Source organism: Glandiceps talaboti, chromosome 9 (assembly GCF_964340395.1).
Source record: "Glandiceps talaboti chromosome 9, keGlaTala1.1, whole genome shotgun sequence".
NCBI lineage: Eukaryota > Metazoa > Hemichordata > Enteropneusta > Spengelidae > Glandiceps > Glandiceps talaboti.
In genome coordinates this window covers 13,144,609-13,288,787 of record NC_135557.1, presented here as the reverse complement: position 1 = coordinate 13,288,787, position 144,179 = coordinate 13,144,609, and the positions used below count along the sequence as shown (strand labels likewise).

The 144,179-nt window shown below is 35.9% G+C and overlaps 6 protein-coding genes and 1 pseudogene across 6 annotated transcripts; 2 read left to right on the top strand and 5 right to left on the bottom strand.

Moving 5' to 3' along the window:
* Positions 1 to 1,068: 1,068 nt before the first annotated feature.
* Positions 1,069 to 1,980, bottom strand: LOC144439827 (uncharacterized). The gene has a single exon (XM_078129060.1). The coding sequence runs from the start codon at positions 1,978 to 1,980 to the stop codon at positions 1,069 to 1,071; it is 912 nt and encodes a 303-aa protein (XP_077985186.1).
* A 15,888-nt stretch (positions 1,981 to 17,868) lies between these two features.
* On the bottom strand, positions 17,869 to 21,722 carry LOC144439826 (carbohydrate sulfotransferase 1-like). The gene is made up of 2 exons (XM_078129059.1): positions 21,620 to 21,722; positions 17,869 to 18,932 (listed from the first exon to the last, which is right to left on the bottom strand). Exons 1-2 carry the CDS (start codon positions 21,720 to 21,722, stop codon positions 17,869 to 17,871), a joined length of 1,167 nt encoding a protein of 388 aa, XP_077985185.1.
* A 3,433-nt stretch (positions 21,723 to 25,155) lies between these two features.
* Positions 25,156 to 34,000, bottom strand: LOC144440162 (omega-amidase NIT2-like). The gene is made up of 9 exons (XM_078129442.1): positions 33,976 to 34,000; positions 32,504 to 32,622; positions 31,848 to 31,968; positions 31,339 to 31,427; positions 30,439 to 30,532; positions 29,375 to 29,449; positions 28,056 to 28,134; positions 26,212 to 26,310; positions 25,156 to 25,427 (listed from the first exon to the last, which is right to left on the bottom strand). The coding sequence occupies exons 1-9, from the start codon at positions 33,983 to 33,985 to the stop codon at positions 25,274 to 25,276; spliced, it is 840 nt and encodes a 279-aa protein (XP_077985568.1). The 5' UTR covers positions 33,986 to 34,000; the 3' UTR covers positions 25,156 to 25,273.
* A 474-nt stretch (positions 34,001 to 34,474) lies between these two features.
* Positions 34,475 to 45,555, top strand: LOC144440310 (serine/threonine-protein kinase Chk1-like). Its single transcript, XM_078129669.1, has 12 exons — positions 34,475 to 34,545; positions 35,858 to 35,957; positions 36,488 to 36,614; positions 38,180 to 38,314; positions 39,976 to 40,164; positions 40,484 to 40,588; positions 42,040 to 42,141; positions 42,721 to 42,826; positions 43,180 to 43,366; positions 43,777 to 43,908; positions 44,840 to 44,941; positions 45,454 to 45,555. Exons 1-12 carry the CDS (start codon positions 34,475 to 34,477, stop codon positions 45,544 to 45,546), a joined length of 1,449 nt encoding a protein of 482 aa, XP_077985795.1. The 3' UTR covers positions 45,547 to 45,555.
* Positions 45,556 to 51,999: 6,444 nt separating this feature from the next.
* LOC144440173 (histone H2A) lies at positions 52,000 to 53,058 on the bottom strand. The gene has a single exon (XM_078129457.1). It carries the CDS (start codon positions 53,009 to 53,011, stop codon positions 52,598 to 52,600), a length of 414 nt encoding a protein of 137 aa, XP_077985583.1. The 5' UTR covers positions 53,012 to 53,058; the 3' UTR covers positions 52,000 to 52,597.
* Positions 53,059 to 53,646: 588 nt separating this feature from the next.
* Positions 53,647 to 55,030, bottom strand: LOC144440349 (glyoxylate/hydroxypyruvate reductase B pseudogene; annotated as a pseudogene).
* Positions 55,031 to 55,376: 346 nt separating this feature from the next.
* On the top strand, positions 55,377 to 69,210 carry LOC144439718 (histone H4 transcription factor-like). Its single transcript, XM_078128952.1, has 10 exons — positions 55,377 to 55,437; positions 56,894 to 57,100; positions 58,701 to 58,924; positions 59,608 to 59,722; positions 61,334 to 61,486; positions 64,222 to 64,299; positions 64,698 to 64,818; positions 65,917 to 66,055; positions 66,236 to 66,360; positions 67,321 to 69,210. The coding sequence occupies exons 2-10, from the start codon at positions 56,935 to 56,937 to the stop codon at positions 68,360 to 68,362; spliced, it is 2,163 nt and encodes a 720-aa protein (XP_077985078.1). The 5' UTR covers positions 55,377 to 55,437; positions 56,894 to 56,934; the 3' UTR covers positions 68,363 to 69,210.
* Positions 69,211 to 144,179: the final 74,969 nt, after the last annotated feature.

Genomic DNA, 144,179 nt, shown 5'->3' with positions numbered 1-144,179 from the left:
TTTTACAGTACCTTATTAAGGAAGGTTTGCCATTTTACAGTACCGTATTAAGGAAGGTTTGTCATTTTACAGTACCTTATTAAGGAAGGTTTGCCATTTTACAGTACCTTATTAAGGAAGGTTTGTCATTTTACAGTACCTTATTAAGGAAGGTTTGAACTTTTACAATACCTTATTAAGGAAGGTTTGCCATTTTACAGTATCTTATTAAGGAAGGTTTACCCTTTTACAGTACCTTATTAAGGAAGGTTTACCCTTTTACAGTACCTTATTAAGGAAGGTTTGCCATTTTACAGTACCGTATTAAGGAAGGTTTGTCATTTTACAGTACCTTATTAAGGAAGGTTTGCCATTTTACAGTACCTTATTAAGGAAGGTTTGCCATTTTACAGTACCTTATTAAGGAAGGTTTGTCATTTTACAGTACCTTATTAAGGAAGGTTTGCCATTTTACAGTACCGTATTAAGGAAGGTTTGTCATTTTACAGTACCTTATTAAGGAAGGTTTGCCATTTTACAGTACCTTATTAAGGAAGGTTTGCCATTTTACAGTACCTTATTAAGGAAGGTTTGTCATTTTACAGTACCGTATTAAGGAAGGTTTGCCATTTTACAGTACCGTATTAAGGAAGGTTTACCCTTTTACAGTACCTTATTAAGGAAGGTTTGCCATTTTACAGTACCGTATTAAGGAAGGTTTGCCATTTTACAGTACCGTATTAAGGAAGGTTTGCCCTTTTACAGTACCTTATTAAGGAAGCTTTCCCATTTTACAGTACCTTATTAAGGGAGGTTTGCCCTTTTACAGTACCTTATTAAGGGAGGTTGCCCTTTTACAGTATCTTATCAAGGAAGGTTTGCTGTTTTTACAGTACCTTAAATGAACTGTAGTGTAAGTACGGAAAGTTGAAAATATCCTAATATACGGCTAGTAAGCAGTCGTTTAGAGCGTAACTGACACAAACTATATGAAGGCGCTATGTTTGGCTGAGCAAAGCTATTCCTAAAAGTATGTGAATGAATACGGATTAATGAAATTTAAATTTCACCAGTACGTATTGAGACCACTTACGGTACTTTTGATGTTGTAGCATTTGAATCAATTAAGGCAGGTGACCCATAATATATATATCGACACATTTCACCAAAGGCATTGTCTAATGTCTTAATGTTTTCCTTGGTAAACGGTGGTGCATTTCGGTTTGCAGACCAATATAGTCTCATGTAAACATGCACAGTAAAATGTTCCTCCCACCAATTATAGTTGCCATTGAATATTTCCTTATATTTTACATAGTTCGGTTTTATCATGCTATCAGGTTCGATATGCAACAGGTGTGTGTATTCCTTTGCCAATTCATTATGCTTGATGACTGAGCTGCAAGCCCAACAGCTACTGTTGTAGTTTTTGTAGCTGTTGTAAAAGATTTTCAGAAACGTCGCATTTTTATTAGCAAGAATTATGCCGTTTGCTAACGTATTATCACTGGATCTGCCTACGACATAGTCGTAATAACGTAGAGGGTCTAAAGATGCTAACACAAACGTGTCTAAGTCAAAATAAACACCTCCCCACTGCATCAAAATTTGCAGTCTCACAACATCAGCAGCATGCTCAGGCCAATTAGTTGAAAGGTTCGTTCCAAACACCTCTGTTGGCATTGTCATGTTATGGATTATTAATGTAGGAATAAGGTCCTTTGCCTCCTGCCACCATTCGCCCTCAGGTTGGCAGTCTGTGTGGAATAAAATTTTATCTGCCTTCATAATCCTGTGTGCACCCAGCATGCTGATTAGATTTTCAAAAACAAATGGATGACATGTAAAGAAGATAGAATGTGCTATGTTGGGTACCACAAAGTGGTCATGAGGTTGTAGGAAACCAAACCCTTTTCCTTGTTTCTTGGAAGATCCGGTAACATTGCGTTGACCAAAAACAGGTTCGTTTGACCTTGAATATTGTAGGTCAGTAACATACATGTACTTATTTGACCTTGAAGTGTTTTTTGAACGTGAAGTGTGTCGGGCAATAACAGACTTATTTGACCGTGAAGTGTGTAGGGCAAAAACAGACTTATTTGACCGTGAAGTGTGTAGGCCAATAACAGACACATTTGACTTTGGAGCGTTTACATAAATATGAAACTCGTTTGACCTTGAATTAGCACTTGCACTTGACTCTAGGTAACTTGACTGTCTCTGAAATAAACAAGAAAAAGAAATGTTCACTAAACACTGAACTGAAGTTTAAAGATCATTTGTGTGAAGGGATTGGTCATCTGGGTCTGACAAAATTAGGCAGATTTTGCTAGGAGCAGCCCTTAAAAAAAGACTTTGTTTTATAAGCTTGTTAGATATTAGAATTTTTAATAGGTCGTTTTTTAAAATAAAAATAAGTAGCTAATGGAAGTGACGATAACGAGCAAAACAAATCGTCCCAAGTTTGATCTTGATCAATCTGTGAGGCTGGTGGCGCTTTCTTAATGTTTATATGTCCAAATTTTATTAAATTTGAAGCATGCAAAATGGGACTCCTAAACACTACATCAAAGCGATTTATAGTACATGTGTGATATGCTGTGTAGCAGCAATATTTGTCAAAAAATGAAAATTCATCAAATATTAAATATGCAAATGAATCATTAAAACCAAAAAGGTACAACAAGCTTTCCAGGACAAATGCTAATAACCAATAATTAATTATGCTAATAACATTTTGAAATCGAAAGCTTCAGCTAAAAGCTTTATATGATATTTGAGTTTTGATGTCATTGGTATATTTACCATATTATGTGGAATTTAAAGCTCGCATTCTTAAGATATATAGTCTAATTGCTGAAAAAGGTTGATTATGCAAATGATACACCAAATAGCCATAAAGTGTTTATCAAAATTTAACCAATTCTTACCAAAACCATACCAAAACCACGGTAGCAAGTTTCGTTAGAAAAGTGCAGTAGTCTTTTACACATCTTTTTTCACAGGCAGACAGACAGACAGACAGACAGACAGACAGACAGACAGACAGACAGACAGATAGACAGACAAACAAACAAACAAAAGAATAACATAACCTTCACTCACATAAGGTACACATGACACCACCTGGTATAGGTATATTGACTTCGCGTATTATGCACATACGTGTAACGTCTCAAAACTGTATGTATATACACATTCTGGCGTAAATTGAATCACTAAAGAATAAGTTCTAATACTGATAATATTAAATCTTTCAATCTGTTTTATTGGTGGTAAAATGCGTAGATTTGTTTCATATTTGAAAGTACTCATGGGAATAGATTTATACAACAATTCAGATAAAAGACACCTATGGGGATGTGGAGGAGGGGTCCTTCAAGCAAATCGAATGTAGCCAGTGTATATACATCAAAAGATTAACTTACAATAAAAGGTGTCAGGCCAAATAGACTGATTGATCTAAAAAACAGCAAGACGTGTACAAATATATAAATTACAGCCAGGAATAATCCGGTGAGAATGACTGTCTTCAAATTTCTCCTCAGGTTGACCATATTTACTTCAACACCTATATGTAGACAAGGCAGGAACCATCAATGCTTAACATGTAATTGATTGATTTACATATAATGACAATTGACTCGATTGTGTAGACTCTGTGCATTTGTTCAGATATGAACCCAAGCTTAACCTCATTAGGGAGTCTCCATATTTTATTTCCAAGGGGGAAAAGGATTTTCGGGGGGGGGGGGCATCAATTTTCCCAGGAAAAATTAGGGGGGGGGGTAAACAAAAAGTTAACATTTTTAGGGGGTGTTGTCATGGAAAAAAACCCACCACTAAAGCACAGTGCTTACCAAAAAAAACATAACTTGTGTGTCCTACTTGTCAATTGTCAAAGTATGAGAAACAAGCGCTCTGTACTGTACTGTACTGTACATCTCAGACCTCATTATAAATTCCGATGGTGTAGCCAAACTTATGGGAAATATAAAAGTAAGTAAAGCAAGTGGCCCAGACAACATATCTAATTTTATACTCAGGAACTCTGCATCCAAACTAGCTCCTTGTATCACAAACATTTTCCAGTTAAGTCTTGATACAGGAACATTACCGACAGCTTGGAGAAATGCCAACATCTCCCCAGTATTCAAAAAAGGAAACAAACATATAGCAAGTAATTACAGGCCAATATCACTAACCAGTGTATGCTGTAAGGTATTAGAGCATATTACATGTAGTCACATTCTCAAGCACCTGGAACAGTATAATATCCTGTCACCCCTCCAGCATGGAAGAAAATTCAAACAGACCTAGTGATCTTAGACTTTAGTAAAGCCTTCGATACAACTTACCTCATCGGAAACTATTACATAAACTACACAACTATGGAATATCTGGGAACATTCACAAATGGATATCAGCTTTTCGCATGCATCGTAAACAACGAGTCGTCATAGAAGGGGAAACATCAACATCCTGCTCAGTGATCTCCGGAGTCCCCCAGGGCACGGTCCTCGACCTAAATGACCTGGCACTAAGGTTAAAATCTCAAGTGAGGCTGTTCGCCAACGACTGTCTCTTATATAGACAAATAGGGAACTCGGATGACCAGGTTCAACTGCAACAGGACTTAACAGCTTTAGAAAAGTGGGCTCAAGATTGGGGCATGTATTTCAATGCAACAAAGTATTACCTTATGTCAATATCTAGACGTAAATCACCATTAGTGTATCAGTATTCATTAAATCACCATATCATTGAAAAAATATCTGAAAACCCATATCTTCGAATAACCATCAGTGACACACTGAAATGGAATACTCACATCTCCAAAGTCTCAAGCTTCCGCCATATTGGGTTTTATCCGTCGAAACCTAAGATATTACCCCGAAAATCGCACAGAAATGGCTTACACTTCACTAGTGAGATCAGTGATGGACTACTCCTCAGTTGTGTGGGACTCAAGAAAGACGGCACCAAGCTCGAAAACATCCAAAGAAGAGCAGCACAGTTTGTAAAAAAATAACTACCATAGGGACATCAATGTGTATACTTCTAAGCTCAAAGATCTGAAATGGAAAAGATCTCAAAGATCTGAAATGGAAACCTCTGTCAGACCGAAGAAGAGACCAGACTTACTTTTCAAGACCATCAACGGCCTGGTAGCTATCCCTGCTGACTAGTGTCATCTTCAATTTAACAACAGACCATCCAGAAATAGACACACTAAAACCCTCATCATACTGAGTTGTAATACCGAAATCTACAAAAATTCATTCATACCAAGGACCATAAAAGATTGGAATGAACGACCAGAGTCTGCTGTAATGTGTAAATCACCAGAACAATGTAAGTCCGCATAGTCATCACTCTGTGATCCGCGTGATTAAAACAAACATAGTGCGCACATCTCTCCCCCCCGGAGGATTTTTGCTCAATTGTGAGACAGTCTCCAGTATTCAAACAGTCTCAGAATCACAACTATCTGTTTCACTCATGCCAATGATATTAGTTTTAATTTCATTTGCAGTCATTTTTCTAGATCTAAATTCTGGTGTTCCTATTATGTGAGTGGATATTATGTCTAATTTTTCTCTTTTTTAATTTTCTCTGTTTTGGTAATTAATACTCATCAAGATAATTATCTAACACTCTCACTTTCATCTTTTTTTCAAGAGTTCCACTCAAGAACAACTTCAACCAGTCATAGTCATTATATTTCTTTTTTTCTGTTGCTCTTCCCAATATTGTGATCTGATATTTTTGCCTAATGAAATCCCCTAATACTGGAAATAGAAGTAAAATTTGTGTACCAGTCAAAGTATAACAACAAGCAGAAATGTTGATAGGTAAACTATTTCAGATTTGGACTATTCCTTCCAACAACATGTTCATATTTGCATTTTTGCATTGTTAACAAGCTGAGCAACACAAACCGGCATTGGAACGATTAGTGTTGCATTCAATACATATCTAAAAATTAGAGCACTTGTGATGTATACCCGATTTGCCCAATGGAAATATATGTTGTTCATGTCACGTGTGATTTTGCATGAAATGGGTACAAATGTATCTTCTTTTTTTCAGTATAAAAAGTTATTGTGAGTATTTTTTTAGCACAACTGAACAAAGGTTCAGAGGTTCAAAGGCTATAGGCATGGTACTGAAGCAATGTGTGTGTGTGTGTGTGTGTGTGTGTGTGTGAGTGAGTGTGTGTGTCGGCTGCTACATCGATAATCTACATGATTTTTAGATAGACTAAAATTTATCAAATAAAAAGAAAAGTACCACAGAGTCTACTCATCGAACCCATGCCTCCCAACGATATATGTAACGTAATGTGTGCATTTACGTTTTGAAAGCACATAATTATTACGATAACTTGATCCATAGACCCTCCATCAATTGGAGGGTCTATGCTTGATCGTAGAGTAGAATTGGGAGGAATACACGAACAGTATGGAGAAAAAAAGTTCGGTAGAACAGGGGTGATATGGGTTCACGCAGGTGAAGATTTGCACGTATTTATGTGACAATGTTTATAAGCTTAATTAAAACTAACATTCAGATTAAACTCACCTTTGACCATAAATAACATCTACTCAAGGCAAAATGTCTTCTTAGTGTCCCTTGGTATGGAGAAGTGTACAATGATCAGTTCTGTCACAGCACACAGACCCACTCTATGTCTGGCCTTATGCTGAATGAGAGAATAATCCACATGACTAATGATGGTCCAGCTGTTGCATACAGGGACTGCGTGTCTTGTGTATAAGTAATTTGTTTCTTTTACTGAATTGATGTGTAGTATGTGTAGTACTGAATAAATAAATTCCTGCATAACTCGACAACTCTAATACACTCTGATTCAACTCAAGTGTCTAACCCCATACAATCACATTCAATATTTCTTGTAAGACAGCGTCCATCGACCTTGACATTAACCTTCAAAGTTAACCTATCAGCAATTTCTTGCTAATTACAGACACTTATTAGTAGCATATATGTATGGTGAATTCCAGAAGGTTAATTACTTTAAATTTATATTTGATTCTTCGAAGAAAGATACAAATATATGTGGGGTAATTCCTCATTGCTCTATATCCTGGACAACACATGCCAATTTTTATTTTGGTTTTTAATTCTCATATATGCTGTACATGTGATAAATTGATAATTACTGGATAAACTGGACATCCCATACTGCAGTTGCGCATATGTTTGTGTATACAATTCCTGAATTAATGCCAGAATATATACAAGCGTTTTTTTTTCGCATATAATGTGTATGGTTTCGTCATGGTCAGTATTTGTATACATGGATTCTATGTCTGTCGTATTACATTACTGTTTTTCGGCACAAATGTACCTTCACCTTTGACCTATTTACTAATCAAACGATCAAAATAATTCAGCTGAACAAGTGGAAAGTAAACTACGAGTATTATAACGTACAAATCATTATATCTTCTATGTTTCCTGGTCACGTTATTTACTTGACTTCGCTCCCAAATGTCACGTGTACTATTGTATTGACAATGAGAACCAGACGAGACAAAATGTAGATATTTGTTGTATATCATGTTATCACTGAATTGTAATATTATTATAGTTGTGCAAACATCGTATATTTCCACAATATGTCACATATGTCACAATAGCTCATCAATAGCCCCATCTACACGTAGGTCGTCCTACCTGAGGCAGTCCCAAGTCCTTGAGGTAGGATAGATTTGTGTCTACACGTAGGAAGGTTACAGCGTGGATGTCGCACCTTCCGTCATGACAGTCATATGACGAAGTCAGGAGGGTTTCAGGAAACCTCTCAAAGGTGTCCTAAGTCAGGACGCTTTCAGGACAGGTTCAGGACGCGTTTGCGTCTACACGGGCTTCAAACTATCCTGAATCCTACCTCAGGTAGGATTTTTAGTGCCATGTAGACGGGGCTAGTGTCTAGTCTTGTAGGTTTTAGAAGGATAGATTGATGTGTGTGTGTGTGTGTGTGTGTGTGTTCCAGATGATGTCTACCAAGTCTTATATACAAGTCCAAAGGAAATATGCTGTGGCTGATACTATCATGAAGCGGAATTCTGTCCCTCTCAACTCGTTGTTGTTACAGACAGTATCTCAATCTTACTATGAATCATGTGATTCAGATTTTGACTTTGATGACATTACTGACAGGGAAGAGAACTATGGTCTATTCACAGGGCACTTAGGCTTAGTTAGTTAGATTTATGAAAACAAAATGGTGGGATAATGGGATAACAATCTCAACAATACATAGAGAGAGAGAGAGAGAGAGAGAGAGAGAGAGAGAGAGAGAGAGAGACAGAGAGAGAGAGAGAGAGACAGAGAGAGAGAGAGAGAGAGACAGACAGAGAGAGAGACAGAGACAGAGAGAGAGAGACAGAGAGAGAGAGACAGAGAGAGACAGAGAGAGAGACAGAGACAGAGACAGAGACAGACAGACAGACAGAGGGGGAGATGGAGAGAGAGTGAGATAGAGAAGTATCCAGGCTATAAAAGCACATTCCATTGTTAACTTGTACGTGATACCATTACAAATATAGCTTCAGCATTGACCTTTTTCTAATCAAACGATCAAAATAATTCAGCTGAACAAGTGGAAAGTAAACTACTAGTATAATATATAACGTACATATTATTATGTCATCTATGGCCACGTAAGTTATTCAACTCACTTCGCTACCAAATTTCAGAGCTATGTCACGTATACTATTGTATTGACAATGAGAACCAGACGAGACAATTTGTAATTTTTTGTTGTATATCATGCTAACACTGAGTTTTAATATTATTATAGTTAGTGCAAACATCGCATATTTGCACAATCTGTCACATTGTATGGATCGCATCGACCCATCGACCCAACACGATCGCCTAAACACCGGATAGCAATCCACACTATCCAATTTTGCCCAAATAAACGTTACTTTAGATGAAAGCAACTCCACGATCAAACTTTTAATCTAAATTTCTAATTCTAGCCACGTATACGATGTCTCTTCACCAGGCGCACCTTAGTACCTTAGTGCGAGAATAACAACAGGTCGAGATGCATCACAACTTTTGGGTGAATCAAAACAACTGATACAAGGCAGTCTCAAGCGTGAACGAATAAAGAAAATAGTGATGCATCGGTAATGTACTTGTTACAATTTCAGCTCAACTTACCTAATATCTAAACTTCAAAGTCACAGAATGTTCATTTGTTAAATTCTATTTGAAAAATTCAATCACACGTAATAAAAGTATTGGGGGGGGGGAGATTCTGCGAGACTTTGCTACGTCATTTCCTAGTTGAATAATCAAAAGGCATAAATGTGTTTGGGATTTGAACAGTTCATGCGTAGTTTCAAAACATATATGTGAACAGCGTTGTTGAAAACTGCGAAGTGAAGCTGTTTCACATTGATACATGCACAATTCCTGAGATTTCTAGCTAAATGCAGTCTATCATTTTTGAAGGATATTTTGAACTGCGGTCTCGTGTAGCACACAGCTGTATCCTCCTTCGTATCACACAACTTTTTTTCATTGGACCAACCAATGTCCCTTTACATCGGATTTGCCGACAATTAGGAGGATGGCATTTCATATATACTAGAATACCTCTAATTTTCCCAGTTGAAAAGAGACAACATTTGCTTTCCAAACACGGCAAAATATGAGCTTGGCCTTGAATCCTCCCAAAAAGACAGTGCCACTGTATTGAAGGCTATCTTCTTTCCGCTGAGCTAATTTTGCAAAGCCCAACTGCGTTCATTTACGTGTGTAATTAACTGTACCTCGGTATGTCTTGTAGTATTTCGGTCACCCACGGTTTATTATTGCACATATTGAATCAATCTCAAGCCATAGTACACACGTTACGCTATAATGTAAGTGGAATGACAGCAATTGCTATGTTTAAATACCGCAAAATGTGGTTAAGCATCATTCCACTTTTTCCATGGAGTAAATGTTGTCGTTCGATGTCAAAACATGGGATTTGCAGTTGTTTCACTTGTATTATAGAGTGGCGGTTGTTATCCTTTTAAAAATAGAGTAGAGGTGTTATTCAATAAACGAAATGTGGCGAGGGGTGCATAAACACATAGGATTTGCTGTAATTCCACTTGTCTTATAGAGTGGCGGCTGTCATTCCATTTTTAATAGCTAGAGGAGAGGGTGTCATTCAACAAGAAATATAATAAAGGATGTCATTCCACTTTTTATTGGCGTAAATGTTGTCAATCGTTTTTCCTCATTTAAGTTGTCGTTCGTGTTAGTGTCTCCCTCGAAATTACAGTCGATAATAGAGTTGTAAGTTTGTCGAATGCACAAAGACCGTAGGTATAATATCAATAGAGACCGTTACTGATATCTAGTTTCGTATCAATTTCCATTACTTATTAATCAAACACTGATAGTCTGTGATTATCCACTACTATGATGAAAATGGATAGCAATGGCAACAAAGGTTGTCACAAAGGTGAGGCTACGTTAGTTGTTTACGGTGTCTGTCGACAGTAATATTATGTCATTGTCTGCTGATATCAATAGGCCGTGATACTAGTATCCTCAAGGACGTAATGAGACTAATGATGTCATGGCTTGAATGATCACTCCAGGATCTGAGTAATGCAAAATCCAATGCATGACCGACATGACTTCTCAACGTCAAATTGTTGCCTTTGCCCTCGTCTGCGCAGCATTGGCTCTGTTCACCTACGGCACGGTGTCCGACTACTGGGTGTGGTCGAACCACTCTGGGTATACAGTGCATGCTGGATTATGGCGAAACTGCACTACTAACAAAACCAAGGATGTAGACTGCGATGCTATCAAAGTGTATGGTAAGAACATAATACATAATTTGTATGCGTATTATATATTCATTTTCATATTTCATATTTCCCAACATGACATGTTAGGTATGCATAGATAGTGTAAATATCTGAGTATGCATAAACCAGGCAACTATAGATCGCCTGTATAGACCAGCTGCCAAATTCACAGCCAGATACACTATTTGTTAATCATCAATAAAGAGATAACCATTCTTTGGTTAGAACCGGTCGACCTTCGTTCCATTGCCATTAGAGATAACGATGGCTTGTACTTCGCTCTGTTTTGACACTAGAATCTAGGACAAATGAAAATACATATGGTACTTGTTCAACTCACAAATACAACCAAGATCACTGTAGTGTCAAAAGTACAGTCTATTTATAAACGAACAAATCATTATTTTTTTATCGTTTCTTGTGCCACTTATTGAAGCGTCATTGAAATTATTTGTCGTAATATTACTTCAGGGATTTAGGTTAGGTACAGACAGAGAGATCCACTGAAACACTCACAGAGAGACAGATAGTTACAATGTAACACTTACAGACAGACAGACATACAGACAGACAGACGGTGACAGACAGCTAGGAAGACTGACAGAGGGTTACTATGCAACACTCACAGAGAGATACACAGTATAACACTCAGAGACAGGGTTACAATATATAACACTCACGAACAGACGATGTAACTCTCACAGACAGACAGATTTAGAATGTAACACTCACAGACGACTGAAATTAACAATGTAACACTCACAGACAGTTACAATATAACACAGACAGTTATTATGTAACACTCACAGACATTGAGTTACCATAACCACTGACAGATATAGAGTTACAATACAAATACAATACAACACTCACAAACAGACAGACAGACAGACAGACAGACAGACAGACAGACAGACAGACAGACAAACAAACAAACAAACAGAGTTATGATGTAACACTCACAGACAAAGATTTACAATACAACACTCATAGATAGACAGAGATGTACAATGTAACATGCACAGACGGACACTTAATGTACACTCACTCACTCACTCACTCACTCACTCACTCACTCACAGCCAGCCAGCCAGCCAGACAGACAGACAGACTGACTGACTGACATATAAAAAGGCATACATACATACATACAGACAGACAGACAGACATACATACATACATACATACATACATACATACATACATACATACATACATACAGACATGGTTTAGTGTATGACGATGTTATTTTGACGCCATAATGTTTCTGATAACGTGCCTTGTAACCTTGATTGATTATCACTTTAAATAGTGAAAAGATAATTGCAGAAAATACATTCGTCGTATGTAATATAGATTTATAATCAGGATATGGTGCCCAGTTCTCACTAAGCGGCAAACAGAAAAATCGATGATTGCACAGATTGTACTTACACAACATAGTAATTTTGGTTATGTAACGAGCTAATGTCATAATTTGCAGTGTATTCGTATGACTGTCTGTATAGATGACATTTATTTGGTGGGTTCATGACAGGCGTCATGTCGTAACACTAAAGACATGCATCACTGTTCCATACCTAGACAAATGAATATATTACCTAGACAAATGAATATATTACCTAGACAAATGAATATATTACCCAAAAATAATCTACATAATAGTATGTCTCATACAATTCATATAAACATATTTTGATTCATATCATGAAATAGAACTAATAAAAAGCAGTAAGAAAATTGTTGTTTGATAATTAGCATAATTAGCAGAAATTGTATATTCAGAAGATACTGCTGTGTGGACAAATGATAATGGATGAGATTAACATGTCGGACTCCATGCATAGTTCTGAGATTGAAAATTTACCATAACGCCTAACAAAACAATTGCGTCGTTCTGATTACGCTCAATTTTAGAATAGGTGTGTGTGTGTGGGGGGGGGGGGTAGATTTTTTTATGTGTGAATGACTAGTTCAGGTATTTATGTTTTCCGTTTTCCATATGGTGTCTGTGCTATTGGTGTCTTCACATCAGATGTACAGCCATTACAGATTGGAAGAATACTTTCATATTTTCTTTTTAAGTTGATGTCAGTTTTCGTATCTATTTCTTGCGAGATTTCACAATTTTTGGAATTTTATTTTTTTCTTGTCGAATACGTATACCTAAAAAATGAGGATGGGCTTGAAAAACTAGGTGGGGTCGGGTAATCGGAACCAAACGCATTGTTTTTTCTTTTAGGCCTAATTGATATTCTCTCGTAGTTTTGTATTTTTAATCTTTGTTGCGACACTGTGTTAACATTTCCTTCTCTTTGTTGTGGTTTCCTGCAACAAGATTGGTTAATATAATTGTTGTTATGAAACAAGATTATATCACATGATGAAATCATACGACTGACATCATACATTTGTTTCATTATTGTTATCAAGTTGAACACATGCTTGGGTAGTTTCAGAGTACTACGCGTGTGATTGACGACGAGGCCGTCAGGCCAAACAACAGTTGCGCAGCATCCGATTAATATTTTCCATAATCACTCTTCGGCCTGTTACGGTCTGACACAGGTAGAGCATACATGTGTATATAACAACTCTATGAGACGTAGAGGTTGGACTATCCAGCCAGCTGTAGAAGCTAGTAAATAAGCGAAGCGGGAGTGCTGAAAATGACTTATTAAAACATACAATTGGATCTCAAATGATATAATCTTGCAATTACGTTTTCTCACCAACCATCATCACTTTGCAAATAGGACGGCATTACATAACAGCCCTGGCCTGAGAGGGCCTTTGGGAATTATTCAGCCTGGGCTGCTAAAAGGTGACTCACGAAGTATATTGCAGATATAGCTACGTGTATCAGACTGTAAGGATGAGGAATGATTATGAAACATCTTACTTCTCAATTGATGTTCCTCCTGGTGGCACCTTTGTCATTCACACGTGTCGTACTCTGAAACTGCAGGAGCACGTGTTCAACTTGATAGAACTAACAAAATAAATGTATTATTTCAAGGAAGTTCAGTGTTTAAATGAAAACCTATCGAAATACCCATAACTATGTTACGAATCTGCAAATATATATTAATAATGGGAATTAATATGCAGGGATTTGGTCCCAAATCAAATTTCTAAGGATGTACATTCTTTTGAAGTACATTCAGAGGTTGTTGAGATTACTAGTACACAGACAGGCAGACAGACAGACATAATGATGCACCTACACACAGACACATTTTGGTAAAAACAAACATTATCTTCCCCTACGGCATCTTAAGCTAATAAATGGTGCTAATATATGGACACATTGACTCTGTCACATGACAAGAGACCATGTTTACACAGAATTCAACAAATCATGGTGGTACATGTAGTTCAAGGCATCTGTGTAAGTGTGTAGCTCGCCAATCAATTCCCAGACAGTTTTGGGTTCAATCATGTCCAATTTGAATTGTAGGATCTCAATGGAGGACGGATATAGACAAAGTCTTTGACATTCTCCCTCTATCACCCCCTCCCCTCCTCTACATGTAACTTGCCCTACCCCCGATATCCCGTGTCACCCTTTCTCATCCCATTTCCATCTCTCTGTAGATTATATCCTCGGCTCTCGAATATTAATGCTATGCAGTTGTAGTCTTCAGATTACGTGGTGTATGACGTGTATTGTATCAAACTGTAATAAACATTGTTCTCTACATGACTCTCGTTGCTCATGTAACATCGGTATCCTTTGTCTTCTAACAAGTAAGTAACTTATCATTTAAAGACACGCCCACACACACACACACACACACACACACACACACACACACACATATATATATATGTTGTTATATACACATAAAACTATTACGCTCTGCCACTGCGGTATAGAGCACTGTCTTAGCAGATTGATACTCACCGAGTTATATATATATATATATATATATATATATATATATATATATATATATATATATACATACATACATACATACATACATACTTACATACGCATGCATGCATACATACATACATACATACATACATACATACATACATAAAATACATACAGACAGACATAGTTTACAGAGACGTTCTTTGCGTACCATCGCTATTTCTATGCTATGTACATCTATTTTTCAAATCACCCGTGAAAAATATATCACTACGTCTTGATCTGGCAAAATAAGCGTGCTGATTATGAACATATTGTTTATGTTTATAATTGATACAAACCAGTAAATAGACATTTAGTTGTCAATGATTATATTCTAGATCTCATTTTTTAACCTAGTTCAAAAGCGAAGGATGAGTATTTCGAATGTTTGTGTTTGTGTTTGTGTTTGTGTTTTTGTTTGTTTGTTTGTTTGTTTGTTTGTTTGTTTGTTTGTTTGTGTGTGTGTTTGTTTGTGTGTTTGTGTTTGTTTGTTTGTTTGTTTGTTTGTGTTTGTTTGTGTGTGTGTGTGTGTGTGTAACTACACAGCACAAAGACAATCCTATTGTAATCCAGTCGTAAATTGAGAAATCTCAAAAAATGATCTTTATTTTTTTTCTGTTTAGGCCTACCGATCATTGCTGCTGTCATATGGTACAATATATCTTCACCCATACAGGGGATTGGACATTCTTTACTATTGGTATATTTTGGAGTTGTACTTGTCATTATTGCTGCTGGTCTTTTTATAAGCTCGTCATGTCAGTCTAAACGAGTGTCACGTGATCGAAAAAGTAGACACATTAACTATCATAGTATATGACATTTATAGAACATAGATAATATCCACTCATCTATATTGGGCTATACTCTTTTCAATGTTTTATAATGTTAACCCTGTCAGAATTACAATTTGAAATACTTGGTGGGGAAAAAAATCTAAAATTCATTATTTAAAGCCAGACATACTCTTTCACACTTTCCGTTCAACGTAGATGGTGAAATTATGCAATTTAGCAATGTGAAGAAAACTTTGAAGAATTTAAAGAGCATAACCAAATATAGTTATGCTGGTGTCAGATATTGTTTCTTTTAGATTTCTATCTTTTTATAGACTAATACATTTACAAAGACCAACTTAACCTCTTTTACTAGTAAAGTTATAGAGTTACGTACATGATATTGTACATCATAACAAATTGTGTTCATACAGACAGTTGTCATTACCTGTACTAAAATATGTGGAACTGAATGTAAAAGCATGAAATCATTATATGGAAAACGAGCACTTGTTAAAGCCACAAAAATTACCAATGACCCTTCCCATGTTTTAGTTCAGTATTTTGAGATGCTTCCCTCGGGTCGCAGGTATCGAATTTTATCCTTGAGAACACGTCGTGCTCGGCTCAGTTACGTACCTTCTGCCATCAGAATACTTAACCAGAGAATGTAAGAAGTAAAGGAATGTGAATGTTTTTATGTAGTCTTTTACACAGTTTTTATTGTCTTCGTACTTTTGTTGTTCTTAGTACTACTTTAATGTGTAAGATTATATGTATGCTTTTCTGTGTTGTTGCAAGACAAATTTCCCCGTGAGGGATAATAAAGTAATTAAATAAAAATAAATAAATAAATATAGCCTCCAGTGATTGGCTTAGATCGTATCACATGTTATGGACTTTGACCCACAGTGACCTCAATTTGCATATAGGGACACTTATGGCGTTCTAATTATTGGAGACCTGGTAGGATAACGGTTGCAATGTGAATGCTTTAATCTTATGCGCTTATAAAAAGCTGCAGTGGATTGTATGTGGGAGTTACAAAGGGCCGTTGTGCTGCCTTAGATCCGTACCAGGGGTAATAATTTGTAAAGCACTGTCAGCACAGGGTGGGAAAGCGCTATATAAAAACCCAAAATTATTATTACATTATTATATATACATGTATTAGTCAGATTAAACCGACAAGCAACTTATAACCTTTGTACATCAATACCAATGATTGATCGATCGATTGATTGATTGATTGAATACTTGGTTGGTTTGTTGGCTGGCTGAATGAAATTATCAATTGATTATTTATTTATTTATTTGGTTTGAAAGAATAACATGATTAATTACAGAAATATATATGAGCAATAACTCAAGAAGTATGAATTGTATATCAATTCAAATTAGTTTTATTTTATTTTAGTGTAAATTTTAATTTTGAAATTGTACAGTGAATAAATATTGTCTTATCTTATACCTGTACAGCGCAGTATATTTCATTGGTCAAATTTTACTTACATTAATGTGTGAACGAAAGTGTGAATTACTAGTATACACACCTGCATATTTGACACATATTTATGATACAACGGTTATCTTTTGACAAAGAGAGATGAAAGTGATAACAATGAAATGGGTGTAGCTGCCATAAGAGGAAGGTATATTTCATCAATTTGGATGAACTGTTATTATCATGATGTGTATTGTTTATTTGCGATAGTAACATTTCGATGCATGTTGAAATATCAAAGATTTGAATGAAAGGGTACGAATGCATTCATAGACATTAGAATTATCAGTTAGCCGTTATTTTATGTAAATGTCTACACTATCTGAAGAAAAATAAAATAATATCAGTTTGCTACTCTTTCAAGAGGACCGCTATTCCAGGAAAGAGACGTGTTCATAGACTATAGATTCTGGAGAGTCATTTCACTTACAATATTACTTGCGATTTCAAAACATCAAGTTTACAATATGCCATAATAAGGTAACTTTGCTATGAGTTATTCCATCATGGGAGTCAGCAGAAATAATGTATTCAAATTATTCACTGAATATTCATGAGTCCTGAGTGCCTATACCCTAACAGTGTAAAACAGCTTTCATGAATATTGTGTGTAACTTGAATACATTATTTCTGTTGACTCCTATGATGCAATAACCCATAGCGAAGATACTCTACAATGGCATAGTGTAAACTTCATGTTCTGAAATCGCAAGTTATTGTAAGTGATGTATTACAGAACTCATGATTTATGACTGACACAGTGACTTTATTTTCTGGGGCGGCATTTCTCTTTAACTTGAAGTAACGGGAAAAGGAACGAGAATGCTACTTAAGGCGAGATTGTACACGACTTAATAAAGTATTTTCTAAATTTCTGAGATGGGAAATATCTGACACATTCTGGTATCCCAACATTTCCATCATATTCCCACATTTCCTTTGGATTGTTAATACCTCATCCATGGATATTGTTGTTCTCCATTGCTCCACTGTTTGTTGGGATTTCTTGGATGTTGAAAACTTAGACTTAGCATTGGAATCAGTGTTATTTGAAATCCAATAAATCACACTTTCATCCTCGTCCAAGTCGAAATATTTATACATTCTTCTCATTTCAGTCAACGGATCCGAAGCAACATCCTCGTACCTAACAATAAGATACTTATCGTTAAACACATCCGGGGAATTCCTTGCTATCATCAAATTTCTTTCGACGTCTTCACAATATTGTAAAATCTCGTCACCGCCTCCTCTCCGTGTGAAATCTTTGTTTACCATTTGTAGTGTGCTTCTGGAGTTGAAAACGGCTCTTGGATCGCGCACAAGATGGAGGACTCTTGCATTCAAACGCTGGTCCACTATGAGTTGACGTAACAAATTAATATCATATATACGAATAATTTTGGCGGCTTTATGTTGATATTTATTACAAATATTAGTTAACCGTGTTTGTATCTGACGTTTCGTCTTCGGAAATTTCTTTGTCGTGCGCAACCCGTTGCAGACGACAGATTTTGATGTCGCTATCCCAAAATTACAGTTTGTATGCAAATTAAGATTCCATTCAGGGGGCGTTGACTTGAAGTCACAAGTTAGTGCTCTATGTAATGTATCAATAGATTTGCTGTCAAATAGATGTTTGGAGAGCTTCTTTTCCAACACGGAATGGGTGTAAATTTCCAACGGTTCAAACAAATAGAAGAAGTTCTTGTTTTGGTTGAATAATTCTCCTACGAAGGAAGATCCAGTTCGTTTGCTGGCGAAGATAATAACTTGTATTGACTTATTGGTAACACTTGCATTGGCGTATGATATGACGTCATTTCCTCGATAAATACCCCTGATGGCTAAAATGGCTCCACTGTCGGCATCTCTTTGCAGCAAAATATCTGTTATAATTGAGAAGAATAAATAATATGATTGCTTTCAAGAGATAAAAATACCAAAAAATCTGTTTGCCAATGTATCCTCTTTAATCTAAGAACTGTCCATTTGCCTACCGAGAGCCTGCAGACAAGTGTGTGTGTGTGTGTGGGGGGGGGGATTTATATAGATAAAATAGTACAAAATAAGAGGGTATAGTAAATACAAACACAACAAACCAGGGGTCAACACGTCATGATCTGTTAAAAGCATAATGTCGTTCCTTATTATTGGTAGTGATTTGAATCATTATATACAATCATTATATATATATATATATATATATAATGTCATAAGCCATACAGTTCTGACCCAAATATTTCGAAGAGAACGAGCTCCTCTTCATTGGTGGGTCTCCAGTTCAGTCAAACAAATCAAGTTCTGTTACACTTTAAATGGTTTATGATATTATTTATATATAGAACCTCAGTGTAAAATTATATATATATATATATATATATATATATATATATATATATATATATAATATATGTATATATAATGATATGTATCATGATATACAATATATCTGTCTCTCTCTCCCTCCCTCTCTCTCTCTCTCTCTCTCTCTCTCTCTCTCTCTCTCTCTCTCTCTCTCTCTCTCTCTCTCTCTCTCTCTCGTACCACCAAAATGGAAAATAATAAAACTAAATAGAGAATACAAAAGTTTGAATTTAACTTTGTGGTTGGTAATTTGTGTAAGATGGAAAGTTATGATATAACACTATTATGTAATAGATTACAACAATTCCTTTCAAACCACGTTAACTACACATTGCATAGAAAGGTGATTTCTTTCACTTTAACATTTGAACTAAAAAGATAAGTATATTCCTCCTTGCTGATGACCTAATTCTTAAAAAAGTATTCTTTAAAGGAATATCTGTCAACTTAAAGAAAATTGATTTAATAACTTACCTCGTAGGCTATATAGAAAGACAGAAAACATGAATGTAAGACAGATATAACGAAGTCGTTTGCGCCCCATCCTGGGTGTCTCTGGCCAATCAAACAGGATAGCACTGCATACGTCATCAAATACGGTAATGTCATGTACCACATGACCAAGTTTATATTGCCACGTACTACGTCATCACAAAGGTAATGTCACATATTATGTCAAGTCTGAAATGTAAGAGAAAATAGTAATGTTGAAAAGTACAAAAGCTGTTTACATATCTTTGCCAACCACACATGTATCAATGCAAAGTGACACAAACTGGGTTCATAAACTTTTTACTCATGACAAGTAAAATTACTTACAATCACCTCGACTACACTAATGTAGTATAATATTAATAATAATAATAATTTTTATTCAAATTGGATAGTTTTATTTATTAATACCGGATAGTTTTTAAATATATAAACACTTGTCTCCCAAGAAGTCCAGTGAGGGCCATTCTCATGGGCTCAGTGTTAAATACATGAGGAAACTGGAGTAACGGGGGAAAAACCTGCGTTGTTCGGTTGAGGCAAACTGAACGACACCCATAGCGTGGTAAATTTTGAATCAGACCCTGCATGGATTCGAACCCAAACCTCAATGGTAAAGGTATGCAAGTGGTTTAATCACTCGGCAACCACCAACCCTCTCTATCGACACATGCCTTCAATAACATTACTACAAGTGTCGTCTGCTATTTTTAGAAATTTATTCGACATGTTATACGTTTAATTGATTATGTCATTGTGTCCTTTATTAAAAGGTTTCGGTTCAGTCATACAAATGATTCATTGAACAGACTACAGCAAGTAACGTTAGACAGGCAGCAAAAATGACGTCCAACCAATGTGTAAACTCAACTTGCGTTCCTTTAACAATGAAACCGTACATAAACAGTGAAATAACAGGCAGAAAATCATGTTTTAACATTGTTTGTAACTCGATAACTCGATATTGAACATGTCAAGTATAATCACTATTATCCATACAGCACACATAACAATTCCCGTGGAAGGGAAAATGTTAAAAAAGGGCATTACGGTAAACTGCAAGTTATTAGTGTCGAGGAGAGCAAACTCAAACACTCCTCACAATCACAGGGGCACGCGTACGTATGATGAATATCGTATGAATCCTGCTGCTACAAATGTATCAATCTCTATACTAGTAGTAGAAAGTGTTTTTCCTTACAGGAAGGAATATATAGTCAAAAGGTTTGTTATATTTAGCCTGTAGACCAGGCAAACAACAATCTAGGAAATATTACATGCCCCTATGCTCATAATGTATGGTTTCGATGTCGTGGAATTATAGTAAAATATCACAAGAAATGACTATATTTTGTACAATGCTGTCGTTGATAAATCGGACTAGACATGCAAGATGAGACATGCACAATGTAGAAAATAGGTGTATATTTTCTCTCTAATTGTCCACACTTCGCACAAAATTACAGCTGCGCCTCTCCATCTATAGGGATACTGTATCTCCTCCAAATCATTTGAATCCAAACCCATGCATCAACGTGTTGATAAATTGCATAGTATGTGTTTCTAATATACATGGGTACTCCCTTCGCTTGAGGGTCTATGGTTACGCCTGGCTATTTCATGTATTTCACTTGCAATCTGTCATATTTTAGCACGGATATAACGACCATAAATACTGTTACAAATCAACGAAGCGTTGTTACTGATTTAAACTTACTGTTCTGCAGTGTTATGAGGTAGAAATCAGCAAAACGGCGATTGGTCACTCGTTGATTGTACAGAATATTCAGAGATGTCCGAACGTGGCGTCCATGACACATCTTTTGATGACATACCCAGGTAAATAACAATGTATGGGACCGGGAACAAAGGACGACGAAGAAAAGAAAGGGAAAGCGTCATCAGTAGATTACGTAACCAATGACGGGCAATTCCATTATTACCAAGGAGTGGAATCACCGTGGCTGTTGATACAGTGATTAGTTGGTTAACATTACAGATGTCTGTGGGATGTGATTTTGCGAAATTAACAGCTATTCTATCTCTGCTGAGAATAAATATTAATAGTAATGGCTAGGCATTATGTGTATCAATCATTTTATTTTTCAGAGTGTCTATAATGACAGGCGTGACCTTTGACACGGCCTTGATTTTGGCATGAATATTTCCACACTGTCTTTATTAATTCTCTCACTATCGGTCGCTCGCTTACAGGCGGCAGGTTCCTCTCATCTACCAGTAGCTTCTTTCATTCGCTCACCTGCAATAATTTTAGTGTTAGTTTTGACATTTGTTTTTTAATTTTTTTCTGCTATCTTTTCATGTGGCTAGCTTCTTGGGGGTGGGGTGGGATGGGGGTGGTGGTGGGGATGGGATGTTGTTTTTGGCCGATGAGAGCACTCCAACACGCGTTGGTATATTTCACAGATCAACCAAAACGGTGAGGGTAAAAATCCATCATCCGACCCAAAGGGGCGACGAGTTTCAAAAATATACGGACGAACCATCCCATATCATCAAATCAAGTGCTCGCTACGCTCTGAAACACCGACTCCTGCCTACAGTTAATTTGATTATCAATTGAACAAATCGAACAACATTCAAACATACTGCAATTAATGTTTTGAGTATCACATTTTTATGAAGTAATTTACATACAAACCGACCACCTGGTAATTGACTATCAAATCAAATAATATTCAAATATACCTCAGGCCACTGAGAACATACACACTATATAATATTTGGAATATCGCATTTTATAAAGTAATTTACATAAAAAACTGACCACCTTGTCATCAACTCACAAACAAATGTCAATAATTGATATATTTTCCATTATGATTTCACACCACCAAGTAACTCCTAATTTGGAAATTGAATTAATAACATGTTTCAAGCGCCTTTTTATTTGCAATGATTTTACATAGTACATATTATGTTACATTATACTTCTGACAATGTGAACAGAAATGTTTACATTTCAGGTTTTAAAAAAGGCTACAGAAAATGCAAAAGTAAAGCCTCTAGTCCACTGACCTTCACCATAACTTCCAAAAATTGCAAAAGTAAAGCCTCTATTCCCCAGACCCTCAGCATTACTTCCAAAAACATTTTTTTTGTTAACAAGTAGTCATTGTGTAGAATTTATCTGCATTCCCAGGTTTTTTCCCCATCAAAATTATGTTACAACCTATGGAAACCCCTAACCCTATAGCTAGTATCACAATATGTTACCTGGGTCACACAACTTTAGTGAAAAACACAGAAAATATATGTAACTGACTCAGTAAATGAAGGGCACTTAGTTTCTATATACACTCAATGGAGTGTATATGATTGTCTTTTGTGATCATACAGGTTCCGAGAGTGAATGGGTTCTTTAAAGACCAATAGCTTAAACTCTGCTGTATTTTGTAATCTCCCTTTTGATCAAATTCTGCCATTCTGGATTGTTTCAAAACAAAACTGACAAGTGTTCAATCAAAGACATAGTCCCCAACTTGTATGTTTTATGGCAAGTTACTGTGCAAAATTTGAATGGTGTCCATGGAGATACAAAACTTCATAATTATTGCTATTTGACCTTGAATATGGAGATCAAAGGCAAAGGCCAAGATATGCAAAAGACTTTCAACTTCAAAGGTCAGGGTCTTAAAAGAAAGCTCATATTTGATAATATGGGTGTACGTGTAGGCACTTGAAAGGAGTCACTACGTATTATACCTCCAAATTCATGATGAATATTGAGAAATTTAACAACAAATATGGCTGCCATTTAGCAACAGTAGATTCAGCCATAAAACAAAATGGCGTGCATTTGTCTCACATTTATATGTTACCTTTATGCAAGGTTTGGTTGAAATTGGTTGGTGCGAGCCAGAGATATGAGGGTGAATGTGGACAGTGCCATTCAGGAATAAAACCTTATTTGTTCACCAAAACACACAGTATTCTTTAGGGCTTCATCAGGTGCTATAGAAATATGATTGATTGATTGGTTGGTTGTTTGTTTGTTTGTTTGATTGATTGGTTGATTGATTGATTCTTGGAAGTCTTCTGTCACAAAGCTCAAAATTATTTTGTAAATATTGGAATTAGTTTATGAACAGCAACAAAATATCAAGCATTTATATAAATTAACACATTATATTTTATGCAGCGCACCACATACTGGTAGGTTATAGACATTTGATATTAGAAAATATTTTTCCTAAAACTACAATTGATTTACGGATGACATTGCTGACAGCAATTTTGCATGTATTGTGACTCACAAGTTTAAATTGGCAGGTATTCAATTTCAGATTCTTATATAGTGCTACCTTTATACTAGTGAAGCTATAAGGATTACTTATATAAGTTATAGGATTTGTCTTCTGTTCTCCACCAACTTTTTTATACCTCTCTCAGATAACTATCTTTTCACCCAAATTTTAATCCTTATCCAAATGAAACCTTCATGATACGAGTGTCTGACAGATAATCTATTCATTTTCTGAAACTATTGGAAAATTAAATGTTACGTATGTATGTATGTATGTATGTATGTATGTATGTATGTATGTATGTGTGTGTGTATGTATGTATGTATGTATGTATGTGTATGTGTGTGTGTGTATGTATGTATGTATGCATGTATGTATGTATGTATGTTTGGAAGCTTTGGAACAATCTCCCATGTCACATCAGACAATGCACAGAAATTGACACTTTCAAACGCAAGTTGAAAACTCACCTTTTCACCCAGATTTACAGTGTGCAATCTAAACTGAATTACTCTTACCAATCATTTATTTAGATTTAGTCGATTTAAATGTACTCTTTAAATCATTTTAAATCATTATAACGTTGCCATTTTTTTTTACAGCCATACTTGTAATTGCAGTAGCTTTTGATTTATTTCAAATGTGAAGCGCCTATGAGCACTGTCGTGGATATATGGCGCTATATAAATGTTTATTATTATTATTATTATATGTATGTATGTATGTATGTATGTATGTATGTATGTATGTATGTATGTATGTATTTGTGTATGTATGTATGTATGTATGTATGTATGTATGTATGTGTGTGTATGTATGTATGTATGTATGTATATGTATGTATGTGTGTGTATGTATGTATATGTATGTATGTATATGTATATGTATGTATGTATGTATGTATGTATGTACCAGTATGTATGTATGTATGCGATGAGTGTGTGTGTGATTTTGACAGCCTAACGGTCCTGTCACCAAGCCCACTACCAAATCTAAGGGTTTGCAAACACTTTTGTATTACATCATATATCATTTTGATCCCAAGTTCCCAACCTATAAAGGCACTGAGATATTCTACGGATATACAATCAATATAATGTTAATTATTTCTGAGAGGATAATTCTTCAATTTTGTACATATCATGTCGTTTCTGATCATGTATAGGAATCTGTTGTCTGACTTCCTCCATGTATTTGACATCAATCTCTGCATACACTATGTTTTCTTCATGTTCTGTTGTAGCTATCACTTCACCCCTGTGTTAGACAAAACACAACGTTTAGTTATTATTCCCCAATATTTTTGCTTCGTTCAGCCAAGTAAAATACGAGTGACCTAAGGGGTCCCTTGTCACTATGAGTCGCTAGATGAGTAGTGACAACCCTTAAGTCACAAATATTTTCTGGCTGAATGAAGAACAATACTGAGGAATAATATTATTATACCATCACCAGTACTATAAAAAAAAAATGGGGAAAGTAATGGCAATTTTGAGCATTTTGACTCATATTTTGAACACAGCAGAACCAATGACATAGACGCACATTGTCATGACATAGAATGACCAGAGTATATATTCCATTTGTTTAGTTGAACTTGGCTAGTGCATGGTATAATGCCAGTTATAGAAATGAATTACAGTGAATATAGATTTAAAAGACAAAATAAAATAATTCAGAAATTGTAAAAAATTGCATTATAGGTATTTATGTTGATGTTTGATTGATGAAACAACTTTACTATGGTTTTCTGTTTATGTGAAATAACATAGACCAAGACTGTGTTTGGTTAATCAACAATTTACAAAAAAACTAAATCTGTACAATGTTTATTGTACCTACAGGAAATGATTTGTAAATAAACCCTTTAAATATAAGTTTATTATCACCACATCACGTCCAGTCTGTACATGCATCTCTCACTTCCTCCTACATGTACATAGAAACATCAATAGTTTCATTACTTGTTTTACTTGTGATTGGCGTGATATCTTTATTTTATTTTGTCCTTTTGGCGACAGAGTGTTATGATCTGACTTACCATGGACTAACTACTGTACTGTGACCCCAGGCAACGTAGGAAGCTGTTTCATCTCTAGCTGGTGATACGGTTCCTACATACATCTGGTTATCTAGTGCTCTGAAATTAAAATGACACATGGTTAGTACATTGCTAGCTGGTGATACAGTTCCTACATACATCTGGTTATCCAGTGCTCTGAAATTAAAAGAATACATTGTTAGTACATTGCTAGCTGGTGATACAGTTCCTACATACATCTGGTTATCCAGTGCTCTGAAATTAAAAGAATACATTGTTAGTACATTGCTAGCTGGTGATATGGTTCCTACATACATCTGGTTATCCAGTGCTCTGAAATTAAAATGACACATTGTTATTACATTGCTAGCTGGTGATATGGTTCCTACATACATCTGGTTATCCAGTGCTCTGAAATTAAAAGAATACATTGTTATTACATTGCTAGCTGGTGATATGGTTCCTACATACATCTGGTTATCCAGTGCTCTGAAATTAAAATGACACATGGTTAGTACATTGCTAGCTGGTGATATGGTTCCTACATACATCTGGTTATCCAGTGCTCTGAAATTAAAATGACACATTGTTATTACATTGGTAGCTGGTGATATGGTTCCTACATACATCTGGTTATCCAGTGCTCTGAAATTAAAAGAATACATTGTTATTACATTGCTAGCTGGTGATATGGTTTCTACATACATCTGGTTATCTAGTGCCCTGAAATTAAAAGAATACATTGTTATTACATTGCTAGCTGGTGATATGGTTTCTACATACATCTGGTTATCCAGTGCTCTGAAATTAAAATGACACATTGTTATTACATTGGTAGCTGGTGATATGGTTCCTACATACATCTGGTTATCTAGTGCTCTGAAATTAAAATGACACATTGTTATTACATTGCTAGCTGGTGATATGGTTTCTACATACATCTGGTTATCCAGTGCTCTGAAATTAAAATGACACATGGTTAGTACATTGCTAGCTGGTGTTATGGTTCCTACATACATCTGGTTATCCAGTGCTCTGAAATTAAAATGACACATTGTTATTACATTGCTAGCTGGTGATATGGTTCCTACATACATCTGGTTATCTAGTGCTCTGAAATTAAAATGACACATTGTTATTACATTGGTAGCTGGTGATATGGTTCCTACATACATCTGGTTATCCAGTGCTCTGAAATTAAAATGACACATTGTTATTACATTGCTAGCTGGTGATATGGTTCCTACATACATCTGGTTATCTAGTGCCCTGAAATTAAAAGAATACATTGTTATTACATTGGTAGCTGGTGATATGGTTTCTACATACATCTGGTTATCCAGTGCTCTGAAATTAAAATGACACATGGTTAGTACATTGCTAGCTGGTGTTATGGTTCCTACATACATCTGGTTATCCAGTGCTCTGAAATTAAAATGACACATTGTTATTACATTGCTAGCTGGTGATATGGTTCCTACATACATCTGGTTATCCAGTGCTCTGAAATTAAAATGACACATGGTTAGTACATTGCTAGCTGGTGATATGGTTCCTACATACATCTGGTTATCTAGTGCTCTGAAATTAAAAGAATACATTGTTATTACATTGCTAGCTGGTGATATGGTTCCTACATACATCTGGTTATCCAGTGCTCTGAAATTAAAATGACATATTATTATTACATCACTAACTGGTGATATGGTTCCTACATACATCTGGTTATCCAGTGCTCTGAAATTAAAATGACACACATTATTATTACATTGGAAGTTTGATGGTATTTCACTCAAGTAAAAAAAGCTTAGAAATTCAGCTTTTGTCACTTTCAATTACATTACCTGGCTCTTTGTAGTAGTTCCCAGTGGGCTGGTCCTGTTGTCATGTTAAATGCACCAGGATAGAGTAAGAGTTGACATCCTGGAGAGAAAAAAAAACAGAGTGAAAATCAGAGTTAGCAGATAGACAACTGTATTACCAACCAAGATCTTTACATTACTAAAGACCAAATAAAAGAAACTGTGTGTTTCTGATAACCCGATCGACCCAAGTTTAAGCTACCCTAGACATTTGTTAACATTCAAAAAATATAAAAGTGATAAGAACTTATATTACTTCCATTTCCATGTTATTTTTGTTGGCAAAGTATCTCATGTCAGTACAGTCTGCATATTGTGTTCGTGTACTTCATATATAATTGTCTCCATTCACTTCTTTTACACCTCATCAAACCACCACAGAAGTATTGTGAACAACAAGTATATTGTCTTAGCGTTGAAGCAATTTGTCAACAACAACAACAACAACAACAACAACAACAACAACAAATCCTGACCTACCTACCATGCATAAAAATTCATAATCCTAAATGTCTCAAAAAAACTTCCTAGGGAACAATTTACTGTACATACAATGGCATGTAACAGTTCAAACTATCAATACTTTGATAGCCAAGAACCTCAAATTTAAGCTGAACTATTTTTGCTTCTTATGGTGAGTTTACCTGTGCATACATATCAACTTTCTGGGTGCCATCAATTTTTGCTTGTTGCATTATCTCCCCAGGGGCATATAACCAACCATCATTCCTTCTACACAATGTGTATTAGTTTTTGGGGAATTTTGTTAACAGAAACCGGGGAAACCTGGTAATGCTTCAATAGCTTCCTAGACAAGGAAATTCTGCCATAAAGTTGTTTGGAAACTTTGGTAAAGTGGATGGGAACTAGGTTAAATTTCTCCCACTTATAGGCCTAAAATAAATTGTTTGGTTCCGCTTACCCGTACCCATCTAGTTTTTCACTGTCAAACCTTAACTTTTTTTTACATATAAAAGAACAAATTTAATAAAATCATGAAAATTGTGAAGTCTGGCGAGAAATAATGGACACGGAAACTGACATCAACTTAAAAAGACAAATATAAAACTGTTCTTCAATCTGTAATGGCTGTCTAGTACATCTGATGGGAAGAAACCAATAACACAGAGACCATATGGAAAACAACGGAAAACAAAACTACCTGAACTAAACACTCACATAAGAAAAAAAAATCCACCTACCACACCTTTTATGAAATTGAGCATAATCGGAACCACATGATGTATTTTAGGCCTCAGCAACAAATATTTATTGTTCAAAACTGTTTGTATTAATCTTACCTCTCTTGTTGTAAATCTGGGCAAGCTCTGCAAATCTTATGTCGTAACAAATGGAAACACCAAATTTACAAAATCCTATGATAATGAAGAAAAGAGACATTTGGTACATGAAGGTGTAAATTTGATTTACTTTTTTGTCTAGGAGAGAAATAGAAATAGAGCTAATATTATGATAATGTGACATATTACAGTAATTGTAACTAATCTATAATAATAATAATAATAATTTTATTTGCCATGTGCCAAAAATAGCTCATAAAAGAAACAAATCGGGAATAAAACTGACAATAAAATAAGAAAGACACAACAGACAATAAAAAAAACACACACAGTACTAAAATAAAATACAATATTAAGACAATCATACAGATAATAAGTAACCACACTTGTCATAAAGCACATATTGTGGTAATTTTTATACCCCTATCTATCACAGCCAATGAGTTACCAGGTGACAAATGCAGAGTGTTTGCTAATTTCATACATAAATTTTAACTATCACTGAAAATGAGATTACAGGTGATAAAATCAGGTTATGCTAATTTCATATCTGTCACAGCCTATTAGTTACCTGGTGATAGGCACATTATGGTAATTTCATACATTTTGCTATCACAGCAAATCAGTTCACAGGTGATAATATCCAGATTATGTGGGTAATTCCTTACTTGTAACTATCACAGCCAATCAGTTACCAGGTGACAAGTGCATTATGGTAATTTCTTACCTATACCTGTCACAGCCAATGAGTTACCAGTGATTCACATTATGGTAATTTCATACCTGTATCTATCACAGCCAATGAGTTACCAGTGATTCACATTATGGTAATTTCATACCTGTATCTATCACAGCCAATGAGTTACCAGTGATTCACATTATGGTAATTTCATACCTATACCTATCACAGCCAATGAGTTACCAGTGATTCACATTATGGTAATTTCATACCTGTATCTATCACAGCCAATGAGTTACCAGTGATTCACATTATGGTAATTTCATACCTGTATCTATCACAGCCAATGAGTTACCAGGTGATAAACATTATGGTAATTTCATACCTGTATCTATCACAGCCAATGAGTTACCAGGTGATAAACATTCGGATTCTTTGAAGGTAATCTTCCCAGGAACGTCAATATCAAATAGATGTATCTAAGTGACACGACAAACGCACACAAAACACACAACAACAACCAGTTGTCAATATATGTTTGTAATCAAGAGTTTAGTAAACATAAATTCCCATTTTAATGAATATGAGCATTTGAAGCATCTTTAACTGTCATATGTAGCATGTTATATGTGGCTTGCATTGAATACCAATGTATCTTTTACACATCAAATATTTTAGCTACAAATGTAAAAGGAAATATTTGCAAGCTTTGGTGCCACTGTATTTATAACTTCCACTTTACGTGCTTCACATGCATTACTATAGGTGTGTGTGAAAATAAGTCGATCTTGTTGTTCTATTTTGACCCTCTAGCATGAGGTAAAATGCTATTACAGGTACTGAGAATAAGTCAACCTTCTTGTTCTATTTTGACCCTCTAGTATGAGGTAAAATGCTATTACAGGTACTGAGAATAAGTCGACCTTCTTGTTCTATTTTGACCCTCTAGCATGAGGTAAAATGCTATTACAGGTACTGAGAATAAGTCAACCTTCTTGTTCTATTTTGACCCTCTAGTATGAGGTAAAATGCTATTACAGGTACTGAGAATAAGTCAACCTTCTTGTTCTATTTTGACCCTCTAGCATGAGGTAAAATGCTATTACAGGTACTGAGAATAAGTCAACCTTCTTGTTCTATTTTGACCCTCTAGCGTGAGGTAAAATGCTATGACAGGTACTGAGAATAAGTCAACCTTCTTGTTCTATTTTGACCCTCTAGCATGAGATAAAATGCTATTACAGGTACTGAGAAATAAGTTATGTACAATCTATTCTATTCTTACCTTTCTAAACTTGGCAACCATGCTTCCCTCTGGGTTGTAAACAGTACATGTGTTAAACAGTTTTCCACTGTCCTCCTCTGGAATTGATCCTGGAATAAGGAAGTGTTGCTGATCATCAGACATGAAAAAGATGGAAATTGAATACTTCATGTGTTTGGTACAGAATAATAGCTCTTTAATAAAAACACAATAAAAAGCTATACAAAGATATCACTTCTGAGTGAAAACCATGATTACATCAACTAGATTTTTGATTGGTTCACACATCCAGAGGTACCCTATCATGAGCTACCTCTCTAAAGTTGATCAAGATTAATAAAGTACATGATTTTGTATTGGTTCATACCTCCATAGGTAGTCATCATAAAATAGCTCTAAAGTTTATTAAGTCTAATTAAGTAACAACATTTTTTATTGGTTCATATCTCCAGAAGTAGCCAATCAATATCTATAACTCTGAGGTTGGCCAAGCCTAATAAACAACTACCTGAATTCTGATTGGTCCTTACCTCCAACAAGGAAAACATTGTTGTCTTTGGCTGCCTTGGACAAGACATCAGTTGACTGCCCTGGGATCTTTTCTGCATACTCTGGGAAGTATTTGGTACCGTAAGGACAGTTAAAACATTCCTGTAGAGGGAAATGATACTTGCAGATAATCAATGGTTATGATGTTGTAAATAACATGGACAATTTATTAACTAATCAAATTGTAACTAAAGTCAGAAATATATTGAAACATCCTCATTTCACAAACTTCAGTGGCTTGAGTGAATTTTTTGCTGCACATCAAATGCATTGTACTTTTCTGTTTACCGAAGCATTATTTATCCAGTCCTTGTTTATGGGTAGAATTCAACTCTACTTTATAAACAATCATGTATACATTATGAAATCTGTGATTCATTAATTGATTTTTGGTATTGATGCAAATTTTTTTTTAATGTTTTTTTTTTATATTTGTTTGTTTGTTTGTTTGTTTGTTTGTGTGTCGAGATCTGTCTGTCTGTCTGTCTGTGTATCTGTATGTATGTATGTATGTATGTATGTATGTATTTGCGTGCGTGCGTGCGTGTGTGTCTGTCTGTCTGTCTGTCTGTGCATCACTGGTATTGCTTACATTGTATGTGTATGTGCTGTGTAGTTCAGTGTACTTGATACTTACTGGCAGAGATACAATCTTAGCTCCTCCTTTAGCTGCCTCTGCTATTAATTTGGATGCTCTGCTCAGATTCTCAGCCTTATTGGCTGACACAGCAAGCTGGATCAGTGCAATTCTGAAAGCTGGAGTAGAGAAAAAATGGCGTTGAACAACAACTGCATACCCAGTCTATTAATTACTACCTCTGCATTAAGACACCGTTGTTTGAAATATGTGAGCCCTATCAACTTTCAGGCCCATCTCCCTGCTACATATAGTGTAAGTTGTGTCCAAAAATGAGAATGTTAGTTATTTGCACATATATTAATGATGGGTTAGATTCAATCTCATTAAAATCTGATGTAGATGTCGGCTAATCGTTCATTGCTATTTTACCTTCGTTATTTTGCCTGATTGACCTTCGTGGTACATGTTTACGTTTTCATCCTGATTGCCTCTGACGTAAACATTAACCATGAAGGTCAATTCAGGCAAAATAACGAAGGTAAAATAGCATTGAACGATTAGCCGATATCTACATCGGATTTTAATCAGATTGGATTAGATTGAACAAATGAGACAATGCCCAACCAAATTTCAGACAAATCTGCCCGGTAAGTTTTTAAGTTTAAGTTCTTGACCAAACTTGACAAACAGGTGCTGACACTGACAACAACAACAACAACAACAACAACAACAACAACAACAAAATACTGTAAACCGTGAAATTGTTGTGCCATGAGGCTCTGGTTATTTGTTGGTGATTTAAAGTGGCCATATCAATGAGAATTAGATTATGGATGTTTAATTGATAAAACAATGTTATAATATTTTCCTACTTGTAAGACAATATGAACAAGTATAGTCAACTCCTTGTTTGTAACTCAATTAATTGCAAAAGATTCTTGAAATATTTACAATGTTTGTTATTGGTCATACAATCAAACTTTTGCAGTGAAATCTTTTCCAGAAATCTGAAAAGTACACTAAAATTTGGATTCCATTTTTTAAAGTACAATATGACATTCTCACTAGCAATTAACTTTAGGACTATGGTCAATAATTATTTAGGAAAGCAGAGTAAAGTTTGTTTTATACATTACACCCCCCCCCATAAAAAAATAAATAAAAAACAAAAAAATAAAAAAATAAAAAAATAAATAAATAAATAAATTAATCAATCAATATAAATTTTAAAAAATGTTATATGTTCTCTTATTCTCTTCGACTCTTCTCTGCGTTTTAATAAGTAGTTAAGTCAGAGAGCAAGGTCTTTTTTAAACCTCCATAAAATTGAAGTTCAACTAAGGGTCAATCGTAACCCGGAAATACGTGCTGAATATTGGTAGATATACCTACTACAAAGTATATATTTGCATATGCACCATCAATGTTGACGATTCAAAAAGTATCAATGGCAGCGTTAGTGTTTTGTGCAACCTGAAGAGCGATTGCGATGCAGATCCAAGAAAAATTGCAGCAGGTTGGAAACTTACCAGACGCCATGACTAGACTATTCAGCTCGATGTAACCTTTGGCATCAGTGATCACGTGTTCAGGGATTCCCTCCAAAATGACGTCACGACCATGTTGCGCGAAGGTTTGAAAAACAGAAATCAGTCTTTCACGTAAAGTGTATAGCTAGCCGTTTGCATTCACATTTCTCAGCATTCAAGTGTGGTAACCGGGTTCTACATCAATCAGAGAATATATCGGCAGTGGAATTTGTACAGAAAGTTGTTTTGGAGGACTGAAAATGACGAGTTGATGAACTTGAATCGAGGAAAACGTGAGAGGTCAACTGCAACAGTGCAAGTCACCGGAAGTTGTAACGTGTCAACAGAACTCCTCGTCGTTTTCATTCATCGAGGGATTTTGTAAACAAATTGTAGCGTCAATGACTTTAGGAAACCACGGCATATAAATTTGGAAACTCACGCCTCGATTACGCAACGTGTGACCCAAATTGTGGTTAGTCTGACGGCGGCTTTGGCGATGAGTGAAGTAACAGCATTTGTTGAAGGCTGGGACTTTGTCCAGACACTTGGAGAAGGTGCATACGGAGAGTAAGTTAGAATAATCCACAGAAATAAGTAATACGATATCTTTTTACATAATGAGGTTAGTGAAAATATGTAGAATAGTATATAGATGTATATTATTTTATAACACATCGGGTTGGGGCATATCATCCATGGGTGCATGACCGTGCATCACCAGTGGGAATTCAGGATGGTGGTGGGAGTGCTAGTGGTGGTACATGGTGGTGGTAGCTGCAATAACTGTAGCTTTGTTTTTGTTTACAGTGCTTTTTATTCATATTTTATGTTGTTGGGACTCACCATTTTTCGTTGTATTTTTTTTCTCGGGGGCGGGGGGGGGGGGGGTGTGTGTGTAGCATAGTGAGAGTGATATAGCGAAGCTGCTACAGTACTGCATCTATGGTGGTGGTAGTGCAGTGATGTCACTGTGTGTGATACTACATGGGGTGGGTCTTATGTTAAATAATAGTGTACATGTATGTGACTATAGTACTGACTTGTCACTCCCATGGGGGGGGGGGGTCTAGTGATAACAGAATCAAGTCAATCAGGAGTGCGGGGACATTTGAGTGTGTGTGTGTGTTGGGGGGGGGGGGGGGGCTACACATTCTACACATTAGGGTTTGACCCCCATTCATATATTTATCCATTTTACATCTAAATGATACCACAATAGTGAATACATCTAACTACTTACCAACATACCATAATCAGATGTAACAATAATTTTGTTTACAAATGATTTGTTATCATTCAAAATACATGTTTTCCCCTGCATTTTAGTCAATGCACATGCATCTCAAATCTAAAGCCATTGGGAAGCTAGTCTGTTTTGTAATTTTACAAATTTTTACTTTGCATACATGTACACATACGTACATGCATCCTATCTAAAGTAACAAATATACATCCAATCAGGCCTAACTAATTATGCTAAATTTTAGAATAGGTGGGGTAGGTATATTTGTTATTTTATTTTTTATTTTTTATTTTTTTAAATATATATTTTTTTCATATGTGAGTGTCTAGTTCAGGTATTTATGTTTTCCATTGTTTTCCATATGGTCTCTCTGTTATTGGTTTCTTCTCATCAGACGTACAGCCATTACAGATTGGAAGAAGAGTTTTATATTGTCTTTTTAAGTTGATGCCAGTTTCCGCATCCACTATTTCCTGCGAGACTTCACAAATTTCTCAATTTTATTATTTTTTTCTTGAAAAAAAAAGTTTAATGTTGGCATGAAAAACTAGGTGGGGTCAGGTAACCGCAACCAAACAATTTTTTTAGACTTTATGTACAGTAACATATTATATATGTTTTTGATTTGATCTTTAGAGTGAAACTAGCAGTTAACCAAACAACTCAAGAAGCAGTGGCAGTCAAGATTGTAGATTTATCTAAAGTAGCTCAAAATTATGACAATATTAGGAAAGAGGTAAGTTTTGAATCACTTATAAAGTCTTTACAGTGCAGCAGTTATCCAGTACAAGTACAGTAGTTTATAGGGTACACCGTGATGGAGCGCCCTCACACATCAGTCAGCTCCTTTCACAACCTCTGTATGACCTTCTAATCACCAGTTCAGTGTGGAACCTATTATCCTGTGAAATTGCTGTCTATAGAGTAATACAATGGGAAAGAGGAGGCCTGTAAAAGGGCAGAGGGACATTACATTATCTTCCAGTGTACCAATTCACATACAATGTAAACACACATTAGGTTCCCATGATGCAATTCACATACATTTGTACGATGTAAACACATCTTGGGGTCCCATGATGCTACAAATATCTAGACAGATATAGAGATGTATACTTTTTTTGTTCCCTTGAGCTATAGTATACAACCTATGTTTGAATATGGGCCATGTACATGTACATAGATCTATACACACTTATTATATTTCCTTGCATGACTCAGTAATAACTTTCTCTTAATTATGTGATTAAAAAAAAAACTTTCTAGGTTTGTATTCATCGTATGCTGACATCAGACAAATCTATTATCCAGTTCTATGGATCAAGGAAGGAAGGAAATAGACAATATATATTCCTGGAATATGCCAGTGGTGGGGAACTCTTTGATAGGATAGGTAAGGAATTATGGTTCTTATTCCTGGAATAATGCCACTGGTAATGAACTGTGTTTTCCCCTAACTGTCAAGGGGTAGACTGGTAGTGGATTGTAACTTTTGATTCTTACAACCCTGAACTCAGTAATGGTACCCCTAAGAATCAATGGATAGTCTGAATCAATTAATATCGGGAAGCCAACATCAAGATCAAAACTATTTCTCTCAAGTTCATGTCATGTCTCTTCTAAGACACTTGACAATATCCCATTGTAGTACACCAGGGGTGAAAAAATCATTTTGTGAACTGGTGGTCCCCGGACCAGTGTCTTAAAAAATAGTGGTCCCAGGTCCTGCTAATGTGAAACATTAAATCTTACCTATGAATCTGTTTATTCAGACGACTTTTTAACATAGTTATTAACAGTAATGTACTGGTCCAGCGGACCAGAAAAGGTAAAATTTGTGTGGTCCGCCCCAAAAAATCGTTAGTCCCAGACCCAGGACCAGTGGATTTGTTCACCCCTGAGTACACACATATAAAAAGTGATAACTTAGCAAGGTTACCATGGAAATGTTAATGTTACATTTGCTTGAAATCATTTATTGTACACCTCTGATGACACTGATGAGACGACATTGATGAAATTTTGGTATTTGCTTCCAAGGAAAATTTTGACTTCGTTGTGACTAAAATTTTCATTGATATTATGGTAACTATACGAACTAAGAGTCCATGAACCTTCATTCTCACAATGTTGAATCACTTCTCAGAAACATGTATCTATGATAAGACCATGGGAAAAATGTACCAGTGATAATTACTTGCCATATTATACTGTAAGATATGTGCAGAGATGCTGTTAGGATAAGCAATCACATTTATTGCATACCTGTATGTAAATGAGTGTATGATCATTCCTATGTATCTGAAATCACATCATTATGTGTTTGCATTTTTCAAATCGCTATTTCTGATAAACATAATTATGTTATACAAGCATACATGTGCACGTAACCCAACGACGCAGGAGTTCTAATGTTGGGACTTGATCACTCTATATATTTACACAATATACCATGCATGACTCAAGTTTAACAAAAAATATGGAATGTATACTCTGGTCGTTCTACATCATGATAACATACATCTATGTCATAACAATTTGTGTCTACATCACTGGTTCTACTCCGTGCTGTGTTTGAAATATGATGTCAAAACTCTCAAAATTGCCATTATTTTCCCCGATTTTTCTCAGATATTACTGACGCTCGTATAATTATGTTATTTTCCAATATTTGTCTTCATATAACTGGAAAAATACTCGTGACCTAAGGGGTCAGTACAAGTTGAAGATGAGTAGTAACAAAGACCCCTTAGGTCACTCATATTTTCCTTGGCTGAATGAAGAAAAATATTGGGGAATAACATCTTAATACATTTGCACTAGGGAGAACAACACAAGTACTAAACACCTCCAGTAAATATGCCACACTGACGTTCACACGTAATGACGAGGTTCTGTCATATTATGGTCAGTCTATTTGAACCTAATGTCTTAAAAAAAATGTGTTTGATATTTCAGAACCAGACGTAGGAATGGCAGAGACGTTGGCTCATAAATTCTTTACTCAACTGATAGATGGTGTGGACTACTTACATTGTAAAGGTGTAACACACAGAGATCTCAAACCAGAAAATCTACTCCTAGATGAGTTAGGTAAGTGTGCAGTTAAATGAGTTAGGTAAGTGTACTGTAGATGAGTTAGGTAAGTGTACTGTTAAATGAGTTAGGTAAGTGTACTGTTAGATGAGTTAGGTAAGTGTACTGTTAGATGAGTTAGGTAAGTGTACAGTTAGATGAGTTAGGAAAGTGTACGGTTAGATGAGTTAGGTAAGTGTAAGGTTAGATGAGTTAGGTAAGTGTACTGTTAGATGAGTTAGGTAAGTGTACTGTTAGATGAGTTAGGTAAGTGTACGGTTAAATGAGTTAGGTAAGTGTACTGTTAGATGAGTTAGGTAAGTGTACTGTTAGATGAGTTAGGTAAGTGTACGGTTAGATGAGTTAGGTAAGTGTACTGTTAGATGAGTTAGGTAAGTGTACTGTTAGATGAGTTAGGTAAGTGTACAGTTAGATGAGTTAGGTAAGTGTACTGTTAGATGAGTTAGAAAAGTGTACTGTTAGATGAGTTAGGTAAGTGTACTGTTAGATTAGTTAGGTAAGTGTACTGTTAGATGAGTTAGGTAAGTGTACTGTTAGATGAGTTAGGTAAGTGTACGGTTAAATGAGTTAGGTAAGTGTACTGTTAGATGAGTTAGGAAAGTGTACTGTTAGATTAGTTAGGTAAGTGTACTCTTAGATGAGTTAGGTAAGTGTACTGTTAGATGAGTTAGGTAAGTGTACTGTTAGATGAATTAGGTAAGTGTACAGTTAGATGAGTTAGGTAAGTGTACTGTAGCTGAGTTAGGTAAGTAAGTTTATTATTAGCTGAGTTATAAGTAAGTTAGCTAACTAAGTTTAGTAATATAAGTCAGGTAAGTTGATGTTGTTAGCTAAATTTAATGAAATTCGGGAAGTATAGTGAGTACTCTTGTATTGATTACTGCTATCAACTTTGATGTGATTTGGGGTGATAAAATAACACCTCAGTAACTTATTCAACTTTGAAATCGTGTTGAAATTCCAGAAATAGCTGAACACATGATGTGAAGTGCAGTAGGACTTCTGTACAAGATTTCAAAATAGGGAACTTGCAAACCCGCCATGTTGAATGTTGCATCATGGGAAATGTGATAATAAATACTAATAAATTGGTATTGTAAACACTCCCGTTACATTGTTTGCAACCACGAATGGTCAATTCATAGTTTACCCTGACTATAGGTTTTTTATCAGTAGCTCCAGATTAGGTATTACGATAACCACAGATAATTTCATAGTCCGTTGCATCTGAGCATGCTCAGTCTAGATTGCAAGTTCCCTATTGAGTAAGGTACCAAGATAATATTTTATCACCCAAAATCATATGTAAGTTGATAGCAGAAATCAATACAAGTGTATACTAAAGGCAGAAATAAGTCTGACTGGACTTTTCCTTTAAGTTGATAGCAGTAATCAATACAAGTGTACTAAAGGTAGAAATAAGTCTGACTGGACTTTTCCTTTAAGTTGATAGCAGTAATCAATACAAGTGTACTAAAGGTAGAAATAAGTCTGACTGGACTTTTCCTTTAAGTTGATAGCAGTAATCAATACAAGGGTACTGAAGGCAGAAAATAAGTCTGACTGGACTTTTAGTTGAAACTTGCTGGTCAACATCCATAACTATAACTTGACCTACAATACCAATTTATCCTATATACATATATTGTACATCGCAGATAATCTGAAGATTACTGACTTTGGTTTAGCCACCGTATTCCGTCACCAAGGAAAAGAGAGATTGTTATCCCGTTGCTGTGGCACACCACCATATGTAGCACCGGAAGTACTGAAGAGGAAAGAATACCATGCAGAGCCATCAGATCTGTGGTCATGTGGTATCATATTGGTGGCTATGTTATCAGGAGGTTTGTAGACATGTAGATTATCGTTGTGTATTGCCATGTATTAACTTATAGCCAATCATCATATCTGTTGTATAGTGCTGCCAAGGTATCAGCTCATAGCCAATCATTACATTTGTTATATTGTGCTGCCAAGGTGTCAGCTCATAGCCAATCATTACATTTGTTATATTGTGCTGCCAAGGTATCAGCTCATAGCCAATCATTACATTTGTTATATTGTGCTGCCAAGGTGTCAGCTCATAGCCAATCATTACATTTGTTATATTGTGCTGCCAAGGTATCAGCTCATAGCCAATCATCACATCTGTTTTGTTGACAGAACTGCCATGGGATCAACCCACCTATGATTGTCAGGAGTACTGTGATTGGCTGGATAAGAAAATCAATCTCACACCCTGGAGTAAAATTGATACATTTCAACTAGGTAATGTATCAAAGTAATCTAGAACTTGCCATGAAAAGTGTATTCGTACAATGACTTGCTGTGTGTCATCAAGACATTAATTCATTTGATAGATTTGGTAAAGTCTGTAACAACAATGTTGGCTGGGCTCAAAATTGACCTTTCCTGTCAGTAGTCTCAATAGTCGATTTTCTGGTTCCAAGATGCATTGCGCGAGAGGGCAGCTTTTATGATGTTACAGTTAGTCTTGTTTTGTCTTTATTACGTTTGAAGTAACGTTTTTATTAGGAAATGATAGAAAGACACGTTGACCTCTTTGATTATGAGTGATTTATATGGTAAAGACTAAACGCCATCAATGATAGAGAGGGATTTTACGGGTGAATCCAGGGTATGGTCAGGTGACAACCATCCCCCTGAGTAGTACATGCAAACCCCTCAGCGCATACTCAATACATGGCGTTGTATGGAGAGATGCGCAATGCATCTTGGAACCAGCAACATGTCTATGGGCTAACTTTCCCAAATTTGTAGCCCAAGGATGATGACAAATAGTCCCATATTTAGTGTTAGAATAAGTGGGCTATCAGCTGCATATTATGGCAGTCCATTAGAAGAGTTTGGATATGGGAATGCCATTAATTTCAAGACCTGGTTGAGGACAAAAAATGAAACCCATTCCTTTTGTACTGCTCTGTTTTTCAAACCTTCAGAGAAAAGTTTTTACTGAGAGAATCATCTTTTTCTCAACCAAGCGAACCAAAACAACTGTCAGTAAACTTTTCTTTTAGCAAATGTGTGTATTTGTATATGCATGTATATACAAAAAGGCTTTCCAAACAAGACAAAATGAGTTGAAATTTGTTAATTAATGTAAACCTGTATTGAGTTTATACTTGTTACTTACATTCTCTTCATTTTATAACACCTGCATTTGCAATTGTTGCGTTGCAATTAGCTCAGAGACTTGTTCTTGCTAGATCAGCTCTTGTTGGTGATCATTTCAAACTCAGAACATATTTCTGTGTTTCCGAGAGTAAAAGCTTTGGCTTGGTGAAGGGAGTTTCTTTAGATAGTAACACCAAGACAAGTCTATAATGTAGAGAGCTTCTTGAGATAGTAATACCAAGACAAGTCTATAGTGTAGAGAGCTTCTTGAGATAGTAACACCAAGACAAGTCTATAGTGTAGAGAGCTTCTTGAGATAGTAACACCAAGACAAGTCTATAGTGTAGAGAGCTTCTTGAGATAGTAATACCAAGACAAGTCTATAGTGTAGAGAGCTTCTTGAGATAGTAATACCAAGACAAGTCTATAGTGTAGAGAGCTTCTTGAGATAGCAACACCAAGACAAGTCTATAGTGTAGAGAGCTTCTTGAGATAGTAACACCAAGACAAGTCTAGAGCTTCTTCAGATAGTAACAAGAAGACACCTTGAAATGCAAATAATTTTTACTGTGTTTCTATTACAGCACTACTACAGAAAATGCTACAAGAGAACCCAGCCAAGAGATATACCATAACACAAATACGCAGAGATAAGTGGTATAACAGAACATTCCATAAAACTAAAAGTAAGTCCACACAGTCCAGCTAAGGAATCACTTACTGGTCCATTTCAAAATACAACCCATAACGTCAAAGGAAAACGTTTTCTGTTTGTACCACAATCATTTATAGCATCCATATCAAGTGTAAAAATTTGCTAATTGACAACATTAGAAAGACCGCGTGCTAGCCTTGTAAATAAACCAGTTGAAATAGTATACTTTTACACTTGATATGAATGCTATAAATGAGTGTAGCACATAGAGAAAGTGCTTTACTTCAGTGTTACTCATTATAGAATGGTCCTTTCTATGGGACTGGGAATTCATGACTATATAGTGCAAGAGGAAGTGTAATGGTCTTGACAATATTTTTTTTGAAAGGAGTAAGTAAGTTAATCAAAACTTGTATTTTTCTGTGTAAAAAGAAATGACCTCCCAGGTAGAAAGAGGATAACCTCTACTAAGTTCTACATAATATGTTTTACCTTTTAGACCAATGCTGTGATATATGTTCAATACTTGTCCCTCAGACTCAAAGTTAGCCAAGTAATTACGACATTTTTCAAAATTAGATGACTTAAAATTTTATCCCACAATTTCCAGGTCTTACTAGAATACCATCTGGTGGGTGCCATGACTCTCCTGATGGAAAACCAGTCAAGAGAATCTGCTCCGGCAATGACCTTTCACCTACATCATCATTTAACAGGTAAGGCTTGATTGGTTGTGGATAAGCTTTCACCAGATCATCATTTGTTAAGAAAGTTTTGATTGGTTGTATAAAAGACATTTGACCTACATCATCATTTAACAGACAAGGTTTGATTGGTTGTTGATAACTTTTCACCTAGTCATCAGTTATTAAGTATGGTTTATACTTTAAGTGGTTACAATAAACAATATGTAAAATTTCTGTAAATATGTAAAAATTCTGATAAATTAACCCAAACATAGTCTGTTAAAACACTCTGTGTCAATATTGAATTTGTTCTGTTTATGGACTCTTAACATGTTTATGAATATGCTTAATTTGCAAAAATCTGTGTTTGGATACTCTTACAGAGAGGATGGACCAATGGGACGTATTTCTAGTTCTCAGCCAACATACAGTACAACTGGTAATCAGTTGTCAGGAGAAAGTACGTCATCCATTGATGACTTGGTACATGCTGTCAGCTTCTCCCAACCTGTACACATGGACAACATGTTAGTTAGTAGCCAATTACAGTGCACGCCTGGAGGGTCACAGGTGAGTCACATGATACACACATGATTACTTTATACATGGGCACGTCAGCCGATTGCAGTGTACACCTGGAAGGTCACATGATACACATATGATCACTGTACATGTGGGCAACATGTAAACCTTTAGCTGATTACAATGCTTGCACTGATGTAATCCACCATATTTTAGTCTCTTGACTATAGGTAAGGATGTACAAACGTCCTTCATGTGGTCTAACTGCAGCTTAATTTTTGTTAGTCATATGCACGACACATGCTTATCATAGGCAGAAGCACATTCCTCACATGCAGGACACAAACTCATCACATGCAAAATGGATGTTCGTCATATGCAGAACTCATGCTTATCACATGCAGAACACATGCTCATCTCATGATCACTGACAGTCAATGTTCCTTTATTTCCTTCAGACTCCTATGCAGAGACTTGTAAAACGTATGACACGTTTCTTTACAAATTTGAGTACAGAGAAATCATTCAAGTCTGTCACTAAAGTATTTGATAATTTGGGATACAGTTGGAAGAAAAGTCCCCCAAGACAAGTAAGTTACTTCTTATATAGCCACAATCCTGTTCCAATATGACCATGTTACGATTTACAAGTACGTTATCTTTACACATTACAATATTTGAAGATAACGTAGTGTAAATCGTAACACGGTCATATTGGAACTAGACTACCTTTTAGCTAACGCCAGGTTGATTAATATTAATTGAACAGTTGTCAACTATTCACACAAAAGAAAACTGAAAGTGTACAAGAAATTGTCACAGTTATTAATATGTTAAAATTGTTTATCATTTATTTATCACCAGAATACTGTATCTGGAGTATTTGTTGTTTTTGATCAGATATTCAACAATACATTAACTAATAGTTGTTAAAATACAATAATTAGACACTTGATATGTTAATTAGAGGTTGATTTTATTCAGAAGTAGTAGAGTAAGACTTTGAAATTTTGATTACATGTACACTGAGGGTGCTGGTTTTAAGGTGTGGACCCCAAAATCAGTTTACTGTATTTTAATTTAATTAATCATACTAGACTATATGTACAGCCACACCAATATACAAATGTAGTACCCACAGGTTCTTCAGTACTGTTCAGGGTGTATGATATTATGATGAGACAGAAGGCGTGATATATTGTATGTACAAACCTAAGGTATTATGTTAATTTGCGCAAGTTTTTGGATGTAGTCTCCTTTTTTCTTTCAACAGTGTTACCTGTATATATTGTACACTGACTGTAGTGACTTGTAAGTCCGTTGGGCTGGGTAATTCCTTGTTTTGTCTTGTATTGTTAGTATTATGTTATGTGACTACATGTCACTCTAATAAACATACTACTACTAGGAGTAAGTAGTACATCCAACTAAACAATTGTTAAAAAATGTTCCAGGTGCCGCTTAAAGAAGTGTTCACTTATAAATCAGTAAATTCATTTTTTAATTTTCATTTGATTTCAGATTACCGTGACAACCACAGATCGGCGTAATAATCAATTAATATTTAAAGCCAACTTGATAGATATGGATGACAAAGTTATGGTAGATTTCAGACTTTCCAAGGTAAGTAACCATGGTAACATGCATAACCACAAGAAAAGCAGCAATGACAACAGCGATAATAGTAATGGTTACTTTATTAACACAAATAAATACAAAAGTTAACAATGGAAATTGATGTTGTTTTGCAGATAAAAGATAAAATAAAATAAAAAATGAAAGAACACTTACATGTAGATGTTATTCACCAATAGTTGACTTCATTCTGCCAAGGAAAATACAAGTGATGTAGGGGGGAGGGGGGGGGGCTTTGTCACTACAAGTCGATAGACGATTAGTGACAACCCTTAGGTCACAAGAAGTATTTTCTGGCTGAATGAAGACAAATATTGGAGAGTAACATATTAATTATACCAGCGCCAGTAATATCAAAGAAAAATTGGGCAAACTAATGGTAATTTTCAACATTTTGAGTAATATTTTGAACACAGCAATGACAACTCGGAGTGACAAACCTTAGGTACAATAAGGTGATGGACTCATTCAATTAAGTTTATTTACTTTCTTTTTTCCAGGGTGACGGTTTAGAATTCAAGAGACACTTCTTAAAGATCAAAGGAAAGTGCTGTGACTTCATAGGCAAGGCTCCCATAACCTGGCTAGTGTAGAGTTACCCGTGCTGTATTAGTATCTTATAGTTTACAATAATGATTGAAATTTGATGTGTTGAATATTGCTCAGTTTCTTTTTTAACCTCTTTCCTTCATTTATGGTTGTTTATTTTCGATTTTGTTCGAGGAGTGATCACCTTCTTTCCACTCCTCGAACAACAAAATTGAAAACAAAAGATAATAATCAAAGGAAAAAGTGATAAAGGTAGAAATTTAACTATATTGGCCTCATCAGATTTGAATCAGATTGTTAGTATCTAGCAATCTTACAACTATGCAAATGATCATGTGATTAACATACATTATTAGTGTGTTAACAAAATATATTCGATAAATGTAGTATGCATCTCAGCAATGAAAACGTCAACTTTATGTTACTTTGTTCAAGAAAAGTCCCAAGAAAATTCATAACCAATCTTGGTTATAATCAAGAAATAATCAAGAATCTCTAAGCACATTTTTGAAAACGATGTCAAAATTATATTAGAATGAACCCATTGGAGAGTTTAAAATGGATACTGAATTTGAATACTTTCAAATTATAAGGGATAGTAAAGTTTGGTGATTTCTTTGAAAATATGATGGTGAAATCCCAGATTTTTTCAATTATATATAAGAACCACGAACTAAACAGTCTATCACTTGGTACATCTTTGTTGGTCCCTGCAAATATTGCATTTGTAAACATATAACTAATTAATCGCATCTAGCACTCTCATTGGCTGAGACAACAAACCACCCACGAATACCGTAAAGGATTGTGGGAACATATAATTCAATATGGCGGATCCAAGATGGCAATTCCTAGTTACCTGCAGTCTCACAAGAACTGATAGGTCATGTGATGATGCATGGACCAGCTGAAAGGCAAATCTTGATACAGCGCCCTCACACATCAACCAATCCCTTTCAGAGACTGGGAGCCCTGTGTTTTCTGATTATAGACCAAGTACAGACCATTTTGGGGCGAGTGACTAAGACAAAATGAAGTGTGATTTTCATTTTAGACTCTCAAAAAGGAGCATGGCCAATGAAAGGCGAGTGACATGGCATACTCTAACAGTCTAAGAAAAAATATTGAGGAGATTCTACAAACTTGATTATATTGAATGATGTAATTTATAACACAGAATGTAGTCAAACAAGGTAACTTGATAACCAATTTCCTTTTTGTTTCTTTCCATTTGTAGTAGATGATAGAAGTTTATATATACAGGTTCATTAAAATATTTAGTACAGTGTAGTTGTTATTTCTGACTGATAACACGGACGGAAAATCTGGTAAATCTTTCATAGACTTCCACACCAAATAACTTAACTTTGGTAAGGTCGCATAAATACTTTGAAGACATATGTCTGTTTTACATACTTACAAAAACACAAAACAGGCCCATAATATTAAGGACTTTGTGATGTTCCTACAGATTTGGGGCAGTGTGTTATGGGGTATTAACTTGAATGCCTGCAATGTTTCACTGTGTCCATACTTTAATAAGCAGAGGTAGTGACTATGCAATGAAAACACAACAACAACAACAACCATGAATGCAAATCGTAGAGTACCCAGACTATCTTGCATACCTTGCGTCATGGGATTCTGTTCTTACATACAATGTAATGTATGTGTATCCAAAACTCAAAGCAGGTAAAAATAATAACTGGTTTTGTGTGACTTTGTGTATATCATGGACCGCTCACACTAATTTGCATACAGGTATGCAAAATGTGTGTCATATCATACTGCAGTACAAATACCATTAGTTTGCCTGAACAGCTACACGTAATAAAATGTTATTATGTGCATACCAGAGATTACTTGCACCTGTATGTTCACTAGTGGTATTTGCACTGCATTCTTGCATACATTTATGCAAATAAGTGCATGATAGATCCCTGTACATGAAAGTGTGTGATTGTACAGTATTATTTTACTGTTCAAATAGAGATATATAGCAATAACAGAATCCTGTAATGCGAAAGTGAAAGTGCCAGTATGCCAGGGTGTTTGCCCTCATGCTTGTGGTATTATTTTGCTGTACTTTCACTCATTTACACATGTACATGTCAAATTACAAGCACAGAGAACACTGCAATAGGCCATTCAAACTGCAAACAGGAAATTGAGAACACAGCGCCCTCGTTCAAATTGGGTGCATCATCACCTGATAGTGCAACCATCTCTTGGTATTCTGTAGAAGTGTAAATCAGGGATGTTTTTTCGTATTGTTCAGACATCAAGGAAATCAGCAGTGCTCTTAGTCTCGCTGCCAGACTCGTGACTATTAGAGGGTCTAGTCCCCTCTCTTCTCGCGGCTGCGCCGCTCGGCATACACAAACAGATTAGGGACGATAGTCACGAGTCTGGCAGCGAGACTACAGTGCTCTGTGCTTAACCAATTAAACCTATACCATGCATACCCCAAGGTACACACAGACAGGAAGTAGAGCGCCACCAAGGCAAATTTTGGAAAGGCGTATTACTAATGCAATCATATGTACCCCAAGTACTCCACACTCCAACTCGCGCACTATGGGATTCTGTCAAAGTACATTAGGTAACCAATACAATCCCACTACATGCATGTAGTGATAAAAGACCAATATAAAATTGATGAAAACTTTTAATTTCATCTCAACTGTAAAATAGTCATGCATGGCAACCCAGTACTCTGCGACACATATGCATGGAGTTCAGTGTTCTCCCCACTATAGAGCATGGTGCTATAGCTGTCATTGCCACCATGGCAACCATGCTTGGCAGGTATCTATCATCTTTCAGATGTGTTCTTAGTAATCTTTATAATATAATACTTTCACATGGAGAGATTGATCCCAATGTCCATAGTATATGCAGTTTAAATGTCAACATGTCAGAGAATGTTTTACTGTTGAAAACAGGCATGTTATGTGCTGATCATTATGCAGTTTACAATGTTATTTATATGCAACTTACTATGCAAATTAGTTGCCATCTTTGCAATCTTAGCTGGGGAGAACACTGGAGTTGAGAAGTCACCCTCGTTACAGTCTATATTACTACTACAACTTAATACATTAAAATAATTAAAATTGTGTTTTTCAAAATCTATGTTTGTTTTCCTCTGTGTGAGTGTGATATATTATGTAAAATATTCTGGGATTATTATATATATATACATTGTACTGGTTCTCAAAGCACACAAAATGAAACCCTTCACATAACCTCTAGTCCTACGAGGTCCGCATCTATTTAGCCGCATTGACTAAGACACAGTAGCAGTTGCAATCTCAGACATGGGCTTTGGGGGTGGTAGTGGTGAGAGGCTAACCAGTAACTTGGAGTACAATTCTGCCATTCAACAATGAATCATTACAGCCCCCCTCCCCTCCCCCCTTAAATTATGCAGGAACGGTTGGATGACTTTAAGGAAATACTGATAATATTTTAACTAAGTTTCGCACCATATTTATAATATAACCATGTCATAGACCTAACTACAAGCAAGTACAAGCTACGAGCAAAACACATCAGTCAAAACAGATAATCCTACTTGCAGTGTATGGAACACAATTCTCACTGTCCTTAAACATTGCACTCAGTCTGCAAGCAGGACTAACCTCCAGTCGCTACTCACTATCTGCAAGCAGGACTAACCTCCAATCACTGTCTGCTAGCAGGACTACCCTCGAGCCATTGGCTGCTTGCAGGACTACCCTCCAGCCATCATCTGCCAGCAGGACTAACCTCCAGTCACCATCTGCTAGCAGGACTAACCTCCAGTCACCGTCTGCAAGCAGGACTAACCTTCAGCCACCGTCTGCTAGCAGGACTAACCTCCAGTCACCGTCTGCTAGCAGGACTAACCTCCAGTCACCGTCTGCTAGCAGGACTAACCTCCAGTCACTGTCTGCTAGCAGGACTAACCTCCAGTCACTGTCTGTTAGCAGGACTAACCTCCAGTCACCGTCTGCTAGCAGGACTAACCTCCAGTCACTGTCTGCTAGCAGGACTAACCTCCAGTCACTGTCTGCTAGCAGGACTAACCTCCAGTCACTGTCTGCTAGCAGGACTAACCTCCAGTCACCGTCTGCTAGCAGGACTAACCTCCAGTCACCGTCTGCTAGCAGGACTAACCTCCAGCCACTGTCTACTAGCAGGACTAACCTCCAGTCACTGTCTGTTAGCAGGACTAACCTCCAGTCACTGTCTGTTAGCAGGACTAACCTCCAGTCACCGTCTGTTAGCAGGACTAACCTCCAGTCACTGTCTGCTAGCAGGACTAACCTCCAGTCACCATCTGCTAGCAGGACTAACCTCCAGTCACCGTCTGCTAGCAGGAATAACCTCCAGTCACTGTCTGCTAGCAGGACTATCCTCCAGTCATCATCTGCTAGCAGGACTAACCTCCAGTCACCGTCTGCTAGCAGGAATAACCTCCAGTCACTGTCTGCTAGCAGGACTAACCTCCAGTCATCATCTGCTAGCAGGACTAACCTCCAGTCACTGTCTGCTAGCAGGACTAACCGCCAGTCATCATCTGCCAGCAGGACTATCCTCCAGTCATGATCTACTAGCAGGACTACCCTCTAGTCACCATCTGCTAGCAGGACTACCCTCCAGTCATCATCTACTAGCAGGACTAACCTCCAATCACCGTCTGCTAGCAGCACTATCCTCCAGTCATCATCTGCTAGCAGGACTAACCTCCAGTCATCATCTACTAGCAGGACTAACCTCCAGTCACCGTCTGCTAGCAGGACTAACCTCCAGTTATTGTCAGCTAGCAGGACTAACCTCCAGTCACCATCTGCTAGCAGGACTAACCTCCAGTTATTGTCAGCTAGCAGGACTAACCTCCAGGCTCCAGTCATCATCTACTAGCAGGAATAACCTCCAGTCACCGTCTGCTAGCAGGACTAACCTCCAGTCACCATCTGCTAGCAGGACTATCCTCCAGTCACCATCTGCTAGCAGGACTAACCTCCAGTCACCATCTGCTAGCAGGACTAACCTCCAGTCACCATCTGCTAGCAGGACTAACCTCCAGTCACCGTCTGCTAGCAGGAATAACCTCCAGTCACTGTCTGCTAGCAGGACTATCCTCCAGTCATCATCTGCTAGCAGGACTAACCTCCAGTCACCGTCTGCTAGCAGGAATAACCTCCAGTCACTCTGCTAGCAGGACTACCCTCCAGTCATCATCTGCTAGCAGGACTATCCTCCAGTCATCATCTGCTAGCAGGACTACCCTCTAGTCACCATCTGCTAGCAGGACTACCCTCCAGTCATCATCTGCTAGCAGGACTACCCTCTAGTCACCATCTGCTAGCAGGACTACCCTCCAGTCATCATCTACTAGCAGGACTAACCTCCAGTCATCATCTACTAGCAGGACTAACCTCCAGTCATCATCTACTAGCAGGACTAACCTTCAGTCGTCTGCTAGCAGGACTAACCTCCAGTTATTGTCAGCTAGCAGGACTAACCTCCCGCCACAAGAAAATTAAAGTGGCCATATGGATGATGATTTGGTATTTAGTTCAGGATTTTTAATTCATAATACAATTTTATCATTGCTTCTTACTTGAAAAATGAATGTGAAACAACATTTGCCAAGTCCTTGTTTTTAACTCAATAAATGGCAAAAGACTGAGTGATAAATGTGAAAATATTTATTATTGTACGTACAATAACAAACTTTTTACACATTTTTAAAGTATTTTGCAATGTATTGAGTTACAAACACAGACTCAGTCAATGTTGTTTCATGTTGATTTTTAAAGTTGGGAGCTTTTATAAAATTGTTTTAAAAAGTTAAGTCCAAAATAAATATTAAATCCTCATCCATATGGTCACTTTAAAAGTGTTGTTAGCAAACTTACATAGTAATAGTCAAGAGGCTATCCTAAAGTTTTGATTCTCTGATTTCGTAGAAAAACCAAAGCCATAGATATTAAGATTGTCTCTCGACCAACTTTATAACAATACCTAGTCCAAACAAATCATTTGACATGATTCTTCAATCAGCTGGACAATGCATGACCTTTGACCTGTGTCATGACATTGTTGGCATTTCTCATGTTTCTTTGCCAAACAATTTTAAAGAAATTACTATATTTAAGAATTTGACTGCCGTAACAGTGGACCAAGTCATGTTGTATAAAAGATATCAACTAAAAATTGTAATGCCAAAACTTATTTCATTTTGTGTGTGTGTGTGTGTGTGTGTTACCACAAGTACAATAGTCAATATGGTGTGGTGTATTATAAATTCTGTGTGGTTATTTTTATTTAGATTTTGTTTTTTTGGGTTGGTCAGGTTCACTAATCAAGTTCAAGGCTTGCCCTAAATGAAATTTAGAAAGACAACAATAACAGTATGATTTGTAGGTTCAAAATGGTTTTAATTAAAAAATATCGACAAAGTCACAGTGATTGACTACAACAATCTGAAGAAATATTCTATCCCTAAGTTTTCAACACATGTAATGCAAGATTTGTATAACAAACATCTGCACCATAAAATCAAGATTTAAAGGCGATAGGTATACACAGACAGTGTACAAGTTTTGAAATAAAATCAGTGACGGTGGCAACGAATGCGTGTCTGGATATAACATCATCATGAAGACACACGAGGTGTAAGCTGTGCATCCTTACAACATGGCGGCCTCCATATACCACAGTTCTACTAGTATGATGCCTTGAAGTTCCATCTTCAGAGACACTTTATGTGGGTGTGGTCTTAAAATTGCTTAAGTCAGAACTTGAAAATTAAAAAGTTAAAAATTCAACACCGCTCTAAGGAGTCTAGATATTGTCTGTGAAATCGCGTGTCCGTATGTTTCAAAGATTGAATGACCTGTGCATGTGACACAGGCTGGTTGATCGGAGAATGTAAATCACGTGAATGGTGAAGTCGCCATGTTGTTACACTTACAGTTACACTACAGTCTGACACCGTCCGTAGATTGATAGCAACAAAACAGACACACACACACACGAATGTTTTAAGAGTTAGTATGAAAATCCAAACTTCTTGCAAATCGGTGACTGGCATATTCATCCCTAATATTCTTGACTTTGTGAAGACTTCTTGCCCGCTTTCGCAGCGGCAGCACCGGACTTCTTGGGCAATAACACAGCCTGGATATTTGGTAAAACGCCTCCCTGTGCGATGGTAACACCCGATAATAGTTTATTTAACTCCTCGTCATTACGGACAGCCAACTGCAAGTGACGAGGAATGATTCTGGTCTTCTTGTTGTCACGGGCTGCGTTGCCCGCCAACTCCAAGATTTCGGCGGCCAAATATTCCAACACTGCAGCAAGGTAGACGGGGGCTCCAGCACCAATTCTCTCGGCGTAATTACCTTTCCTTAGAAAACGATGTACTCTTCCGACGGGAAACTGTAGCCCAGCACGACTGGAACGACTTTTCGCCTTGCTCTTCGCTTTCCCACCTTTACCACGGCCAGACATTGTTCGTTTCGCTTTGGTTTCAGCTGTTACGGAAATGACTTGAATGAAGTTCTGATGTGAAGTGACGTTAATTGAGACAATCCCGCCACAAATATTCATAATAACTAGGGGCGGTGCTACGTCATGAGACACTGTCCAATCATGAAAGAGGTCATTTTATTCTAACCAATCGTTACTACTAGTGTGGCTGACGTACTTACGTCGACCCGGGGGTGTCAGACATATGATAATGAAACAGTAATATTAAGACCTACAATATGCTCCCATTTTAATTGTATTTCTTTGACTTTGAACTAGTCTTGCTGTTGATTTCAATTACAGAAGTTTTTGTTTCATTTTTGTGCTTTTCTCAAACAATTTACACAGAAAAAGTGGACAACTGCACAGAACAGAAAAGAATTACATACATACATACATACATACATACATACATAAATACATACATACATACATACATACACACACACAAACGCATGCAAGTACGCACACACACACACACACACACACATACATACTCATGATCACTTCCTCACGTTACCACGAGAACATAATAATTGTATGTGCGATTTTATGAGAAGTTATTTTATTAAAATAAAATACACCAAGAAAAGCCTGTCAAATTAGGCAAGTCCAGCGTTATATGTATAATGGCAAGAAAGCATATTTTCGTATTATTTCATGATCTATCAATAGTCAATCACAAAGAGATTCTCAACAAATTGTGTTTAATAAATCTATCCCAATGGTAATTTCCTTATTATTTCATCAGTTGTATCGAATTATTTTTGACATATTCAATAAATCTCCCTGAAAACAGTGATTTTTAGTCACTGTCTCTTTTTTTTCACAACTTTACTTCAGCCGGCATAGGTTTGCCTTCAATTCCAGCTATCAAGTTATCAATCGCTAATCGATTTGAGTTTGCGCTGGTTGTATACGTTTGTGACCCTGAGTGCGGTGTAATAATCACATTGGATAATTTCAATAACGGGTGATCACGTGGCAATGGTTCTGGATAGGTCACGTCAAGGGCTGCTCCACGTATAGATTTATTTTGTAGTGCCTCTACCAGAGCGTCTTGGTCAATACATGCACCTCTTCCAATATTGATGATTGTCGCTGTGGATTTCATCATGCCAAATTCTTTTTGTCCAATCAAACCGCGTGTTTCTTCAGTTAAAGGTGTGGCTAACATCACAAAGTCAGACATGCGTAATAGTTCTTCCAAGTCACAGTAGACTGCTCCAACTCTCTCTTCTTCTATCGCGGACCTTCTTATTCTATTACGATACAATATTTCCATGCTGAATGCCTTAGCCCTCTCTGCTATCGCGTACCCTATATCTCCCATGCCGATAATACCAATAGTAGCACCATACACATCAACTCCCATAATATGACGGTCAAAGTTCTCGAGTGCTGGATTGGCAGCTTTTTGTAATCCTGGAATCATGTTTCTAGCTGATGCCAACATCAACAAAATTGCCGCATCAGCAACCGTGTCACTTTGCAGCTTTGGCGAGTTTCCCAGTCTAATACCATATTTTCTGAGCACATTTAGGTTAATAAACTCATAACCAACGCCAAACACTGAAACCACTTTCAATTTTGGCAAAGATTTAACAAGTTCTTCGGTAATAGTGGGCTGAAAGCAGTAACAAAAAATACCTTGGATGACGTCAGCATACTTCTCTGGGTTTCTTTGATATTGTTCATACCACACTATCTCGAAATGCTCCTCTACCATCTTCTGATGACCTTCATACACTCCTGTAGGTGAGCCAGGGTACGACGTCAAAACACACGGAAGTGTTGCTCCTTTAGTTGAGAGCGCCATTTATGGCACTAAGTCAGCTCTGGATATTTACACGCTACGGGGGTTTCGACACATCTTCTCCCAAATTCCCCTTCTATGGAAATGCACTCTCTTCTTGAGTTCTGTGGGTTCCTGGTTAAAATAAGAACATTAGTCAATACACATAAAGTCCCCGGTGAAGCCCAAGTTGCTCAGTAAATGAATAGCCATACATACAGCGCCCTCATGTTATCTCTTGATACTGCCTCATGCCTCATAAAGTACCTTCTATAAAGCTGTATTTCATTGGTTGACAAATATTGACGTATTTTGTGAAATATTAGTAAGGAGTGATAACAATTTGATATAAAATATTCTATTGCATGTACATTTGTTGTATTAGGTAACTTCAACATCAGTAAGTCGGAGCACGTAGAGGATTTTTCAGAAATGTAAGTGATAGATCTTAGGGTGACCTCTGAACCAGGTCATTTGTATCCAATCAGCAGTCGTTTGGTATGTATGTATGCTGCGCGCTAACACTTCCTGGTTCATTCAATGCAGTGGCGGTCTCCTGAAGTATCGTCTGACCGCGGTAGCTAGAATCCGGGGCTAGAATGAACGCCTAACGGTAAGACAAATCAAAGTTATAATGAATTGTGTTTCATTGTCATGTCCAGCTTGGTTCCAAACGCATTGACCAAAATTGCGTATATCGACAATGCCATTATCAAAATTGTAAATCATGCCAATATGGAATCTTGACTCTGTGTCTGGGCCCACACACTTGGCACAACATAGACTGTTTTTCGTGGTGAGTGGACTTCCGCGATCACAGTAACACGTGTTATTTTACCCCTTTCATAAATAGTTGGCTAAACCCGTCAATGTTATCTATCTATATTTGATTGCATTCTGATAGAAACCTATTCTGATTTTCTGATACATACATGCTGTATCAGCTCAGGAAACGTGGCTGTGCTGGGACCACCCGATGCGATGGCATGGCCATCCCCTGGGTCAGTTTGAACATTAAATCTCTCAAGTCAAGACCTACCCGTTTTCACTAGCCCACCAGTAATTAAAGTACAAGGCCTTTGCTCACTCGCGTTTTTTTTTTTTTTTTTTTTTTGCGAAACGTTTCCTTCACGCTTCAGTTCAGCGAAAGTTCATGTGAAAAGATAGTGGCCGCGGCAGAAGTAGGAATACCGTGATGGGGACAAACCATTGTACTGCAGTCTGATATCACTATAATAATATGATTTAGGGGAGGTAGGGAATCATGTGTGACTTTGAACCGAAGCTAGAAAATACATGTCTGTACATATTTAAAAATATATTAAATACATATACATGATATAGTGCACATTTTTTTTCAATCTCTGAATTTTCAAAAATCAAAATGTTATTGTCAGTTACAAGTCTACGGGTAGGCTGATTTTTACAAGACTTCAGTTGTAAAGAATTTTGTTAAAATTACTTGTATTTGGTCTAGATGCAGGGCTCGAAATAATGCCATTATGGCCTTTCATTTGTTCTGGACAAGTGATTTTGTCCAAAATGCTCAAATTGGGCTATGGACAAGTGTTATTAGAAATTGGTTGTCTTTGGAGTGTTGTGTTATGTAGAGTCATGATGGGCGAATGGTTAGCGTTGCCAGCTTGGAATCTGTAGGTTGCAGGTTTGAACCCCGTCGCTGCTGTTTGTTTGTTTCTGAATGGCTAAAGGTCTTTGTTTGGGCAAGATTTGAACCATGATTGTGTCTCAGTCCACCCAGCTGTATAATTGGGGACCCGGTAGGATAGAGGTTGCAATGTGAATGCTTTAATCCTATGCGTGTATAGATTGAATGCTCCATAGGGAGTTGAGGAAATATAAAGGGCCTATGCACTGCCATTGATCCATGCTGTAAGGTCTTATCTGCTATGCAATCTCTAGGCAGATATGACCTTACTGCACTGAATTGTGAGCACATTGAGCACGCAGGAGGAAAGGTGCATTATAAATTTGAATGATTATTATTATTATTGTACACAGTTCGAGCAATGTTGGATGAAATTAACTCAGTATTGTTGGTTTTCTTGTAGCCATTTTAGTACGACGTGTACATGTAGATAAACTGGTGAGGATGGCGCCCAAGGGTATGAAAGACCGTGAATTATACTTGCAGTGTGAATGGGGTATATGCAAGACTGTTATAGAAGACACTGTTGATGAATTCATCAAACACGTCAAAGAACATCTCCAGGAATTTCTACATGACAATGTGGATGTTGCAGCGTCTGAAATCCAAGGTAAGAACATCTCCAAGACATTTTATATCTTGTATAAAAGGTATGCAGTCTAAAATTACATCTCCAGGACTTCCTAAATCACAGGCTAAAAATTAAATGAACATCTTCCAAAACGTTCTACATGTACATCACAATGTAAAAGGCACATTGTCTGGAATTCAAGTGAGGTCATTTCTAAGATTTTCTACATAACATGCAAAAAGTATCCATGGTCTGAAGTTCAAGGTGGGATACATCTCCAAGACATTATTTGTCACAGTGTAAAAATCACTTTGTCTGAAATTCAAGGCAAGAACGCCTCCAAGACTTCCTACATCATCACCGTAAAAACTATGACTCTGGTATTCTAGCCTTCCATGTACTAAGATAGACTCAAACTGAATCTATTGGTCTTCAATGTAGTAGATTACACAAGTGGGTGATAGCGGTTCCTCTCTTGTGTGATTCTACTCACCCTGTGATCAAGTTAGTGTAAACAAATTTGGAAGTACTAAAACAGTTCACTGCAAGTTCTCTACAGATGCCTCCCTACTGAGACTATAATTAAACCAATTACCATTCAATAGCTTATTATTGTTGTATGAACATGTGACAATAGTTTGTGTGGATATTGTTCAAAATTCAAGAGAGAAAGAAAGAAAAATGTAAATAATGTTCTAGGCAATACATGTTGTACATGCACATGTTGTTCCAGTCTGAGTGAGTTGAGATTTGGTTTCCCCAGACTGGCGTCTGAGGAGGTCTTGTAGACAGATTCCCAGCTGTGAGAGTTTTGGTAACTGAGACTAGTTACTTATCTCATATTGATGGTACTGCTGAAAGGATAAAATATTGTATTTTCAGTATTCTGGTGGAGTTGATCAGTGTTACAGCCAGCCTTTTGAAAGAGTGGGACATAGTGTCCTGAGACTTTTTTGGGTCATCATAAATTTTTTCGGGACATTGTAAAAAAAAGTGCTAATGGCGTAGCACAACTGTACAGATTTTAAAAATATTTACCCACATGCTGATCCATGCTAGATATTTGCTGAATGATTATGTAGTTGCCTATCCAACTCTGTTGTTATCTATGTAATATACAAATGTATGCAATCATTTGGCTGTTGCTATAGGCATGGTCATGTTGCTAAACTGATTTGCATACAACCTTAGTGTGGGTCATCTATGACCCATCACTTCCTAAATTGTGGGTCAGGTCCAAAAACTGTGTCAAATTACCCCCCCTCCCTCTGGCTGCAACACTGGTTGATGACATCAGATTGAGACTGTCTGCAAGACGAATGACTGGAATACTGGATTTCCAATAAATAAAGTGATAGTTAAATAAGAAATAAAGATTTCTAATAATGCTTTAAAGGTGTATTACTATACAGAATAATCTAAAGGAGGTGGGAATTCTTAGTCTCATTCCTAGGAGTTGGTGTTCTCTTACAGTACACTGTTGAAATGTTTCATGCTTACAGTATGATAAAAGATGGCGTTTTTTGAATGCAATCCGGCAGAAAAAAGAATCTGCCAAAGGGAAAATTGTACTGTTTTATAACTTTTGGTAAACGGTTACGAAACCCAATACCTTTTTATATTCCATGTTTCTTTCCAGATGAATATGAATGTTTATGGAGAGATTGTGGATTTTCCTACACTGGTGCACCGGCAGATCTGATCCGACATGTATTTTTCCATGCCTATCACACCAAGGTAAAATGGTACGGTTTACAGGAACAGAGCAAATGTAAATTAAATCCATGTCAGCTGGATATGCAAAATAGGAATCTAATCCCGGAATTACCGGAGTTATTCCAGTGTGCATGGCAGCAGTGTATGGTAAGTCCAACATTTGATCAGGAATGGTTTCTAGTTGCAGTTCCTTTATTACTGTAAACCTTTCCGTTGCTAGCACCTTTCAATTAGAAGTTAGTACCAGCCCAGTATTAGTGTTAGGACTGAGCTAATCTTCTGTGAACATACTGTTGGTGCTGGTATTACCACTAGCACTAAGTGAGCCTGGTCTTAACATAGTGCTGTTGCTAACACATGCACTTGGGGTGTTAGTGCAAGCCCATTGTTAGCACTGAGCTAGCCCGGTATTAAAATCGGGCATGTGCAGGTACTATTATGCATTCCAGTCACTAGCTAACACACAATGGTTGTATTAGGATCTCCTCTAATACATCCGTGCACACACACACACACACACACACACACACACACACACACACACACACACACACACACACACACACACACACTGGTGAGGTGTTAATGCCAGTGCACATATGTAAAATAAGGGAAATGGAATTACAAGTGACCTAAGGAGCCTTGTCACTTGTCACATGAAACAAAGGAGCCTACAGATAGGTCTCTGATAAATAAACATGTGAGAATAAGTTGACTTTTTGTTGTATTTTAAAATCAGGATGATAGTTAACTTCAAAAGTAAATGCCCGGAGTTAATGTATGTATTAAAGTGTGCAGATGTAGGCTGACTGTAGTATGTTTTATTGCAGTATCATGTAGATAACCCAGAGTATTTTTACCGCCATGTTGAGATGCATGCTATGACGTCTGACAGCGCATTTATTCCAGAAGATTGTATGGATGGTTATACCTGCAAATGGGAAGGTAAGGTCATATTCTAAAGTGCTTTTAATTAATTTACCCTAACCCAGAGACCTGTGGTCTCACTACCTCAAGTCTACCTTTCAAACCGTACCAAGGCTTTGCCCTTGTTTTGCAATAAGCCTATGTAAAGCCTCAATCTGATTAAAATCCGATGTAGTGTACATGTCACGATTTCTTTTTGGCTGTTACGTTTACTGCCATTTGTTCTGTTTTGAGTGCTCGTTACATACATCTGATACAATACCATAGGTTTTCCCAAACCCAATCTCGTACTCATGAGTAGCCACCCAGAATCTGTCTTACAAGATAACACTTCAAGCAATCGAAATAGAATGAAAGAGAATCACCAATCAATAATGTTAACATTGTTGTCTGCACTGTGTTCATGTTCTTTTCAAAGAAAGCGCTCTGAAGTACATGTACTGTACCTGTATGTTTTGTTGCATTATGCGTTTTCATTGGTTGAGTGAATTCACTCGGTGCTCTCATGTGGCTCAGGAAAACCTATGGTATTGTGTCAAATGTATGTAACAAGCACTCACAAAAGAACAAACAACAGTAAATGTAACAGTCAAAAAGATATCGCGAGTTGTACACTACATCATATTTTAATCAGATTGGTAAAACTCCTGCAAAGTTGCCAACACTAAGGCTAAGAATTAGAGGAGCTGTGTTATGTACCACCATAGACAGTGGAGGGGCATTGCATTCTTGATTACATCTTAGCTTAATTCAATATGATATCCACTTTGTTTGCACAGCTGTTAGTGGTAATTTCAAATTCAGAACAGATTTCTGTGCTAAGAAAGGGAAAATGCTTGGTGTGGTTGAAAGGTAGGCTTGATTCAGTGATACCATAACCAATTGCGTAACTAATTAACCCAGAAAGTTGTGAAGATTGCTTGAAGGGAACACCACACCAGTTATGAAAGTATTTCATAAACTATGGTTTTCTGGAGGGTTGTGTCATGGTTTTACGTCACCTACATACATGTATGTACATTTAATCTCTGGTACAACTCTTGTACCATATATGTGATAATTGACATTGCCTGTCTAGAATTACTAATTTTGATAATTTTATTAGGCCGAAAAACACTTGTTTGGTTCCGGTTACCCGACCCTACATAGTTTTTCATGCCTACCCTAAACTGTTTATGTATTCGAGAAAAAAATAATAACATCATGAAAATTGTGAAGCCTCACAAGGAATAGTGGCTGCGGAAACAGACATGAACTTAAAAAGACAATATAAAACTGTTCTTCTAATCTGTAATGGCTGTATATCTGATAAGAAGAAACCAATAACATAGAAACCATATGGAAAATAACGGAAAACATAACTACCTGAACTAGACACTCACGTATGAAAAAAATATGAATAAAACAGTAAAATAAAAAATCTACCTACCCACCTATTCTAAAATTGAATGGCAGTTTTAAATTGAAGTTTTTTTCATAGGCCTTAGTTTGAAATGTTGGTCATATTTATGTGCATCTATGTATTATTTGCCAAAGATAAATATCTTGTAACCATACTTGAAGTGCTCTGTGAATGGTGAATGTTTTTCACACATTATGTAATTCTATTTTGTAATAATTTTATCCCAGGATGTCGTACCAGTGTAAAAACAAAGTTCAAACTGAGAGAACATCTACGCAGTCACACTCAAGAAAAGCGATATGGATGCTTTGTGTGTGGTGGTTTATTTTACAACCGTACCAAGTTTGTTGATCATTTGGATAGACAACTAGCTGTAGAATGTAAGTTTCTTTCTAGTCTAGAGCTATCCTTGGTATCATCTCTTCACCTCGTCTAGCTCAGTGAAAAATTGTGAAGCAAAACTTGTCGATGCAAATGAGTAAAACCCAAGAATGATGTAAACAATGTATAAGTAACATCCTGATCTGACAAATGTTCCATATTTGGACAGTACATGTATGTATCTGCCCCAATCACTGCATAAAAAGTGGCATTTCCGGTTTCGAATCACTGTCTATTTTGGCTAGCAATTTAATTATGCAGTACTAGCACAGGATTAGTATTGTGTTAAACTCAGACTGACACTAATACCTCACTAGGATTATGTTAACACCAGGCTTTCATTAGCACCTCACTACATGTACATATGGTAGTAATTTGAACAGTTAATGTGTGCACCTGTCCTATACACTAGGCTAGCTCGGTGATAACACCAGGCTTACACTAGCACCTCACTACATTGTACATATGGTAGTAATTTGAACAGTTAATGTGTGCACCTGTCCTATACACTAGGCTAGCTCGGTGATAACACCAGGCTTGCACTAGCACCTCACTACATTGTACATATGGTTGTAATTGGAATGGTTAATGTCTGCACCTGTCCTATGCAAACTAAGCTAGCTTGGTTATAACACCAGGCTTGCACTAGCACCTCACTACATGTTGTAGTAATTATTGAAACGGTTAATGTCTGCACCTGTCCTATGCAAACTAAGTTATCTCAGTGATAACACCAGGCTTGCACTAGTACATCACCTTGTGGTAGTAAAGAGTTAATGTCTGCAACAGCTCAAGTTAACGCTAAACTAGTTCAGTGATAGCGTAGACTGGCACGGCACGAACACCTCGGTATACATGTAAATGGTAGTTCAAATGGAAAAGTTAATGCTTGCACATAACCCAGGGCTCGAAATTCGCGGTAGTCCCGCGTCCACAGACTACCAATGTCTGTCTCTGGGCTACCAAATTATGTGAGTGGTAGCCCAATTGGGCTACTAAGTTTTGAATGAAACTGTGACACCCTGACTCCGACACCTTCCCGGGCCGGGGGCCTCCTAGGTCGCAGTCCTGTGGGACGTGTTCTCGCCAAAATTAGCGTCAAAATCTGTGCGTCTTTTCCAAATTTGCATCCACACTACATGTATATCAAATGTACACGAAATACATGTACACTGTACACGTCATTCTTCCGTTCATCGTATACACAGCTTGTACCAAAATGTCACAACAAAACATTTATATGCAACAATATTCTGTTTAATGTTATCTTTCTGTACTTTCAATTTCCCATGGTTATCACTCTCTGGAAATCTGCTCTCCGGCCCGGGCCCTTTTGGTTCTTCTCGGAGTCGGAGTACAGTACACTCTCGGTACAGCACTGCTGCAGTAACTAAATTCCATAACATGAATGACAGCTTTAACTTTCAACTTGACAGAGACACAGTTGTAATGGTGTTTGATAACATTTTATGCTGATGAGAACTGTTAACTTGGTATACACCTACATATTCGTTTATTCTTGAACGATGCCTAAAACATTCCGTGTGTAAACCACGCTCACGCAACCCCTGAGAGCATGCAGTGGTGAATGGTAAATTCACGTAATGCATTCGATCTAGTAGTAGTAGCAAAACTCAAAAGAAAGTTGAAGTTTTAGTGAGAATGAAATGGTGACATGATGATTTGAATTTATCTTAGTGAAGTTTTCAGCATGGACCGTCTGCTGATGTGGTCTTAGACTCTGTTTGATTATCTCTTCGCCCATGAATGGAAGGGGCTTTGCCGTAATGGCCGTCATGTATTAATACAAATCCTGTCTAACCCGTCTGTTAATAAGTAACCAATCACGTGGATAGATAATAATAACAGCACATAGTTTCTAAACTGCCCAAGACGTAGTCTCCACACCAGGAAATGGCCATGGGGCTTATGAAACTGTTTATACGTTTTCCATACGTTGAATCATATTCAAATTTTACAGGTCTCACTGCACCAAGAGATTTAAATAATAGTTACAAGTACGAACTGCGACTACATGTTTTTTCTTCATTGCAATGATAACCGTACGTTGTAACAGTAAGCCTCTTACGGTCCCTCTTTATGACACGTCCCCAGAGAGACACATACATGCAAAAAATTGCGTCCCCAATGTCAAATATGGCATGAAATACACACAAATAACGTGTTAACGTGACTCTTAAGTTATTCAATCAATCATCGAATTCAATACATCATATAGTTACATATATACACAGACACCATTAATTTAGGAATGCATGCATATGGGCTACCAGTCATTGCTCTCGGGCTACCAAATTTAAAAGATGGTAGCCCACCTGGGCTACCAAGAAAAAAAACGAATTTCGAGCCCTGTAACCCCATGCTAACACTTGGGTAGCCCATAGTTAATAAGTTATATAGAGCAGGCTTACAGGCCTGGCTAGTAGATCTGAGAGGAATTTATAAGCCCCTTTTTTATTAGAGATAATTTTATCTGTGAGTGCTTTGTAGGTTAAGATAAGTTTTTTAACCTAGTAACAGTAAAATTAGCTTAGATTTAGTACCATAATGTTTATGGCGAAAACAAGGAAGTGGATCATTTTAGATTTTACCTATTATTACCAGTGACAAATATTCTGGTCAGTGTCAGCACTTTGTAATGAAATGGCTAACTCAACAAAAAAAAACCAAATCATTTCAAAATACTAATCTGAATGTGTTGTTTTGTTTTCAGTACAAAAATTTCAGTGCTCTCATTGCTCCAAGACATTTTCTACAGAACGTTTACTAAGAGATCATATGAGATGTCATGGTAAGTAACTCATGGCATTTATTTTTTAGAATTTTACAGCACTGCATTATGTGCACGTGTCAGTGTGGCAAACTCTGAATATTTGCATTACTGTTTGCAGTTTTTTCGGTGGGCATACTTTCACTTGCTATGTATGTATGTATGTATGTATGTATGTATATATATATTTATGTACGTACGTACGTATGTATACATGTATGTATGTATGTGCATACGTATGTATGTGTGTGTGTATGTGTGTATGTATGTGTGTATGTATGTGTGTATGTATGTATGTATGAATGTATGTATGTATGTACGTACGTACGTACGTACGTACGTATGCAGTTAATCCATCATATTACATACTACAAGTGGTCAGAAAAGTAACAATATTGTATTTTGTTTTCTTTTAACAGTCAATCACTACAAGTGTCCATTCTGTGACATGACATGTCCATCCCCATCGTCTCTCAAAGCTCATATCAAATTTAGACACACAGAAGAAAAGCCACATAAATGTGAACTATGCGGATATGGGTATGTACAGAATCTAAGTGTTAAGACTAGTCTTCGGTGTTTTTGCTAAGCACCGGCCAATGACCGTGTAGTTAGATGCTGTACCACACATGATGACCATCAATGTTTTAAATACTTACTAAAATGGTCATGATGTTTATGTAAGTGAAAGATAACATTTTAAAAGGAGAGTAATGACTTTCAGTGTGTGTATATAACCTTTAGTATCAGACCATCCCACTCCACTGATTTTAATACATTTTAGCAGAGATGAATAATTGCTTCTTCATTGCTGCTTTTCAGCTTGGTGCTGCCCCACCCCAAATACACACATGCACACACGCACACGCACACACACACACGTACGCATGCAACACACTTGTACTACTTTCAAATTGGTGATTTGGTCTCATAACCTGAAAGTTTGTGGAATTGATGAAATTACTGTTATTTGATTTCCATTGGACTAATTGAATATAACATGTGTGTTTACTTTGATTTGGAGTACAGGATGTGAAATAACCACATGTATTATGTAGATTTATTGCAAAACTCCTTAGATATTCATTAAGAAACTAAAATGATGACTAGAAACATGTGGAAGGTAAAAAATTATGTTAACATGTAGAAGAATTGAGAAAATATCTAATGATTTGTCAATACTAGTTGCTATAATCTGGATGCCAATGTGGTTTCTAGCCAAGCCACGTCTGGTCGAAGTCCTTTTCCAATCAGCACAAAAAGTTGTTCAACCAATCAGTGAACCCCAATTGTAACTTATAGCGATGTAAACAGTGTATAAGTAGCATCCTGAGCTGACAAATATACCATATTTGGACATCACATAACTGTCCCAGTAAACACTAACTTTATGAGGGACTGTGTTATTGGTTAGAATTTAACAAAGACATGATGTTAATGAGTGTGGGTGGCTGTGGATGAATTTTAAATTGCATTTCATGCATCTCAGGATTTCTACAGTAATGACATTGACTACACTGTGAGTGGAGGTGTAAATGGTAACGATACAGTCATACTGTATCAGAAGTAGACTAATGTTGTTACTGTCTTTCTTGTCCAAGTAAACTGTTACATTTCATGATTGATTTGTTTTCCCAGATGTAAATCAGCTTACGACTTACGACGTCATATGGACAGTCATAATGCAGCCATTGTTTTTAAATGTGAAGAGAAAGGATGTCAATATGCAACCAAAGTTACCCAGTCCTTACGACTTCATTACAAGAAAGTGCATAATGTAAGTATTAAAGTTATTTATTCAAAATTACACATTTTAGACAGATTCCTATATTTCCGTTATTTTGTAAATAATTTAAATTAGCATATTACAAATCATATTTGAAAATTGTAGTCCTCAAAAGTCACTGATTTACTTTATATTGTATAAAATTTCATCTATTTTTTTTTTCAAATACAGCATGTGAGTGGTCCAAGGTATCTTTGTCATATGTGTAACAGTCACTTCTCCAGGGGTGGAATCCTTACCAAACATCTCAAAACCAAACACAAATTTAAATGGCCCTCTGGACACAGCAGATTTAGGTAAGTTTATTCCACTCTCAAAATCAAAAACGAATTTAAAATAGTACAACTGTTTGTTCAGGTGATATTGGGTACATGCAGCAATGGTATGCTCATATGCACAATATATGTAATATTCAATATTGCACTGTACCATCTTGCTGATGATCCAAGTCTCACCATGCTTACTTCGAAAAAACTTGCCTTGGGTGACAAAGTTCAGAGTACCAAGAATGCACAGAAACTTCCACAAAAATTCTTTCATTCCACAATTTCAGTCTTAAACCATGATGCTAGATATTGATAATATTCTTTCAGTGACTCACCATTATTGCAATGTGTGTGTAATATTTATTTATTTATTTAATTAATCTTATATACATGTATATGTTTGTACTTTTACATGTCCAGAGTAACCAACAGACAGATTTACATTTATTTTTTTAATGACCTTGCAGTGTTGCAGCCAGCCTTTTGAAAGAGTGGGACATAGTGTCCCAAGACTTTCATTTTTCTGGGTCATCATAAATTTTTTGGGGACATTATAAAAAAAAAAAACAATGGCGTTGTAGCACAACTGTATAGTTTTTAAAAAAAATATTTACCCACCTGCTGATCTATGCTAGATATTTGCTGAATGATTATGCAGTTGCCTATACAACCCTGTTGTTATCTATGTTATATACAAATGTATGTAATCATTTGACTGTTGCTATACATGTAGGTGTGGTCATGTTGCTTTAACATATTTGCACACAATTTTAGTGTGGGTCATCTATGACCCAACACTTCCAAAATTGTGGGTCAGGTCCAAAAAATCTGTGTCAAATGACCCAAAAACCCACCCTCGCTGCAACACTGCATTGACAGTAAAGATAGTTTGATTTGATTTGCAATACCGATAGTATGTGTGCACACAGATGTACATGTAAGTGATCACTGGTAGGTATGTAATTATTCCAATTATCTATTATGTTGTAGGTATAAACTTCATGAAGATGGCTTCCATAGACTACAAACAGTGAGATATGAAAGCATAGAATTAACAGAGCAACTGATCAAAGAAAGACAATGTGTTGGAGGTGGAAGACAAGATAATACAGCTGTCCCAGAAACAGAGGCAGCAATGGACGACGATGAAGGGATTCTCCCCAGCAATGAACAACAAAGTATCATAGGCTTGCAATCAGTATTACAAGTTGGACACAGTGATGTGCTTCATGTTCAGGTTAATACACAAGAAAGTATCAATGGGTCTGACTTGGAACAAAGTATTGATGGGTCCCACTTACACCAACAAAATATTGATGGGTCCCACTTACACCAACAAAGTATTGATGGGTCCCACTTACAACAACAAAGTATTGATGGGTCCCACTTACAACAACAAAATATTGATGGGTCCCACTTACAACAACAAAGTATTGATGGGTCCCACTTACACCAACAAAGTATTGATGGGTCCCACTTACACCACCAAAGTATTGATGGATCCCACTTACAACAACAAAGTATTGATCGATCCCACTTACAACAACAAAGTATTGATGGGTCCCACTTACAACAACAAAATATTGATGGGTCCCACTTACAACAACAAAGTATTGATGCATCCCACTTACAACAACAGCATATTGATGGATCCCACTTACACCAACAAAGTATTGATGGATCCCACTTACAACAACAAAGTATTGATGGGTCCCACCTGGAACAACAAAATATCCACGGCTGTCATTCAACATTACAAGCCAATCACCCTAGTGATTTACAACATATGAACATTACTGCACAACAAAATATCGAACACTGCCACAAACCTTTGGTAGACAGAAGTGTACAACTCAATCATAATAATTCAGAATGTATCCAGTCAAGTGAGCAACAACTAGGTGATGAATGTCATTCAGAACATGGCACTGAACAACAAATAGTTGGTGATGAACAAATAGTTGGTGAATTGTATTGTGGCAGTGAGAGCCTAGAAGTGATCACAAGTCCCTCTATCAATTCTTCTATGTAGAGGGACTAGTGATGAAGGTCAATACACTACCATAGCACACTAACCCTTAAACGCTATGCTCTGATCATGGCAGTGATGGCCTTGAAATGATGCAAGTCAATACTCTACCATAGCACAGTAACCGTTAAACACTAAGCTCTGATCATTGCAGTGATGGCCTAGAAATGATGCAAGTCAATACACTACCATAGCACACAGCAACTATTAACACTTTGAACAACATGCTATTGTATGCACTACCATTGCAGTGAGGGCCTTTTGTTTGGATACTGAGGCTGTTTCACAAATGAGCAAAAATCCTCCAGGGATGTGCTCACTTTGTTAGTTTTAATCACATGAATCACAGAGTGTTGATAACACGGACTTAAATTGCTCTGATGATTTACATGTTACAGTGGACTCTGGTAAGGCATTCAAATCTTTCATGGTCCATGGTATGAATGATTTTTTTGTAGATTTCGTTATTAAAGCTTGGTATGATGAGAGTTTTAGTGTTTCTATTTCTGGATTGTTTGTTGTTAAACTGAATGTGAGAGTCATAAGGGCTAGCTAACAGACTGTTGATGACCTTGAAAAGTAAGCAGAGGCTAGCGTTGGTCTCTTCTTCGGTCGGACAGAGGCTCCCATTTCAGATCTTTTTAATGCGTTAGAATGATGCAAGTAAATACACTACCACAACACACTGCAGCTATTAACACTGAATTGAATGCTATTGTATGCACTATCATATGAGTGGGGGCCTTGGAGCTGTGAAAGTCTTTTTACTATCACATCTGTTATTTTAAAACCCATTTTTTGTTATTTCTGCCATTTGTAGGTAGACACAAAATGTAATGTTTAATGTGTGTCATGCATATGATATGTTGTGCGATGCTTTAACACGCCATGAAGTATCACATGTGAAACACTTTTGATATGAACACGTGATATATGATAGGAACAGCTGATACATTTATAACAAACATACATCAAACATAAACAGCAAAAAATAAGTTAATTCCAAATTTAACTGTTCTTGTGCAAGTATGTCTGAATGTAACCATCATGTGACATTACTAGTTATGTTTTACGCAGTTAAGTATGGTGCCCATTATATAGTGAAACATAGTTATGTTCAACATACCAAGTTATTTAGTACATTCAGTGTTATAAGATGTACATAATTAGTAAAGCATAGCTATGTTCAACATACCAAGTTATTTAGTACATTCAGTGTTATAAGATGTACATAATAAGTAAAGCATAGTTATGTTCAACATACCAAGTTATTTAGTACATTGTTATAAGATGTACATAACTAGTGAAATATAGCTATGCTCAAATTTGCATAAGCCTGCCATTTCTGTTAAATGTATACTTCTCTAAAACTAAATTATATAATGTATATTTTTTTGAGACAGTTCGTCTGTTGTTTGTTGAAAAGGAGTCTTTATCTTACAGTAGTAGTTATATAGTTTATGATCATTTCTCATGAATAATTTGAGTTATTTCATGTTATTGTTTTTTGTTGTTGACTTTCAAAATGTTGTATCTTTGCGATACCCAAAACCCATTTTGTTGAATGAAGATAAGGCAAGGTTGTTTGAATCATGATGTGAAGTTAATACGGCTTGTAATAATCAGAAGGTTTCCAAGATTGAAAGTTAGAATTAAAACTACGACATTGACATAGACAGTTTGTTGACATCATTTTAAATAAGGCAGTACTGTGTTTGACTAGCCTAGACTGTCTGTTGTGTGGATTTTGACAATGTCTTCTCCACAAACGCTTAGAATTCTACTAACATCCTTGTAGTCAAATAGATTATGATTTCACATTACCATGACCCGTCCCCACTTAAAGTTGTCCAAATCCATTCATGAAATATACCCTTTTGTGATTGGCTGATCCCATCTACTCAATGGCGATTACATTACAAAGTGCCATCCTCTTCACAGATTCTGATCATGTGATCATGCCACTGATGTCATCAAATACAATGAGGAGTAGATTTAAAGCCCAGTAAGAACTTGTGTCCATTTTTAGGCCGACACTGAATTTAAAGGTTTAAAAATTTGTGGAGATGACAAAAGCCACCAACTGTAAGTAGTCCAGGCTACAGTTTAACTTTAATACCTTGTCACATTATGTATTCATTGTGGAAGAATGGCATTTGAAATATAATTTTCTATTTTGGTGTGTAACCTTTTGAACTAAAACAGAAATTTTGAATGAGAATTGGTGCTAAGAATTTATTGTGAATAAACATAAACCTTACAATAATACATTGTCAAATCTATGGTGACATTAACTTGTCAGATCTTAAAGTGTCTGATCTCATCAATTATATACAAAGATGCCATTCAAAGTAAAAGTTTCTATTATCATTAACTTTTTCGTATAAAAAAAGAAAAAGAAAAAAAGTCATACTCGCCATTCAAACCAAAGTTATTGATTGTGAATAAACATAAACCTTACAATAATACATTGTCAAATTTATGATGACATTAGCTTGTGTGATCTTGAAGTGTCTGATCTCATCAATTATATACAAATATGCCATTCAAAGTAAAAGTTTCTACTCTCATTAACTGTCGAGTCGTATACAAAAGAAACTGATACTCGTCATTCAAATCAAAGTGTTTGATCACATTAAATGTATACAAGTTATACAAGTGATATCCAATATTGAAATCAAAGTGTTTACTCTCATCAACTGTTCACAAATTGTACTTGCCATTTGTCATTCATAACAAAGTGTTTGAATTTTTAGTAACTGTATCCATTATTCAAATAAAATTGTTTGATTAAGGTAATCATATAAATGATGCCCAGCATTAACATCAAAGTAGTGAACAAATTAACTATACAAACTGGTTTTCATGAATTAAGTGTTTTTAAAAATGGGATATGGATATATTATGTGTGCACTAATCTTTACTACACAGATGCTTTCGATAAATAAAAGTGAGTCATGCATATGATGTGCTGTGATTTGACACACCATGGAGTATCACATGTGGACCAGTTTTGAGTAAACAGCCTTGCCCTCTCTGACATAAAATATCCGTTAGTGAAATCAGCGAATCTAACATAACTTATACTTTGCTTTTTTAGCACAACTGAACTTTTTAGGTTTAGTATTGTTATGGGCATGGCAAAATGTGTGTGTGTGTGTGTGTGAACAACTTAAAGTCAAAAACTGCTCCACCAATTGCCATGATATTTGGGGGGTATATTACCTTGAGTGACTAGTTGGGAAATTGTCCAATTCAAAATCCATATATCGATGTGTGATTTTGGTCAAAAAATGTGATATTTGGTTAAACAAATTTAAAACTCAGAAACTCCTGTGCAGATCGGTCTGAAATTTGGTGAGAATGTTCTCAGGGTTTTTTAGATTAAGTAAACAGTAGAGCTGTACCTTCGACATCAAAATCCAAACTTCAATTATTTCCATTATAATGATAATGACAAGGAGAATGCCTCTCCAATCAGTAGCAATCAAACTGATAATTGTCTTTCTCCCAAAACAAGATGGATGGTGTCTGGCTAAGTACCTCCCTGTATAGGTTAGAGCTAATTAGAGACATCTCAGATCTCTGTATGCATGTGAAATCCACATCCTGTGGAAAGTAATCTCATTCAGAGTATTATTGTTGTTAGATATCACTGTTATTTTAATGTATCATATTGTACCACATGTGTTATATCTCCACTTTAGTGTAGGTGACAGAAGGAGTGGTTAAAAAATGCTTGGGTTTCATTTGGCGGGGCTTAACGTCTTTTGTGAAGAGAGGGTGAGAGGAGTTATAACATTTATTTAACCGTGAATTGTGTACATTTCCTATGCAAGAGATAGTATCAAGATGACTGAATAAGTTCTATCTAAACTCGACCTGAAATATTCTGCTATCATTATATATGGTTTGTTTTATCCTTGCAAGCATTGTGAAAAAACGAAATTCTACCTATCTACCCTATATGATGGGTTAGGTTGCCCGTTGACCAGCTTCTTAATTTTTTCTAGCCTTACATATGATATTTAATTGCGTATGCTAAAATAGATATTATGTAAATAGTATGCAAATTTATGTAAATTACCCACTTTTCTAAATTTTAAATGCATGATTGCACCAAGATAAAGTTCTGCCCCCCCCCCCCCCCCCGGCAATTTGGTCACGCTACGGCGCTGATTACTGTCTTGATCACTTATATCTCTTTTCAAATATACAAAACAAGTCCATTTTAGAGATACGTGTTCCCTCTTGTCCAATGTACAAAACATGTCCATATTTATAGTCACTTGTGCCCACATGTCAAATATAATGACAAAGCAAGCCCATATTTACAGTTACTCGTCTCCAAATTACTAATATCACACCAAACAGGTCCATTGGTTCCCTTGTGCCATCAGTTCTCTTGATATGGGCTAACTAATTACGTACAAAGCTAAATAAACCTATACAAAGGGCGCAAAACACTGCTACTCCCCTAATCACTAAGGTAAGGAAACAAAACGACTGTACATCAACTTTGATTTGAAGGATTTAATCAACATCTGTCAATTGATCAACTTGTGAATGCCGAAATACAAGTTCGCAATCAACCACTCCATTTTGGAGAGTTTGAGTTAACGTAAAGTACCTGACGTTGCACTGGTAATTTCCAGATATAAATTTCAAAGTGGCCTAACTGCAAACGTTCTAAAAAAGTGATTGTTGATGTATCTGTTAGTTGTAATTTTTCATTGGTTTGCAGTGATTAGGCTATATTTTAGGAATGCACACTTCCAATTTTCATATAGTTTGTGCATTCATTGATATGGTTTAATTGTACATAATCAGTCATTTGATAATTAATGATTTAAAAATACAAGCTTCAAATTGGTGCTCACATTGATAACAAATTACGGTACATGTGTCCTAAAAGTCATTTAGTCACAGCTGAAGTCCTTTCGAGTAGATTTTGTCCTCACCGAGTCAGATGTGGAATGGCTGTGATCATTTAGAACAAAATAAATGTCACAACATAATGGAAATAGAGGTAAATAAAGACATCTAGCCGCTTTCACAACATCAGATTTCAAGCAAGTTGGTTTGAGACCTGCCAAGGTAAGGGCGATTTTTTTCACACACTTTACAGAATTGGCAGGTGTAAAATTAGGCGTGGTAGCACACGGCATTAGGCAAGGTGGCACATGTTGGTTGTGTTGTAATAACGACAAGGTGGGGACAGTGCCTTAGAAAAGATTAACAAGCTGAGGACAGTTTCATTCATGGGTTTAAAGAGTTAGAGAACAGTTCCTTTCATGGATTAATGGTATGCAGACACTTTTTTTGTGTAAAAAAGTGCCCTCTTACCTGAAATAATGTACACTAATTGAAATTGAGAGCACAGCTAAAAAATGGGGTGGAGTCTTAGAGGAAGATAATCGTATATAAACTATATGTTAGTTATTTTCACATATAAGGTGTTTTGAATACAGAAACATATACAATATTTGATATAGCTGACTAATGCGAATGCACTAATCTCTACTGCACAGATGCTTTAATAAATAAAAGAGAGTCATGCATATGATATGTTGTGCGATGCTTTAACACGCCATGAAGTATCACATGTGAAACACTTTTGATATGAACACGTGATATATGATAGGAACAGCTGATACATTTATAGCAAACATACATTAGGATTCAGTACTCCCTAGCTCCATAGAGATCAATTCTGCACATGTGAAAGTGATTGGATTGGCTTACGGAAGACACCCCAAATCTTGAACATGTGACATATAATAGTAACAGTTGATACATTTCTAACTAATTAACATACGTTTGGGTAAAGTACCCCCTAACTCCCTAAGGGACCGGTCATTTTCTTCGGCCTGGGGGGGGGAGAATTGGGAGGGGGGGGTCACCCTGTTTTCAAAATTGTGGATCATTGGGGGTCATTGTGTTTTGGATTGTGATGGAAGAAAAAAATCCCTTTTTTACAATGGCATATAGCCTTGTCTGAAATGTTGTACATGTAAATATTTGTTCTTCTCCCAGTTTCTTACATGAATGTCATTTAAATGCTTGGCTGTTTCACAGTCAGTGCTTCACTTATATTGCACTTTGGAGCAAAAGTGAACTTGAAGGTTTCGTAATGGTAATCTTCATAGATAGTTTATAAAAGAAGTTAATCTAAAATGTTCCCTACTCGTCACTATGAACTTGTCAGAAGGGATTAATACACTTTCTATTTTGGACACTTCATGTTATTGACACTACAAATCACCTCATCTCATCAGATTCCAGTTTCTATTATACACTAGGTATGACCACCTAAAGTTCTCTAACATACCGGTGGCTTTTCTATACATGCAATATTAATGCCACTACATATACCAATGTTACGGGGCCATTTTTATGTGACATGGGAAACTCGTATAAACCTTACATTTACGTTAGCTATTCGAAGCTTGGAAATATTACCTCACAGACTATGAATAACCTAAACATTGCCTTAATAGAAGCAAAAAACTGCAGATCTGCCAGGGGGAAAACCCCCAAGGACTCCCTCGCCCCCACAGGTCACTCATGCATTCAACCAACAATCAGATGCACCGACAACCTTTTTACTGTCACAATGGTATTAAACTTTTCTTAAATATTTTCACCCTATTCTAATTTGATATTGTCTTTTAAAGATATGAAATGTTTGCCAAGATAGTCTAAAATTGCCTTAAACTCCAAATCTCTCCTACCAATGATACTACCATTAGATGTGCTGACATTTACTACATGCATATAATGATGGCAGTTAACTTTTTAAGAACATATTTCAACCCTATGTAAGTTATAATACAATAGTTTCTGATACTTGATGGTGCTGTCTTGTAAAGCATGGATTGCGTTATTGCTTGAAAGGGAAAGTAATAGCCTAAATATTGGCTTTAAGAGTCAAAATCCACCAGGACTTCTAGAGGGAGACCCCTCGGACCCCCACATGAGGTGGACATATCCCAGTCTCAAGCTCTTCCCCTCTTACTGTCAAGATGTGTCTCTGTTGTTGTTAGACTAGAGTTGAAATGTGTCTATCTTAGTGTCAAAAACGCAATGTCCCATGAGTGAAACACCGAGCCTACATCATTTTAGCTGTAATGTCCCATGAGTGAAACACCAAGCCTACACCATTTTAGCTGTAATGTCCCATGAGTGAAACACCGAGCCTACACCATTTTAGCTATAAATGTCACACTCTTGGAAGTAAGCCAAATATGACTAACACCCTTTAGGTATATAACATTCGATTTCTTTCCAATACTTCTCGTCGGCTTCTTTTGACATAATTTCTAAGCCTTATTCAAAATCTTGTTTATGAAAATGTGATAACTGATTTTTTTTTCAACTCTTTTTATTTATTTATTTTGGTTTAAAATTACACCTGTGAATTTTCTCTGAAACTTTAAAATTCGGTGCATATGTTTAAAGGGCTGAGTCTCTCCAAATTTGTTCACGGAATCAGGGTTTTGTTTGTGTGTAAATTTTCCTGTCAAAATATACTTGGTCCATTGTTTAAATCCCTTTCCAAAGAAGCCAGGTGTTTCGTATTGCACGTTAAATTCAGACAGTACAGTCTGCATACTTTGTTCGTTTACTTCACATATAACTGTCTTTCATTCAAACCTTACCGAACTATCACCGTGTGTTATGGACAGATCAATTTTTCAAGAACAAAAGAAAACACGACCAACTAGCTTTTTTTCTGAAGTCATGTGTCACCGAAAGCAATTTTTTCCAAAAATATATTTGCCCAACTGTTCTGAGTTTGGTCTTATCATTCTCAAAGCACCACACTAAGTACTGAATTGTTTTCTCGAAATCAATTTTTTTTCAATAGTATGTCCAATCTTTATTCAAAAATTGTTACTTCTTTTCTAAATTTGCAACGCAACACAACACAACACAACACAACACAACACAACACACTTTTGATATGAACATTGTGGAGTCATGATAGGCGAATGGTACCAACTTTGAATCTGCAGGTTTCAGGTTCGAGCCAGTCGCTACCTTTGATTCTGAATGGCTGAAGTCCTTGGGCAAGATTTGAACCACGACTGTTCCTCAGTCAACCCAGCTGTATAATTAGGAACCGGATAGGATATAGGTTGCAATGTGAAGACTTTAATCCTATGTGCTTAATTATAGAAGCTGCAATGTAATGTATGGTCCCCAGGGAGTTGAGGAAGTAAAGGGCTGTTGTGCTGCTATAAATCCATACCAGGGGTAATAATTGTAAAGCTTTTTGAGCACAAATTAGGAAGAGCTATATAAAAAGCACCACCCTTACTTGTTATTATCATTTATTGATATATTAGTTCTTTTATAAATTTGCAACACAGCACATTTATTGCATAAAAGAGTATTGTGAGTAATTCTGTATTGTCTCGCACACAGGTCGCTTGATTTATTCTGCCGTACAACACTAATATGGTTGACTCGAAGTTACTGGTACTTTTCCTAATTGTGACTATTGTGACAAATGTCATTGCTAAGGTAATGGAACGAATACATTTGGCTTGACTGACTGAGTAAACTCTTTTCCCCTGTCTGTGTAACAAATATACAAAGTGTAGAGAATCTATTCTGTAGTTATTGGCTCAATCCTAGCCTCACGCCGTCGACCGACGAAACATTTAATGATGTTTATTACCAGTTCGATGAACTCAGCAACAGTGATGACAGACAAGCCTATGTACAGACCTAACGTCCCTCCAATGTCACTCAACAAATCTTCACTCTGCGCAGTAAATAGAGAACAATGTTAAATCACATACAATAGGTTAATTAGCATGACCAAATGTTAGTTTGACACATGTCACTTTGTATTTAGGTATTGCACTGTGGTATGACAATACAAGACGACATAGGTATGTTATAGGTTCCGCCTCCCTTTAAAAATCAACAACAAAACATAACAATGCCATTACTCTTCAGCAAACGATCAAAAGCAAAGCAAATCAAAGTAGTAATAACCACAACAACAACAAAAACAACAACAACAGCAGTAGCAATAAAAACAACAACAACAACAGCAACATCAACAACAACAACAACAGCAGCAGCAGTAGCAATAGCAACAACAACAACAACAACAACAACAACAACAACAACAACAACAACAACGGCAGCAGCAGCAAACTTACTAATTAATTTGCCCAAGGTTATGGACAAACCAAACAGTACACATATTTTTTTTTTAAATCTGTACACGCTTCCCAATTTTGTCGTATAGTTTAGGTGAGCGAATGTTAATGACTATTGCAGAATATTAACGTATACATCAGTCATATCAATTTATTGTCGTGTTGCAAGATATTTAAAGGAGAAAAAAATCTAATTACAGAAAAAAAGATTCATTGATTCAACTTAAGAAAAAGTACTTACTCCATAGGCCACTAGTTCCACTGATCTCTCATACGATAACTCTTCAAAGTAGACATCAAGCTGGGCTAAGTTTTTACTGTAAATAAATTGAAACCATATAACGTAATAGTCCATCAAGAGCTTTGCAAAACAAATGCCCTAAAGAGCAAACTGTTTCCACAATACATGTCAATGCCCCAGTCAGTTACAACACTGGGTTATAAATACATTGAAATGGCAATACCGTTTCCTAAGGTACACCTAAGTTGAACATCATCAAGTTGCAAGTACTGACAACTGCCAAACCTCGGGCTTATCATTGATACATCATAGTACATACAGTCCTGACATTGCAACACACATGTTGTTTCGCAGTTCTATGTGGAGAGGTTGGACAAACAACTGAAAAGAGGTATTTATGAAGGGCGGATTAAGTGGTACTTAGAAGACAACAAACACTTGAGGAGGTATATTCGATACGAGGGTGAAATTGCTATCAGCAGTTTTAGAAATAATTTTCATTCTTTGCTCTTGACTTTTTGTGAATGTAAAAGTGCATAAGTAAACTAAACTAATGAATTTACCAATGATAGTAACTGAGCATTTCAGGATTCGAAGTCGGTTTAACCACCATGCCCAGCAATACGAATTGTTAATGACCAGTCCCGATGTTGAGCCACACTGTAGTACAGCTTGTATATATTTTTTATTATTTTTGTGTAGCTTTTGTGTAAGTTTTGTATAGCTATCATAACTGTACTATTTAACTGCTTATGGTTTCCCAATTTCCCCTTGTGGGATCAATATAGCATAGCTTAGTTCTATACCTATATGTATATTAACATTCTAGAAAGCCAGCTCCACTATCAACTGTATCCAAACTATAGACAGCGCTAATGAAACAATAAACCGACGGTATGTATTTAAGAAACATAATTGGAGTAATTGTTACTACGCCTTCATTTGGAGTCACTTCAAGTGTTTCATAAATGAGAACAATAACTCTACCAGTCTTATTTGTACAATTATAAAATTAATTTACTGACACTTTAAGACTTACCTAGCAGTACCTGCATCATTGATGTTCGCCGTCTTTGGATTGATAACATGTATAGTTTTCAGAAGATGTTTCTAAAAATAGAAAGAAACTGATGTAACACTCGTAGGACATACCTCATATATGTTGCACGATAACAAAGAATGGCTATTTTTTATCTATAGACATAGTTAATATAGACATACAACAGTCACGATGCACAAAAAGTCACCATATGAACTTAAAATTCAACTTATTACAATCCTAAAAGGTGAACATGAAATCTTAGAACCAGATCTACGTAAAATCGCACGGGGTGAACGTAAACTCTAACGTAAATCAAGCAAAGTTCAGTTTGCAAATGTTTCTGTGACACTCATCTTACTAGACGAACGTATAATGATGCTAGGTGAACGTAATATCTTACCGGGTGAAGGTACTATATCTTACAAGGTTAACATAATTTCCAACAATGTGTACATAAAATCTTACCAGGTGAACGTCGGTTGGCCAAAGACTCTGTGACACTGTCATTGAGTACCATTTATGACTGGTAAACAAAAACAAAAATGAAGGGTTTAGAAAGTGTTAAATGCCAGGTTGATGACGATGACATTGGTTTTATGTAAGGAGTGGGATCTTATGTGGTATGGTAAACAACTGAATACGATAAACGCAAAAGAATACGTGAAAATGCTATGCACCATTATAAATCACAAAACTGGGTTAATTTTTTTGTGTGAACAGGATAATTTCATCAAAAGCGGCCGCTTATCGCACTGGAAACGTTCCATTCTAGAATTAGTAGCCAAGTTTCATAGGCAAACGTATGATTTTTAGAGGCAGACACACGTACATTTATGGCTTTTGCAGTAAGCTGATATCATTTCAAAGGAAAACTTTATATTATGAATTCGTATATAAAGTTTAGATTAACATTAATATTACATCAAGTTATACTTACTTGCAGGGTGGTTTGCATTCACATCCAAGTTGTTCTGTTTGGTCCAGGTATCTAATAAACTGTCTGCACGTATCTGTAAACGAATTAATGGATCCCTTATTAAACATCGCCTTCGATGCCCTTATTAAACATATTAGTATATGGAAAACTTATGTATTCACAGTGCGTATACAGCATTAAGAAAACCAATATAGGTTTTCTCTTGGTAAGTTCACAGAAATTCCTAGCTTTGACTCACAAAATGTGGTGTAATATTTAACAATCAATACTTCCGGAATGACGTCATAATTTTACCTAAAGTCAAAGCCTTTATGTGTCCAATGCGTTGAGCTGTTTATTGCACATTACTATGGAGCTGAAATGTCATAGATATTTAAAGTGAATCAAGTTTTGTTTATAGCTTTGTACTTCCGGTAACTATATGATTATGCAAATAGAACTTCAATTATAAAAGTTATTGTGTATAATTTTTAGGTATGTCTGTCAATTATAATTAATGGCATATATGGATAATTGTCATTTCAGTTCTTGGCATCAAAATACCCGTATGTGTCTTAATTCCAGTTATCGAATCGTTTATATAAATTATAGTATTATGCATGCATACAAGATTTGTCATATGTCAATATCATAGCATAGGTTAACTATGTTCAGTAAGTGAAATACCTCAGTATATGCAACATTGAGGGGGGGGGGTGATACTTTGGCGTTTCCACTACACCTAAATTCAACTAAAATACCTTGTGTTTTATTCAAAAGATGACATCTTTGTTCTCCTGTGTAGTACGAATCTACGCATCCACAACGTTTCTTCATTTCACGCTGAACACACGTATGGTGGCAGGCCTTGAAAACAATCATTGGTGAATTAGATTATGTATATCTTGCAATCCATTGAAGAAACGTGTAACTCAGAGTAACGACTTATCTTATAACATCATTATTCTTTTGAATTAAGTCTATAATGATCTGATTCAGACTGCCAGTAATATTTCATCGACCATTTTATCTCCAGTGAGACACTTATACTTATACGAATATGGATAATATATATATATAACTCGGTGAGTATCAATCTGCTAAGACAGTGCTCTATACCGCAGTGGCAGAGCGTAATAGTTTTGGTAGTACTGGAACTCTTTCTTGGTTGTAACTCAGAGTTTCACGCATTGTGCGATCACCAGACAACTCGCTGTTGAACAAAAAAGCTTTAAAATGGAAACGCGCATTTTCAGAAAGTGAAGATCACATCAATGGTTTCTATAGCTAACGTACATAATCAAGCAACGTACACATTCTATGTATTTTCATATCTATCATGGCTTTAATACATTGTTTATTTTATTTTGCGACCAAACCTATGACCAGTTTACTTTGTGCAAGTTCATCCTCACTCTAGTTTTAAATTATAGGGATTATTTCTGATTTTGTTCCACACTTAGTGTCAATTCGTTAGTTAGCGTTTAGTGATCGAAAACAAGTGTGTCTAAGGTTTGTTTTCCTCTGAAAAGAGACCATATTGATAAGCAAAGGCTATTAATTTCGGATGTATAATTTATAATGCGAAATGACACTACCAAGTCTATACTTGTAACTAATTTAATAGTAATTAAACTTAAAACCTGTTTTAAAAGTTTTGTTATTGTACATACATACATACATACATACATACATACATACATACATACATACATACATACATACATACATACAGGAAGTGCTTTGTAAGCACACCTTTTTAGAAAATGAATAAGTCTTGCAATCTATTGAGCTACAAACTCGGATTTGGTCTGTTTTCTCCATTGCTGTTCAAGGAGGAAAAACATTAAAGTTGTTTTAATTAATAAATGTAAAGTAAGTCACACTCAATTCTTATCCATACACAACTTTAAAATTCAATTACAATATCTGAGTGGACAGAATTTCATCTGGCTGATCATGATACAAATACTAAAACTCTACAATGTAAAATTTCAACAGCAGCAAATCAAATCGATTTACACACGGAAAGACTCTTTAGTAAACTTTTTTGACCTACTAGTTCAGAATACTCATAGTGGTTTCCAAATATTGAATCTTGATTTTCTCCAAACATACAGTTACCATAGGGATATGGTCGTTTTTCCACACGTGTCTGTAAAGCGATATAAAACATTTATTACATACCGGTATCGTTATGATTGGTTCATCAGATGACCATGACTAAGATGCTTCTGGTTATACAATTATGTGGTGTACTCCCTTATATATTGTAGCATAACACCAATGAATTCTTCCAATAGCAAGTAATAGTGGTGGTGGTAGCTAAAGTAGCATACTACATGTCTATTTTAGCATGCAGCAAAACTCAGCCCCTCCTAACATATAACTTAGCCCCTAAAAGAGTATACACCCTTTAACATATACACACAGACTGAGGGTAACATACGGTTAAACACAATACAAACAACTATTATATCTTTAAAAAAAGTACCTCTCGCAGACCAATTGAAGTAATAGTACCGGGCCTTATCGTAATACCATGATACGTTGGCATGGCAACGTAGTCGGCAGGTTTGATGACAACTCGAACTCCGGCGTCACGTCCATATATGCCAATATATTCTTCTTGCTCCAAGTACAAAGTTAGTTTAAGACCTAGATGGATGTTAATGAAACTACTATTAATTGAACTATTGAACAATTCGAGGTTGGTTACTATTCATTCATGAGTAACGTGTAAAATTTACATCTTCAAATATAATCTTAACGACTTGTGTTTAGACGTTCTTGGTTAACACGTTATTGTTTTCCGTCTTTTTTCTGTAACTGTTTTCGTTTTATTAAAAAAGAATTTCTCTTTCCACTGACATCAATTTATATCTTCAGTTGTCCCAAACAGGCTTATCTGGGTGGACAATTAATCGACGCCCACCAAATACTTGCAGCCTAGGGTGCACAACAATCTGTTCTTGTGATCACTGTTTGATGAAAGTGGCAATGCCCATAACTATGTAGAGTCAGTGTATGGCATGCATATATAAACACTAACATTTACTCAGACGCAGAATTATGGGCGTCGCTGAGGTTGTGCAAACGGGTTTGCTAACCAAACCTAAATAGTTACATTGTTTTCGTTTTTTCAGTAGCCCCAAATTATCATATTTGAATATAGAGATATCTTGACCGGTTTCTAGACAATTTGTCTAGAAACTTTGAATTTGAATACCTTGGCAAATTAGATTAGTTCAATATTATGGTAGAAAGTACCTGGGCGACTTGATTTTAGCTGACAGTGGGTTGGAGTTTTACTTGAACATATTTACAGCGAAAGTTTTAAACAGTTTATATCAGATGCCCTTTTTACTCAAATAAAAGTATTACGAAGTTCAACAAAGTTTACAAACTTTGCTTTATAAATATGAATTATTCTAAAACATACCAAACGTTGCTCCTTGTTTGGTCGCTATCCTGACAGCACTGCTGTTTCTACCGTGGTTGAATTTAAAACAATTTCCATACTTCTCGTCTTGAAATGCGTAGAAATCACTGTTATATGAGATAAAAGGATACATTTGTTATTCAGTATTCAAGGTCACAAAAAGACGTACATGTATATATTTTGTAAATTGACTGTGTTGAAGACAGTAGCATATGCAAAACAATTGACATTATTGGTGATATAGTTATGATATTAAACATCAAATTAATGTTTTTTGTATCGAACCGCAAGCGTCGCAGCTTCATATGTTGTTTTCTATATTCACGTTTTTTTTTGTTATTAAACTTTTCTAACATTTTGTTTGACATTTTATGCATACTTTCTCTTAAATGAAGTAATACAGGTATTATATGTGTCAGCACAGCGAGAGTGTATTACTCTTTTAAGGGAGTCTTAACGTAGTTTAGCTAATGTGTTTCTCAAGTTTCTTTATTCTTCGCCTTTACAGATGTATTATCGAAGTTTGAATTCTATGAAATTGCGAAAAAATATCAATTAACATAAGGAACTGTTACCTTGGTAAGCAGTCTTCCTCATCATAAGAGCATTGTAAGATGAAATCCTCAAACTTGTGTCCATACCTGAACATTTCCTCTCGACTTAGTTTCAATACATTTTTCAAATCACTGTAATCAGGCCTTGAGCTGAAGGTTTTGAAACCATGCCAATCGGGTGGCGTTTCACCTTTGACCTTTTCGAAACCATTATCACGGTAGTAAGTTGCCATGAATTCTTGTACAAGGTCACTACTTTTATCATTGTCAAGGTGACCCAAGTTGAAGTCTACACCAGCCTCTGAAATTAAGAGATAGTATATATATATATATATATATATATATATATATATATATATATATATATATATATATATATATATATATATGTGTGTGTGTGTGTGTGTGTGTGTGTGTGTGTGTGTGTGTGTGTGTTTGTGTGTGTGTGTTATTCGTGTCTGTCTTTGCATATATGTATAAGGACTGTTAGCCCGTTTAATAACACCATATTCTTATACCTTGTCCATGTTCATCACAGTTTGATTCATCACTGCTATCAGCACAGTTGATAACGGTATCACAAAAAGCGTACTTGTAAAGACATTCACCAGAATCACATTTCAAATAATCACGTGGACAGCCTTGGTCTAACGGTCCTGTATACAGTCAGAGCAATAAAAATGACGTCACTACTTCATTTGAAATATGCACATGTAGACATCCTTTAAATAGTCTTGATACTGCCATTAATACAACTTGATTTCTTTCTTACTTTTTAAATTAAAGGTTTGTTCTTATATATTATATACAATAAGTTGTTTCGCTAAAACAAACGATATTTCGCGGCATACTACATGCAGAATTGGAAAAAAAAAATTCCTGTTTTATTTTCAATAATTGTAATAAGGTGCTTTCATTTCGTGTCTATTGTGTTGTGTAAAAATCTATTTTTAAAAGCATAAATATAGGTAATTCGTTTTTTAAGGTTATTCAAAAACTGGTAATGCATCTTACCACTGACATCCTTACGGGAAAAGTAATGTATTTCCTCCATAGTTTCTTCCAAGTCGACGTCTTCAAGTTCTTGATTTGAGCTCCGTAGAAAACACTGCCTTCTCGTAGTGTAGTACTCAAACGATAAACAAAGATAGTCTTTCTCCTGTAAACAGAGAACTGCACATTCCTCGACGGATGTCCTGTGGTAGATGGTGTCAACTTCACCTGGTAACCTTTGCCCTTGATACCAATTATATGCAAATATTATGTTCGGTATGATAGGAATATTTCTCTCTTTTGGCTTGATCCAATCTAGAAATAGAATAAGACGTGTTAATGTAGTATTTTTGTGTTAATTTTGTTAAATTTGTATGAAATGTATTAAGGCGCAACACAATCTGTAACTTTGAATTGTGATTCTTGGTGGTCACTTTAGCCTAACCTGTACTGTGTATTATATTGTGCCATTAAAAAATAAAAAAAATAATGCATGTACATTATCAGACGACTATAAGCTTAAAGCTTGTCAATTAATTATGCACATTGTGTGAGTAATATTTTAATCCAATGGCATATTACGAGAAAAAGGTTATTTATAAAATGGATTATCAATAGTTGTACTTCTGTATGGCGCCATTTCTAATTTTATAGGGGCCATTACCGCACCAATCACCCCTAGAGGGGTACACCCAATTAGGCATTCTGCCTGTAATAATTACTCTCTGAACAAGACCACACGAAAGAAGTCAAATAACATTTGGGATGTGGTTAAAGGTATTATTAAAATGAAATTTCAATGGTAGATATATAAATGATATAAATAATATTTAACCTAGTCATATTTCTTCTGCAAATACAACATAGGTTTCGACAAATTAAAAAATCACACAACTTTAAAAGATACATCATAAAATGTATTCCTTACCCTTTAATTCATAGTGAATATAAGAGACATCGACAGCGATTAGATCTTCCAAGATGGCTGACATGGCCTTGTCATGTAGGAGACAACTCAATGACGACGGATGGTAGTCAAATGATCGACAGTGAAAGGTAATCACACCTAAGCACGTTTCAGCGCACTCCTTGACTGTCACATTGGTTAACTTTTGAAGATACCCATTCGGTATGTAACGGTCAGCGTAGTATATAAAATTCGTTAAAATCACTTTATCATCTTGCAAAAAATAACATTGTGAGACACAGCTTTAGTATTAATTCAGGAACTTATAATCTCAAGTTTGGTAACTAAAGGTGCAGTATATTATAATACATGCACCTTGGTGCAAAGTAGTGTAGTATTACTTCGGTAACACTTAATTGCAATGTTGTGCTATTACTAGTGAAATTTCTTCAATTATATAGCAGATTATCAGTGCCATTTCACTCCCAGAAATTGTAACTGACACATACATTAATTCAACACTGCATCGTCTTTTGACGTAATTACATGGAGGGGGGGGGGGTAGTGCTGGAGAATCAAGCCCGTAAAATGTGACCCTCCCCGATTCCATTTAATAAACAATGCCCTTCTTCAATTCAGTTGCCTTAAAAATAATTTCCCACTGCCTGTCCCCTGTGTTCAGATTTTTCAAAAGTTGTCAGACATAAATGGGGACATGAACCCATATTTAATGGTGAGACACCATATTGATAATTTTAAAGGGTTTTTTTTGGTTGTTTCGTACTGCTTCCACCACAGCAAATTTCTTTGAAGGCACAACATTAATCAATACCTGTGTTTGGATCTATTTAACATACTTCTTCTCTCACACTACAACTAACAATTTGGTTCGCTACGTGGTTAACAGTAGCATTTTGACTGCCGGTAAAATGGTGGCAATAGTGTTGATGTGACAGCAGTGAACCCTCGAACTAGTGGAAGTGGTGCGATGCCGAAAATCACAAAACAATGCAATGCAACGTTACACAATACAATGAATCAAAGTAAAATATGACTCTACCCTAATGTCATGTTCAAAAATATAACCATAAACTGTTTAGAACAGATTTATACAAAATGACTCCCCCCCCCCCCAATTCCCAAGCCCTTCAATTGAAATAAATGAAGCTCTCCTAAGGGGGCTGCTCACTTCCGTCTGCGTATCCAGTGCCGGGGGTAGGGATTGCCATCCTTTGTTCGTAGCATAAGATGATTAGCAGAAAAACTATCTCACCTGCAATATGTCGTAAATACCGAACCACCGTTTCGTTTTTATCAATAACTCTATAAAACGCTGGGTTGTCACCAGATGAGTAACATGTTTCATTATCAATGGAATAATCGAATGCCACACATGTAAATCCATCACTCTGAAGACATTTGGCGGCACAGTCTTCAATGTCAATACTTGGGATGATCACACTGTAGTTATGCTGTGTGCTATTAAATGGCTGCTCCATGAATTCTAGCAATGGTTGGGCTATGTATACAAAAAAAATTAAAAACATTTTTGACACCTATCGAAAAATAATTATGGAATCAACATGAACTGCATTTGGTAAGGGCCCTGTTTTTCAGTATCGTCTTTAAGCATGTCCTAAAAATTGACAAAAAAATTAATACCTGTTTTACAGTATGCATGGTTTCCCACATCACAAATCTCCCACTCCACTTCAGGATCCGTAGTATAACACCATGCTGTCTTCCAAAACCCAGCTGGGTTACGGCAGTAGTTGTGATCTCCTATCCCGGGATGAACATTGAATTCTGGTAGAAACGGGTGTAAGTGGGGATCCTGTTTACTCCACTTTTGACAGGTGCGGCCATTCACCGTTGATGACACGTGACCTCGATAGTCGGTAGCACGTGGCTGGTAGTAACAGTTTAGCCCTGACGGTATTAACATATAAGAATGTTAACAGAATGCTATGCATGGAAATTTAATTGTCAAGATTTATACCTCAGTACAACATCAAATATTTGTCGTCGTCGTCATCATCAACAACAACAACAACAACAACAACAACAACAAATACTACTACTACTACTACTACTACTACTACTACTACTACAACAACAACAACAACAACAACAACTACAACATTGCGTTAAAAGGACATAGTTACCAGAATCTCCATCAGGACAGGTGTCATCAGGTTGTCCAACGTCACAGTAGTCCCATCGTATCAATGGATTCGTTGTATAACACCAAGGTTTCATCTCATCACGATGGGGATTACGACAGAAATTGTGATCACCGAGACCGTCTGTTGTATAAACCTCAGGAGTATAGTGGTGACTATGAGGGAATTGTGATGACCATTTTTGACAGGTGTATCCCATGATTGTTGTTGAAATTATCCCTCTGTAATCAGAACCGTCAACTGAAGCAAAGCATTCCCTATTTTCTGAAGGTGAGTAACAACGCACACGAGGTTGACCGATGTTGCAAGTATCATACCGTACAGACGGGTCTGTAGTATAGCACCATGTAGTGTCTTCAGGGTTATTTCCAGGGTTACGACAAAAATTGTGGTCACCAATGCCCTCACTGCTTTTATCATAGTAATGGTTATGTGGATACTTTGTACTCCAATGCTGGCATACGTAACCATTTGCGGTGATAGAGACACGTCCACGGTAATCAACTCCATTGTCCAATGTGTAACACTCCGTACCTGCATGAGAACAACACGAATCTTTAATTACAAATGGATACAACCTTTTCCATGTTAGTGTTCGCTGGGTCTGTTTGATATAATCACATAGAAACTAATGATAAACTGCATATGCTACACTTAGACAGTAAGATTGAATGAAAACAGTTTATTGTTACATTTTGTCTAAATGAAATGAATAATTATACCATACAGACATCACATGCAGATGTCAAATCTTTACTGTCCACCTATCTGCAGTACGGTTAAATGGAGCATTTCTCTTAGACAAAACGTAGCAAGTGATTGTGATCTTCCCGTCTGAAAGTTCAGAATGTGCAGTTTCTTGTTCCTTTCTGCGTGATTGTATCAAACTAAGCAAGCGAATACTATCATGAAAATGGCTGTAAACAGTTATTATTTTCCATTTTTCTTATCCAGCCACTGGAAGCATAACCACAATGGTCTTGTCATTACAAGTTGAAGACGAGCATTAGCAAAACTCATAGGCCACGAATATTCTATGGTGCAATGAAGAAGAGAATGATGGAAACATAATGTATAAAACATGTGAAAAATAACTCACATTTTGAACGCTTTGTATCATACATAAAACATCGCAATCCAATGACACAAACACACATTGTGTCGTAGAACGACCAGGATATAGAATTCATATTTTCTGTTTAAACATAATAGCTCGGTTTGTGCGTGGTGCAATCTGATATATAAAAAGCTTGGAAGATTTGACTTTTTAAATTGCATAATAGAGTTATGACTGAGTTATGATTTTATGAGGTGAGACGTAGTGAATGAATCATTATGAATTCAATGGCAATTCTCAATACCATTAGATATGAGCCTTTGATGATGAAATTGCAATAAAATATTTTAAATTATCGGATATATTTATAAATGCCCTTTTCATGTTCTTTTCTAGTATTCCATTATTTTTTTTGGCTGAACCTCACTAGTAAGGGTTGTAATTCATAAATACATAATACACGAAACTTTGATTATACATGAAGTATAAGATTAATACTATGGTAGAATACCTACCTCGGCGTTCATAAAAGTCCAAGTTTGGTTCCATCTTGTACTCCACGAGCTTTGCAGTGTAATTTGATGACGTCAACCAACAGTGAAAGGTCAACACACGGCTGATAAAACCATTGCATTCAAAGTCATCTTCGTTTAGACATCTCTGTGCACATTGTGTCACACTTACATGGCCGATAAAAGTTTTAAGAATCCCCGTGACGTCAGTGTTAGGATAGTGTTTGAACTTCATTTTCTCTTTCTCACTCAAATCTCCATTTTCTAGACAAAAACATATATAAAATATACCTTTTAAAATGTTGCATCGTACTGGACATGTAACTCTTGGCAAACATTGTTTATTTTTACATAATTTATTTATCATCAATATGACGTATATGCTGAACAAACTTAAATATACAAATACTTTTTTTATTCATGCATATTGATTGACTGGAACAATCTAACAATCAAGACTGTCTGAAACAACCCATTGGAGTATTCAAACCAGCAGTGTTGAATCAATCATATTAGTCTTCATCCATCCTAGTTCAAATCATATATACAAACGTATACAAACAAACAAACAAACAAACAAACAAACAAACAAATGAATGAATGAATAACTAACTAAATAACTAACTAACTAACTAAATAAATAAATAAATAAATAAATAAATAAATAAATAAATAAATAAATAAATAAATAAACAGACAAATAAACATACATACATACATACATACATACATACATACATACATACATACATACATACATACACACATACATACATACATACATACATACATACATACATACATACATACATACATACATACATACATACAAACAAACAAACAAACATATATATATATATTTATATACCTGGTGCTGTTTTCAAATAGTTGTCATAATGAAGAGATGGCCATATATGGAAATAGTCGTCTTTTCTACTCGGGTTTATTCGGCAAATTTGATCATCGTCATTGTAATCAAACGATAGACACTCCCAGTCTTCATATTGCAAACATGTAACTGCACACATTTCAACTGTGACGTTGCCAATGACGTCAGCATCATCGATATCCAATGAAATGTCAGATGTCTTGGTAAAGTGAGATATTGCTGTAACAGAAACGTAGACGTACGACATACATGTAAGGAAGACTCTGTCTGAAATGCAGATTACATTTTAAGTCCTTTAAGGGCGTAATTTCAACGAAGAACACCCTCATGACTTTGAGTCTATTTTATCTAAGTCTGAAATGGACATATGGATAAGGATTGGACATTTTTTTTAAACTTATAAAACAATTTTATCAAGGCTTGGAAATCAATGTGATACAGCATGTGCAAAATCTTTGTTTGTAACTCAATCAATTGCAAAAAAAAATAAATAAATGTGTAAAATGTACGTACGTACAATAACAAACATTTTACACATTGCTTAGCTTTTTACAATGGATAGAGTGACAAACAGACTTAGTCTATGTTATTTCACATTGATTTTCTAAATAGGAAAATAAAAAAAATAAAAAATACATAGCGAATTTCAACCCATATGACTGCTTTCATAATCACACCATTCAACTCATGATTAACACGAATACAATGTGTTAGGGCTATTCTGCCGCCACCTTTAAAAATGATATTCGATTCAATAAGTCAGAATTATTTTGATTCATTTACAACAGATATATTGTTGGATTTGAAATCGAATACTAGTACATGCAGAGAAAAGAAACAAGAAAACTGATCTAATCTGTCTTTACACACATTTCTGTTGCAAAATACAGAGAGATATGAAGAGTAGAATGTTGTTTAGTCTTACCGCAAGTTGTCTGTAGTTCATCGCTACCATCTAAACAGTCAATGACGCCATCACATAACATATGACGTAATATGCAGCTACGTTGGCTATCCATACATTTAAACTCGTCTGTGTTGCACTCTATGTGACAAATAAAAGAAATTGGCATATACCTAAAGGAACCTTCAAACTGTGTATAGTAAAAGTAATAATACGAGCTGCAATTCCTTATTATCTTGAGAAGTATCATGTTTTCAGTTAAACAATTACCGTATGCTCGTTGCGTCCCATTATCGATTTGAAATGTAGAAAAAAATGTACGGGCCATGAACAAGACTAGTACTTCTAAACTGTTTCCTTGATTCTCATCAGATAATCATTATTTATACCATGCATGCCAAACATATGGAATATACATTCTGGTCGTTCTACGTCACGGCAACGCGTGTTTATGTCACGACGACGCATGTCTACGTCACTGGTTCTGCTGTGTTCGAAGTATGAGTCAAAACCTTCTAAATTGCCATTACTTTCCCAGATTTTTCTTTTATATAACTGATACTGGTACTGGTATAATTATTTTAGTGACGTTTTAGTGACGCTGTGATTATAATCCACACATCAGATGATGTCAGGAGTCAAGTACATACAATTAACAACAGGTACTCCATAACAAAGAACATACCACAGTCTGCTTCATCTTCTCCATGGTAACAGTCAGCTTTACGATCGCATCTCCATCGTTCATCAATGCAGTATCCATTGGCACTGCCAGATTCACAACGAAACTGACTCTTACCACATTTACCTGTATGAAAAAGTAAAGAAGAGGGTGTTTACATCAACAGATGAAAACTTTATTTTGTAACAAACAAACAAACAAACAAACAAATAAATAAACAGACAAACAAACAACAAACAAACAAACAAACAAACAAACAAACAAACAAACAAACAAACAAACAAACAATACATCAAATTACAGGATGCCATTTATATTTTTGTAGCAGTCACATCAAGTAAATGTTTACAAAACACCTTTCTAATATATGAATTTAACAAATACTAAAACAAACAAACAAACAAACAAACAAAGAAACAAACAAACAAGCAAATTATGTTATCGTTTAGATAGCCTCTCAAAGGTTTTCTTCCATAAAATCAGTTCAGTATTTCACAAAACTTCAACAATATCAAAATGGGTCGTTTCACTATTTGTTATTAATTTTTCATAGTATCAACCTATTAAACTGATGTTTGTTCACCTACCATCGGAACAAGGGATAAGATCTCACGCTCTAGTAATTGGAGATAATATTGTTTACTTGCCATAGTAACATGATATATTGTTCACATACCATAGTAACAAGGAATAGGATTGTCTATATACTATACTAATGAAGAAATACAATTGTACCTTCTTATTTTTTTTAAAGACAAAGGTCGTTGTAAAAATGATGGCATTTGTACCCTAAACTGTTAAAAGACATGGACTTTCAGCTATAAAATACAATTACTACCTTCTATATTTGGGGTTCATACCTGGACATTCAGCTAGGAAAGGCCAGGCCTGAGCGAAGCTTTAAAAGACACGTGTGGACTGTTTGGTTCGAGCCAAGCTCAGAGAAGATTCAGAACAAAGACCGGTTAGACCAAAGATAGCAGTGTGAACACGTGTCGTCCGAGTCTGGGACTATATGACGCCATCAATGGCGATACATGGTACAGGATGTGACATTTTACATATCGCAGGTAACAACTTTAATTCCAGTTACGCTTGATAGATTTATTTACATACCATAGTGACAACTCCATTCATCACTCCTATCCTGACAATGGTTAATACCATCACATACCAAATATGATTTTACACAAAACTGACCATTAGCACAGTTGAAATCACCAGATCGGCACGGAGCTAAGGTGAAAAGGAAAATTAACATGCAATGAACAGCCACACACGGACGAGCGTTCCTGTAAGCAAATATTTGAAATGTATCTTTACTCACTCACTCACTCACTCACTCACTCACTCACTCACTCATTCATTCACCATATTCGTGGCATATTCGTGACCTCATTTCCACTATCCTAACCCTAATAATTTATCACACGCTAGTATTTTGTCTCTATAAATAAGGTTTTTTTTTTAAAAACAATGGTCGTTGTAAAAATGATGGCATTTGTACCCTAAACTGTTAAAAGACATGGTATGATGGGTTCATAATAGCATTCTCCGAAAAATATTATTTTTTCGTTACAACCGTATCTGTAATTGTCCTCACTGATGTTGTGTGATTCGCCAACGATGGGAGATGTGTGTATGGTCATGAACTGTTACAGTAATATAAATGCCATTTTTGACACTTCGTCGTCTTATAAGAACATACCAGAATAATTTTGAAATACCGCAAAGGCGTTTTTCAATGGCTGATCATCAATAATTCGATGTCATATATGCGTATATGTATGTATGTATGTATGTATGTATGTATGTATGTATGTATGTATGTATGTATGTGTGTGTGTGTGTGTGTGTGTGTGTGTGTGTGTGTGCGTGCGTGCGTGCGTGCGTGCGTATGTATGTATGTATGTATGTATGTATGTATGTATGTATGTATGTATGTATGTATGAGTATGTAAGTGTGCATGTGTGAGTATGTAAGTGTGCCGCCTTGCGTGCGTGCGTACGTGCGTGCGCTCGCGAGTTTGTGTGTGTGTGTGTGTGTGTGTGTGTGTGTGTGTGTGTGAATTTGTTTTTGTTTGTTTGTTGTACCATAGTAGGGTAGAACGATGTCTTCATCTACAATCTCAATTCTCCAATGTTCTGATTTCCGTAGCGCTGACCTCCGCAGCTTATTGGTGTTACAGACCGTTACACTAGGAAATGTCAGGTTTGATGACGACACAATATCGACCTGAAATGAAATTTGCATAGATCAGTTTATTTGATTTCTGAAAGTGAATAAATGAAACACACAGATACGAGAGTATCTGTTTTCGAACTTCGATTTATTTTTTCTCAGAATTCATCGTGAGAAGTTAATATCTAAACTGCTTATTCTGGCTAAATCTTGATTAGTTTTCATTTTACTGTTACCAAATACTTCTGATTGCGAGAGAGATGTGATGCAACTTTAATATAATGCCCATTACAGTTAAAATTATCTAGGCTTAGTGTTTCACTCATGCCACATGACATTTATTACGCACCGTCAGACAACTTCTAATTTAAAAGAAAAAATCACATAGCTGCTGTGCACAGTCGTAATGTAGAAGTAGTCAAGTTGAAATGTTGAAACAATTGCAGCTATTAAAATCGTCAACTCCATGTGTAATGTTTTCATTAGAAGACTGTTTTTACAGTATTCACTGTGATTGGGTAAAGAATGTGTTTATTGTGTCTCTGTTATTGTTAAAGTCTTGAGTTGAAATATGTCTATTTTAGTGTCAAAAACGTAATGTCCCATGATCCAAATAAACACCAAGCCCACATCATTTTAGCTACATTATATCTTATGTTATGCTCAGAATCAAACGTAGCGAGTATTATTACGCATGACAAGTGTTGCTAAATGCTGCAAACACGTTTGATAACCAGTCACGTTGTTGACAATTGCTGAACATTTAGACCAAACGATTACAAAATGCCCCCTGGATGTACGGAAATGCATGAAACATATCCCTGCATTTTGTTAAATCGCGTGATCAAAGAAGCAAACTTTCACTTTTATTTTCCTTACAAACTAGGTGTGAAAATGTATCATCATCTTTTCAAGACGTGTCTTTTCAACACTGAACCTCTAAGACATAGACGTTTAAGCAATAGAACGGATATTCAAATATTGACACTGCCTGGAGATAATTACTGAACCACAATGGTATCTTAATGGATGGTCATTACACTAGTGACATTTCATTTTTTATAGATTGTAGATAAACTGGTATAATGTATGGTGATATTTTCATATAGTCATAATAGTGTATTGAAAAGCGACGAGACATGAAATAACACGTGCCAATAAAGGAAATCACAGCACATTGTTATTGACATGTATCGGACAGCTAAATAAAACATGAATTTTACCACCCTGTGGTTAGTGTCATTAATCAAACGATGGTCTCTTTGTAATCTTAACGCCATTAAAAGTGGTAGAAGCTGTGTCTATGAACGATTTTACTCGGCAGACAAAAAGCGTTGATTAAACAAAGCGTACATGATGTACAAAACTTGTCAACGTGTGCATTTTGTTAATGCAGTTGATGGACAGGAGTTTGTAAGTAAGTATCATTCTAGAAGAATATTGTGATATGCAGCAAACTATATGACATAAAACACGTCTGCACTCACCACCCCTTTGAATTATGTGTTCGCGCTATATATCTCCCCAGCAGTGTCCCTTTTCACAACTTAAATGTAATCGTTCAAAGTTAATCATTAACAATTTACACGGGGTAACTTGTTATTATAATAATATAGTAATTTCAATGAATAATTAACTGTAATATCGCCACGGTCTACTTGGCAGCACAACGCTTATAACATTTTGTATTTCTGAACGTAAAAGATGAATCACCCACAATTCTTGAGTTACCCTTGATTATCCGGATGCTCAACCGCATTTCCATTCATATTAGAGAGGGTCCAAAATCCAACACACAACGAATGTTTAAAAAACCTATTGTTAGTTTAAGGTTCGGTATGAGAAAAGGTTTAATTTTCAAAAAAGTGGTATGATATCACTTTGGGTATAGAGGGCAGCGGAGAAACCTCTGGTACTATTACTTTGGAGTTTGGGGTAGGGGTAGGGGCATCTTAGACAAAAAAAGAACTCGAAGATATTCAAAAAGTACCCAAACTTACCTTAACATTGGTGTTGTAATCAAAATACTGCAAGCACAGAGTTGTAGCTTGAGCGATGAACGCTATGACACCGATCAAACACAGGATAGCCCACACAAATCGACCAATGTGCGATTTACTTATACATATTTTTGCCAGTCCGTGTGCTGTGGTATTCAATGCGAATTCTCGAAGTAAAGCAGACCATTGTCCACTCTCAATGTTAATTGTTTCGTTTCTCTGTTCGCCGGTATCGGTTTCCGAAGTTATTGCCGTCGACATCGTAATTACACGTCTTTTGCATCAAGTCGGAGAAATGTGGAATATATGTCAAGGAAATGTGGGTGATAATCGACGACATCAAGGGTGAGCCAATAACAGGCAAGTATTATCACCATTGAGAGGAGCTCATTTTCATAAACATGAAAGATTCAACTATGTTTATAAGGTAAACAGAGTTAGAAGAAAGAGAAACAGAGGGACAGACGGAGATAGACAGCCATCGTATGTATGTATGTATGTATGTATGTATGTATGTATGTATGTATGTATGTATGTATGTATGTGTGTGTGCGTGCGTGCGTGCATACATACATACATACATACACATATACACACATACATACACATACATACATACATACATACATACATACATACATACATACATACATACATACACGCATACATACATACATACATACATACATACATACATACTGAACCTGAAGTGAAAAATACACTACACATGCATGTTATTCTGTATGTGCATTTAATACCAGTTCACTTTGACATAATTACATTACGAGGCATGTATAATGACATTTACGTTTTGAAAGTAACTATTATTTCCCCGTATCTCTGTCATATTCTTTAGTTGATTACTACGTTAGGTGGTGTTGTTTCTGCTGTCGGAATATCTCCCCAGTGATTGCTTGTTCCGCCACGATGGTGGTGGGCTTGTTTGTAGTTACTCGTTTCATTGTTGGTATTTTGGTTGCTACTTCCCCAGTGGTCGCTGTTACCTTCTCTATGATTAGTTAGCTGTACATTTGAGTCTGGCTTGAATATTCCTCGGAGCCCTTAAATTTAGGAGTAAAAATGAGTATTGATCATTGCTATGAAATAAGTAAAATCATTGGGTTAGTAATTACAGCAGAACTATGAATATATATACAGATAAACAAACAAATAAGCAAATAAGTAAAAGATTATAAGCAAGAAAACATAAACAGACACATGAATAAATGAATGAATGAATAAATCAACCAATCAGTAAATCAGTAAATATAAAGATAAATAAATAAATAAGTAAATAAGACTATCCATCTATCTTTTAACTAATTTATCCATCCATCCATCCGTCCGTCCATCTTCCTACTTGCCGCGAGCTCGTTAATAAAAATACCATAATAAAATATGGTACTTACCATCGTAGCTGTGGACGATGCCTGTCAGAACACAGGTGACAAACAATATACTTGTAAATCGCATTATCTTCAGTTCTGTTGCGATATTCTTGATAATCTATAATATAACGTTCGAAACGGCGAATTACCTTAGGCTTCACTCCCTGTGTGTGTGTGTGTGTGTGTCTCTCTCTCTCTCTCTCTCTCTCTCTCTCTCTCTCTCTCTCTCTCTCTCTCTCTCTCTCTCTCTCTCTCTCTCTCTCTCTCGCTCCTAATCCTACCTGGGATATGCCTGACTGCTTCAGCCCTCCGTAAAACTAGTGATATAGTGGTGAATATAAACTGTGATTGATGTCCTTTCTATTCTATATATCTATATAAAGCAAGGACGTATGGATGTCAAATGCATCTATTGTTTTTCTATTGTCCTCATAAACTTGCAGGTATATGATTTATTGAAATTCGTGTTTAACGCTGGAATTGGAGAGGGAATTGAATATTATAAATATAGTATGTCCGAAACAGATGTGAACATGTAATTTGTTCGATGTTTATGAACACTTGCCGATAAGCTCTAACCCTCTGACCCAAATGTATACACATACAGTCCACTTAAAATCTCAAAACCTGGCCAAATTGTCAGACCGGTAAATTGTATTGTCTTGCTGGATTGATATCTTCTCTGTTGGACAGATGTTTGCTGCGACAGACAATAAAATGTAGCATTGTTGGTAAGACTGTTTTTGAGTCAGGCAATACAATGTAGCGGTGTTAGTTAAATTTTTGTCGGGGCAGATGACGTTTTGGTTAAGGTTTTGTGCTTGTAATAGTATTCACAATCTCACTCACATGTCCAAATGCAAGCGTACAAGCTGGCTAGTTTGTTTGTTTGTTGGTTTGTTTTTGTGTTTGTTTGTTTGTTTGTTTGTTTGTTTGTTTGTGTTTGTGTTTGTTTGTCTGTTTGTTTGTTTGTTTGTTTGTTTGTTTGTTTGTGTGTGTTTGTTTGTTTGTTTGTGTTTGTGTTTGTGTCTGTCTGCGTGTGTGTGTGTGTGTGTGTGTGGGTGTACTCGAGTGCTTACGTGTGTTTATTTGTTCAAGACTGCAGCTTTCTGTAGTAATACATTTTATACACTCATTGGCTGAGATGGGAATATCTCACACGATTTGATGGAATGTTTAGATTTGCCTCTCACGAGCACCAGGCGTGTCTGTGACAAACAGGCCTTAGCGAGGTGAGATATAGCCTTTTTAAAACCAAGCAACTTTTTGGGGAAAAAATAACAATAGTTTCAGTTGTGTTTTATATGTTGCATCAATGAATCGATTTCGCGCTCAAACATACCTCATTCCAAATATGTTCTAATACACAATAATACCAAACTCAAAAACATGAGCATTAGTCGAGTTCTTAGAATAGACCTTCACCTACACTTTATTTATTTCGCTGGTCTGACGCACAAGCTTTCATTGGACGACGGGGGTGAAGGTGGGTTGGGGTATTGAAAAAAAGAAGAAAACAAACACCAGATAAAACCTACCGCCAATCACGTGTGTCGATGTAAATCTAAACTTAGTTCCACACAATAATGGTATAAATAGAAAACAGTAGCAAAATAACCAAAGCATTGGACAGCCAATCCAAATTAACATTCATACCATACCAAGACAAGGTCATGATTTTACGTGACAATATCTGCTGCCTGTAGCATTTATAATTTGACAGAACTTGCTTACTTTGACAGTACTATCGTGGAAGAGGAACTCAGTCTCGAAATATTTGGGTTAAGAATGTAAGGTTCCCGATGATTGTATACATATAAATATATAATATAATACTAGGATGAGTTTTATAAGCAAATATTCAGAGTGTAACTTTGGCAGCAATGTATGATTTAGACATTAAATGTAAGCATGGAATCTTGGCATCTTGTGTGTTTGTGTATGTATGTATGTATGTATGTATGTATGTATGTATGTATGTATGTATGTATGTATGTATGTATGTATGTATCTGCGGTAGTGGTTTTGATAGCATAAATATAACACTGCAACTGCAGATTCTGTATAGCTATCATCGGCACATGGGAGGGATTCATTAGCGGGGTATGAAAAACTATTTGAACAATATGTTAAGGAACTGTTATTCTGCTATTTTGTGATTTTTATTCATGTATTTGCTTTTATTTATCTTCTTTTTTTTTTAAAAAAAGAAAAGAATTCATTGATGAATTTAATTAAATTTTCTAATAATTAGGTGTTGGAATATCATCGGTCTCCTGGTTCCGGTGGCATAGATGCATAAAACATTTCCAATTGCTGACAAAGCATATGCAAACGTTGTCAGTGGGTACCACTAAAATAGAAATTTATAGTAAAAAAACCCGCTAACACTTCAAATTTATGGCAGTAAACGAATAATGCTGGTAGTCGTCAAGCTACAAATAAAACAGCAATGAATGGTAAAAACGCGGCCATATTTTATTAGACTTTCTCACTGACTTCGCTAAATTAACAACTAGTTCATCTCCCCTTTATGATGTTCCTATACATGTATCTCTTATGTTATTTAAAACAATTACTTTACTCAACATGTTGTTATGCGAACCGTCGGTTCCGGAGTCAATGAGAACTGGTATGACCTGCTCATATGCAATTTAAATAATTTGGACATATCTAATTTGCCCAATGAATCCAAAGAAGGGACTAGATTTCTGACCCTTCTTACTTGATTTGCAATTTGACCAAAACTGTTATTTGCATTGTATATTAAAGGACCCCTTTAAAGTCAAAACAAGCTTAGGCCATTGTTTTAAAATCATTATTAATACTTTATTTCGGGAGAGAAAAAGAACACAACAAGCTAAAAAGCACCCTAAATATAAAAAGCACACACAAAACCGCATTATAAAACAAGTTAAATTAAAAAAACACGGTCAAATACACACGTAAAAGAGGTCCTAACGTAGTTTTTTCCCAAGATGCCTCGCGCCAAAGTATAGAAGACCCCTTCTTATACACAGTTGCCATAGTTATGTACAATACTATTTTAGGGAGTTGTCGTGCGATACATAAACAAATCTCAAGAGTTGCTTTAGGTTTTAAACTTTCTGTAGCATTTCATGTATTTATATTCATATTTAATATACATATTACTATTTCAGAGCATATGTTCAGGCGACCTCATTTCTCTGGAACGGACATCTTTAATCGAGCAAAGAATATAGAAAATCGAAGCCCTCTACGGCAGGATAAGAAAATAAAAAGAATCCACAATGTCATAGACTGTCATTCAGTCCGTCCGTCCATCGACCACTTGGTTCTGTTAGCATACATAGATATATAACAAAACGGCTGACAAAGGATTTTTAAATGTTGTTCGTGAGAATCAGGTCGGCAAAGCCACTAGAATGGAAATTGATACTAAAAAACGTTTACACCTCTAAACAATGGAAGTAAATATAGACCCTTCACCAAAGATGGGTCTATGAAGTAAAAGAATAGTGCTGGTTGTCGTCAAACAGCAAATACAGTAGCAATGCATACTAAATACATGGCCATATTTTGTTAGACCTTCTCAACATAGATGTATCTCCCCTAATACATCCATGCTGGCACATACTGACTTTATCACATTCGTTTCCAAATTATGCCAGCCAGAATCTGTGACTTTTGACAGCTAGGATGTATCTCCCTAATACATCCATGCTGTCGCATACTGACTTTATCACATTCGTTTCAAAATTATGCCAGCCAGAATCAGTGACTTTTGACAGCTTTGACAGTTCATGGTGCACTTTAAGTCATGAAGTCAGGAAGCCAGACTGGCTGACCCAGAGATTTAAACAAAATACTGGGTTTGTGGTCTGAAGTTAATTTTGCTGACAGTGGGGTTAACGTCAAACCGTTTCTTTCCTTGGCTTATAGAGCCAACTAATAAAATAAATTGAACATAAAGCGATATTTGCAATACAGGTTATTGAACGCATTTGTAAAAATTTGGATATACAACTAAGGAACTACCAAAGGAAGGCGTGGCTTTGTACGCATATGCAGATAAGGGCTTTGTCGTTTGGCGTCCGTACACTACCTAATTGTTGGTGGCGCCCTAACTACGTGTGTAAAAATAATGAAACCCACTAAGGACGGCAGTAACATCGTGCAGATGACCTTATATATTGCATGTTCACTTTAAATCTTTGTTCAATTCAGGTTTTCATAGAATGACAAGATTGAAATGTTTGACTGGTGTTATGCCGATATATTCATAATAGTTTTGTGGTGAACGAACTCGGGGATGGAGGTGGGGTAGGAATGTAGTGTTTAATGTGTTGTTCATGTAGGGTGTGAATGGAGGAAAAGGGATGTCTGTATGTGAGTACTTTTTATTATCATACAGTACATCAAGTAACGTAATGAGACAGACCAGTCTTATCTGCTAGCTGATGTTGGTGATATGATTTCGGAAATCGACCAGGGTCAGAATAGGAATTGGACCGGTAGAACACAGCGTCATATGAATAATTTGTCTCAGCGTCATTTTATGATAATGGTCATGAAAAATAGATAACCTTTGACCGTTGACCTCAATCTTCAGTACGCCATTAGGGGCGGGTCAATTTAGATAGGCGGGAAGAAGGGCGGTGGTTTGGAGTTGGGGGAGTATGTCAAGTAACGCAATGGGACGAACCAGTCTTGGCTCCCAGATACGGTTTGTGAAAGGAACTTATGGCATAAAGACAACTAGTTTATTTCAGCACCATTTTCTAAGAAGACCCAGATAACCTTTGACCCCAATCTTGATAACACTATGGTTTGAAGCCTCATCACTTACACGGGTAAGTTTTCATCATAGTAACAATTTAAAAACAATCTTGTCAAATCTAAGTTTTGACTGTCAAATACAAGAAACATATTGAGTCTGATAAATCAGGTTATGTTTAGTTATGACGTATACTCATACACTCTCAAATTTCACCCAACACCTTACAGAATACAAAACACCAAGACGGTCTCTTTCTTTAAAACACAGCAAAACGTAAGTGGTGACAACATTGATTTCCCACGACAAATATGGTATCAATTTGAATAACACGTCATAAAAGTAGGTATGCAAATTCAGTGACCTCTTCACCAGTGACGTATAGTGACTCAACTAGAAACATATACTGACTTTTTTCCTATTCCCAACTGTTTATCACCATTACCTTATTATTTTAATTCTGTGTTATTAGGAAGAAACAGACTCGACGTGATGACAATTTCAACCTGTAATATATAAAAATCAATATGACAAATTGTTTCCAGGCAACGCTACATATTTATTGGTATAATTTCATTCATTTTGTTTACAGTATTATGACGTCATAAACACAGTCTTTAACTTAGTCGATATAGAATAAATCTATTTCTTTCGGTTAAATTTACTCTGAATTCTGATATTGTAAATTTTAATTTTTGTTCAATGCATAAAACCTTATTTTCTTTGTAATTCAAACTCGTCAGCAGCATGTTGGTTTTACTGTCTTTGACCTTTGACCTAATCGAGATAGGATAAATCTATTTCTTTCTGTCAAGTTAAGACGAATTGTTATGTTAGATTTAAACACGTATTCAATACACTATTACAAAGTTGATTTTGTCTTAGGTATTGAAATTCGTCAACAGAGATGGTTTTCTTGGTATTGACCGTCGAAAGAGAATAAACCGCCCTCTTTCAGTCAAGTTTACTAAGGATAAGACATTACATACGAAGATAAAGTTGGATGCATTGACCACTGAATTTCTATTGAAATAAATCGAAAATGATGTATTTTTTTTTGAACTTTGACTTAGTCGAGATAGAATCCCTTTCTGTCAAATTTACCTAAACTTGGGATGTTTTGAATAATGTACAAGTTTGTTAGATTTTCAATGTTTGAATTTATGGTTTTTAAAGTGATGGATTTTAGTTGAGATATAAATCCATCCATTTGACTTTACACGAAAACAGTCTAAAGTGACATTTAACACAATTCAGAATATTTGTTGACGATGAATGAACAATTAACCTCACTAGGGTATACAATATTCTCCATGACATATGATGGAGTTTTTATTCCAAAGTTGGGTTGTCTTAACAATAGCACAATCAGCAGACATGATAACGACATTGCACGTAAAATCATGGTGGACAAGGTGTTTTACCACAAGTATTAGTTACTTACAGAGGTGATCTTATTTCTTTTGAATTGCTTTGTTGTGTAAATAAGGATACATGAATATTCAAATTAATGTTTAGCTCAGTTACTCTGTCATCCAAAACATAGAGGGCGATCACTATATTGACTATAATAACAACCCATTGTGTTTATACCATCCATTGTAACGTCATAGCAAACACCAATCGTCATGTATGCATGTCGTAATTATGCCTTGCCTATGATATCATTCAGACAATCCATTATTGGTTAACATAGTCAATAAGAAGTCACGTGTGCAATGTTAAGTACTTGTATCGATAATTTGAATGAGTTTAAGTAAACAAAGTCAAAAAGTACCCTACAGTATCTCCAGTATATAGCTGATTACAAATTTGAAAGAAAGAATTTATTAAATGATATTATGTTGAGTATAACTTCCAAAGGTCATTTTCATAACGTTTGTTTTGCCTAGTTTGATTCTTCTCTGTCCACGTGCACATACATATACATAAATATTGATTGGGTGTTATTCTTTATATGTGTTCAGTTACAAACCCATATATTGACAAGTACAATTGGTTGATTTCAGTTTAACAAAGTTACACTGGGAGCTACAAAACACCGATGAAAAACACATTTCTTTGTTATAATTCTTTACTCTGCTATATGTAATTGTTTACATACAATGTTATTAGTGTATACGAATCCATAGCAACAAAGTCAAGTAAGAAAATAGTTTATGTTTACAGAGGGATAATTTAGTGTATTCATACGAAAACAAACATGGTTGATAGACAATGTTAGATTAATTTTTCAAAAAACAAACTAATAGCCAAACATGTGCTGGATACTATGATATGACAGTGCACGTGGATGAGATCTTTGTTCTGAAGATCACAATTAATGGATACCTGAATAGACAATGGTTACATGTTATCCAAATAGAAATGAATGTTGTTAGCAGTGGTGTCTTAGAAAAATATTCTAAAGAAGAATCGCAAAATTGAATGACGATAAAATCATTAAAAACCAGAAAATAGTACAAAAAATCTCAGAATAATGGCCGTTTTGAAGTAAAAGAACTATGTTGTATCCCCTTACAACTATTTGATAGTGTACATCACATACACACATTTTTGACATCCAGATTTCAGGTCTTTTTGCATTTTGAATATCATACATATTTAGAAATGGCTCTAAATGTAATGAAAGGAATGATAGTTTGAGTTGTAGAATGGAGAATGACGTCTGCATTCTCTATATATCATAGAGTTACTACAATATGTGTTGTACACTATCGAACACAGAAAGACGAATTGCTGTGCATAATAGATAAAAAATCAAACGGTATTTCTAATAATTAACATCCTCAATGTTTTGCTTGGTAGCTAGCCTGGAATCGGAAAGAAAAATGAAATATATTATGAATAATATCAACAGAAATAAACATGAAATTTATCAAGTATTACAGCTAGCATTATATCATGCATATTAATGAGTACATATGTTGAATGGTAAATGAATATGACGAAAAGCGAATACTGTAATGCCAGAAATGTTTTCTCTGATCTACGAAAAAAAGAGAGAAGAGAATGGATTTTGTATTTCTAAGAATGAACTTCTCAAATGATTAAAATCAATATATCTCACAAGCGTGAGCATAGGCAGGTACAGAAACACTCGAATAAACAGAGACACACAGATACAGATACAGATACAGATACTGATATATATATATATATATATATATATATATATATATATATATATATATATATATATATATATATATATAGATAGACAGACAGACAGAAAGACAGACAAAGACACGCATACACATGTAAACATAAGATTACGAGTAAGTATTTAAAGACCAACATGAAGGTAAACTACCAAAGTGAAATCATTTAATTGAAATAAAATATAACTCACATCATAACTTTGGATTTTAGTTGTATATGAACCCAAGCATCACAATGATCACATTCATGATGAGTAATTTATTCAATGTAGGAATGGTACCACCGTCCTCACCGCTATCTATAAATAAGAAAGTATCGACCGTATAAGACCCTCTTCATACTTATGATGTAGTGGCCACAAGTGGTAAACATGAATGCAAATTTAAATTCGTTTTCATTTTTAAGATTTTCATCAAATTCATTTTCATTTTCACTTGCATTTGATAATCGATTTTCATTCAAAATTAATTTTCAATTCGATTGCTGTAGTCAAGCAAGGCAACTTTATAAAGATATACAATATTAGTATGCACTTGAAGTCAAGCTCTTACAAATATATACAATAAGGATGTATACTCTAAGTCTGCCTCTTACATAGATCTGAAATATAGATGTGTATTTAAAGTATGTTTTTTTACAAGGATCTTTCATATAGCTGTATACTTGCAGTTTATTTCTTACAAACATATGCAATATAGGTGTGTACATCAAGTCTAGCTCTTAAAAGATCTACAAAATTGGTATGTGGTAGATACAAGTATGATAATCATTTACCTGTGGATCCACAGGTTCCTAGTGTAGGACTCCATTCACCAGCAGTACAAGTTGTTGATGATTCACCACTCACGTCAGAGCCGTCAGTACACGTCAGTGTAACTGTCGTTCCTGGTGTGACAGCCTGGGTCGACAGAGACCCACCGCTTGGTACAGTCAGTGCATCACAGTCTGTTTATGAATTGAGAATAAGAAAAGAGAATTACATATTAAAATGGCATATAACTTTTAAAACTAAGCATAAACCAAAATAAACCAAAACATTAAAACTATGAATTTGGCAGCAAGTTAAGGACCAACCAGTACATAACAAATATTGGCAAAGTATAGGAAGAGTTCTCTAAATTGCACAGTAACATTTGGAATTGCACGTTAAATGTTAGGATGTTGTGTACATGTTCTGATTTCTACTTACAATGACAAGCACTGTGGTATGCCCCTTCCTCTAGGTTCTACATTAAATTATTTTCATGTGCCTGCACAGGCTTGTCATTTCGTTTCAGGTCATTAGGATTTACTTTATTCGTTGCCAGTTTCCTCTTGAACGAGTACATTGTGCACGCAAGCAAGACTAATTATATATTATTTTAATTATGTGAATATTTCATATATAATTATAAATGTAGATATTGTGTTGATAATGTTATTAGTTTGATGTTCTTTCTAGATTACATAATTTAAATAGTTCGTATTATACCATTATTCTAACATGTTTTACACACTTAACATTTCTTTCTGAAGAGCGTTTTTAATAGTGTGTTGAACTCTTTGTAAGATTAAATCTAATATATCAATGTCGTTTCTCAGTGTCTGTTTACAGGTCATTCGATATTTATTTGTTGATAGCATTACAAGAACATTACAATTACAGTAAACAAGAAATATGTCCTCAAATATTTGAACATCATATTATGGCATAAAATTAATTAACTTAAAGGCACCCCAAATCATATCAAATCACAACAAGTCACATCATCCAATCCCACTTTACATCATATCTTATCGCACCACATTACATCACTCCACATCCCACCCCTTCCCATCCTTTCATGCCAAGTCATATTTTATCACTTCACGTCACATCCCATTCCATCCCATCATCCCATCCCATCCCATCACATCACATCACATAACATCACATCGCATCGCATCACATCATATCACATCACATCACATCACATCAAATCACATCACATCACATTACATCAAATCACATCACATTGCTTCAAATCCCATTACATCACATTACTTTACATCAAATCACATCACATCACATTACATTGCATCACATTACATCACATCACATCACAACACATCACATTAAATCACATTACACCACATTACATCACATCGCATCAAATCACATCACATCGCATTAAATCACATAACATCACATCACATCACATTACATTACATTACATCACATTACATCACATCACATTACATAACATCACATCACATTGCTTCAAATCCCACTACATCACATTACTTTACATCAAATCACATCACATCACATTACATTGCATCACATTACATCACATCACATCACAACACATCACATTAAACCACATTACATTACATCACATCACATTACATCACATCACATCAAATCACATCACATCGCATTACATCACATCACATCACATCACATCACATTACATTACATTACATCACATCACATCACATCACATCACATCACATTACATCACATCATAAATGAAAAGTAACAGTCATGCCAATTGTGGATACATTGCTTCCTCCATCTCAAAACAAGATAAGAACTTTTACAAATATATAGAATATAGGAGTTTACTAATTTTGAAATTTAGCTCTAACAAAGATATACAATATTTAAATAATGACATGTCACCGAGGGCAATATTTAGTGCATCCACAAAGTTTTGCAATCTTACTACAAATTTGATCATCATGATCAACATTCAGGTAAATAGTACAAACATTAAGTTGAGTCTGATTGCATATGTTATCAAGTTTATTACACCGTCCACCCTGTCATACACATGTCTATTCATTGTTCCATACTATCCATCAACGTTATAAAACTTTCCCATTTTTGGTGTATATCCAAGTTGTACTTGTAGATAACCATTTAATGCAAACTTGACATTATTTGTTGCAGCTATAGTGACCCCACATCCTATTTGTATTTATATTTATTCGAATACAACGAAAATTAAACTTGTGTATCTCACTGTACTAACATTGTAATCTTACTAGCACAAACAAACATTGCGTTGAAGCGCAGAAAAGTTGTGCGTGGGTAGAAATAACTCCAGCTGGCAAATATCTCTGCACGTGCAGGCAATATCACCACGGGAGCAAAATCTATTTAAAGGAGGTCATGTGATTCGATTCTGACCAATGACAACTTTAGCAAGAATGTTGTCTAAAGTCTAGCTGTTACAAAGCTTGAAGTCAAGCCCTCTTGTATTTGGGGGGAACTTTTTTAAAGATCTACATTATTAGTATGCACTTGAAGTCATGCTCTTACAAATATACACAATAAATTGTATACTGTCAGACTGCCTATTACAAAGATATATAATAAAGATGTATACTCTAAGTCTGCATGTTACTGTCTGTCTGAAATATCGATGTATATTTAAAGTATGCTTTTTTTTTCAAAGACCTTCAATATAGCTGTATACTTGCAGTTTATTTCTTACAAACATATGCAATACAGGTGCGTACATCAAGTTTAGCTCTTAAAAGATCTATAAAATTGGTATGTGGTAGATACAAGTATGATAATTATTTACCTGGGCATGTACAGTCGCCTAGTGTAGCACTCCATGCACCAGCAGTACAAGTTGTTGATGATGGATCAGCAGTTCCGTCAGTACACGTCAGTGTAACTGTCGTACCAGTTGCGACTTCGGTGGTTGACAGAGATCCACAGCTTGGTGCTGGCAGTGCAGGACAGGCTGTTTCACATTGGTGAGTAAGAAAAGAGAATGACATGTCAAAATAACTTTTAAAACTAAGCATAAACCATAAAATCAAAACAGTAAACTTGGCAGCAAGGTGGTTAATGTACATGTTAAGTGCAAACCACTACATATCAAATATTGTCAAAATACAGGAAGAGTACTCTAACTTGTACAGTAACATCCTGAATTGCATATTACATTCTGTAATGCTGAGCACATGTTTGGTTCCTACTTACAATGACTAGATTTGTGGCATATCCTTTCCTCTACGTTCTATATGACATGATTAAGGTATGTTTGTCCAGGCTTGGACAATAGTCGTGATCGAAATAATGTTATAAACCTTTCAATCATTTTTACAACAAACAAATAATATGCAGCTGAGTTGATTACCAATCGTTACTATCAACAAAGGCAGTTAGTACACACTCTCACACACAGAGAGGCAGACAGACTGACACAAACTACATTCTTGGAGCATCAAGACCTACCTCCAATCAAAATCTGATATTAAAGGAATGAGATAGACAAAGGAAAATATGGTTTCTTAGAAATTATTTGTATTGAATGGAAATAGAAATAGAAAGAAATGAATTTGAAATAGAAGTCAGAGCAAAGAAATGTCACGATTGCTAGTTTGCTTAGACAAGGTCACTCTCATACCAGCAATACTGCCAAGACACGCTAGGTGCGATTCGTAATTACTCATGCTCTCTTGTGAAATGTGATTTGAATACGCGATATTTACTGTTTAACGGTAATGTTAACTCAGCTAGATTTAAAGGAATGGCTTGACTTTGTATACTGTATATAGTCGTAGACGACAGTTCCATTTTACTAGTCTACTTATTTTGTAATCGTTTATACATTAGGGTAAATGAACCACTTATAAAACTAGTAGTTCTTCTAACTGCTACTATTTGTCAACCCTGAACATGAACACCAAATTTGTAATAAAAATAGAAGCTGAAATACATAAGGCCTAATAAAAAAATTGCGCGGTTCCCCAAAAAGTGGTGTAGGTATATTTTATTTTTTTTTAATTTTATTTTTTTCTGTGTTCTAGTGTCTATAGAGTTCAGGATTTCCATTGTTTTTCAAACGGTCATACCAGTTGTGACAGTTGTACTTGACAGGGTCCCCGCGGTTACTGCTGTCAGTGCATCACAGTCTGGTTATAATTTGTGTGTAAGAAAAACAAGATGTAATTTCAAAGTAGCCGATGACTTAAGAACTGGTATAAACCGAAATATGGAATCAATAATCTAGGCAACCTAGTGGTGAGTAGACAGTTTTAGGTGCAAAACAGAACAGACCAAGTAATTGGCTAGTTATGAAAATATTGGCTTGATAAAGGAAGAGAAATATGTTTAAAATATGTACATTTGCGTGTTACTTTTTTATAATTGTGTGTACATATATTGTTACATATAATGACAAACACAATCGGGAACGTCGTTGGCGTTTTTTCATTGTAATTGTTTGTGAAGCCTTATTGGGGTTGAACAAGTTTGGCTTATACCCAAATATTAAATAGTCCAATATTTTTTTGTTCAGAATCAATCCAATGGATTATGCCAGCGAATATATCGAATGCACGACGTTATTTTAACTGCTAAGTGTACTCTTCAATAGTGTGAATACGGCTCACGTACACACACTAATTTACTATACAGGGACAATAAGAGGGGATGGTGCTGTTCGCTGTTCCTACAGTCACCCAGGTAAATACAAATGAAATATGAGAAAAAAAATATGTGATAACTGTGACTTAATAAAACTTATTTACCTGAAGTACAGGTGCCAAACGAAGTAGGGTTCCATGCATCGGTTACACATGTTGATGTAGAAGCACCTGTCACAGCCTTACCGTTATTACATGTGAATGTTACCACTGTAGTGTCTGCAACGTCGGTTTTATCTATTTGTCCATTGTCCGGTACTGTCCATGCACCGCAGGCTGTGGGTAAAATATAAGAGTCACAAACCAAATCATATTTAGAACAATGGTACAGAATAGAACTAAATGAATAGACGATATATATTTCTAGTTATATATCAAATTATTTAGATAATAAAAAATATCTACATTTGTAATTATATTTCAAAATAATTAAATAATGAAAACAATATCTACATTTGTATTTATATTTCAAAATAATTAAATAATGAAAACAACATCTACATTTGTATTTATATATCAAAATAATTAAATAATAGAAACAATATCTACATTTGTATTTATGAGTCATATTGATTAAAAATTAGAAACAATATCTACATTTGTATTTATTATATATAATATTAATTACATAAAAGAAACAATAATCTATATTTGTAATTATATATCAAATTAATTAGATAATAAAAACAACAAGTTGGTCTTACCAGCATCTGCCTTGTCCTGGTTCAGAAGGAAACAGACAAAGAATATGTAAAAACAAAATCCAAAGCTGAAAGAAAATGCATCAATTTAACTGTTAATTAAACAAATCAGTCAGACTTATTTCTGCCTTTAGTACTATACTTATCTACAAATACAACGAGGGTCAAGATAAACACATTGTTGAAAAAAAAAATTAAATCAAAGTCCCTCGAAAAGAGGCACATAAGTGTTAAGGTTTACTGAAAAAAGATATTTAAAATATAATTGCATAATGAAAAATAACAATCAAGTTAAAGTCAACGATTTATTAAAAAAAAACAAATGACCAAATTTAAAGTGTTTGTCCAGAATTGTTCTTCCACCTTGGGATAATGTTCTTTTTTTATGCGCGATTCACTGGAATTCGTTGTAAGTCTGTGTTCAATGTTCCATGTCAATTGAACGGTAAAGTTCCATATAAATAACCTGCGGATTCAACATTACACTGTCACTCTTCTAGAGCCATTGATTGGCCAGCGATTCCTGACCTATTACCGTAAATATGAATAGTGCATACCCTATATATATCCTGAACACAGAAATAACGACATCATCTATTATAGGCTATGTACGTGCTGACTTAGAGGACTAACGCTGCTCTTTAATTCCATCGTTCTAACTAAAATTTTGATTTTCTGATATTTTGCCCGTCCATCTCGTCATTTACTCTTTTTGTTTACAACCGTCAGTCCCTGGCATTCCTTAAGAAAACCTGATTGGTCGAATACACAATTATACATATCGAAATTTCAAGTTAAAAAACATCGAAATGTCAGTTAGGATAGCGGAAATAGCGGAAATAGTGTAATAGCGTTAATTCTTAAAGTCTACAGGTAGGCCAACCAGAAAGAGAATAAATAATAGAATAAAAATAAGAAGTTCAAGAACATATTTTACATCTTGTTGAAATTGCTCCATGGTTAAACTAATCAGTGAATCACAATATTCTAGCTAAATCCGGGATCTACTTGGAACACACAACTCAATCAGGTCGCTTAAATGAAGGGCTACTTTGCGCTTGATGCATTCAAATATTCTATAGAATTTTGAATTTAATCATTATTTCAACTGAGAGCCAATGTCTATTTGTCCTGATCTGGCAAACTAAATTATTGTTAATGTAAGGCCGAATAAAAAAATTGTTTGGTTCCTGTTACTCGACCCCATCTAGCTTTTTACACCGACCCTAAACATGTTTTTATATATTCGAGCAAAATAATAATAAATTCGCGAAAATCTTGACGTCTAGCAAGAAATAGTGGGTGAGGAAACTAACACCAACTTAAAAGACAATATAAAACTAGTCTTTCAGTCTGTAATGGCTGTACATCAGATTGGAAGAAATAAACAACACAGAGACCATTTCCAAAACAATGAAAAACCCCTGAACTAGACACTCACACATGAAAAAAAAAATATAATGAAATAAAATAAAAAATCTACCTACTCCACCTACTTTAAAATTGAATGTAATTGAAAAAAAAACCCATAAAAAACAACAAAATTGTTTACGCCTAAGTGTGCGATCGCGAGTAATGTCGGGATGCGATGAAAATCGCGTGCGCATCTGACAACGCGACCTGCGTAGTTTTCAGATATCTGTTTGCATCAAGCTGTACTTTGACAACGATTAGCACAGGTAAACACTACTAAAATAAGTTATAAAATTTGCCAAAAAACAGAACCCTTGTTGTCAAATTTCGTCCAGATTCGTAAATAATGGCATGTAAGTGACACCACCTCCATTGTAAGAGAATGCAAGATAATATCTAAAAACCGAGAGTGACGTACCAATCTTTCTGTCAATATAATCATGGGTAACAATTTCGTCTTTAAATTTACTAGTACAAGGTAATGTGAAATCAAATATATCTCAACATGCCTCTACATCCAAGGAATTACTGCATTTTGAAGTGTTGAGTGCATAGTTTCAAAAATTGTCCAACTGAAAAAAACTTCTTTGAGCTCCAAGCTGAGTGTATAAAATACACGCGAACTGACGGCTTACTGTCGTGGATCATTTCTGATGAATTGGCAGTTATTATTCATAGACCCATGCATATGTTAATGGAGTGTATACTAAGCATAATGTTGTCATGGTGATGGCCTTGGACAACAGAAGCTTTTATATTATATTCAACATATTTTCAGGGTGTTTTACCACGATACCTTTAAATATGAAACAAATAGTGATGGATATTTCGCTTTGGCTATTTTGAACTTTCCAATTTATTGTTAGACCCTGAGGGTAAAAGTACTAGATTTTCACAACTCAGTCAATATTTTAAAATGGAAGTGTTCATTAATGGCGCGATTTCATGATACAAACGGTATATTTACCCCTCCTTTTTACGTCACATATATTGTGTGAATACATCACTCATATTTTACTACGCCGTAAACTAATGCAACTTTTGTCAACTTTTCAATTTCTTCTACCACTTATATGAACACCTTAAAAAAATTAGTGGGATGGACAGATTGAAAAAAAAATAAAACACACTAGCAAAACATTATCGAAGCAGATGTAACTGTAGTACAGACAACAAAGTCAAATCAAATATTGAAATGCTGCTAAGCAGGGGTGATTGGAGTGAGTGGCAATACAACGGCAAACACAGACACAACCACAGCAACAAAGAAACATCCACACTGAGGCACAAATAGCTATATTCAAACTGACGGCGACACACATATACACACAGCTATACACCGTACATCATATTACGTAGGTGTTTTAATTAGTTCGATACTAAGAACTATATTGAAAAGACAAGCATACATAGTTGATTTGAAGAAAAAAATCATTTGAAGGGAAGGGGGTTAATTTGTATTTTTAATCAATTTGTCAAAAAGTTATTTTGATACACACTACGCTTTACTAGTACATTTTTAATTATAATGTGACATTGATTAACGAGTAACGTTTTAAAGCATACTTTGTAATTCTTGTTACAATGGGTAAAATTAATTTAAAAATTTGAAACATATAGTTTGATATGTAAGGTGAATTTATGTTGAATGAATGAATTTCTCACGAGACATACTATACTGAAGCATGCAGTTCGATGTAAATAAAACTTCTAGCTTAAATTGATTAAAAACTCGCAGAAACATATTTGAAATTATGGTTGGATATTGAAATATTATAGAAAATGTACGACTGACTAAATTTGTATACGCGGATTCAGGTTTATCGTTAAAACAGAAAGTGGTTGAGGTGAAATACATTATCCTATATCCTATATCTAAAATATCCAATTCTGGTGTAGACATATTTGACTTAAACGTGCATCGTTATATGACCCGCTCAATCGATTCTAAACCCAATGGAAATTATTTCAAATTCGATATGCAATTCTTGTTTTCCAAGGTATTATGACGTCATATCTACATGACATAAATATATATAAAAAGTAAGGGAAGCAAGGGCTTACCTTTTCATGTTGTTTACGTCCCTTTGAATTCAACTGAAATTAAAACAACAATTCCCCAATCAAAATCTCAAATAGTTTTATACAATTTCTGACCCAAAAATAATAATATTAGAAAGACATTTTCATGAAATAGACGTGATTCCATGAATGCAGACGAAGCCGAACTTAATCTACTTAATCTACATTGCAACTGAACACCTCCAAGCAAGGGTCACATTTTGAATTAATCTCGTTTTGTCATTCTTCCATATCGATGATTTTCACAATTTAGTTGTTTGGACAGTTAACTTTTTATCGAGAAAGTAGTAAATTAGTAACAATTGATTGAAAATAAATATGACATACATCTGATATCATTGAATGGTTAGTAGCTCAAATTTCTACTTTTATAAAAAAAAAGAGTATTGGTTAATAAAGACAAATTGAGACAATACAATCGTTTATAGGGACCGGTCGTTCAAATAGGATCAGTATTTTTCAATGAGTATAAGAACACACGCGAAATTTGTATAGAAAGGAATAACAACGGAAGTAAAAAATAGTGAGAGAGAAAAGGTAGGGAAACAAATCGACAACCTGTGTTTAAAATTTCGACATTAATCTGGACATTGGAGAATATATTGTTCATGGTTTCAAGACTCACCAGGACAGTACAATATATTTACTTTGGAACGGTAAATTGGAAACTGCGACGATTCGATCTGTCTACTACGGAACTTGATCGTGCAGTGATTTAATTGTTCAGCGTTAATGTTTCTAGCTGAACTGGCGGAATAATACACAATGTTTCATGACACCAAGGTTCTAGCCAGAGAACAGGACTGGTTAATACGTAAAGAAAATTAAACCATCTACATCAGACAGAGAACAGGGACCAAGGATACCAACTTCCATCAATTTACAGACATATTGTTGTTCCGAGAGCAACATTATCGTTGAATAAATAAATTATTGCGTGATTCTAGGTCCGTGGTAGACAAATCGAAACGTCGCATTCGTTTCCAATTTACCTGTCCAAAGTAACATCTCAGTAATTCGTTGAAAACGTAGAAGCAAAATAGCGATTTTTTCACATCAAATAAACTGAATAAATATCCTCAAAAATATGGTTGCCAATACAGCGAATTTGAAAATATTTTCATGCCTACCTTGTCCCAATGATTGCTGACAGTCACATACACCGATGGAGTGCTACTGATGGGGCTGCCTGAGCACTTGGACTAAAATACAGTACAGGAGTGGCGCTATGCAAATATTTGATAAGTTCGATCATTTCATTGGTCCACACGATCATTTAAATGCAAATTTGTTCAGGTTTGATATTTTATTGGTTAAAACTACCTCTGATATTAAAATATCACGTTCGTTCGCCATGGAAAATTCGTTTGTTTATATTCGTTACTAACATCACAGTGGATAAAAAACTTTACATCGTTACGGACAACCGGCCCTGGATTCCCTCCAGAAACGCAATTTAATTAATTTATTGTTATCTATCAAGAATTTTGTTTGACATAATTATTCAACATGTACTGATGTCCTGGCAACCACATCTATAGATACGTTCTTCTCATCTGTACAACTGTGTATTTATAGAAACTTTACATTGATGATTTTAAGTCGTGAAAGAAGTTTTCACAATAGATGTTTGTTTTTCTTCTCTTATGTGATGAGTCACAAGATTTATATGTTATTTGTGATGCAATAAGGAGATTTAATGTATAGTAGTAATGGTAGTCTTTGGAATCCAAGGAATGTGCGGCGAAGCATGGCAGGCGTGTCAATAGAGGTAGATTGTGTGAATAGATCTATTTACGTCATCGGCGTCTCTTATCGTGGGAAAAATTCTGTTTTCGAAATGTCAAACAATACTGTTTAAAGAATTTAAACAGGGCATATTAGTTAGACGAGAATAATATTCACTTTTGAAAGCCTGTGTCTTAAGATTGATAAATATAGAATTTGCTAAACAATTTATCCAAAAACAAACCATCTCTCCATACTGCCTGCCTCCCCCATTCCTCCCTCCCTTTCAATCAGTCAATCAATCAGTCATCTTGTCAGCCACCCATCTATCCATTCATTCATCCATCCATCCATCCATCCATCCATCCATCTCTCCATCCTTCAGTCTCTCCGTCCGTCCGTCCGTTCGTTCGTCCATCCATCTTCCAGTCTCCCCGTTCGTTCGTTCATTCATTCGTTTGTCCGTCCGTCCGTCCGTCCGTCCATCCTGTCTATCCATCCATCCATCCATCCATCCATCCATCCATCCATCCATCCATGTATCAAACCAGCCAGCCATCAAGCCGTCTAGCAATATATCTATCAAATTACATACATTTAATGTCGAATAATATACTGCAGCAAAGTGTAACACCCTTAGTATTGAAGCCATACTATATTTGAGGTCCATTATGCTGCATGATTTTGAACATGTAATAATTATATTGTACACGTGAAACTGTCATTCCCTAGTGCAATATACTGTATAGGGTCTTGTCCGTATGTTTGATGATTGGTACTATGAATTCAGAGGCAAGGAATGAGTATATTTGTCAACATCATAGATGAATAACAGTAACGTAAAACGTCAGAGAATGGGAAGCGAGGAAATATGATTAGCTGAAAAAAAATATGCGACACTGCCCTGAACGTTATATCATTTTTATCGACAAATGCACTGGTGTGAAAAAAATTGCTTCCCACTGTGGTAGTCAGATGATTTATACTACAAACGTACCAAGAAGATAAATCTGAAGAAAAAAAAGTTGGCAAATTTGACAACTGTTATCGATGTGATTTTTTGAATTGAACAAATCATCCTCCGTGTGAACTTTTTCATCAACGTCCGATCCATTACTCGATGATCGGGAAAGCAAGAGCACGTTCACCTAAAATGACCGAATATATTGACATGGATTAAACTGATTAACAATTCGTACTTTATATCATAATACCTCAGTATAAAAACATTTTTAATGTCATGGTTCATTGTTGATTCCATTCAATCCTTCCAACGCCATACAATTGCGGTATAATTTCCCGAAAAAGCGATGTTTTCTAAATTGATTATAGTAGAAAGAAGAAGTTGATTCGGATTGCGCTTTATTGCAACTATTTACAGTTTACGAAAAATAAAATGGCCCGATTCGGAAGTATAAAACTTCTCTTGCCCACTGTCTTCGATATAAATGGCCGGTGAACTCCCAACCAAGGTATCAGGACACCTTTGTTTATCAATTAAAATGATGTGTAACTCATTGGGTCATATTGTTAGATTAGACGTGGAATCCTGTGTCATGGCTAGCCCTGAAAAGGATGGAAACCATGGCGGTGAAATTAGAGTCTTCCTGTCTAAAATAGCCAAGTCAGAATAGTAAAAGCGTTTTTTTGTGTGTACGAAATTCCGCTCAGCAATTTTCTGTTTATGTGGACAATTACACACAGATGGACACAACCACACAATTCTACAGAAATAAATTCAGATCTTGGGACTACGTGGCAAGGGTATGCTGTATACACACATTATTGTGGAGCTGTCAAAGCTATTCAAAACAGTTGCGGGCTCTGTAGGAGTAGTCGTCCCCGTCCCGTAACATTCGTCTTGTGAGTGAGACACGCTTGAGTGATACAGACTAGCCATCGAATCTGTATAACTATCTTGTTAGGTTTTGGTCGGTCACAGAAATATCCCCACAGTGGGATTAAACTCATTATAGAGAGACCAAGACAGAGTAATCACACCTCTCTCTCTCTCTCTCTCTCTCTCTCTCTCTCTCTCTCTCTCTCTCTCTCTCTCTCTCTCTCTCTCTCTCTCTCTCTCTCTCTCTCTCTCTCTCTCTTGAAATTTCGTCTAGTTAAGGGGTTAGAAATGAGACCATCCCTCCAGCGTGTTTTAAATTGCTTTCTTTTTTCAAGCGTGGTTCCAATTTTCATTTAGTTTTACACAATATCACTGTACAGAAAACATACTAGTACATAGAAATACGTTTGAACACTACTACAAAGAAATGAAAAGCGACCTTAATTTCACTGGAGTTTTGAATGAGTTCATTGAGTTCATCTGCCTGTGCCGACTTCTTTAGCTTGGTGACAAACAATATGTAAATGCTCCTTGAAAACAAATATCCCCAGACATTACAGTGCAATTCCCACTTCATATAATCTTATTTGAGTTGAATTCACCTCCATCCAATCTTTTATCTTGAAGATTATATCGTTACAAGCTCATGTCTGTGCAGGCAATAATCATGTCACCAGAGTCGATTGCTACATTGAATTTTATATGGTCAATTTTTGTTTTGGTTGGTCGAGTTATTTACTGAAACTAATCACACATAACTGTAACACTATTTGCAAAGTCGTTTAAAAAGACAGACAGCATGTATAGATTGTTATTCCGCATTTCCTTTTGAGTGTTGACCTCAGTTCCAATATATGTTGACACTCGGTTGATGTATGTGTGTGCGTACGTAATTCGGTCATATTTTAAGAATGCAGGTTTTAAATTACATATAATTACACAAATCACACATGTCCTGTTATTCATGTGTTTATGGTTTTAATGAGTAATTTACATAGCTAATCGTTTTCAGTAATTAGGCTATATCTTAATAATACAAGCTTCAAATTTCATATAATTTGGTACACACAGTACAATGCGCACATGTCATATGAATTTTGTTGACACGGCGTTTCTTATTAATGAATCACTTTCAAACTTCCAATTCCACACAGTTTGACATATCATGAGAGATTTTTTATCGGCCAAAATGTGATGTTTTAACTGATTTTGATTTTCCTCTGGGAATCTTTTGATTTAGCTAAATTTTAAGATAAAACTATTAATTTTCATTAATAAAATGTCATCACAATTTAATGTACAATCGACAGAAGAATGTCTGACACATAAAATCAGGAATAGATTGTTGTTCATACACTCACAGTAGAAGACGCCTACAAAATGTAAGATAAGCCTTGTGTATTCACCATATCATATACTGTAATTGTGTATGCCACGAAAGCAGATCTCACAGATATTGTAGTATGCTACCCGTAATGCATTGCGGTTATATTTACTGATGCTGTGATCTGCAGCTAAAAGAGTGTGTTCAGAATGAAAGTTATTGCATATATGCGGAAAATTATTTCTATAGATTTTAGTTGTACAGTTTGTACAGGATGAAACTTTTAAGTTTTCACACAAAATGTAAAACTTATTCTATTGAAAAGTTGACCAACATTCATTTGTTTACTATTTCTCAACGATTGTTGACAAATATCTTACTTTCATTTATTTCCAAACAAAATTTGTCACAGTTTAATATATTTAATATAACATGATTCTGTTTATCATGAGCTGAAATACTACCATTTGTTTGGAAAATCTCTATAAACGCATTTAAAATGGTATTCAATTTCTAAAATACACCAAAACTATTGTTACTAAGATGCTCTATTTCATACATTAGTGCAAGACACCAATTTTGTCTTCCTATTTTGATTGTTCAGGTCTTTAATAACACCTTTAAGCTACCTGTTGAGTATTTTAATAATTCATAGCGAGACTCATTAAGTGTACATGATATATAATAGCTATAACTCAGTTTTTCCCATTCCAACTATGTGCATGGGGAAAAAATCTAAGATTTTGCAATTGCGGCAGACATTTAGTTTACAACTGGTTCTTTCAATTCCCATACCCTCTCTGTTTCACCGTCTAATTTATCAACCTTTGACCCACCTAGCACCCATCTTTGCTTAGGGTAGTAGGATACGAAGCACCACTTTTGATTATCTACAACCCCACAGCGGATATGTCACAGTGGATAAATTAAGTCAATGGTAGAACTTTACGCAGTACACATCCCATTTACACAGCCTATGTACAAATCCTATCCCGAGTGGAAGGATTTAGTCTAACGAGAGTCTGAGTATATTGTTTAAAACTGAATAACACTTAAACAGTTTGAAACCGTCAAAGAACCATACTTTAACCGAAGACTAGAATACAGACAGTCCTAACAAATAATTGTACGATTTCTTTGCCCATTGGATTTTTTTTACTAGGCGAACCATTTGGGTGACCTTTAATTGAATAAACTTTGGAATGAGTTTATTGACTTCATCTGCTTTTCTTGACCTCTCTAACTTTAGAATTGTAACGAACTGTGTTAAAACTCCACTAAAATATCCTCAGATGAGTGCCTCTCGCATTTCACATTTCTCACAATCTTCCTATTTTCGAGTATTGTTTATTCTTTCTGTTATTTTATTTCAGTATTCAATCTGACATGCTCTTGGATGAAGTCAATGTCATGTGGAAATTGTAATTCAACGTTGATAACGTTAACAATTTTGGATGTGGAGGTGGAAGTTGTGGTTAGCATGCTAAACTTCCAATTTATGAGTTTTCCCTCTTTTAATTCCCAAGTTATTGTCGTTATCCAAAGTAAGGAATATCGCTGGCTAAACCTACAGTAGGTGGATATTAAGAGTTGTATAAAGCCTGCTTGCTGTACGTCATAATGATTGTGGTCTGTCTGTACTGTTAACAAAGTTGTTATAATGTTCCGAGGCTTTCTTTCTATAGAATTATAGACACCAATCTGATTAAAATTTGATCAACTGAAAACTGTTCGATTTCTTTATTTATCGATATTTCTTTTGTTTATTTTCGTTTGTTTTCGATTCTGATGTTCCGAGGTGATTCCACAAAATAAAAAGAAGAATGGTGATGCCGTGTGTTGCTCGCATACTCAAAAAATGTCTCCTTATATTTTGATGTTTAAGATAGATATACCATGAAAGTGTTCGCTGCCAGTCTATTTATTGGGGATATTTTGATGCGGGAGGCTGGGAAATGTTGATACCTAAACACGGTATGAAAGTCTATCTGACACAAGAGAGAGTGGCTCCATTTATCAGTGGCCAAGCATTTGCATACTTGCGATTCCCAGTTCAATGAAGATGTTGTCAGTCATGCAAATTAACCCAAAGTATTTTGTCACTTATTTACTAGTACACTTATTTGTGATGACAAACAGCTGTTTGTTTTCATATTTTGCGAACTTTATTTTCTGTTTATTAGACAAGAAGATCGTGCATTACTTTACTTTTCATCTGTACAGTTTCGGTGTGTCTCTATCGGCTATATCATATGTCAACTGCAAATCGGCAATTTTTGTGTGATGACACCCAACTTTTTGTTATAAAATCTTTTAAAGAATATGTGAAGTTTATTTTCTGTTTACTAGACTAGAGATCAAAGCACTTTCCTTATTCTTTTTTTGTTTGTTTTTTAAAATTATTATTATTATTATTATTATTATTATTATTATTATTATTATTACAAGTGAAGGGGTTTAAATATTATATAATAATGAAAAATGTTGGGAGGACTTTAAAGGAATATCACTTATGGTTGTTGTGTATACGTAGGAGGTGTAAAGGTTGACGTTTTACACCCACAACTAATTGTTCAACATTTCCCATTCAAGCTTCAAGTCGTAACAATTGGGAGCTTGGTACTTGCCATGTATATGAATAAAAGTATAACAATATTATTTTCTTTATGACTAAATTGGCACTAGCACTGCGGCCCAGCGAAGATCTCAATTGTCCAGTATTCCCCGAAGCATTTAGGCACTAATATTTGATTGACAGCTACGGTAGCGGTAGCGATGACTCAGATTTTCACAAATCCCCTTTGGTCTCTACTTACGATTTTTCATACAGATTGGTGTGCATTTGATAAAGTTGAACATGAGCTGAGCGAAGTTTAGTTGTCATAAAACAATGTTGCAAAGTTTAGTGAAAAGAATATCGATTTCAATTTTTTTCTAATATGAGCACAGTAGTACTGTACTGACTGTGGCGAGTGTTCATGAAACACATATCTCTGACTGGTCAGTGACCTGTTGATACCATTATTTGCTGACGGGTATTAAAGTAAAATATACGGAATAACTCGAAACTCTCGATTTTATTTGCCACACAGCTTTCATGAACTTAAAGACTGTTTTTTGGAAAAGCAAATGCTAGGTCAGTCTATATGTATTACGTGTAATTTACTTACAGAATAACGAAGTTAGAGGTCTGTATTTATGTTTGTAGGTGTACATGGTAAAATGTGCTGGTTCACAAATTACAATGGTTTTCTTAATGAGTTTTAACAACATAGTCAGCGATAGCACATCATTTTGCAGAAAAGAATTTAAAAAATGACAAATCTAAAACCAAGAGATTTTTACAAAACCCCTTTGGTCTCTATTTATGAATTTTCAGACCGATTGGTGCGCATTTGAAAAAGTTGAACGTGAGCAAAGTTCAGTTGTCATAAATGAACACGGCCATTGTTTATCTATGGGAAATATGACATAGTATTCGGAAGTAAATGTCAAATTCGCACTCCTACAATCGCTTGATTTAATTTTTTTATCTTCGCGTTACTTGCGATACAATTTTGAGATTTTAAGTTGTTTGAATCTCTTCTAAAATCGTATGGTTTTGATTTGATTTGATCGCAATCGGAAATGCGATGCCATAAAGTTGACTTGACCTGTGTCATAACTTCTGCTACTGTAAAACGTTGTAAGAATATTGTTTCATTTATTACAAATTGTACTTTCATGAATAGCCGATAACATGTAATAATATATTAATCCGAATGCAAAAAAGTATCCGAAATTATGAAATGTACGGCATACATGTGGAGAGCACGTGATATAGGTCATTCCAGGCATGATGATATTGTTACACTGTAACATTGTATCACATTCACAAGATGTTTATGTGTGCATCTGCACAGTGTGTGCGTACTAAAACAACGCAAATAAAATTTCACAATCTTGATGGTGACACAACTGTGAAATCATGAATAATTTATCAATATTCCCGTAAAAATGTACGGAAGGCTACTCATCCCCAACTACATCCAGCAGCATTGTGTTAAATCACAACGCAACTAACAGTTTCCTTGAACGCAACTTTGGATGGATATTTTGGTACACGAGTGTCAATGTTGTGTCATACTGGACGCAGACCTTATTACTCAAAGACCTACATAATCGAATGTTACATTGCTTATCCATCACGATCATGCCTTCACAAATACATCAGCAAGGAAGGCCGAATGCATGAAGAAAGATATCATCAAGATATTCCATGAAGCTGGCTTGAAAATAACTATAGAGTCCAACTTGAAAATTGTCAACTATCTCGACATTACATTGAACCTCACCAACGGAAAGTTCTACCCATATAGGAAACCAAATGACCATCCAGCATACGTTCATTCTAGATCAAACCACCCGCCATCAATCATCAAACATCTTCCAGCGGCAATAAGTAAAAGGCTTTCTGACATTTCCTATGATGAAAGTGTGTTTAACTCCGCAGCCCCAGTCTACGCAGAAGTACTCAAAAACAACGGATATAAAGATGGCATGGCATATGTCAATACAAGTGTTGATAAAGTAAAGAGGAAAAATAGACAAAGAAATATCATCTGGTTTAATCCACCTTATAGTAAAACGGTAAAATCAAACATCGGTAACCAATTCCTCCACTTAATTGACAAGCACTTCCCTAGAGGTTCGAAACTGCACAAAATATTTCACAGAGGCAACGTCAAAGTGAGCTATAGCTGCATGGGGAACATGGCATCCATTGTTAAAGCACACAATAAAAAGATAATGGAACCAGAGAAAAAAGCAGTGAGTGTAGCCTGCAACTGCCGAGTTAAGGACATGTGCCCCCTTGGAGGAAAATGCCTATCCAGTAATATCGTGTACAGTGCCAATGTTAAGACCAACGATAGCAACAAGCAATACATTGGTTTAACGGATAACAGTTTCAAACTCCGACATGCCAACCACAAACAATCCATCACCAATGAGAAATACCAATGCTGTACTGAGCTATCAAAACATATCTGGAACTTGAAAAGAAAAGGTCAAGGTCGAGAGTATACCATCGACTGGTCTGTCATCACACGCGCACCATCCTATTCTAATGTTTCAAAGCGATGTGATCTCTGCCTGGCAGAAAAACTATGTATCATCTACGCTGACAAATCCAATTTATTAAACAAACGATCAGAATTAATCTCAAAGTGCCGACATCAAAATAGATATGTACTGACCAACTTCCACTGTGGCGCCCATATCACGTGAAATGGAACCTTAGAATTTTTGAACTTTTATAGTAGAACATCACTGACTGTACCGTTAGTCGTCCGATGATTGCGTAAGCATGAAACACTGTGTAACGGCTCCTGTGTATCTTACTTGATACTGTACTATTTTTAATAGTTATATATATATATATATATATATATATATATATATATATATATATATATATATATATATATATATATATGATTTACACTGCCAAGAAAAGAAAGTTGAATTTTGTTAATAGCAAAAGGTATGTAGAGCTGTGATGACTTCGTTAACGTACATGTTTGTAAATGGCAACTGAAAAGGACAAGAATATGTCAAGATGGGGTTGTATTTCCAAGCTGAGTAATTTGTATTTAATCGTAATTTCACACACTATATCTTTATTCCTGTGTTATGCTGTCATTATTGCAAACGGTTGCAGGCTTTTACATGTAATATTTATCAGAAAACTAGCGAAGGCCTATATTTTTCTTCACATTCCTGCACACTGGATTGTTTATGTACACGTAGCACCCTCCTTGCACGTGACATGTTGTAATGTAGTCAGCCGGCCGGCCCTTTAAAATGTGTGATCGTAATTAGACCTTGTAATCAGCACAGATCTTCTGACATACATGTTAAGCTTTTACGACCACTCAGTTTGTGACTCGTTGCATATATTTTTTGGACTTAGAGTAACAAAATATTTGGTATTTTAATAGCAAACCCATTCATTTGTAGGTGTATGTCAGATGTATTTTTGTACTAAAACATGGCATTTGTAATGTAAGCGTATTTTATGTTTCCATGGAAGCCACTCTCCATTTTTAGATAATCTGTCTTACAATGGATAGCACTAGTGCATATATGCCAAAAGTAAGGAATTTGTTTGTAAAAAAATTTGTTCTTCGAATTTTACATAAATTTTGCCAAATAATGCATAATATGGTCATTTGGAATACCATGGCAACAGAAGTTCCTAAAATGATAACTATTTTTGAACTCAGCATAGCAAACTACACTAGCTACGGTAGTCAATATGCAAATAAACTATGTTATAATTAGATTTATCATGTTATTTTCCAGATAAGTGTTGTACTGTTTTTTTTTTTTTTTTTTTTTTTTTTTTTTTTTTTTTTTAATTCTTCCCCATCCCTAGATTATTGATTTCTTTGTTGCTTTGTTTTCCTATCAAATTGTACTTTTTGGAGTTATTTTGTTATGTATGAGGTATTAGAGTATGCACCTATTTTGTTCTACATGTATAACATTTTTGCAACTCTACATATCTTCATTGTATAAAATGATTTATTTCATATAATTTGTTTGGGCCATGAAGGAAGATTAGTTCTGCTGAACTATATTTCATGGTCCCCACCAATTATACTTAGTTAGATTTATGAAATGTAAATACTTATTATTATGGTGAAAATAAATTATTATTATTATTATTATTATTATAGATATGTAGGTGTTTACCCAACACAACATTTTTTACTCTACTCTATGTTTCCATGGTAACAGCAGTCTTATTTTAGATAATTTATGTTACAACAGATAGCCCCATGTCATACATGTCAAAAACAAGGAAATCTTTTCATTATTTTTCATTTCTTTCCATGTTTTTTTGTCAAATTTTGGAAAAATCATCCACATCTTATGGTGATTTTGGTTACCATGGCAACGGATGTTAATAAAATGACCCCTTTTTGAGCTCAACATAAAAAACTACCCCAGTTAGGGTGGTTAATATTCAAGTAAACTCGATTATTACAAAAATTATTATTATTATATAATATTATTTAATTATAGTGCCATAATAATACAGGGTAAATAAATGAAAATTACAATTTAGGCTATGATTTCGACAAAGCCTTTCCATTTCTTTCTGGCCTTTACATCATTAATTTTACTCAGTTCTCATTCTGTCTGATAACTCTTCTTTGAAAAGGAGAAAAATACAAGATCTCTCAAACACAGATACGCTTTTGTCCTGGCAGATAAGCCAAGATTTGTAAATCGTAAACATTGCTATCACAATAATATGATTTACACAGCTACCTACGTTATTGATTCCAATAATTAAATCACGAAAACATAATCAATTCTAGTGTTGTACATATTGTTGATGAAGTCCATTACTTTTTTCCACAGATTATCAAGTCGTCTGCATTCCCAAAACATGTGTTTCTGTGGTTCTACGGTACCACAGATACGACATAAGTTTATTGTTTCGATATGTCTCTATCAGCACTATCGTGTTAACTGCAAATCGGCTTTGTTTTGTCATTGGCACACAAATACATCATTGAATTCAACATTGAGTGTATGGCACACACTATATGTTTTCTTTCTCTTGTTATAAGTTTGTCACTTGTTTTCAACGAAATCTTATGTGTGGTGACACTCTGGTGTTTGTTTGACAAGCTTGTAACAAGTGTAAAGTTCATTTTTTGTGTTAATTACACAAGATCAAATCACTTTCTTTTCATTGTTGGGATACTTCTATGGGCTTTTATTAGGGCATTGGCATAACTATAGACCCTGGACTTGCCAGGCGCCGGTCACTGACGCGACGTTGCTTTACGTCATTTACGGGATGTTAAAATGCGCAATTTTACATTTGAAAACGACTTCACCTACATATACTCGATCAGAAGTACCGAATAATAAAATGATAATGCCCATTTAATTAGTAATATTTTTTAAAATATCCCGACGTAAAGTGGAAATTATTGATTTGGTGTGACGTAACTAATTGCCCTGCACAAATTATAATTACTCCGGCAACGCTTTTCCCTGCACTATGATTTGCGTCATGCGTGTGTGAAGTCTGGATAAGACCACTACTTACTGCTGACAAATCTTTCTCAACAGCCATGACATGCTAGGTGAAGACGCAGTTGGTGTAACCGCAGCTGTCAAAACGTCTAGTTTAAGTTTGTCCCTCTAATTAAGTGTGAAAAACATACATACATACATACATACATACATACATACATACATGTACAGACAGACAGACAGACAGACAGACAGACAGACAGACATACTAACAGACATAAGTACGAACTCAAGGAAAGCCGTTCTTCCTTCTACCAATCTATCAAGCAAGTTATTCATCCATCGTGTACAATTACTAATAAATACATTTAATGTGCATGTAGAATGATATTCAGTGGCAATTTGTGACACTTTGGGTGTTGAAGCCGTGGCTTGCTTTGAAAATGATGTTGCAGTGTTAATTTGAAAGAGTCAATGTCAGTAAATGGGTAGGATGGAAATTATGACGGTGAAATTACAGTGTTCCTGTCTAAAATAGCCAATATTGAATTTTGATAGTGTTCGTTTTTTTTTTGTGCAGACTATTCCTCTCAACACATTTCTTTTTATGCCGACAAATACACACACATCGACACAACCACACAATTCTTCAAAAATATATTCACATCTTCGGACTACGTGACAATCTAAGGCTGTATATCCACATTGTGGAGTTGTCAATGTTTTCCTAGTCTGACTCCGTCTACAGGCTATCTCAGAGTAACCATAGGCCTAGGCATTTTCACCGCGTTACAGTGGGTGAAATGAGACCATCCATCCAGCATGTTTTAAATTGCTTTCTTTTACAAGCGTGGTTAGTATTGTCTAGTTTTACTTTTACACAGCATTACTGTACAGAAAAAAATTACAGAAGAAAGAGAAAGTGAGCTTTATTTCAATAGATGTTTGGTTGACATCGTTTGGTTTCGTCTGCCTGTGCCGACTTCTTTAGCTTTGCGGTTGGTCACAAACAATGTGTATTGCCCCTGGAAAACATATATCCCCAGACAGTGGAGAGTGCATTTCTCACTTCATGTAGTTTATACGTAGAAATCGCTTTCATCCAATCTTTTATTTTAAGGAGTTCATAACCAGACATTTATTTTGAATGTATTTTTTTCGGAGGGGAAAGGGTAGATGACAAGGGGAGGGAGATTTATCTATTGGGAGTTTTGCTTATCAGTTATCTAATGTAATTTATGAATGTAAAGCCAACTCAATGATGTATGCGCGTTTGCACAAACACACACACACACACACACACACACACACACACACACACACATATATATATACAAACTTGAATTCTGTTAAAATGGAATGATCGAATATCAGAATGCCGTCCTGCCGAGGTCGACCATGACCGGTTCCGGACGGAGACTGATTCCTCTGACCACTGAATATTCATCATTGTAAAACCACGGTCATGTGTGTCCATGGCTTGACGAGGCGCTGATGACTTGCGGTTGAGACATTAGTATTTGGTTTTCTTGTGAAACGACAAATACTCGATGCAACCCTGGCTTCAGTTTGACACACATATGTCTAACAATGAGAACTCAATTTACTCCGAAACGTAGGATAATAAATTCACAATCATTTTGTCACAATATCCCAGCTTTCTTTTGCAACATCACCGTCGATTGGTTGTTTTGCATTTAATTCACAATTATACACATGATCGTGCGAAAATTACGGGCAAAGCATGTTAAGTATATGTAATTGTAAACTTTTGTGTACGGGTAACTCGAAATAATCGATCAATGTTGACTCTCTCTAGAACTGTCATCCTAGACTAAGCATTTTTTTGAGTGCTTTCAAGTGCGCCCCTAGTCACGTTGCAGCAGCAGTCGGAGTTGTATATATAGTAACTAGTACAATTGGACAATCTGAGGTTGTCGGTGGCCGAGCTCGTACGCCTCTTACCTCTGCAGTTTGGGTTCGAACCCGCCTGGTGTCAGGCAGGGTTTCATTAAAAAAATAACCAGGTCTGTATGTAAGAAGGGTGATGCTCAGTTTGACCCTGCCGAACAACGCAGGTTTTCTACGGGTGCTCCGGTTTCCTCCTGCTTCTTCAACACTAGGACACTAGCGCGCTTCACTTGCGGCGACCATTCAACAAATTTCCGAATTTATTTAGACAAATAAAGATTATTATTATAACTAGTATAACTGAATTGTTTGCAGCAAGTCTTTCGATGTCACAGTGCAGTAAATGGTGTCGAGTCACTTCTTCCCAATCTAAACTCGTGTCAGTTTACGCGTCCAATTTTCAACTTGCCCACTTTCCGAAATCGGGGTATGAAAATTAATACATGACGAAAGATATCAGAAGGAATTGTCGTTTGATAGAAACAATTACAACGATATAACGTATTTCATGAAATTTACATGCATTTTGTTGGTCTGTTACGAACTGTTGCGACATTCTTTCAGGCCGTCGACATGGTTTACAATTTTGTATATAAGCTTATGTATATCCATTGCTTGTAACGATTGTAAGTTTTATAGGGAAGAGGATTTAAGTTTTATTTGGGACGGGTTTAAATTAGGGCGAAATGAATTGAAATGAACATATTACAAGGAGAAGATGTTATGTTCGTCACGATGGTAAAGTTTAAGAGAGAAAAAAAACAGGTTATGTATTTAAACTTTACCATCGTACACTATTTTTGGATAACAACATTGACAATTTCAGATTTGAAGGTGGAAGTTGTGGTTAGTATGTGAAACCTCCAATTTATGAGTTTTCCCTCTTTCCCGAGTTATTGTTATCCAAAGTAAGAAATAACGCTGGCCAAACTCACAGTAGGTGGATATTAGGAGTTGTATAAAGCCTGCTATCTGTAATTTATAATGGTTTTGGTCTGTCTGTACTGTTATTAAAGTTGTTATAATGTTCTGAAATTTTCATTCCCTAGAATTATAGACACCTCTCTGATTAATATTTGATCAAGTCAAATCTGTTTCATTTCTATATTTATCGATATTTCTTTCCCTTTGTTAATTTTCGTATTTTCTCGATTCTGATATTCCGGCGTGATTGCACAAAATAAAAAGGACAATGATTATGCCGTTTATGGCTCGCGTAGTAAAAAAACGTCTCCTTATATTTTGGTGTTTAAAATAGATATACCATGAAAGTGTTCGCAGCCAGTGAATTTATTTGGGAGATTTTGATGCGAGAGGGTTGACAATGTCGATACCCAAACACGGTATGAAAGTCTATCTGATACAAGAGAGTGGCTCCATCTATCAGTGGCCAAGCATTTGCATACTTGCGATTCCAAGTTTCAATTCTCTTCAATGAAAGTGTTATCAGACACGCAAATTAAGCACAAAAGTAGTTTGTCAATTATTTACAACTACAACTTTTTTTGTGATGACAAAAAGCTGCTTGTTTTCATATCTTGTTAATTTATTTTCTGTTTATTAGACAAAATGATCGTGCAATACTTTTCTTTTCATTGTTTCGATATGTCTCTATCGGCAATATCGTGTCAAATGAACATCGGCCCTGTATATTTTGTGTGAGTGATGACAACCTGGTGTTTGTTATAACATATATTAAAGAATGTGTGGGGTTTATTTTCTGTTTACTAGACAAGTGATCAAAGCACTTTCCTAATTGTTTCGATATGTCTCTATTTGCACTATCGTGTCAACTGTAAAGTGGCCCTGTATTTGGTCATATATTGGCACACACATAAACCACTGAGTTCACCAGAGTGTATGGCACACACTGAATGTTATCTTTGTAAAAAGTTTGTCACTTCTATTCAACGAAAACTTGTGTGTGGTGACACTCGGGTTTTGTTTGATGACAACCCTATAAATTAAGTGTGGAGTTCATTTTCTTTTAATTACACAATACGTTCAAATCACTTTCTTTTCATTGTTGCGATGTTTCTATGGACATGTATTCGGCCATTGGCATAAGTTTAGACCCTTGACTTTCATGCAGAGTCTATGACGCAATCTAGATTTTTCTTTTCTCTTAATGAATTTATTCCGCGGACTGATGTTATGCATATCTATTTTGGAGTGCGTATTGCGAGGCGCCGGTCACTGAAACGATGTTGCTGGCTTTACGTTTGAAAACGAGTGCACCAACCGAAACTGTTCACATATGTAGTGCTGTTGGATAATTTGAATCTGTTCCGACTAGGATTACGATAAAAGGTCAAATGACATTGCATTACCCTCCCTCTATGTGATAGGGCCATTCTGGGCATACAGGTAAAATCAAACAGTTGGCGACTGTAACATCACACTACGCATATTACATCCGGCCTTCTTGATAATGAACTTTCTTGACAATGTATTTTCTGGCTAAATTATTTTTAGAGACATACGATGCTGGTGTTAAAAATAATGACATGGTCGATCTGTCTTAATACGTGGAATGAAACACCATACAAACTAACAATTCGACGGGCTTGACCAAGCATTTTCAAAGGAAAGTAGAGTTTCTTCATGTCGAAACCTAAAAATATATATATATATGAATTTGGGGTTGGAGAATCCCCTCTTGTCACCAGCATGCCGTGCTGGGAATACATACATTTATGTCATGAAGTGACAGATAGTATAATAAAGTAATACATTATATTATTGTTCATTTTCTGTATGTGTAACTGTGTGCCGTGATTTAAATACTTAAGTGTCTCCTCGTAACATGAAATGGATCTGTTTATCTAGTTTAGTTCACAGGACAAGTGACTATTGTGACGTCGATTTGCTCAGTATGATAACAGTGCTCGCGACTTCTATCTTTCTTAAATATGACTCGACTCACTCATTGTTGACAAGGGAATTATGTACTGTCATTAGATGCCACCATAATTCGACAACGTTTGTAAACACGAGAAACAGTAGATTACATTCATAATTTAGAACAGAACAATAGACATTTAGCTTAATAGTTTCGATGATCACATATTTTGCTGCTCAATACCAGTTTACATGTAAATCATTGGCAATGACAATTTGCCACTATTATTATAAAACCAGAAATGTTATAATTGCAATGCAAACTGATAAGGTCACTCCTGTGTAGACGTATACTTGTAATGACGGCGTGGATGATCGGTCAACGTTACTTATCTATGGGTAAATTTGGTATTTTCAAAATACATTCAAACTTTTACAACATGGTTTGACTTTCTAGATCTTGCCAGGAATCTTGGACCACTAAACTAAGCGGGTACGTAGTCATGGTAGTTGTGAGAGAATGTACGTAGTTTCAAAATATATAACAATAAAAATATCTACCTAGTAGAATGAAAGTAGTAGGCGAATAGTTAAAGTCTACAAATGTCCTTAAATTGACATAAAATTTGTTGTTTTGCCAGATTTGGTAACTGTTAGCGATGTGATATTTCCAATTGAACAAATCATCCTCCATGTGAACTATTTCATCAACGTCTCAATACTCGACGTTCGGGAAAACTACAGTACTTTCTCCTGAAACTACCTATATATTGACGTGTGTTAAGCTGATTAGAAATTCGTACTTCAGATCACAATATCTCGATAGACAAGCTTTATTGACTGGCATGGTTCCTTCAAACATCATACAATTGTGGTATAATTTTAAGCTTATGTGTTTTCCAGAAAAGGCGACGTTTTTATTGGATTACAGTGGAAATAACAAAGTGATTTGGATTGCTTTTTACTGCAACTATTTACGATTTACGGAAAATAAAGTTGCCCGATTCGTAAGTAAAAAACAACTCTTGGCCACTCTCTTCAATATAAATGGCCTGTGAACTCCCAACAAGGACACCTGGACACTTTTGTTTATTATTTAAAATGTTTAGTTCGTTGGGTCACATTGTTAGACAAGACTGGGAATCGTGTCTCATGGCTAGCCCTGAAAATGATGTTGTTAAGTTGAAAGAGTCAATGTCAGTAAGAGGGTAGGATGGAAACCACCATTGGTTAAATTTACAGTGTTCCTGTTGGAAATAGCGAAAGGAAAATTATTGTAAAAGAGATTTTTTTAAAATATTATTTTATTTGTTTGCCTTGTCTTGTAACGGGAATTCCTCTCACCAATTTTCTTTTTCTACAGAAAATTACACATTAACATAGCCACACAATGCGAAAGAAATGTATCCAAATTTTGGGACTACGAGACAGGGTTATGCCACACTGTCAATGTCACGTCATTGAGGAACTGTCTATGCTTTCCCAGAGTCACCCTAGCTTAGTATACATATCACTTGCGGGCTTTCTGTGACCTTGAGTAGTCATCTACGATTGTTGGAGTCATTACTCCAGGATTTCTCCAAAATTTGTACTCGCCTTGTGAGTGAGACACGTATGATTTGAACCCATGACCTCTCCACTGATAATCCTGAACTCTAATCGTTTTGTCAGAGGTAGCTAATAAAGTAAATGAAGTTGAGAGTGCAACACTACGAATTCAACTAAATGGCGAATCCATTCATCCACCCCTCTATCCATCAAACCATCGCATCTCCCATCAATCAATCAATCAATCAATCAATCAATCAATCAATCAATCAATCAATCAATCAATCAATCAATCAATCAATCAATCAATCAATCAATCAATCAATCAACCAACCAATCAATCCAACCCACGCATTCACCCACCAAACGATAGCCTCAACTGTGTTATTTCATTTCACGGTATAATTCACGAATTCAAATCACTGACAATCATCACATTGGCGACAAGTATTAATCTAAACACTCTCTCTCTCTCTCTCTCTCTCTCTCTCTCTCTCTCTCTCTCTCTCTCTCTCTCTCTCTCTCTCTCTCTCTCTCTCTCTCTCTCTCTCTCTCTCTCTCTCTCTCTCTCTCTCTCTCTCTCTCTCTCTCTCTCTCTCTCTCTCTCTCTCTCTCTCTCTCTCTCTCTCTCCTAGTTAAGGTGTCTTACATTAGACCGTTGCGTATATTACCTGTCTTTTCTTAAGGGCCGTCTACGAGGCGCCGAATGTATGTTACTAACTTAAAGCTAATATAATGGAATCGGCACAGTCAGATGAACTCAATAAAGTCATTCAAAAGTCTATTTAAATAAAGGTCACTTCTTTATTTCATTGGTCAGAGTAGGGTAGGCAGACAGTTCCAAACTTACTTATACGGTGAGGTTGTGTTAAACTAAATGGCAACGAGGCAGACTACGAGGCGCCTAATGTAAAATAGTAGTAATTGATTGACATGTGCTATCGTAAGTGACACACATATACAGGTAAATAACGCATGCATGAGAGTAATTTACACACACATAATGGCAAATAACGCACGTATGAAAATAAATGATAAATGCATAAAGGTAAATGGTGTATCATAAAAATAAATGACACACGCCTAAGACAAATTGATGCATGTATGACAGTAAATGACACACACACACACACATACACACACGCACACACACGTGACGCACTTATAAAGGTAAATGACGTACACATGGAAATAAATTACACACAGTAAGGTTAAATTTACGCGGTATTAGATATGGTGAAAAATGTACACATCACGTTTTTGTACACAAGATACAAATATTCATCAGTGAGGGTGCTAGTCATTTATTTTCATAAGTGCGTTATTTGCCATTATGTATGTATACATTACTCTCATGCATCCGTCATTTACCTTTATATGTATGTATGTATGTATGTATGTATGTATGTATGTATGTATGTATGTATGTATGTATGTATGTATGTCACTTACGGTAGCACGTGTAAATAAATTATTTTACACTCGGCGCCCCGTAGTCTGTCCCATTGTCATTTAGTTTCACACAACATCACTGTATAAGTAAGTTTGGAACTGTCTGCCTACCCTACTTTGACCGATGAAATTAACAAAAGTGACCTTTATTTAAATATACCTTTGAATTAGTTTATTGGGTTCGTCTGCCTGTGTCGATTCCGATCCTTTAGCTTTAAGCATGGTGACAAACAGTTTAATGCTCCTGCGAAGCAAGTATCTCCAGAAAGTACTCACAGTGCAATTCTCAATTCCCATAGTTTCAAAATTGAAGTCACGTTTATCCGATGTTTTATCTTAAATAGCAAATTGCTAGAGTACCTTACCGGACTTGCCTTTGGACATACTTTTTCTTTTCTTCTTTTTAGGTGGTGGTGGTGGTGGTGGTGGTGGTGGTGGTGGGGGGGGGGGTGGTTCGATGACAAAGGCAGTGATGTTTATGTATGGGGAGTTTGTATATCGAAATTATTCAATGGATATTATAATGATACGATGTTTGGATACATTATTGTGTAGATTTTAAGACCAGACTCTACCATGTAATGTTGAACATTAACATTCCTATAAATGTACCACAAACTTCTGATGCAAGCTCATATCTGGACAGGCGGTAACCAGGCTAGAATAGTCGATTGCTAGCTACATGAGATTTTATACAGTTTATTGTGTTTCAGTTGCCGGTGTTATTTATTGTAAACAATCGCACATGATTATAACATTTTTGCTAGTCATCTAAAAAGCCAGAAGGCACATTTTGTTATTCCACGTTTTAATTTGATCATTTTGACCTCGGTTCCTATATATTGACACTCTGTTCATATATGCAGACACGCACGTTTTTTTTTTTTGGTTTTTTTTTTGGTTTTTTGGTTTTTTGGTTTTTATGTTTTTGCACGGGGATGCCAGTGACGACGATAACCATTTACAAAACAACAGCACGTGGTGCAAAATGTACAGTTTACACGAGGAATGTATTAAACAATTTAAATTTAATGCGAGAGACACTTACCTCGTCTAAGCTTGAAAATGTTCAAACGTCATTGAAGACGGCCACGAAAAATAATCCAAACATCGTAATCGTTTCAGGATAAACACATTCCCTCCACAGAAATTTGGGCTCACATGCGCTGACATAAATCCAAACGATCACATGCACTGATCACTGTGTGTGTGTGTGAGTGTGTGAGTTTGTATGTGTGTGTGTTGTGTTCACTATCTGTTGTAGGTTTGAAATGGCTCTTTTTAACTCTACGCCTGTAGGTCATGCATTGTGCCCTCTATAAGTAAGCGAGTCTAATTGTATTTCTCTTTGTGGTGACATAATACTTATGATTTCACCACATTGAAATATCATTACTTTTATCTACCTCAATTTAGAAACTATTTAATCATCTCTATCAAGTGCTACAGTCCCAACCATGTAATTCAATGTGTTATGGCAAAATGGAATATTTTTGGGGATGCCGAAATATTTGAACAGCTCTAGTCTCGGTGTTTGCTTGTCCGTACTCAGCTACCCCTATCAGAGAGTGTCCTCTTCGGTTTGGTGCAAACAAAGAGTGTCATACATTCATCTGATATGCGTACACTACCTGTTGTCGAAAGTTGGGCCTACGTTACAAACTGCGCCAATTTAGTAGAAACCGAAGTTCTTGATGTAAATTAAACACATTTTTGAATATGAGCACAATGTATGGAGATTAGTACAACAAAGAATTAACTGAAAAAAAATGTAAAAACATGTCAAGCTAGCTCTCATTATTGTCGATATTCGGCACAATTTAAACAAAAGGAAATCGAGTAGCAACGTCAAGGGCTAACAGAATGAGTGAATTTTATGCTGATTGAATGAGTGGTGGTGTTATGCTTTGTATTTATACAACAAGATACACATTATCACACAGTGTATTCATGTACTCCTACTATATGTGGACTGCTGCATGATGTAAGCCACCTTTGACGAAGTCGAGGGAGAGCCACGCTATAAATAGAACAGCTGAGCAGGCTGACAAAGCGAATGCCAACCAATCACAAACGAACGTTCAGTTCAAGAGCTAAACTACTTATGGGGCGGGGTGGGTATGGGGTGGGGGTGGGTTATGAGCAATGGGTATTATCGTTTAGGTAAATACAGAGAGATAGTTAGTGAGGAGATTAGTTGGTATGCCGGCAAGAATTTCTAATAACGAAAATATCTAGGTTTAAAAATTGAGTATGTTTGTGCACAGCATTGTCTACACTTCATAGCTACGACTGTTTAACGACGAGTCCATATGCGAACGATCAATACTGGTATCAACATAGACGTGGGTAGAAATGATGAATAGTAATAAGGGTATTCTCTAAAGTTCATATTCAGTCATCTGGTCATGCTCCCCAACCACTATCAACTATACAGTCATATGTATCTGTGTTTATTTATGTCATGTGAGCCTGACTGTGTGACACGTCTTTGTAAAAAACGGACATGTTCAGTAACGATAGAGTTCGCCTTCTACAAAGCTTATTGCAGTGTCTGTCTTTGACAAGAATTGTGTGGTGAAAATGTGCGTCACTGGCTGATATTCCGTGTGAGTACACAAACTCAATGGCCATTACTGGGTTAAAGGAAGGCATTTCGTACAAAACAAACAGTCGGATTCAAAATAACCAGAGGGGACTTTATTTTAGTTTAGCAATGGGGTGGTCTGATTCAAAGTTGAAACGAGTATAGGGATGCTAAACGGCTTTATGTCAAGTGGTCATAGAGGGGGTAATTTTTGCTCAATTAATTAATTAATTAACTAACTAGTTTTACCTATAAATGGGAGTTTTCAGTACTTACAAGGGTGGATCAGGGGGTGGGGTCATAATCAACAAATGTTTCACAGGGGAGGGCCATGTTTTAGAAAAATACTAATCTAGTGGCGGGTAACATTTTACTTTCAAATGACTCACTGCAGTATCAAATTTTGCATTATTTATGATTTTGCCTACGACAAGCGCGACTGCCAGTCTCTGCATCTCCATCACTGCAATTGTTGTACCCTGACATTAGAACGTATTAGTGAAATCGCTGCTGACAACCATGCAGTGAATTATTTGTTGGTTGAGATGCTAGGAGGGGAGTGGGTATTACAGTGGTGAAGTGAGAAAATTGTGGTTAGATATCGGTATACTATGTTGGAACGAGGACTATGACCTGGGTCCCGACAATGTTGGTAGTGTGACCATCTAGTTTTTGTATTTGAGAGTTCTGGCGTTTAGCACTGTTAATTAGTTATGAAGGAAAAAATTGGGTCGAAAGTAATTGTCCCATTGAGATCATAACACCGTAACAGTAGTACTATTTAGTGGGGTTATATCGACCTACTGACGACCTGACTACAAAGTGTGTATGTGTACGTACGCTAACTGTGTTTGAACCGCCATTCATATACTTCATGTGAACGTCTATGGTCTATGTAATTGAAGGTCTGATCGGTTGTCAATCTATAAAGGATTTTGTGAAATCATCATGAATAGAAAAAATCAGAACAGTTCAGGAACGGCCCCATAATTTGTTGACGGTGAGCACTCGGTCCAAGGGTAGGTGGGCGAGGTCTACTGCTAGCGCACCCAGTTCCACACGACGTGTGACTTGACTCAGACACGCTCCAGAGCCTGGACACGCTAGTATACAGCCCAACGAACCTCTGACTCTGTTCTCACTCTCAGTCACATCCAACTGCTCTCAACCTTGCGAACAATGCATTAAATTTTGCATTTATAAATGACTGGTCTTCATTCACTGACAAGGAAAACAAAGTCATACAATAAGGTCATGAATATGTATAAAATGTAGTGCACACATACTACATTGTATATAGTACGTATGCGCGTGTTTTGTTTTTGTTATTCATCAGCGCGGCGATATGGGCCGGTACTAGACGTTGCTATCGCAAGTAAAAATTCCCATTACACTTGTTTGTGGTACCAGCTCGTAACGTTATACTAGTATGTTCTTTGAAAGTGTAATTTATGTTTCTTATCTGGTGAAAAAACTTTCAATTCAATTCAACATTAGGACTCGTAATCACAGCCAACAAAAGAAACGTCGTCGTTGCCAGTGTTGTAATATAGTACACCAGGACGCAATATCTCATCATTCATGATCCGAAGTCAATTTTTGAAAAAAAAAAAGTTTTTCGTGAGTTTGAGAGTTGTGCAGTACTAAGAAATCATTGAAAATGTTTGGAAACTTATCCTCTGTATGTTGAAAAGAAGCAAGCTGATTAGAACTTCCAAATCTTTTGTGAGAAAATCAGTGTAGACTCAAGCGCTGACGTCCCTACCACGCGACGTTCAGGCATGGTTAAAAAAACACGGACGCCGCGATCGTGTTCCGGCAGTGACGCAATTTTCCGAAGACTCCCGAAGCAAAGTGCTCATCGCAGATTTCCAAAAAAATTTATTCATTATTAATATCGTACTTTTCTCAAATACGTCATACAAATCTTTAATCACCTATGGAAACTACGTCATTTGCAGGCAAAAAGTCGGAAACTTTGGAAACCTATTTACATACACTTTAATGGGAGTTTTCAGTAACTACACGGGTGGATCAGGGGTTGGGGATCATAATTAAGAATTTTTTCTCGAGGGAGGGCCGTGTTTTAGAAAAAAAATACTAATCTAGCGGAGCGTAACATTTTACTTTCAAATGACTCACTGCAGTATCAATTTTTTGCATTATTTATGATTTTGCCATGATTTCATCACTGCCACAGGTGCCAATCCTACGACTGCTAGTCTCTGCATCGCAACCTCTGCAATTGTTGTACCCTGACATTAGAACGTATTAGTGAAATCGCTACTGACAACCATGCAGTGAATTATTTGTTGGTTGAGATGCTAGGAGAGGAGTGGGTATTACGGGTGGAGTGAGAAAATGGTGGCGGGATATCGGTATACTATGTTGGAACGAGGACATTGACCTAGGTCCCGACAATGTTGGTAGTGTGACCATCTAGTTTTTGAGAGTTCTGGCGTTTAGCACTGTTAATTAGTTCAAAACAGACTCCTCTCCCTCCCCCATATGCAATTAATGGAGCGTTCCAAATCAAAATAACGACGACGTAACCTTTGTATAAAGACTTCATCTATTCAGTTGTTGTTATCATATCCAAAATAGAAAATTGCACTATTTCACGGTTTTTTTATAACGTCATTTAAGACTCTGCAAAGAAATAGGATATTACTACTTATCATAAATCAAATCAATTGTGAAACTGTGATTCCCATATCATATATATATATATATATATATATATATATATATATATATATATATATATATATATATATATATATATATATATATTAATGTATATTATTCAAATCATGTATATGTATAATATGAATGATAATAATAATAGTTAACAATTCACAATTTAAAAATTTCCCATTTTTTTTCCAATAATTTAACGGTTATAATTCCAAATATCTTTTGTTGTCCAAGCACAAAATGACCAATTGAGGTCGTCAATTTGTGCACATCTAGCCGGAAGTTAATTGACACTTTACGTCTGTCCTCAACCTAGTATTCGGTTGCGCCCTAACTCAGTCCGAACACAATTCAGTCTGACCACCCGCCCATCCATCCATCCATCCATCCACCATCTATTTGTCTGTCTGTCTGTCTGTCTGTCTGTCTGTCTGTCTGTCTGTCTGTCTGTCTGTCTGTCTGTCTGTCTGTCTGTCTGTCTGTATGTATGTATGTATGTATGTATGTATGTATGTATGTATGTATGTATGTATGCATGCATGCATGCATGCGTATGTATGTATGCATGTATGTATGTATGTATGTATGTATGTATGTATGTATGTATGTATGTATGTATGTATGTATGTCAATCTATGAGTTTTAGACCATTTCATATTTTCGTGTTGAATCAAATCGGGATGGGGAGGGTGGGGATTATTAATTTTATATGTTTATACATGGTGAGAAAGGAGGGAATGGAATGCCTGCATTTATGATTATATATCAAGTACTATACGTAATGAGTGGGAGCAGTCTTTGGCATTTAACTGAGGTTGGCGAAAAACAATTTAAAAGGGTCGTCCAGTTCGTATACAGCATAATCGCTTCAGATCTTATTGCCAATACGTTTTATTACTCTACTTATTTGTGACCTGTATTCATGTATTTTGCTTTTAATTATTTCTTCTTTTTAAAAAAAGGAATACACTGATAAATTTATTTAATATTTGTAATAATGGGGTCTTGGTTCGATCAATTCTGACAATTACTTCACTCAACATGTTGTGCGAATCGATGGTTATGGAGCCAGCAAGGACTATTCTGACCTATTCATGTGCAATTTAATCGGGATATACCTGCTTTGTCCATTGAGACCAAAGGAGAAAGGACTAGATCAATTCCCGAAACATCCTATGGCACGCACAGTAATTGACACATTCGCAATTGGAACAAAACTTCGAAGCTACATGTTTATAAAAAGGACGCCGTTTACCTTTGCCAAAACAATACCGACGCCGTTGTTTACATGTTCCTTGAAGACAGTATGCAAATTGCATAAACAAATCACCAGACTTGTTGTATGTGTTAAACTGTTCTGTAACATTTCATTTTTATGATTATATTTAATTTAGATATCAATATTTCAGAGCATAAGTTCGGGTTACCCCATTTATACGTATATTTCTCATGACCCAGATCGCACGTTTCTGTAATCGAGTAAAAGAATATAGAAAATCGAAGCCATCTACGGCAGGATTAGAAAAAAACCACAATGTCGTTAGTGGTAAGGTGGAATTAAGGACCAAACAAGGGACCCGGTTTATGACTTTAATTCTCATTTATGAGTCATTCATCACATTGTTAAAATTATGATTACGAATTGTCAGTGGTTGATTTTGCATTTTGTAGACATAAAAGTCACTTGCATATTTTGGCCAACTCACATACTGACGTCATCACATTCTTTTCCAAATGGTACCAGTCAGAATCTGTGACTTTGAAAGACGCACCGCTCGGTGCGCACTTTGTGTTATAATGAGAAGGATGTAAGTCACTAACTCTGGCAGTGAGACTGGCTGATCCTGAGATTGATATGAAATACTGGGATTGTGATCTGAAGTCAATTTTGCTGACAGTGGGTTAATAAAGCCAAACCTTTTTCTTTCCTTGCAATTGGCTGATAGATCCAACTACAAACAATTTAATGTAAAGCGATCTTTGCAATATAGTCTATTGAACGCATTTAGTAAGAATTTGAATAGACAACCAAGGAACTACCTAATGAGGGTGTTGCTTTGTACGCATATACAGATACGAACATTGTCGTTTGACGTCCGTCCACAACCTAATTGTTGGGGGCGCTCTAACTCCGTGTGTAACAATAATGAAACCCACTGAGGACTCCAGTAATATCGTGCAAATGACCTTGAATAAACATTCCTTGCCTCGTAGAGTGCACTGAAGTATTGTATAACTGTATTAATATATTGTGTGTTAACTTTTAATCTATGTTCAATTCAAGCTTTCTCAGAATGACAGGATCGAAATGTTTGACTGGTGTCATGCCGATATATTCTTGATATAGTTTTGTGGTGAATGAACTCTGGATGGAGGTAGGGTAGGGTGAAGTGTTTTGATGTGTTCTTGTTGGGTCTGAATGGAGGAAAAGGGATGTCTGTATGTGAGTATTTTTGTCAATATACAGTAACAAAATGAAACAGACCAGTCTTGTCTGCTAGCTGGGGTAGGGGATAAGGATTTTTCGGGAATCGACCCGTGTTAGAAATAGGAATTGGACCGGTAGAACACAGCGTCATATGAATAATTTGTCTCAGCGTCATTTTATGATAATGGCCATGAAAAATAGATAACCTTTGACCGTTGACCCCACTCTTGAGTACGCCATTACATTAGGGGCGGGTCAAGAAGGGCAGTGTTTTGGAGTTTGGGTGTACGTCAAGTAACGAAATGGGGTGGGGTGAGGGATGGGGATGGGGGTGGGACCAGAAGAGCCAGATAACCTTTGACCCCAATCTTGATAACACTATGGTTTGAAGCCTCATCACTTACACGGTTAAGTTTTCATCATAGTAACAATTTAAAAACAATATTGTCAAATTTAAGTTTTGACTGTCAAACACAAGAAACATATTGAGTCTGATAATTCAGGTTATGTTTAGTTATGACGTATACTCATACACTCTCAAATTTCACCCAACACCTTACAGAACACAGAACACAAAAACACCAAGACGGTCTCTTTCTTAAAAACACAGCAAAACGTAAGTGGTGACGACATTGATTTCCCACGACAAATTTGGTATCAATTTGAATAACACGTCATAAAAGTAGGTATGCAAATTCAGTGACCTCTTCACCAGTGACGTATATGACTCAACTAGAAACATATACTGATTTTTTTTCCTATTCCCAACTTTTTATCACCATTATTTTACTTCTGTGTTATTAGGAAGAAACAGACTCGATGTGTTG

Coding starts and splice junctions, on each gene's coding strand:
- LOC144440310 (XM_078129669.1), top strand. CDS start 34,475: ATGAGTGAAGTAACAGCATTTGTTGAAGGCTGGGACTTTGTCCAGACA. Junction 40,589..42,039: donor AATTGATACATTTCAACTAG/GTAATGTATCAA, acceptor TTTCTATTACAG/CACTACTACAGAAAATGCTA. Junction 43,909..44,839: donor AGAAAAGTCCCCCAAGACAA/GTAAGTTACTTC, acceptor ATTTGATTTCAG/ATTACCGTGACAACCACAGA.
- LOC144439827 (XM_078129060.1), bottom strand. CDS start 1,980: ATGTATGTTACTGACCTACAATATTCAAGGTCAAACGAACCTGTTTTT.
- LOC144439718 (XM_078128952.1), top strand. CDS start 56,935: ATGGCGCCCAAGGGTATGAAAGACCGTGAATTATACTTGCAGTGTGAA. Junction 58,925..59,607: donor GTGCATGGCAGCAGTGTATG/GTAAGTCCAACA, acceptor GTTTTATTGCAG/TATCATGTAGATAACCCAGA. Junction 66,056..66,235: donor ATTACAAGAAAGTGCATAAT/GTAAGTATTAAA, acceptor TTTCAAATACAG/CATGTGAGTGGTCCAAGGTA.
- LOC144440162 (XM_078129442.1), bottom strand. Junction 29,450..30,438: donor ATTGGCTGTGATAGATACAG/GTATGAAATTAC, acceptor TCATTATCATAG/GATTTTGTAAATTTGGTGTT. Junction 26,311..28,055: donor GAACTACTACAAAGAGCCAG/GTAATGTAATTG, acceptor TTTTAATTTCAG/AGCACTAGATAACCAGATGT.
- LOC144440173 (XM_078129457.1), bottom strand. CDS start 53,011: ATGTCTGGCCGTGGTAAAGGTGGGAAAGCGAAGAGCAAGGCGAAAAGT.
- LOC144439826 (XM_078129059.1), bottom strand. CDS start 21,722: ATGTGTCATGGACGCCACGTTCGGACATCTCTGAATATTCTGTACAAT. Junction 18,933..21,619: donor CCTCATAACACTGCAGAACA/GTAAGTTTAAAT, acceptor CAATTATAACAG/ATATTTTGCTGCAAAGAGAT.